General features: G+C 39.3%; 1 protein-coding gene and 1 long non-coding RNA gene across 3 annotated transcripts; one reads left to right on the top strand and one right to left on the bottom strand.

Moving 5' to 3' along the window:
- Nucleotides 1–15,491: 15,491 nt before the first annotated feature.
- Nucleotides 15,492–72,919, bottom strand: KITLG (KIT ligand). Of its 2 annotated transcripts, XM_075057916.1 has the most exons (10): nucleotides 72,730–72,919; nucleotides 46,460–46,573; nucleotides 37,906–37,968; nucleotides 33,073–33,252; nucleotides 31,000–31,162; nucleotides 30,022–30,117; nucleotides 23,166–23,275; nucleotides 22,586–22,662; nucleotides 21,010–21,093; nucleotides 15,492–19,785 (listed from the first exon to the last, which is right to left on the bottom strand). In XM_075057916.1, the coding sequence occupies exons 1-9, from the start codon at nucleotides 72,742–72,744 to the stop codon at nucleotides 21,054–21,056; spliced, it is 858 nt and encodes a 285-aa protein (XP_074914017.1). In that variant the 5' UTR covers nucleotides 72,745–72,919; the 3' UTR covers nucleotides 15,492–19,785; nucleotides 21,010–21,053. The 2 variants fall into 2 exon arrangements, with proteins under 2 accessions (XP_074914017.1, XP_074914019.1); XM_075057918.1 differs by lacking the exon at nucleotides 30,022–30,117.
- A 2,487-nt stretch (nucleotides 72,920–75,406) lies between these two features.
- LOC142044857 (uncharacterized) lies at nucleotides 75,407–81,385 on the top strand. The gene is made up of 3 exons (XR_012654443.1): nucleotides 75,407–75,550; nucleotides 80,373–80,477; nucleotides 80,726–81,385. It is a non-coding gene; the product is annotated as an uncharacterized LOC142044857 (long non-coding RNA).
- The last annotated feature ends 54,000 nt before the right edge of the window (nucleotides 81,386–135,385 follow it).

The raw sequence follows: 135,385 nt of genomic DNA, 5'->3' as shown, positions 1-135,385 counted from the left end.
TTCCCCGCTTGACCCGTCGATGTCACACCCCTCTTGCAGTCCATAGGAAGTCTTGTAAAAACCTACACCCAGACCTTGTAGCTGCATCGCCCTAGGCTGAAGCTGTATGTCTGCAAGGAGCTGAGGGAACCCAGCAGCCTGTGGGAGCAGAGGGAGGTTGTCTCCTGCCTCGGCCAGCCTTCCTCCTCCTCCTCCTCCCCATCCCTCGCACCCAGCCCTGCGTGGGACGGGTCCTTCTGCTCCTGCCTCTGGGGCTCGCTGGGTCCTCCCAGCACCATTCTGCTTACCGACCCTGCTGCTCCTCCGCAGTGGAGAGGAGAAGACTTCGGGGGGCTAGAAAGAGTTCAGTGGAAGGAGATGATGGAGGTGTTGGACGTTGAACAGCTTGGTGGGGCTGAGGAAAGGAGAGGAGGGCAAGGGGAGGAGTGGAGACGTGCAGGACCGTGAGGATTGGGGCAGTGGGAGGGAGGGGTGAGGGCTGGGCACACCGACATCGGGGACGGGGCAGAGGATGGGCGCTGGAAGCCTGCCAGAAGCTTTCGGAAACTCTTTCAGTATTGCTTGTGGACACTCTTCCAATACTGCTTGTGGAGACTCTTCCAATATTGCTTGTGGTGACTCTTTCAGTATTGCTCGTGGAGACTCTTTCAGTATTGCTCGTGGAGACTCTTCCAATATTGCTTGTGGAGACTCTTTCAATATTGCTCGTGGAGACTCTTTCAATATTGCTCGTGGAGACTCTTTCAATATTGCTTGTGGTGACTCTTTCAGTATTGCTCGTGGAGACTTTCAATATTGCTCGTGGAAGGAGCAAAGCTGGGCTCCTGGGGCACACCGTGAGGCTGCCGGGCGTCCCCATCAGCTGAGCGCTGTGCCGGCTCTCTTCTACCCACTGCTGTGACCTGATCGCCAGGGAAAGGTTTCATTTTCTCCTAGCTTTCACTGAGACCAACGACAGCCTGAACATCAGCTCAGTGGATATTTCTCTCTTTCTGTTTGAAGTCTGCTAACTGTTAAGCTGCCCTGAAATGTACTTTTGATCCTGTAAGCTCAGTGAAGGCAGAAGACAGGGCAGGATTACAGAAAGGCCTTGATTTTCTCTTGGTACCTGGGTGTTACCTCACTAAGTAGATTGCCAATTTGTAGGCTCCCTGGTCTACGACATCTCTCACCTATAAATGTACTGCCATTTCAGAATTTGCCCTACTTCAGTGCTTGTTGTGGCTTCTAGCAATAGGTGATCTGTATGTATTTTTTTATTTCAGTCAAAATACACTTCTTGCCTGAAAAGTTTCAAGCTTTAAGTGACAGATGACTTACATGCTTACAAATACTTTGAAATGTGAATAGAAGGACTTAAGGTACACAGCTCAAAATCTCTAACCGCTGCCTTGTGCCAGGGTCTGCTTTTCAGAAGTTATGGGGAAGAATGCTACCTACCCTCTTCAGTGGGTGTTTTTGATGCTCAGTATCTAAGTGAGGTTTTAAGTATCTAGAGGACAGATCTTGCAATTGAGTTTGGCAGTTAGGATGTGGCAAGTTTAATCACCTTTTAACCCAGATATTGTAATTTCCTCTGTCTGTATCTATAGATAAACTGTATCTATAAATGTGCTTCTAGTTTACTTTAGTACAAAATAAAATAGGTTCATTAAATATTTTGTGAAATAACATGGCACCTGAAAATTTTGCTGAAACATTGATACTAATAACAAGTTAATGTTTTAAAATATGTTTACGTTATTAAAGTCCAAAATAAGGCCTTGCTACTTTTTTTCAATTAGGATGAAAAGTTTATTACATGGAACAGCTATGTCTTTAGTAAAATCTTTATTCACAATATAAACACAGCGTCTTGCTTGCCTAACCAGAGAAATAAAAAAACAGCAAGCAAGCATTTTTCTTGCTCAGAAATACTCAGGTATGCCACCTGAGTAAGCTTCTTGCTGAAACAGCTTTGGCTTCTTTCCTTCTTCCTAGCATCATCTTTTAACACCATCTGCCACTTTGCCCTCTCAGAAACCCACAGCTGGTGCTGATACCGTCACCCCTACACTGGCTCCTAGATTAAATTTGGAGAAATCTCCTGATTAGATGTTGGAACAGTAGCCCTTTCTATCTGAGGTTTTTTGCATTCTGGGCTTGTTGTGCAGTCATGATGGAATACGAAACTAAATGGAGACTTATGAAAATCCTCATCTGAATGTTAGTGTCTAACATCTCAGTACTCTGGCATTTCCTTCCAAATTAGTTGTTGTTTTAATATCCAAGAGAGCTTAGTTGGTCTTTTGTTGAGCCTGACATTGTGTGGCTGGGAAACTCACTGGCTGTATGAGTTGTTCCTTTTAGTTCAAGACTTGTGTCATATTGCAGCCATTTGCTCCCTTCTGCAAAACAAGATGTTGTAAATAAACATAGAATTAGAAATACTACTCTGAATGTTGTATAACATCAGAAAATTAATCAGAATATAAACTTTGGTAGAGCTTTTACATGGTGGCTGTCCTAAAGTGGCTTTATATAGAGAGACTCTCTTTTAATATTGGAAACTCCAGTAGTTTCCACTGAGGAGGCAGGACATTCACTTTTATATGGAATATATAGAATTGCTGGTATATAAAAGATAATTTTCAGTGAATATTCTAGGAAAATTCTGCATCACATAAACTATACATTTTCTCATACTTTCTTCATTAGGGATCACTCAGCCCAGGCAATTTTAATCTTTTGTGCTACTTGGAAATCAGTAAACAATTTCACTTAGTGCCTCCTTTTCCTTCCACATCACCTAGCATAGTATTTGTTTTCAATTTTCATGTGGTTTTGTAGTCTTTTTTCACTGTCCAGTAACTAGTAAGGAATGGAAACCAAGTTCCACAGGTTAAAAGCGAACATTGAAAGCATAGTATATGAGTAGTTTTGGAGTGAGGCAAAACATATACTTTTGTTGTAAGGATACAGAGTTAAACTTTTCTATGCTTTCTATACTATGATGGGTCAGAAAGGAACATTTGCTCCTTGGGAAAATTAAGGTAATATCTGGAAAAAAATACAGGCTATCTTGGCTCAGGTTTCTGATTCATTGCATGTCCACTCACTGGTCATACACACAGCATAATGCTCTGCCACAATGCCACGTTAATTCACTCTCTGAAAAGATTGAGAACCCTTTCTTTTCTCAGTCTCCCTAGGAAATTACAGAAAATTATCTTATGTCTCGGTGCCTATGCAAAAACAAAACCCTTAACCCCACAGAAAAACTGACTTCAGGGTAAACCAGATTGTGCACTGGCTCTGAACTTTCCAGCCATTCCTCTGGAGGGTGAGGGAAAGCTATTTATTTACTGCATCGTATTCCAACAAATTTCCTATGAAATGGGATGAATGTAACTACAGAGTGTATTTCATTAGCCCACATTTAATGAAGGTCACAGGGCCACAGAATCTGAAGGAGGGAAGCAGGTCCTAAAGAAAAGACATAGTGTGGGTATGGTACCCTTCAGAAAGTGTGAGTATTGTTCTATATTTTTTCCTACATCTTGTTCCATTTCCAATTTCCTTTCTCTTACTGTATTTTTCATTTGTTCTTCTTCACATCATTTAAGTGTGCCTTCTCCTTATAGTTATCTTGTCTATATAACTTAGGTGCTACACTTAAAACTCCCACTTCCCACAACAAAAACCACTCTAACCTTCTCTGAAAGGCTAGAATACCGTCTATCACTTTGGTGATAGAGCTGCTAAACATTGGCAGGGGTTGGACTGGACAGTCTCTAGGCATCCCTTCCAACCCACATTCTTATCCTATGATTTTGATTTGTTTCTGTAGTTTAAGCATGGACAAGGGAGCACGTACCTGCCAGTTGTCCCACTTCGGGGACTGAACTGCACATTTTGTGGGTCAGCTACTGGCTCTGGGTTTATATGTGGTAACACATGCCTGAGAAAATAGATGTTCATTTATTTCCCTGCTAATCTTTCAGCTTTCCTAATGTGCTGTCGGAAAAAAATCAAAAGCAAAATAATCCACAACCCGCAAGCGTTCTGCAGTGTCTCTGTCAACAATGCAGAGCTTGTTCTTTCATCCTCCCCTAAAAACCCTTTACATGAGACACTTAGCTCTGCTTTTTCTTGCCTTCAGTTGAGACCAGCCTGTTGTGTCCAGCCACTGCAAGCTGGCATCCGCACAAGAACGTTTTATGGGGCTCTGCGTGTTCCGATGAAATATGCTCATGTGCTCTGCTGTGTTTGTGTGCCGGGGCAGGAGGAGAGGAGCCGGCCACTCACAAAGAGCAAGCTGGCACTTACCTAACACCATCTGAATTTTGAACGCTGGGAGGTATGCGCCTGTGGCTGTGGATATAGTTTTAAGCTTGAGTTTTTACATAGGTTGGCAACCTACGGACTACAGATTAATGATGGATACTGAACACATCCCTCCTTCCAGCGCTGTCATTCAACCCTGCACTTGCTTGCTCCATATGTCCTCTCCGCACTGGAGCTAACAAGAGCTTCCCAAATAATCTCTGCTGCAATGGGACAAAGCCCTATAGTTGGGGAGGATTGTATTCCTGGAAAAAAAAGTGAAAAAGAAGGAAGTCAGAAAGGTTCTGAATCAGACTACAATCTTAAGGGACAGTCTCATTAACAGTGCTCCTGCCAAACGCTGTTTCACTTTTCTTCAGAACTGTCTGCATTAATGACTACCTCCACTTGGAAGTTATTTACATAAAGTATTGTTCTCCCTGTCACTGCTACAGAGAGAAGCTCCGTGCCAGGTGAGATGAAAAAGAAAGAGATAGAGCAGGTTGCAAACGAATTCAGAGAAAGCTGGGTTTAACGCGGTGGTGGGAAGGATGAAGTATTCCTCCCAAAACATCCCCGCCATGCACAGGGGCAAATACATCACCCCTGGGGGTGCCCTTACACGAGACCCCCAGGTAGGTCTTCACGGTGAAGGTGTTGATCCGTGCTAAGGTAGCCTGTGCTTCACTAGGTCTTATCATTCGATGTGTTTACTTGTTTCTCAAACTTTCCTGGCAAACAAAAAGAGGAGAGACGTATTCTTGAGGAGAAGTCATAGGAAAGAGGGAGTGCAGACCTGCTCAGTGTCTGGGCAGCAATTTTCCGTACCCTTTGAGGGAAAAGTGTGGTGTCCAGCCCTTGCAACTGGTAGTGAAGAACTTCGCTAGAGAGGTCACCTCCCAGTCTGCCAAACCTGCTGTTGCCACCCCCCTCCCACCCCTGTCTTGACTCAGCTTCGGGTGCCTGCTGCCAGACCCGCAAATACAAAATAGTCCGTCTGAAACATTGCATCCCCCCTTGAACTTAAGTGGCTTCCTAGAGAAAAGGAGACCATTCGAATACGTAACGATACTTAGGTGTGATTTAAACTGCTCAAAAGGAGATTCTTTTGGGCTTTTGGCCTGTGACACGGAATTGGCTAGAGGGATTTTCTCTGAAAAGCAAACCTTATCATATACAAGCCCACTGGTAATACCAGCCGTGTTTTTACAGACAGCTCTAATATACTTCGAATAGGCTAGTGCTCCAAAGGGTGCTATGATGCTATCATTTGATAGCGAGCGACTCTTCATCTAAGCAAGAGAGAACCCTCGTATAAAGCCTATGTCTATAAACAGGTTTCACTGCAGTTGTCTGCTGCTGAAAGACAATGCTTACTGATCTCATTCCAGTACGACCCAGAGAGCTCTTTATGGTTTTGATTTTTTTGCCCTAAAATATAAAACTTGATGACTTAGACTGGCTGTAATGACTGGAGCCCAAAAGTTAATAGCTTTTTTACTTAAATGAACTGATATTTAGAGACATAATTGCTATATAACTTATATAATGTGCATTTATTGAAGGAAGTGGAATAATAGATACTAATATTTTCAGAAAGTCCTGTAATAATCAAATATATTACAAAGCTGGATGATTAATTAGTTCTCAGATAAAGTACATTTTCCAGCTTTGTACAACACATTCGTCTAACGGCTTTTGACACTTTTCCATTGCTGGCATTTATATTGCACTAGAAATATGGTTGGGTTGCTGACTTGTTTATCAGCAAAATTAATTTCTATTAAAGCAAGGATTAAATTAAAGCAAAACCCCCTTTTCCTCTTTATCTACATTATGCAGTTAATTCGTACAAAGTGTTGGACATGCTGACTGAAAATGAGACTCTTTGTACCAAATGAACTTAATCCCTTTTCAAAATGGGTTAACTTATTTGGAAGCAGACAGTATTAGCTCAGATTTAGAAGCCACATTCCTGTATTTAATCAGGAGTAGCTATTCTGGAACAACTCCCATGTAGGCAAACTTTTATCTTCCTTCAGAGACAGAGCTGGAATTTCCTTCTTTAGGAAAATGCTGTACTATCTAAAAAAATACTTATGTGTTAAAGTCACATACAATTACCATTTTCCAGAAAGCGTCAGGAAAACATCTTGTGAACATTTCTGTTCAATATATATGGTGGGTTCTTAACAGAAAACTTCAGTAGCACATCAACAATTCGATGTTTGGAGAAGCTGTGGAATGGCTGCTGAGGCTCACAGTGACTTCCTAGCTCAAAACCAAATCTGAAATGGCTATGTCTGATTTCATCATAATGCACTCAAAAAAGAGAGCCTCTCAATATACAACATAATTTTGTTGATCAAAACCACTATATGGCTGAACTCATTTGCTGACAGTTGATTAATTTCAGTATTTTCTCGTTTGCAAAGATCCCACCTTGTTATGTTCTGGACCACTGCTAGTTCTAAATAATGTTTCAATATTTTGGATGACAGTACTTTAAATAATAAAAATAAACAGCATACCTACTGCTGTGTTCTTCAAAAGGTGATAGAGTTCACAGAAAATACTCTGACCCAGAAAATATAAAAGCAACAGGAGCTAACTCATATCTATATTGTATCAGAGAAAAGTAAAATCTTTGAGGGATCCTGTTCTAGTGTTTCGGCATCTACTGATGGAGTCCAGAGAAATAAGTAAATACTTTTATCCTATTTCGAATAGCAGCCATTTCAAGAATATACTGCTAATTTACAGACAACACCTTTTGGATATGTTTGAGTAAGTTGGAGAGTCCAGAGGACAGCAGCAAGTGGAGCTTGCTGGAAACATGGCTTGTGAAGAAGGACTGAAGTAAGCGGGGTTGTTTAATCTGGAAAAGGCTGAAAAGACACAAGTTAACAGACTTTAAATGTATAGAAGGCTTCTGAAGAAAGAAAGGGAATAGTCTGTTCTCCATTCTTTAGGGGAATAAGTAAGGCAGTGCAGCAAGGGAGCTGTAAGTGAGACACTAAAGGACGTTATTTAAGAGTAAAGGTTGATGTTCAGAGGAGTAGACCGAGGGAGACCATGGGCTCTCTATTACTGCTTGCTTCAGGACTGACAAAGATACCACCGGCTCTGTGCTGGATAGGAAGATGGGCTATTATTCTAGCCTAGTTTCCTAAAATACCAGAGTAGGAAACGGATCAATTTTACAGCTTTACAACCTAGTAGGAGCTTCTGATAAAACACTTCAGATCATATTTCTAAACACATGGGAGAGGAGAACTTACAGATAGTTGTAAGTAGGGGAAGAAAACAGGTGATCTCTCACAAGCTGAAATGCCTGACTGATTTCTATGAGGCTTTTTCATCTTTTGTATCTTTGTTATGCTACCTAATTAATATAATGAGGTTTATCTAGACCCACCTTAACATGCTAAACCTGAGTTAAATCCATGTTACATTAAATGCTAGGTCTTTCAAAGAATTGGTTAACAGGTTTTTTTGCTGAAAAGGCTTTACTATTTTTGTAAAACCTCCATTTGACAAAATGTTCTAGTTTGCTATTTCTAAAGGTAGGCTGAAAAAGTCAAACAAGAGTTGAAGAGAGAAACAACCAGAAGTGGCTTAAGTTTAAAAGAAAAAGATTGCAAAAGATTGTGAAGAAAAAAGAAAAAGGAAAAGTACAATAGACCTTGGAATAACGAACGCAGATACTATGCTTGGCTGAACTCTAAATGGAAAATGTTTGTAGATGCTAATCAGTTTTGTACATGGTAAAGCAAATATTCCCAATAGATGGATAAAATGTAACTGGTGTTATTTTTCTAGGGCAAAAACTTGAATCTTTGTCCTCAAAGTTACAGTGGGAAATAAATTCTGCACATCAGTACTTGCAGCAAACAAACCGGCTGACTCAAAAGCTTTTTTTGAACCCAGAGAGGCAGTGTTTTAGAAAAAGCACTTTAAGACTCCTTTCTCTTTTGCATCTGTTTCCAGCTGCAGCAGCCAGTGGATTTGGTTATTTTTGCCCCACTGACGTTCTGAGGTCCTGGCTGTCATTGGGAAACGCTGCCTGGAATGAACAAAGTGCACCTCATATAACTGGAAATTAGGCAAGAAGGGAGGGTTTCATCTTCCTGATTATCGTAAGTCTAGTTTCTAGGGAATAACTTCAGAACTGGAGGTTGTGCTTTGATGTTTCTGAAGATCACATGGTATGACCAAATATCAGTTTTTGCGTTGCTATGCTCAGTTAACATGCTGCTTCTTTGGATGGGTGATTTGCAGGCTCACTCTGTTGGCGTGTTTGTTTATTCTTAGTAGCTGACTGCAGTCGGATGATTGCCACGGGCTGCGATGTAATTTTTCCCATATTCAGGTGTCCATTAGCAGTCCTTTGCCCGACACCGTCTCCCCCTCCAGAGCTGGCAGGAGGTATGATGAGAGAGGACCTCAACTCTCGCAGTGCTGTATCACCTACTTCAGCTTCATTTATTAAATAGCAGTGGTTTTGAAAGCGTTTAAAGTTGGCCTGGTTGATTTTTGTATCAAAACGGGCAAGAAATGCTTACCTGAGCTGTTCTGCCAGCTTTGCTCTGAAAGCAGTAACCTCAGGCAGAGAGGAGCTGTGATAAATGGTGGGAAACTGTAACATACACAGCCTCTAGACACTCCTCTGCGCATAATTTTTTACTAGAGCTGTAGCTTTGGTTGATTTCCAGAAGTGCTAAGCTTCAAAACATGTGTTGAAACAGAAAGAAACTTGTAATGAGACTGGAAACAATTTATGAAGAATCAGTCACAAATTAAGCTCTGTTCAGAAATGTATTTGGTGGATTTGAAAACAAGTTAAATACCTTACTGATACAGCAGAGAAGTATTTAAGGTCAGAAAAATGGTTGTGAGCAGAAAGGATATCTTACAATCTTCAAAGAAAAAAACCTTGTGTTTTCTTGTTTTGCTGCTTCCTCCTTAAAAATATTTTTACATTTTCAAGAAGAGTAACAGCTTATCAAGTAGATGGCATGTTTTGATATTTCAAATGCTTTATTTAATTGCCAAAACCATATGATGGCTGCCTCTGTCTCCTGCAGTTGAACTCTGCCCTTATTAGAGCACTGTTATCACTTTATAAAACCACACAGAAAAGCTTGCAGTGGAAATGAAGTTAATTTTTTTTATATAGTTTTCTGCATTGTAAATTTGCTTCCATATCTCTATCAGTTTAAATTAAAAGGGTATTTGCAATGTACAAGGTCTGTTATAAATTGGCAGATTGAATTCAGGAATCCCTGTGTGGAATTCTATGTTTTATATGCAAGAGTTTCATATAATTAATCCATTAATATGGATTAATAATTTGCAACTTTGCCCTCTTCTTTTGTGCTTATTCTGTCCTTCCAAAGAAGTTACAGAATTCCAGGACCTGAAAATAAGTATTTCTTAATTACATCATTCACCAGACTGCATGTACCTAAAAAATAAATAACCTGTAAAACTCCAAAACCTGATCTCTTGAGTGCAGAGCTGCTGTACGTGACTTGTTGCTTTGATGTTACTTCCTTAATTTTGGGGGTTGTTTGCTGTCATATATACAGAGCTAGGCAGATTTAGTAGAATTTAAAACTTTACCACTTTTGTGAAGGCTATGTAACTTTTTTGCTGCTGTACAGGTTTTCAGAGTTACTACATTTTTCTGATGCCAAAAATGTAGAAAAGTAAAATTTTGCAGTTTATTTTTAAGTCACTGTCGTGATATTTAGACATGGCAAACCCATCAGGAAATTTGACAACAATCTCGGGCTGCATTCAGTTGGCCTGACTTCCTGCATTTTCGCTTATCTTTACATTTTCTGTAGAAATGTTGCTTTTCTTATGCTTCTTTTTTTTTTTAATATCGGGGATCAGGCACCCACCTCCCCATCACTGCACACAAGGAGAACGACAGATATTCCTCTGGTTACCTAATAGCTTAATCGTTGAATCATTTGCCTGGGAAGCAGGAAAAATTAAATCAAAGGGCTTCCCTCTTGGTGTCTGACTGGTCAGAGCATGCAAGCTTGGGTACTGGTTGGCCGTAAGAAGGTGCAGGCGGTGCTGGGCAGGGTGCAGTACGTGTCTCGGGTCGGGAAAGACACGCTGCTCCTCAGCCTTGGTCAAGACGGCGAGGTTGGGTGATGAACACGGAGCGAGGAGTGGGAAGAGCGCAGGGGTGGAGTTGGGTCATGGTTGGAGGGGCGAGGGTTGTGGGAGGCGGTGGGGGTGCAGCAAGAAGAAACGCAGCAAAATGAGCTCAGGCGGTAATGGGTCTGAGCAAGACCTGCAAGAGGTTCACCAGGGGGAGAGGTTCGACTTCAGTCGGTCTGTCCAGGCCGTTTTATCAACAGGAACCCTAGGAGAACTGATTGCACAAACAAGCAACTGATTAACTTGACCAGCTGTTGCTATCTTAAATCTGATGGGCAGATATTTTTAGGGGAAAACAGGCTTAATATAACCTTTTTTTTTTTTTTTTTTCCTCTGAGGAAAGTCTCGCAGGGATTTTCCATGCTTGCAGCCTGCATCCGTACAGCTGTGCAGCACGCTTTGCAGTCGGACCAGCAGTACCTCAGTTATAGCTGTACCATGTCCACATCTGGTGGTCCTGGTGCCCTCAGCCTTCGTCCCAGTTACAAAGGCAGCAACTTTTGAGATTAAGCCTCCTGAGACAATTTCAGAAATCTAATCTTTTGCTAAACATTTGAAGAGTTTTCTTCCTAAATACTAACTCAGATGTTTACTGCCTATACATAAACTGCTAACGGTAGGGCTGCTAAGCACAACTGGGACACGTGAGGCTTTAATTACAGAATGTGACTCAAGAGGAGAGCATGGGGAGCCAGGGTAGGGGCTGAAGGAGGGACTGGATCGCGACAGGACACAAAGGTTGATGTGTGCAAGAGAGGAAACCTGGGGCTTTGGGGAGTTACGATCCAGGTTGAAATGCAGAAGACCTGTTTGAGTCACGCAACCCGGAGCCAGATCTTGACTCTCAACGAAATAACCCTGGTGGCCTATATGGAAATATAGACGGATTCGTTCTAGGTGCCCCCGGGGACGTGGTAGGTGCGCGCGGTTCCGGCACGTGCAGCCACGGAGCGGGAAGGTGACGGTGCTGAGGTGCCGACGTCTGGGGAGCGCAGCGCGGGGCGGGTGCCCAGCGAGGCTTTGGATCGGCGCACGGGCTTGGCAATCCCGAGGCTCGCTTTTGCCAAGTGCTGGATTTGCGAAAAGATTCTGTAACGTGCAACCGTTCCTTCAGGGTGTGTGATTGAAGTTCACGGTTGTTACCTGTAAAGTCTGCTAAATCCAAACGCCGGCTCCTCCTCCGCCCCCCCCTCCAGCACCCTCCATCCCACACACACGCACACACCACCTTACAGGTACGTTAGTACGCCCGCTTGAAACTTTGCTGTGTGTCAGGGATTCTATTTGAGATGCAGCGAGTACCCAATTATAGCACCAAACAGCATCCTTCATTTGTACAAGTCTTTGTTTGATCCAAGGGTTAAAGCATTTAAAACAAAAATCAAGAAAACACAGCGCTTACTGACTGAGGCAGTTGGATTCCTCTGGAATAGAATGAAACAAGACTTAACAACTCACTGCTGAGTGGTACCACCGTGTTGATGAGATACTTTCTTCTCAACTTCTTTACTTTCTACTCAACTCAAAGGAGTCATTGCCCCAAAGAACTCATTGCATTATTCTTGGGGATGCGATTCAAAAGATTTAGATGCTATTTCTTTGCCTTCACTGATGCTATTAATTGGTTTTGAGACACATCCCCGTTTTGTCATTTCTAAAGGTGAAGGCTGTTCTGTGTTTTGTTAATGATGACAGCATTGCTGAGAAAAAGGAAGGTCTAAAATATTTAACTTTAAGAACATGACAGATTAAATAACCTGTGGGGTCCTAATAATCATCAATCACAATGTAGGAGATGACAAGGTGAAATTTCTAAGATGACATTTTGTCACTTGGGGTAGTCACTTAAACTGACAAAAGCTATACATTCTGCTCTGCAGCTTCTTTACTCTAATTGGGCCAATTTTACTATCATGCTATTATCCTGCACAGCAGAACTGGTGACAAACAAAGAAGCTTTTGTGATCTCAGTCGAATATTTTTCCATGAGCTCAAGAAAATATCTTCTTTGCCAAAAAAGAATGAAAATTGTCCCTGTATTTTGTGACTGGCCAGAAGCCCAAGGCTCACGTCTGTCTGGAAAAAGTCTAATCTATATTTTTAGTTCCTGCTTGCTTATCGTGGGATCTTGCAGAAAGGGCCACAAGTCAGGGGAACTGTAATCACATTTGGGATTTTTCCTGTTATGTGTTGAAATAACTTTCCTCGGGATATGGCGGAGGAAAAAGAGGGCTAAACTTCCATTCCCTCACTCTTCATAATTTTGGCAGTCTGCTTTAATTTAGCCTTATTTTCTACTACGCACCAGCACATAGTAATTTCCTTTAAGCATATAACAACACGAAACTCGATTGTGTTAGCACATGCTTCAGTGTAGTTATTGGGAAACTTAATCCAATTTAGAAACGTTGGAACTTTGGGAGGAAATTTATCATCAACAGCTACATGAAGAGTATTAAGGAAGTGGTTCTAGAAATTGTTACTGTAGTGTGAAATCCTGAAACAACCCATCTCGTTAAAACTGAAAACATCTTACGTATCACCGTTCAGAAACTTGGGGAAAAAATATGTTTAGTAACACACATTTGTTAACATGGAATACAATTACACTGGAGTGTAACTATGTGGAGTGGGTATATATCTAGCTGATCTAAAATATTGTCATTTCATGGAAGTGTTAGGCTATTCAAAAATATTTCTATCAGGAAACAACAGTTTATTATAATAAGCATTGTTGTTCTGCATGACAGAAGTAGGAAAATGCCATTATTAATGCTCTCCATGGCTTGGACAAAGATTGCCTTTGTTTTCATCCACTGAGCAAGATAGTTATATTCATTGTTTTGAAGACACTGAAATTTGAAAAACTGAAGCTAAATATTGCTCTCGATCCTTTAGCACATTTAAGTCTCAAGGGTTCAGATTAAGTGGTGGTGGTGGGGAGTAGCTAGTCCGCATTACGTAAGGCACCAAAAATTCTAAGTCAGACTACCAGCAACATTACGGTGGTGTCTCTTCAGCTGAAGAGATACATCTCTATTCCCAGACTTTCACTCTTACCCTTTACTCCATATAAGTGTTACAATACATAGAATCATAGCACCATACAGTTATTTGGGTTGGAAGGGACCTTTAAAGATCATCTAGTCCAATCCCCCTGCAACGAGCAGGGACATCTTCAACTAGATCAGGTTGCTCAGAGCCCTGTCCACCCTGACCTTGGATGTTCCAGGGATGGGGCACCTACCACCTCTTGGGCAACCTGGGCCAGTGTTTCACCACCCTCATCATAAAAAATTTCTTCCTTATATCTAGTCTAAATCTACTTTCTTTTAGTTTAAGACCATTACCCCTTGTCCTATTGCAACAGGACCTACTAAAAAGTCTGTCCCCACCTTTCTTATAAGCCCCCTTTAAGTATTGAAAGGCTGCTACAAGGTCTCCCCGGAGCCTTCTCCTCTCCAGGCTGAACAACCCCAACTCTCTCAGCCTGTCTTCATAGGAGAGGTGTTCCAGCCCTCTCATCATTTCTGTGTCCTTCCTCTGGACCCGCTCGAACAGGTCCGTGTCTTTCCCGTGCTGAGGACCCCAGATCTGGAGGCAGTACTGCAGGGGGGGTCTCACCAGAGCGGAGCAGAGGGGCAGAATCCCCTCCCTCCACCTGCTGGTCACGCTCCTTCTGATGCAGCCCAGGATATGGTTGGCTTTCTGGGCTGCGAGCGCACGTTGCCGGCTCGTGTCCAGCTTTTCATCCCCCAGTATTCCCAAGTCCTTCTCAGCCCTCAAAGAGCAGGGCTGCTCTCAACCCCTTCATCCCCCAGCCTGTATTGGTACGGGGGTTGCCCTGACCCAGGTGCAGGACCTTGCACTTGGCCCTGTTGAACCTCATGAGGTTCATATGGACCCACTTCTCGAGCTTGTCCACGTCCCTCTGGATGGCATCCCATCCCTCAGGTGTGTCAACCGCACCGCTCAGCTTGGTGTCATCTGCAAACGTGCTGAGGGTGCACTCGACCCCACTGCCTATGCCATTGATGAAGATATTAAACAGTACTGGTCCCAATACAGACCCCTGCGGGACACCACTCATCACCGATCTCCACGTGGGCATTGAGTCAGATTACCAATTACCAGCTCCTGCCTTCAGCGAGAGCCGTTTTGTTAGCCAAGAGCTCTCACATCTCATTTCCAGGTACCCTGCTGTTAATTCTGCCTTCCTGAATTTCCAGGTCAAGCCTGCCTCCTTTTTGTTACATTAATGCTGCTTTCCACACGAAGCATGCTCATCTCCAACCTCTGCAGCTCCGTGCTGCTCAACTAGCCCTGGCTGAACCGAGCGCCCACGGTACCTCCGACCCACCTGAGAAGCCCGTCAGCTCTGCATTTCTTACTGCGTCCACACCAACAGCCGCATCTCTCGTTCTTGTCCATGCCTGAAACTCTGCCATCCCCAAATCCCGTTCCTGTCTCCCAGCCCACTAACCCTGCTCTCTGCTCCTTCTTATCAGTCCTATCTGTACCTCACTCCTATTTGTAAACCCCTATATCTGCCTACTGCGGCGTCGCCTCTCTTTCTTCCAAGTTTCCTACCTCTCCCTGAGGTAGGCTGAAAGCCTCAGTAGGTTTCTCTCTTCCTCGCAGGCTGGCATCCTTTCATTCTCTCTCAGGAGCCGAGAGGTGCCAGAGATCCCTGAGCAGGTTTTCCTGCCAACCTCATTCCCTGTCCTGGGCTGCTTGCTGAAAAGCCACAATAAACTGCTGAAACCTGAAAGGAAGGATGCCATCCTTATGGGCTAAACTCTGGGCTCAGCTGAAAACCCCTGTTATTTGTACTAGCATTTTTGAGTTGGTAAATGCCACTTACTGCAAAAGAAGTGCATCAACAACATTCAGACTTTTTAGTGGTAAAATAAATTCAAATCCCAATATGTGGCTAATAGCAAGAATGGGATGTGAAAAACTGCCTAAAGCAGGGCACAAACGAATTTAAGCTCATTAAGGAGCTACAAGAAGCCTTTAATTCTGAAGTTGAATAATTTTCATAATCACAGATGCATTACAGATCAGCACTGAAGGCTGATAATGAGGACATATACTTTGGTAGCACAAGACTTCAAAATGCATGATTAAGAAATGAAATGTTTTATGAAGGAGTCTGCATCTAATAGCATACATTCTGGCAGAAAATTCTTCCAGGAGATGACAGGACTTAAAAAAAGGTCTTTCGCGGGACTGACAACGCGATATACTGATTATTTGGCAGTGCATAATATCTTTATTTAGAACAATAAAGTATATGTATATAATGTAAATTCCAAATTTGAACTGGTATAAAAAAGGATTTGGGAAAACATCTATCTTTAAGAGGACACATATATACATACACATCACATTTTATAAACTTTGTTGATTACCTTCAGTCAGAATGTAACTATGCAAGACTGTGCTGACATTTACACTGAAATAAATGAATTTGCCCATGATACAACCAGCAAACGTCTGTGTCTCTATCACTAAAGAGTCTGAAGCTTCCGCGTTCCATCAATTTGATAACATAATAGCAACATGCCACCATTACTGTAGATCTGCATTTAATAGACAGTTGAATCAGATTCCTGAATTGAAGAATGTTGGATAATTCTTAAATGTAAATCTAACTCAAAATATCTGTATTTTATATATACAGTTAGCTTTTCAATTTAATAGTTGTATTGTTAGTACTGAACAGTTTCAGCGTATTACAAAGAGAGAGCAACAGAGAAAACAGAGCTGGTGAAGATCAGAATTTAAAAAATGTGCAGGTTGTACACATACTCCATAGTGTAGCACATTTTATAAGCTTACTTATAAAATGACCTTGTGATGAAATAAGTACCATTAATTTATTCAAGTAAACACACATCTAAAGTAGCACATTTTGTTACTCAGTATATAACTATCTGCTTTTTATTCTCACAAGGCCACTATTAATTGCATGCAAAGTTCAACTACGCCAAAGCAAACCTAAAAATGTTAGTTTCTCACAAAACCACAGATACCTGAAAAACAAATTTGGTTGACTTTTGTATAAAAAATACAACACTCGCTTCTCCCCAATTTCATTTTAGAGAAAGGGTGTTCATTTTCTGACTGTGTTAATACATGGGCTCTGTCTACCCAAAAAGAAGGCTGAAAACTGATCACTCTTCAGAAGTTTAACTTACAACTGGATAAAGAAGTAATTGAAGGACTATTTCTGCCATCCCTACTCCCACGGAACAGTAACTTATTCTATTTTCATTTATTTCAAAGATGTCCCACAAGTCAGTAGTCTTTCAAAACAAGGGCCTCCTCAGTGGGTAGACAAATTGGGCACAGAAATGTTCAAATAATTTCATGATCACATTTCCAAGTGCCATGCCATCCACTGTATCCATGAATGTCTAGAAGCATCTTCTGCTTTGCAAAATGATTGAGAACCCCCAATGTTTTGTTCAGATCTCTCAAAAGGGGGTGCAGAGGACAGGAAAACCGTGAGCTCCAACAACAGTTCTGCTACTCCATGTGTTGTACTACTTTGGTGCATATTCAAAGAACAACATTTGTGATGTGAAGTGGGAAGATTTATACATGAATTTTCTTTCTGTTCTCATGTAGCCTTAAGTTTGCCTTGCTCCTTGGAAGAGATTAAAGTATCTGACATTATTTGAAAGTGACTTAGCTACTATTTTAAGATGTTACTCTTGGAAGGTCTATCTGGATTTAATGTATGTTTCAATTTACAACTGATATTTTTTATAGTATTGAACGGTAGACTAAGGAGCCTAAACATTGTGCATTTTGAATATCAAAGTATAATTTGGGGCACACCAATGTGCAACATTACCGTGTATTTGATTTTCTGGAAAAAAACGCATTTAGGAAAACTAACATTCTTATGAACAAAGAACATTAATAAATACAAGATTTTTATTTAACTGAATCTAAGAAAAATACTGGAAACTTCAAATAAGCTTGCTTTGAGAACATCCTGTAAAGCAACATAAAGTATTTAAGGTTTTTGTAAAATGTGTAAGGATAATTGCTTCCATTTACTATGGATACTTTTCCACTCTGTCAAAATCAATACGCAGGTATTCTCCGCATTACCAATAAGGTGCAAACTTCCCATCAGTTAGGTCATGTTGACATTTCTTTCAGGATGACTCTTAAATAAGTTTGAAACACAAAGTCTGAGGGCCTTGTGACTAAAGAACTATACAATGTCAAGCGAGACTGAGCTGCAGACGGGGAATTCTGCTTGATTTTTGCAGACCTAAAATTTGGAATGTACTTGCTTTTTAGAAGTGATGAGCAACCTTGATTATTTCTTATTAAGTGGTGAGCTCCAGCATCTTCTGAATAAAAATGAAGGCCTAATTCTCACACTAAGCTTCTTTTGATCTAGTCTAAGAGAAGTTCCTCAGATGATGCTCTGTTCATGTTGATGGAACTATGCTAATTTATACCAGCTGAGCAGGACTTGAGGACCCTTTTCTGACACCAGGAAGTACAAAATGGCCTCAGTATAAATAAAAAAATAGTTCCACATTATCAAATCCTTGTATCAATTAATTCACAAGAAGTTTCAACACTGACCTCAGTAAGGTCAAAATTCCACGCAGAGTAGCTACATGCACACATAAGCTCTATCATCAAACGTAGTAAGGTTTTGAGTTTTTTTCTTTTTGGTAAGTATGAAAGATGAATCAGTTTTACCAATAATACACACACGCACACACACGTATATATTATATGTATGTCATATTATTTTTATGCATGGTTTTCAGAAAATTCAGCAGACGATTAAAATTTCCACAAGAATTCTTAAAAAATTAAGTAACTATATACTTTAAAGAGAACTCCACCTTTATGCAAAACATTAAAAGGGTGGCGGTTTGTTTTTTGGTTTTGGGTGTTGTTTTTTTTTTTTTAAGTTTTCAAGTTACTTAAACTAAAACTCTTGCTGACCTGGTCAGTTTAATGAAAGTTGACAGTTTGTCATCTGAAGTGAGCCACCTTTACCTTCTGAAGTGCAAAACCCTAATACAGATAAATAATTCATACCCCTTATCTGGAAAGAGCCAAGATGAAAAGATGTACAACTACACTTGTAACTTTTACCATAGTATTTTTAGGATTTACTTGAAAATGCATGTCTGTACATCAGTCCTGTACAGATTCCATGGCTGCTAGAACAGCAATAGATGCAGAAGACAAGTGGGGAAAAGAGCCTTTTTCTTCTGTTTCAAGAGAATTAACTTTAAGAGTGGAGAATGCCAGGATATTAAAGCTTACTAATCACTTAAAACACAACGCAAACATTAATTACAGCTGATGTAAGTAAAAGCTAAATACACTCTCAGGATTTTTCAGATTTTCTATGCTATACATTTAAAGACAAAGTATCAATGGCATGCATCTTCAGCATTTAAAATGCATTTCATGGGTTTGTCTTTATTCTGATGTTTGAACGCAATTCAGACTCTTTACTTTCCCTTCCCTTGGCATGGCTAGAAATTTCACCAGTGTTCACATACCCAGCAGTTACTCATAATGGTTCGAAGCTCCATGAGGTACATTCACCTCCTGTTTACTTTGTCTTCATCCAGTAATTGCTCCTCCTGAACAGAGACCACCAACACTGACGAATTCTTGAGGCTTTCTGGGGTGGGCAACCAGCCACCTGGCACGCGACAGAGACCACGTGTTGCTGTACACACGGCCTTTGCCAGGCATAAACACAGCTTCTTCTAAGTAAAAGGCTAGAACATGGGTCCATGGCATGACTTTGCTTTCAAGTTTTATATACAATATTGAAGAGTATATTATCTGTATCCATTTCTGCGTTTTCTGTCAGATCAGATAACTCCACCTGAAGACACCAGGGTAAGGTAGAGGACACAGAACTTAAATTAAGGATGCAAAGGTATTTATGACTTTCAATGATTACACATAGTTGGAGGCATTTGAAAGATGCTTTTTGTTCAGGACATGTTTGCCAGAGTCAGCTGAAAGTATTAATGCATTACAAATCCCCAAATGCCACACAAGGTAGATATTCACATAAGATACAGTCCTGCTAAGTGCACACTCTTCTTGTCGTTGTTCAATTCAGTGTTGGTTTCACAGTAACGAACACAAATTGTCCTCATTTCTATATCATGTCTATGGAGTCATGGGCAGCAACAACAGATGCAGACTCAGTCTGTCACTCCAGAAGGAATACGAATGTGCTTAAAGCTGCTTCATTTATGAAGCGAACATGGAACTGTTACCTGCCTGAAGAGAAAAACAAATTATAATTTTGCTGATTAATTTTCCTCTCTGTATTACTAAACAGTAGAGCTTTTCACAGACATATAACATAGATTTTTTTTCTTATAGTTTTGGAAATAGATAAATTTGACGACACTTGCATAGACATTCCTTTATTCTGCATGAAAAATTATTGTTATAAGATGTACTTCCCTGGGCCAACAACACGCTTGCCTGCAAAAGCTCACTGATGTCAGCTATGGTGATGAAACAACTCTGATGGTTTTACAGAACTGTTATGTTTGTGCATTTTGGTATCTGGCAATCCCCAACAGAAAACTTCCCATTGAAGTCATCTGGACAAGCCAATACCAAACTGAGTTTACATCTTTGGGAAAATCAAATTAATTGTCCAATGCAGTGATGGTTTCCCTTCCCAGTAAGCAGATGTTAGAACAAAGCAGTTAAGGAGACTGGAAATCTCTCAAGCTCTAGCTATCTTGATCACAATGAACACTCTGGACTACACCTGAGAATGACCGCTCCAGGATGAACTGCAAGACCTGGACTGACTGTTATACTCTTACGCTGCTCTTTCCACTCACAATATAAAATGAAGCATTCAGCGCTGCTTGAATCTTCCAGACCCTTGCCAGAGATGCTGTGGGTTACGTACAGCACGACTCCTGCGGGAAGAAGCCCCTTGCCAGAGACGTGCACGGCTCTGCAGAGGACAGCTGAGACTGAGAAAGCTCGCTCAGCTTTGCTGCTCACTCTTACATACTAAAGCAAGGATGATGTATCTGATAAGGCTACAGAGGCTGCAAAATGTGCCAAGTAAGCAACAATTAATAGAAGCTCAGCTCTACTTGGCCTGTTTTCCTACACTCACCTGCTAGTTTAAGGACTGTGTTTTTTAGGTCATGCTGCTTTGAAACAGCTGTAGGACAACAGCTGAAGACTTCTCCATATCGGCTCTCATGCCAAAAAGGAGAAGCAGTAGCTGTCCTTCATTTTGGAATTCCAGCATATTTCATTTTGTAACATTCAGTTTAAAAATCAAATGCCTAAATTAACACTACAGGATTAATTACATTAGCTGCTAGAGATCTTAGGTAGAAGTGAAGCCTACTGATAACAAGTTTTGGTTTATTTTATTTTTTTTCCCCAAAATGGACTCTGAATCACTTTATATTTCAGCAGCCAAAAGTTAAGCCTATGGTAAGACTCTCAACCATAACAACTTACCAGTACACGAAACAGTAACAGTGTTGAGGGAGAAAAAGCAACAGCTACACTTGTAGATGTTCCTTTTCTTTTTGCTGCAACATACTGGAAAAAAAAGGTACTTTATTACTACAACGCTAGTGTTTCAAGGAAATAGAATGGAAGGGTTTATCCATTAGTTACAATAAAAGGGAACCTAATGTATTTGAATTTGTTTGCTATTAGGTCTTCCTAGTTACATATGAATATTACAAATTTCTCAGGGAGGAGGGAGAAAAAAAACATATGCCATATATTTAAGAAGACATCTGATGGAGAATGTAACCTGTTTATAGTTCCTGTTAAGGCCATCTCCTGCATTTAACTAATTGTTTCCTCTTTCCTCTTGTCTTCCTATAAAACAATGTTTTATATTTCCTGTGAAGTTAAAAGGAAGATGCATGTTCCATTTCACAAGTTTTAATACCTGTGAGGATGAGGTGCAGGATGAGTTATTTGTAGCAACTAATATATGTGGTGAATACAGAGTCTTCCATTCTATGTACTGTACATGAAGAAAATTTAAGAATGTATTATTCTATAAAGTTTAAACACTGAAAATTTCAGCTCCTGTGATCAAACTGCTAGATCAGAACCTTGCCTATTTCTGCCTTCAACAGCAGGCAGCACCAGGCATTTTGCACAGTGCGAGAAGCCTACAGGATAAGATGTGACCTTCTGCCATCTGCATCAGACCTTCCCCTTAATCTCTCATAGTTAAAATTTGACCAAACACACACCCTGAAATATGAGGTTAGATCATATTCTCAAAGTGCTTTAGCATGAACTATTCTAACTTGAAATATCCCTAAGTCCTTCTATGAATTTCACAGACTTCTTTGCCCAAGTCATGCCTGAGCAACTTTGAATGTCTTCAACTGTTATTTCTAAGGTATATTTGATTGACTGAGTTACACAGAAATTTTTCTGCTTTAAAATCAGATAAAGAAGAGTTCAAGTATGAATAGAGCCGTGAATCATTCCAGGATGATCTTAGGAAGTTATTAGGATTTGAATGAGTTCTCATTAACTTTCTACGAACATTAAAAAAAGGCCTGGAAACCATAGATGCTTATATACACATACCCTGGGGAATGTAAAAAAGTGAAAGAACATAAAAATGTTAATGTAAAAAATATTTAGAAGGATTTAGGAACACAGCCAGGAAGACATTGTTTCCTATTCTTTTACATAATATCAACCTAGCTTTACACCACACAGCAAATAACAAATTTTTTTTTTTTTTTTTTTTTTTTTTGTTGCTTCCCCTATGGGTCTCAGCAATCCTTTCTCACAGTGGGAGTAAGGATTGATAAAGTAAAGGTAATGTCCCCTTAATAAAATTTTCTATGCAGAAATCTTCTCCATATCAATTTTGATATTCAAACTAGAAGCTTCTTTAAAGGACACACCCTAAGCACACATATTGCCTCTACAGCAAGAAACTTGTGTTTGGTATTTTTGGTGTTTGTCTTAGAGCTAGAGAGAAACCTTCAGGAAATAGCTCTCAAAGATAAACTTACATTTCTATATACGTATATAAAGTGAAACAGTATACCTTATCTCATTTTCCTCTTGACAGTCATGACACTGTGTAGTTTCATCACTTTCTGGTCTGGATTTGGGATGTGTTTTCTAGGGAGAAAATGCATTAAATATAAATATTCTAAAGCTTTCTTTAACAACGCCCTAAACAATTGTTGTATGTTTCAGTTTGCTTCAGATTTTCATTACCAAGGTCATCTTGCAAATTGTAGGCCAAATCTTGACTTCTAACATACATCTTCTACTGGTATAATTTTACTATCAAAGCCTTTGTATTGTAGGCAGAGGCACAAGGGGCAAAAGCAAAAGAATCCTCTTCTCGAGATATAATAGGAGAGCTGGGAAATTGAGGTAATCCCTTGTTTTTAATTTCCAATTAGACAGTTATCATGCTGATAAGACAGGATTTGCACTTTGGTGGTGGAATTCAAGAATTTGACAACATAGATTTACATTGGTATGTCACACAGTTCAGCGAAGATCAAAAGAGACGTCTCTTGCTTTCAAATGCAGAATGGTTCTGTTCTTCCTGCCTCCCCATAGCTACGAAATGTAGTATCACTATGTAAACAATTAAATGCAATATTTCTTACCTTCCAGTATATGGCTCCCAAAATAAAGCCAATAAGAAGAGACAGCAATGATGTCAGTGCTATGCTGATCCCTTGCAGGCTGGAGCTGCTAATGAAGCCAAGTGCCTCTTCTGTAATTACAGATGTTCTCGTTAGTGAAGACAGATTTATAGCAGAAAACTATCTTCAGGGCAACACTATTAGCAAGAGCACTTTTATGCACCACCTACATAACAGCACCTTAAATAGCAGAACAGATACTTCAAAGCGCTGTGTACACGAGGTGCACTTCATACAAAATATCACAGGAAATTTTTGACCACAAGGATGCTCCTCCCATTTCTGAAACAGCTGTATTGAAAAGTTCCAACACTAATTCTCCTTTTGGCATTTGTAGAGAATTTTCTCTTTCCCGCATTTCAAAGTTTTGGGTTTATCAATTTTTAAAGGACTTATTTTGTAACACAAAGTAATTCTTTGGAAGAGAATATACGTGTCACTTCATGCATTTGCTTAAGTTCCGTAAGACACATCCCACTGACTGCAGATAGACACTTTGCCTTGCCACTAATGAATGACCAATACGAGGCCTCTTGAGGGAGGTTAATTTAACAAAATAAGCCTGACTTCATTTCTAATGTCTGTCTGGAAAGGTCCTGCTAGCTTCAGGAAGATCAAACCCTTGTACCTTGAAGTCTAGCTTTGTGTTATTTGGTGTAACCATTTCTTGATAGCTTTTTAAATTTTATATGGAAGAGCCTAAATTCTAGGCTTTTATGTACACAAGCAATCCCATTCCGCTCACAGGGAGCTGTATGCATGCTGAGACTAAAATGTGACCCTCCAATTATTTAATCAAGAGCAGGATGTGAAAAGTCCTGCAGAGTCACCCTGGGATCCACCCTCTGAAATGCAAAGTGAGCCACAGGAGACTGCTAGTTTAGACACCATCCACCTAGTTTTAGTTCATTTCAAGATTTGGTGTCTGCAGCTCAACTGGTGGGTGTATTATCAGATTACAGGAAAAGAACCAAACTGTAAGCACTGGAAAAGTGTAGGTGATTAGATACAGAAATGAAAATGGTCTGTTAGCACTAGAAGTTTGTGTGATTCATGCAAACAGCAAATGTCTAAGCACGTACGGTATGATATACTGGGTCAAGCAAAGTGCATTTAGTACATTATTAAACAGCCTCTTTAGCTTAGAAAGGAGCATTCTCATAATTAAATAGCAACTAATTTTCAAGCCTCTGAGATCTTCTGGTTGACATTTTGCAAGTTTTTACACAATTGTTCTTTTTATCTCTGAAATTCAGCTGTGTTTTCTAGAGTCATGATAGACAGAAGTAAAAAGTAAGAAACAAAAAGTCTGTATCTTATATACTACATAAAGCTCTGTATCTCATACGCTGTTTACAAACTCTAGGTTCTGACTATAGGGGCTTGAATTTTACTTACATTTGGTAGACTTGGCACACTAAAAGAAAACATTGGTCAAGCAGAACCGATGCTAGCTTACCATGGAAGAAATCTGTCTACAGAGGAGAAGGGAAAGATAGCAACAAAGTTCTACAGAGGTGAACATCAGCTGAAAAAGAGAGGCTATTGATTAGTCTGCCTCTGTCTCCTCAGACATTAAAACCAGCAGCAGAAATTAACTGGAGCAGCATATCTTTTCTCAAACTGTCCGTCCCAGATAAGGCATAGAGGAGGTTTGCTTGCAGAACTGACCTTCAAGAAATCTGGACAAAACTCAAGTGGGGCAGAGCCAGCCTGAACATCTCAAAAAAAAAAAATTCCTGTCATTACTTTATCTGAATTGTATTCTCAGCATATTCTCAGAAGAAAATTCCTATATTGCTCTTGTGCTCTAGTCAAGAAAATTGTAACACTGATTTGCCTGATACCATTAGCCATTCTCCCCAGTGAGAGACCGCTGAGTTATACAACTGAATTATGTAAATCCTATGGGGATGGTCATGTTCTCTGGATTCTGCTCTTCAAACTTCAGAAAAAAAGGAAAAGTGAAATAAAAATCAAAAGGAAAAACTTTTCAGGACATACAGAGCATAATTTATTTGATAACATGTTATGGTAGAGTATATAACCTCAAAAATCCTCTGCCTACTCTGCAATGCTGGGCAACCATTCTGTCTTTACATGGACTTCTAGAGAAATGTTCTGTGTGCAGGGCAATCAGTGACAGTCGAGCACCCGCATTTTTACCACTATTTTTCACAACTTTAGAGAGTCCTACACAACAGAAGAACTCCCTTTACAATGAGGTATCTAAAAGTGGAAAAATTTGATTTCTGAGAAGATATCTCCAATGCAGATGCTTTCTTCAGCATCTATGGAAAACCGAAAGGAATTCATAATTAGCTTTCCACATGGGGATCTGCAACCCAGGGATGGATCCTAAATACACTCAAATTGTGACACCCTCCCCAGCCTGTGTTTTAAAAATGACAACAGATTTTTTTTTCATAACTTGATAGTTTATGAATTAATTTGAAAGTTAAGTAACCCATAACTACCTTAAAAACCAAACAACAGATTATTTAATTTCACTTTCAAGTCCAGAAAAAAGTCTCTTGAAAGATCTGGAGAGAATGAAATGAGCCACAGCAGGTTTCTTCGTGTGCCTTTTATTTATAGTAACATCTAAAACAGAACAGGTTGGAGAATTTTCAAGTCTGGAGAACCTCCTGGGGACCTGTGTCCTAATGAAGAAAAGGGAGATAAGGAAAGCAAGCTGGCTGCCAATAGGTTTTTATTCCTTCCACAGGAACTTTTTCTCTGTTAGAAGCTTTAGAGCTCTACACAGAAAGATTCCCACTCCCAGCAGTTGTGAAGGCAGAGTAGGAGAAGGAATAGGAGCAACCAGGTGTATCAGCAACTTTGTGAACTCCTTGGGCAATGCCAGAGGAACTGTTGGTTTTGCAGTTAGTATATCATTCACTTAAAATAGACACTACCTAGCAAGGTGCAAAAGGGGAGTGGAAGAAGGCCAGCACCTCTCAGAGCCCTCACTCTGCACCTTATGGAAGAAACCCTTAGGAAATGAGCTCATCTGATGTAGATTCATGTATAGTCTTCATGGACATTGGGATATTAACCTGTGAACAAAATATATTTACATGAAAAGCCACTAAACTACACAATGAAGTTATTGAGCTGCTCTCCACCTTGAGCCATGTGTGTAAGTTTAGCAACCAATTAAGATTCAAAGCACTGGCTCGATTTTTTTTGGCCATATATTTCTCAAAGGAATTTTCAGTTCACCTCTGCTCAGCTCCAACACAATTACCACAAGATCTTATCTATAAAAATACAGAGCAGCTCTCACCTGTTCATTAGGGTTTTCCATTAACTGTAAATTTGGAGCGAAGGAACAAAGGCACAGAAGGCAACACAAATTGCATTAAGCCGTGGGTGAACATTTTCAAATTGTTGTGCAATTACTGAATTAAACTATGGTATTCTTTGCTTAACTATAAAAGTAGACCTTCTTCCTAAAAACAGTTAGAGTTCTTTGTGTTTACACATTGTTTGAACTGTTCAGTACTGAATAATACAGCCAAATTATTGTGAGGAAATTACAAGCAAAAATGGAAGAAAGCAATGCTGAACTTTCCATGAAAATATAAGTAATACCATGGCACTAAATTGAGTGAGAAGTGTTAGTAACAGCTAGTAAGTTCAAGCTTTAGTCAGAGCAACATGAGATTAATCTGATGGCAAAAAAAAAACCCCAAAAAACCAAACAACAAAAAAACCCCTACTATTTATTGTTTGGTCCACTGAAAAAATGGATCAGGACTACAGAGTTCTTACCCTCACACTTGTTCTTTACACAGGAACCATCTCATCTGAATTCTCTAAACTATGCATGGTATAATGATTCAGAGAAATATCAATGAGACTGGGACTTAAACAGTTAATTGGAATTTAAATTGGACTACAGTCATGTAACACAAAGAGAAGAAAACAAACCAGCCTAAATAAATTGAGGGTGGTGGTATTTTGAGAATTTTATGGGGGAAAAGATGGAGTGGGAACATGCCACAGATCTACATTCAATATTACAAAGATGAAAACAGCATTACTGACATTCAAAAAAAAATTAGAACAGGATAATTTTTCCATTTTACATGTAGTTGGGGTAAGACTTCTGGTGTAGATTTAGTCAAGATTCTACTCTATTATAGTAGTTTAATTTTATTGTTGTGTAGTAACAATGAATTAATGAAATATGACTCTTTCAACAAATGTAGCAACAACATGAAAAAATGTAATTTAGCTAATTTATATTATATACAATTTCTATGATAATTATCTCAAATGATTTTATTAGATGATGCACTTCAGGTTTGTCTAAGTTGAATTTAGAATTAAGAGCAGTTCAAGTCATCTGACTGCACAGACTTTATTAATAGATTCAAAATTTATTATTAATCTAGAAGGGTTCTTTTGCAAACAGTGAGTGCTTCTAAATGGTCTAGAAACCATTAATTTTAAATAGCTCAATTTAAAACTGTTTAAAATTAATGAGGGTCATTTAAAAAAAAAAATTGCAGTAGTTTGTGTCTGGAGATGCTTTTTTCACGTCTCCCTTCTTCTCCAAATGTTTTCCTTTTTGAAATTTGAATCTAGTGGTGCTGTTCTGAGAACAGGACTGAAGCCAGCAGACAGGGTCCTCTGTGCTGGGGAGTATTCACATGGGAAGTAATAAGGTTTGTGCATTGTTGTTCCTTCCAGGAAGGCAGGTATTAAGTAAAAAAGAACACTTACTCAGCAATAAAGCCAAGACAAAACTAAAATCAGTACTGAAGACCATTTTCAGGGAGTAAGACAGAGATGCCAACAAAGATGTTGTAGGTCCCTCCCTTCAAAAAACTCCAAACAAATAACTAAAGTATAACCAGTCAGAATCCAATGTCCAAGTTAATGTAATTTAATCTGATTAAGAGTTCAAACTGTCCCCAGCCGCAGACATGCAGTCCTCATGTCATTTCTAAATAAGGCTGTTAACTGATATCCAATTTTCCAATAAATTGCTTAAGAGAATGATAATCAGTTAAAACACACCTGTACAGCATATGGTCAGCCAAGCAATTTCTTTGACTTACTGCATTATTTTAATTAGGCTTTTTCCCTACTTGATTATCTGTTCCAGTTATAAAACAAGATTAATAAACCTGCTTCTGTACTCCTCTCCACAGTACAGACTCAGGTGCCGCACTCCGCCACACTGCCCAGCATCCCTCCTGTTACTGTACTGGGTCAAACTCCTTTCATCGGAACTGCTCCTATAACATATCTGTCTCTCTTTTGGCTCCTTGATCCACTCCCATTGCTTCAGGCTGCAGCTGAATATTCTTCCTCTAGCAGCAACAGCAAAAATTCTCACATGTTCAGACCTGAGAGGGACAGGTATGTGCTCTTTAGCCCCCTCCTGGTGCCTTCTAATTGGCCCTGGGCTCATCAGGTTATTTGCAGCCAGCTCTGTGACCTTTTGGCGAGAAATTTATGGCAGCAGCAAGACTTACTCCTTTTCAGAGAGGCAGGCTGGCAGCCAGCAGTCGAAGGTGGTTTTTGTTCCAACCTTCTACTCAGAGGGTTCTGCGAAATGATGACTTAAGGCCTTCTCTTAATTAGAAAGCAATCAGGAAAGGGTTTCAAATCTGACAGCAGCTGTGAGCCAACTAAGAGGCAGCACGCATGGTGATAAGAACCCAGAGAATAACTAGATTACACATTCCCAAAAGAAGCAGCATGAGAAGAAACTCAAACTTAGTAATATCTGTCCCACAGTCAGGAGCTACCATTGTGCCCATCAGGCTACATCAGGCTGCCTCCTTGCCCGTGTTTTCTTGAGCACAAGGAGTACCAGCCACACGCTTCATCATCACACATTTAGACAACACGGATGCTTGTGAAGTGACAAGGGGAAATTGTAAGAGAGAGACACATTGTCATCCTGATGCATCGGGAAACAGGAATAAGGGAAACAACAACATGGATAAGCTTTAACCACCATTTCAAGAACTTCTAAGGAAAATCCCCTTCTTTTGTTCACATGGAAAGCTCCAGGGAGTATTGACCTTGTTGTACATGATGTCACTAAAAGCCCCTGAAACTTCGCTGTTTCTCTTCACCTCAGATTCCTATATCCCTTCTGACCTCATGACAGAGGCTCTTACAGCAACAATTCCGGGCGCTCTCATCTGTCAGCGACCAGTCATGTAATACACTGACCCAGACAGATGAGAAACACAGAGGTGGCCATGCTGGAGAGAAGATTACAGCCTGCCAAAAGTGTAGTGACTTTGTCCTTGACTTCAACCGAAAGCACACTGACTGTGGAGCTGGCCCTACTCCGACTACAGCAAGCAAACATGGGGACTGTCTTCAGGATTGGTGTCAAGCTTGGGACTGACAGTACTCTCAAAATGCAACGTACAGGCAACCTCTTTGTCCACATGAGTACCCTGAGCCCAGTTTAGGTCCGCTATTCTCTTCGTTCAGAGCAACTTCCTTTTCTGAGAGTTAAAATGAGGTGTCTGGGACAGACAAGTTTGCTGAGGCCATATGACTAGCGAGACCTCGCGACAGCCAAAACGAAGAGACCTACCCTCTCCAAGTTGTAGAGAGCTGTCACATCATTGTAACTTGATAGCATCTCTAAATTTTGATTAGGTAAGTTTATTGCATTTCAGTATGACAGCTGAGAAACACATGGTACACCATCAGGCACAAGTAACTTCCCATTAATTTGCACAATTAATGACATGCTTTTCCTCTGAGCTCTTGTAACAACCAGCTACCAGAACAAAATGGAGACACATATATTAATTCAATCACTTGTACTTACTGTTACTGCTAGTGTTACTGCCAATGCTGTCATTCCTAAGGGAGCTGGCAGCAACAGGAGGAAACAAAAATGTTTTTGTGACAGCGACTCTGGAATCTAAATAGAAAATGAGTGTGTCAGCATTATGTAACTTAAAATACAGTTCCCTCTACATAAGATGATGGGCTATAGGGCTACTCTGATGTGGCTATAGGGCTGTTTTAAAAATCTGGCTACAGGGTTGTTTATAAAGTGGATTAAGCCAAAAAAAGGCAGTCGTCTTATGACGCAGATGTGTCTACACACTGAGCTGCTGCTGAATAGCTATTCTGGAAAAGCAATGGCTTTAAACAAGTTCTTAGGTTATGGCACTGATCTACTTCTAGTTACTACTGGTGTAACTATGCAACTGGATACATTGCCCTATTTTAAAAGCTAATAGCTGTGACTAGAGAGAGTGAAAGAAAAGAAAATACAAAACATCCATTTACTGGAAGGATGAGAATGAACTGCAGGAGCCTGACTTAGGCTTGTTAAAATTTTTAAATGAAGTAAACATGACCCTTTTCAGGAGGGGTGGGATGAATATAGAGGTGACTTGAGGCTGCTGCAGTTTACAACTTGTTCTAGCTTCCTATCCTTTCAGTAGTGCAACCTTAGGCTCCTTTACTGCCTTATAAAGATTAAACAGAACATTAATAGAAGATAAGAAGAATAATGTGAAAAGACGATCCAGGATATATTTGGGATGAAAAGAAACAGAGCAGAGTATTGTGAGGTTATGTGGATTATATTAAGGAACGATGTCACTAGTTTTACTGCCAGATAGAACTCGACTGAGAACAGAAATACAAGCTTCGGTGTTGGTAGTAATTTTAACTGGCAGTAAAAAGGAGACACGGAGGTACAGCATCAGATCCTAAGCATCTCTGAAATCAAAGGAAAATCACCCATTTATATCTACTTAGATTCTGTTCCCCAAAATAACAGCCATCTTACCATTCTCTGGTGTTTCTACTGTTGAAGGCAGAACACAGTCGTTCTTATCCAACATGTCTGCAAACTCCTTGTAGACCTCAATGGTGCTATTAAAGTGCCTAAAAAAGTCCTCAGGAATGAAGTGACCTTCTTCATAAAGGTGACCATTTTCTTTTATAAAATCCTAGGGTAAAATATAGAATTCAGCTTGAAAGAAGGTCAAGAGAGCTGCTCATTTCAGCACCTCAACAGATGATATAAATATCCAAAGATGACACAAAATAGTTTAAATTTTTAAGCTGCAGAAGAACAAATTTGCTGTATGCAATCTTCATAAAACATACAAGCCCTCTGATCTGAGGATTTCAAATCAGCTTTGCAAATAGAAATAAATTATTAATCCAGTGTTGCAAAATTGCCAAGGAATGAAAGGCAGTCTCCCATCCTACACTGAAAATGAAGAGACTTTTTTTTATTTCCCCTTATTAAAAAAAAATTACCTTGACTTCACATTACTTTGCAATGTTCCACATGATCCTTTTAATCAGAACACAGGAACACAACACAATCATAGCTATTGTCATAAGAGTACAGGGAACAGAATACAATAGCTGGGATACATTACTGCAAAGAAACACGCTGAGAACCCTGATAATGTACCTAAAAATAAGAGCAAGACTATAAACAAGGAAGCCCAATCACTCTGAGGTCTAATAGACAAGTGTGTTATGCCAGACTAAACAACAAGGTTGAGGTCCATGTTAAAATCATTGATGGTTATCTTCTTTTTTATTTCTACCTGACTCTGGCTTTTATAACAACTGTTTCTCAATGCTAGCAGGTTGAATTTGGCCTGGGGTTACTCTGTACTCCCACAGAGAACAGTGGTAAGAACACAGGTTAAATATGTACTACAGAAAACTTCCTATTTTTGGCTCCAAAATTATTTTAAGTTTAATGCTGAAAGTACTAGACTTAAGATCATTCTTTCCTGAGGAAATCAATAGCCAGTTGTTTATCTGAATTACAGGATATTTACTTCTTCATTCTACAAAATGAAATTCCTCTTCCCCAACCACATCCCAGCTGAGTGCTTTGAATCATCAGAACAAGAATAGGAAAAAAAAAAAAGATACATTGAAGATTGGACAGAATTCAGTTTGAAGTAGAAAGGTAAGGAATGTCAAATACTCTCAGCAATATAATGCCAATATATGACAAGGTTACAAAGTTATGCCACTCTAAATGAGATTGAGTGTTTTAGTCCATTTGATTTATTCTGGAAGTTAAACACGTGCAATTACAACAGCTAAGGACTTGACAAAAATAAACATATAGAGAAGATTAAATCCTTGCCTTAAAGAACATGACAGATTTTGCCCATTTTGTTTAGTGGGACAAAACCTTCGACTACAGAACTTATTTTTAATTACTGATAGACTGGTTAGAGCTGAGTAAGGGATTAGAAAGTTAATTTTTTTTCCCCCCATCATTTTCACACAAGAGAATCAGATGTCTCCTGAGTGAGACTCCTGGAATCCTTCCAGCTGCTGTTGGAATCCAGAAACACATGGAAATGGGCTGATATCCTCTAGTCTTTGCTGTGTCTTTGTATAAAAAAGTTCATTAAACCATGGTGAAGCTTTCAGAGCTTCACACACTGCGATATATACTGAGAGTATATTAATAACTTCAACGACATCATCTTTACATTAGGATCACTAGCAAAATGAATAATTTAAGCTGAATGCACAAGGAAGATTTCTGCCAGTTTCAAACAGACCAGAATGAATTAATTATCTTAAAGATGCCAGTTACATTTTTGACTACTTAACTAACTGTATACAGGTCATTGTATACACTGTAATTCCTTGTAAGCCACTTTCCTTTGAAACAGGAGATAACAACTAGCCAACATTAGCACAGTGTACTCAGTGCATTTCTAAACAAAGTATGATTTCAGATGTACAGAAATAAAAATAAGAACAAATCTAATGAAGCTTTAGACATTTTTAAACTATTACCAAATACTGTGCAACAGAAAGTTCAAATAAAAATATCCAGCATAAAAGTAGAAACTCTGTATAAGATTACCTTATTTTTATCAAAAGCTAGGCATGCCATAAGATCATTGATTATCCTTGTGAGATTATTGATGATCGAATAGTTGCTTAAAACATCAGACATATCTGAAATATCTGAAAATTTCTGGAGAAGATTATGTAGACTCCTTGAAAATTCAGGCACCATCAAATGCAACCAACAATGATTAGGCTGTCAAGGGACAAAAAGAGAAACAGAGACGTAGATTAAATATCAGACTTTTGTAAAAACTGGTTAATCAGCTCAATGTGCAAAAGTAGATTAGACTGTTCTTTCCAATTTAAATTAACTTGAAAGTCTAAATTAAAATTCGTGTTCTTTACTATGGCCAACTTTCTCTTCAGTCTTTTTAGTAAGATTTCTATTCTCACTGATACTGACATATTTATGGTTGTCTGTTAAGTGCCAACCCTTCATTAAATTCTTAATGAATGCTAAGCATCAGTCTGTTGAGAATTTGAGCCTTGGGACACACTACTACGAACCCTAGTTCATGCTTTCATTAACCTATTTGTTTTTTTTAAATAACTACTGCTTAAACAATTTTCTCCAGACTTTCTTTAAACCAATCTCAGTTTTCATTTTATTATTGTTACCCTACATGACTCAGTTAACCCCAAAGATCCTTGATTTAAGTATCTTCTGAAGAAAGTTTCCATAAACATTTTGCATTAAATCCATGTGTGCTTTTATCCTCCTTTAAACTAGTTAGCTTAGTTAACTCCTTCTCTTCAGCTTTTTCACTAAATGCCATTCCCGAGAACAGTTTCTAGATCTAAATGTCTTTCTTTTCCTGAGTTTTCACTGACAAAAGGGCTCTGCACAGCCTGTTGTGGTATCTGCCCTATCTGTGCCACTGGAACAGAGTTCAAATCCTTTCACTGCCACCTATGCAATTAGTTTGCAGATAAAGTTTGTACAGCTGTTCATGTGATTGAAACCTGGTCATTCATCTTGCTGCCTCAGAGGGAGTCATTAACTTCTTTTACTTAGATTTACATAACAGTAGTCGAGTAAATAAAAAAGCCACCCAGCCCAGGAAAAACCCTAACTCAATACAGCCAACAAAAATACAGGTAATGCATTAGTCACACTGCAACATGTATGTGGAAATCCCTTTCCAATAAATGCTGAATTTTTAATGGTAAATGTTATGGGAATTTATTCCATATGTGAAGCTATTTTTTCAATGGCTGAAAATGTCTCAGGATCATTAAAGCTTGCCAGACATGAAGATCTTGGCCCAGCAACCTCTAAGTACTCTCAGTATCACTAAAACAGTTTCCAATTGCTGCCCAGTGGATGGGCAGCATCCACTGAATCCATCCGCTCCACCTTCTGCAATGCACAATACATGTTTGGCGATGTATCTGTTTCTAGACTTAATCTCATTTTACTCAAATTTCTGCAATAAACCTGCATACAGATTCTTTATTCAAAAAACTTTATGCACTACTATAGATATCATCACTTGGCGACAAATTACTTTCTCGGTGATACAAGTGGTGTTCTGCCGTGATGTGTAAATGTTTTTGATGAGGAAAACCACACTTCATGCTTTCAAAGACTATTCCAGACTATTAGGCTTCCAGACTTAGAGAACCAAATGTAAATACATTGTTCAGCTGTACCTGACTTTTCACTTTTGTGTACAACTCTCTCACACACTGATAGCAAGTGGCAAGTCATTATTAAAACCTTCTGTAATTATCTCAACAATGACTTAAAAAAAAAGTTAAACAAAATGTGAAATGGATGGCATTTGGCTTGATTCTGCTTCCCTTTTTTCCTTCAAGAACAACAACGGGAGGGGAGAGGCAGAAGCAAATAAATCGGAGAAAGCTTGTTGAAACGTACTCCGTTCAAGCAGCATGCGTTATGCCACGTCCCACTGCCCTCATCAGACAGACAACACATTTTCCTCTGCTTTGGTGTAGGAACACGGACACAGAACTTCCGTGCTTCGCTGAACTGCAAACCTGGAAACCCTTTTCCTCTGAGGTTTCGTGGGTGTGCATTCTCCTTTGGCAAGGACTAGCAAAAGCTTGCCGCTTGTCCTAGTGAGCATTTGGTGATTCCAGCAGGGAATCTATTTTGTTGCTCCCGCAGTTTAGCATGTGTGTGGGAGTCTCCTCTGACTGAACCGTTCTGACCTACAAAGCTGTATTTCACGAGAGCTTTAAGTTTTCTTTTCAGTAATATCAAGCTGTGCAATCACTTGCTATATCAATATCTACCAAACACAGGGATGAAACTGCTGAAATTGAGAAATGTGACGTTCTTTGCAAGGAGAAATAGAGGTTTAACTCTGCTTTTTTGTGTAAACTTTGGCCAAGATTTACGTTTTAGGGCAATTGCAAACCTGACTTCCCTCATACTTCCAGGTAGTCCTCATTTAGCTTTTCCTTTCTACGCCTATCTAAAAGTTTGAAGTTTATCTCCTCTTCTGAGTTCAGCCCCTGCTCCTGTCATCTTTGCCTTTTAACCTTCAGGTTAGACTCCGAAGTTCAGTCTAAGCGAGACTACTTTTAAAGGCACTCAGATGCCTTGAGCTAGTGCATAATGCAACAACCCTTCTGTTTAATGGATCGGGTCAGTCTGTTCCTGTTACATGCACTACACTGGCTTCCCATCTGCTTTGCATTCACCCTGCCTTCCTACCTTTAGTCATCTACATTTCAGACTTGTTACCTTGGGTACATTTCCCACTTTATGCACACACCGAAGATTGAAATCTATCGGAGAAAAAATTGCAGAGCACCGTTTCAATCCTTTCAGAGCTGAACAAAGGGCATTCACCTCATGCAAAGCTGTGGATTTCCCAGCTTGCAGGGACCTTGCGGAACCCAGAGCAAACCCGACTTATTCAGCCAGCCTTTGGTGTGGTATGTGTAACACAACCTGAAATCCCCAGAGGGGAATTTGGCAAAGCGGGATGTGAATACCGCTGAATACTTCCTCCTGTGAAGGCATGTGGCCAAGAGCTGCACCTTTCATCGCCATGACTGAAAGTGGCGTATGAGCAAAGGGAATATGGAAATCCCGGCTCTGAACTTCTCTTCTTCCTATTTATTTCTTGGCTGCTTGTCCTAAATGTAAACTAGATCCAAGTTTCTGGATAGGATGCAGCAAGATGACATGGCATTTAAACTATAGAAAAGAAACTGCGTACTGGCAGCCAAAACTGAACCATGAAGCAAGGTAAGAGTTAAGCAATGAGAACAACCAGGACTCATCACTCAAGCGGGCTCCCTGGCCTTCTTCACCCGCAGTGCCAACCTGCCCAGGAGCGCAGTGGAGGGAACAGCCCCAATCCAGCCTGGATCTTGCCTATCAGCTGCTGTGCTCATCCCCGAGGCTGGGGAGCAGCGCTCAGGCTACAGCTGTACTCCCCAGATCATTGAATTTCAAAAAGCACTGCAGGCAGGGGATGGTGGCAGCCAGGCTTACTTCCTTTTTCTCTGGGTATTGGCTCTTTTCAGAAATGGAAATTTTTCTGTTAGTTTTAATTATATTGTACAGGATCTAGTACCTGGCTTCTGTAGCATTTGTTCTGCAGTTTTTCTGTCTAAGGAATCAAGTTTAAACTGTTTTTTTTAAAGTACTCTAAGTTTTAGTAAAAGCCTCGAGCTTCCAACAAAACTCATAAGAACACTGCCAGATCTGCCATAATACATCGTAACCTCACAGCTCGGGGCCCTTCACTACCCCACAGCCTCCTTTTCCTCCAGCCATCTTCTAGTTATTCAGGACTGAGAGGATGTTGCTTCTGGCATCGTTCTCCAGTATCAATAGGGAATATTGCTAGATTTGCTACAATGTTGTAGGATAGGATGAGTTTTCGTATGTGTATCGCACACAAATTGGATTTTCATAACAAAAACTTTGTACAGACACAAAACCAGCTTCTTGCATCTACCAGATGATTTCCAACTACTGATGTATGTGTACAATGATTCATTCTTAAGACAGGCTCAACATTGTTCAGTTTAACTGACAAACTAGTCTTTTTCTTACTGTTTTTCTTTCCTTAAAACAATATAGTACAGTACAGTATTCAGCATAATTTCTACTTTCACCTTTTTTCCTCCTCTTCTTTTTCTTGCAGTGTATGCAACAACCAACAGAGCATTTTCAATGCATCACTCTAAAAATATTTTTTTAAAATTAAGGAAAAACTTCAAAAATATTTAGTAGAATAAGAAATAATATAATATGAAAAAGTTCTTAATACAAAAAGGTTATAAAGTTTTAAAGAAGGTAGATGATGCTTATTTGAAAGTATCACTAACTGTGGGATTATATAGAAAGAATAATACAAAGCATGTTTGAATGAAATAATGTCCTCACTTTCTACCAGTTTGTTTAGTTACTGATGCTACCATTTGCTGAACTTAGGGTTCTCTTTATTGGCTGCTCTGTATTTGTTGTGCTTTAATGGCATTTCCACTGGCTGAAATGAGAAGGACATTCTACAGAATATTCCAAAGTATAATTACAAAGAAACTACTTCTTTAAGAAAGCAACAATTTTCAATTGACAAGATGAAATAATACCGTAGTTTGACTTTTTCCAGAGAAAATGTTCAAAAAATTCATATGAAGAAACATTTTTCTAATATTCCTGCAACTAAAAAGGTTTTAAGTGATTGCAGGAATCTCTCTACATTTCTTTTAAATGAATAATCGCAAAGAGTATGAAAAGTGAAATAACCATTATTTAACTCTAACTTTCTAAACCACAGGACTAGGTACAAAATGTTATGGCCATCACTGGTTCCAGTGGGCTATTTTATTGGGATTAACTTGAAGTGGTTGTACATACCAGGCTATCCATCTTCGGGACATATTTAAGGGTTATCATATAATCATTTGGGAGATTTCCAACCTACAATAAACAGATAATAAAAACGTTATTACTGACTACACAAAGTAAGACTTAATTTCCATCACCGTATTCAATAAAATCTATCAGATATTCAACACAAATTTTCAGTAACCTACCAGGTGCAAAAGTTTACATACTCAGTTTCCTGTGGAACTGCTACTGACTCTTATTTGCTCAGAAGTGAAGCATCTTTCCACACCTTTGTAACATTCCCAGACCCAATCTGATCATGTTCAATGCTACCACTTCCCAGCAGAATTAAAGTCAGTAATGTGGTGAGAAGTGATCTGAGTTTATTCATTACTGCAGAAACTCCACTGCGTTTTCATCTTTTAATGGCATGTCTTGAAGTGTTTATGTGACAATTTCTGTATAACCCCAACCACTCCAAACAGTAGAGTACCCAGTAGTCTCTAAGCCTTCTTCCTTCAAATAATTTCCAATCTGAACCTAAAGAAATACTTGCCTGCCTTATGCTTAGTTATGTACCAGGTCAGAAAAACACTTGCGCACAACTTTAACTTTGAAGCTGTGCCTCTTACTAATGGTGAGCAATATAATTAAATCATAGCAGTGTTCTGGGGCAAAGGAGAGCTTCCGCACACGTTAGCTGAGCATGGCTTTGCAGATGCAGGTAAGTATGAGGTGTGCTGAAGCAAGGACAAGGAGTGGAAGAAGGGTTCTCATTGAATTATACAATGCAATCTACCACAGATAGAATCCAACACTACTGTGAGAAGTGGTTGATCATCTGGGGAATGTGCTGAGTGGAGAGATGAAAAGGGAGACGCTGCCACGATCCACAATCTCTTGAAGTACTTTTTTTTCAAAACGTTTACCAATACTATAATGCTTAGTGATACAGAAAATCTATTTTCTTCAGTTTCAGTGAAAGAATCAATTGATATTTCTCATCCTGGTTGAAATCCATTTAATCAAAAGACAATAAGCATATACGTAATTCCTTCGGTGAACCAGAATCTGTACTTTGTTCAGCAAAGCATTTCTACTTCTTCAGGTTAAAGATCATTCTGTTATGGCTGCTTTTGATTCTGCTGCTATAGCAACCAGCACAGGGATTATTTTTTTTTTTTCCCTGTGCAGTTTTTAGGTAGTATTTTGTTTGACACAACAGAATGTTTTATTTGTTAATTAAAATTTAGTTTCAATTAAAAATTAAAAAAGCAATTTCAAAATGTTATTGTTCTAGAAATGACCAAGGACAATGCTTATGCATAGTCAGTCACTAGTGAATTCCAAATATTTTTTTATTTACAACGTGGGCTAAGACACAATCTTTCAGTTCAGTGACACCTAGCTTTCTCCCACAGCTTTAAAAAACAAGTTTCATACAAATGATCCTGGTAAATTCCTTTCTGTAGATCAGTTTTCTTTTTTTTTTTTTTATTTTTATACCTACACATTCCCAAAACAGCAGTTGCAGAAGTGCCACTAAAATTCTCTATATCAATTTCTATTACCTGGCATTTTGGAGAGTTGATTCAAGATGCTATAAATACTGAAAAAAAATTGCAATACATTTGTTTTTTCTTTAGAGTGTCTGATTTATTCTAAATCCTTACCCACATTTTTTTGCATATTTTTCCTTCCTCTAAAAACATCCTGACGTCATGACAAATTAATAGCTAATCCAGTTTCTTTTCCAGCTTCCTTCGCGTGCCTAGAGAGGTAGGATTAGCAGCACTTCAAGCAGCAAAGATAGTGAAGATGCTACTGTATGTGCAAAGTTTCCCATACTCACTCTAGAGGGATTCGATACTTAGCAATGTCAGCAAAAGCACCGTTCTTTAAGAAAGGTCACTGGAAGATTAAATTTGTTCCAAATCAATGAACACTACAAGAATTGATATGCATTATGTATACAATCTACTTTACTGGCATCAGAGCCTGTCAAGCACTTTTCATGCACAGTTAAAAAAAAAAAAAGTAACTGCCCAAGAGCTCTTACAGCTTCTCAAACAAAGCCAGAGAATACAGCTCAGCTTCAGATATTTTTCTCCTTGACAGACCGTGAATCAGAAAAGATATTTTTGCATTTACTACTAAAAATGATTATCACTGGGGGGGAGGGTGTCAAACACAAAATATATGCCCTGCCTCAAGACGAAACAACTTGTTAAAGTTTTATTGATTAAACTCCACATGCCAGATGCTCTGCTGATGGTAAATGATGGAGCTCAGTCAAAGCAAAGGACTTATATTTGTGTCCCAGTTGGACTTCCCAACTCACGCAGAGAAAATAGGGTAGAGCCCCTGATGTAAGAGTGAAGGATATGTTTGTACTAAATCTGTGCGTTTTGTACTCTCTTGCTTTCCCAAAATGAATCTTGAAATTTCGTTGAAGACTAACCACCAAGACTATGATCCAAAACCAACCAATTGATTTTCAACTGCTGAAATGATCCTGAAAGGAATGAAAGGTCTCTGCACACCTGCTCTGTGCGGGATGCCCTGACTGCTGCAGCTCCCACCAAGGAGCACACAACAAGAGGGATGGAAAGGGAAAGGGACTGTCCCTTGAAACTCCAAGTCCTGGAATGGCTTTTTTGGTTCCTGTAACTCAACTCCTTAAGTACAGTGACAAATTTGGGGGCAACGAAATACCTGCCTGCATGACTTACCTTGGTTTAGACAAAAGTAACAGTTTTGATGATTATAGAGAATGTCAACTGATAATCTTGGAAAGTATCATATAGAACTAAAAGAACCCTGCATTGCAATTAAAATGCCACAAAAAGTTTCTCTCATATAGTGTGTGTGTGGTTGTAGATATCCTATCAGGCTCTGAGAAGAGGTGAAGAAGAAGGAAACTAGACTTTTGTCTTTAAATCCATGTAAACCCAACATTAAGTGCTATATTCCCAGTTGTAACAAAATCTCAAACTGGGGAATGTAAGATTCCTTTTGACATACAGAGGTTTGAATATTTAATACAGCACTGTTAACATTGCATAACCCAAATATACTTTTAAAATATGCTCATGGTCACATAGATAGGGAAATGAAAAAGGGATGTTATAAAAGCGATTTGAGTTCCATAAACTACTCTTTCATTGCAACAGCAGAACATAAGAGAGATGACCTGTCTCTGCAGTCAAGTGCTTTGAAATGAGGGCTTTTTTTTTTTTCATACACAAATCCAAGATAAAGTAAGTTAATAAAGTAAGAATTACCATTTACCACTGTCAGTGATTTCTTTTTTACTCTGAGACATGTGATGGGAAAACCATACTTTCTTTTTGGTTACCATTTCTACCTCCCACTTCTCTCTTCATCATTCCCTTTTCCTACTGTTTAATACCTCTGCATCTCCCTTCTTTGCATCCTTGGTTTTTCTTTTCCTGTAGGAGCTTCCACTTTCTGTCCATCATCTCTGCAATCTACTCGTTCTCATCTGCTAATGAAGCAGTTAATAAAATCCTCTTCATTCGGCTTAAGACAACATGTTAACAATTTCCGTTCACACTTCTTGCAGCCATAGTGGCAGATTATTTGCAGGATAACAACACTGGATCATTTTTTACAACCCCTTCACTCAGGAGAGTTAGATCCATTTAAAAATAAATCTCAAATGTTGCAGAGAGTGTAAAGTACACATTTATAGCAAAGATGCAAAGTGAAGGCAAAGTGTTTGAAACAGCATGTTTCGAACAAGCAACCTGGTCAGTAAATGCTGACTATTGTTTAGGCTTCCAACATTCAAAAGAAAAAAATTGCTTTAGTTCATGGAGGAAGAGGTGAATATCTTAGATTTTGTTAATGGATGAAACCAAAATATGTAGGTACATTCTATATACAGTGCACAGCTCAGTGAAAATTCTACTTATACTTAGGTTTGATATTCATATTTAACAAAAATATATCAAACAGATTCCTAACTTATGCAAAATCAGAGTCACAATTACAGCAATGCAGCTTTCTGCTGACTTACTGTGCTGAAAAGAACAATGGTGACAGGCTTTATTGACAGGTGCTGCAATTACAGTTTCATAATACGGAACATTTGTTCATCAAGTAATGTGTTTCCCTCCAGACATCTTCATTAAAAAAGAAGCAGGAGTTCAAGTGATTAGTAATGCAGAATGAATACTCTCTAAATACTTTTGTTGTCTATAGGTATGAAATTATGCTTTTAAAGTTCTCACTATTAAAAAAAACAAAAATGATTGTTCAATTGTTCTTTGCGTCTTAAAATCATTTTACTTAGGACACATTCTTCATATGACAAAATTATATTACTAAGATTTGAAAAAATTTAATCTTGCAGAAAATACAAGTCATTTTTGTACGAACAGATACCAGTCTGGTTTGGTCTTAGGTTGATTAATGCTCAGAAACCTTATTGTTATTGAATCTGCTCTTTCTTTCCGATTGTAGCTTCTGGTATGAGTCTAATATGATGCTAGTGAAAATCCAGATTAACACTACTGAAAACAAGTTACACCATACATCTGGCCTCAATTTATTACTCAACACAAAGTTGATTAGGCAAATGACCCACATTTTCAGGCACTGCACAGTGTGCCTTATTTATTCTCCAATAGCTTAGGCTTAGCAGACATCCCTGATTTTTATTCACAGAAAGTGTTGACTGAGGAATGTTCGTCTCATATTTCTAGAATACAGTAGAGTCAAGCAGAACACAGCCACAGCCATGCTCAGCAGTTTTCTACCAGTGATATTGGTGGTTTACAGTATTTGGAACAAGAAGCCCAGAACCAAATAAATAAAGACTAGGTTGTATCAAGCTACAGGCAAAAGAGTTTGGTAGCAAATTATGGCACCATTTTGCAAGCTGTAGGTGAACTGCAGTAGAGGTAGGGAAGAACAGAGTAGGAAAAAGAAAGAAGAGGGACAAGGATTCATGCTGCAAAGAATTTTAGTGCGAGATAAGAAGAGGAAGAGAATCTGCTTGGATTTCATCAAGGAGCATCCTTCCTGTGGCCATGAACAGCGTAATAGACACCATGGAAATAATGAGGAGAAGCTAGGACAAGAGGGCAAACTCAGCATGTGTTAAGACATCACAGGCAGTGTTAATAGTGCTTTTGAAGACAAAACCAAGAAGCTTGCCATTGATAATGAAAAAAAGGAAGAACAGCTTGAAGGAAATAAGTAGAAGATACAAGGTCAGAGCAGCAAATTAATACACAGAAGGGCAAAATTATAGAAGTCGAAGCCAGGAGAAATCTTTTCAGTAGACTGGATTTTTATCCACCAAGAATTTGGAAGAAAAGTGAATCTGTATGGACAGAGAACTACAAAACATTTTTTCCTGTTATGACAGGAAAAACAATGGAGATTTTAAAAGTGAACTTACAAGGATCTGTGAAGTATCAAGAGTCAAAATGGACACCTTTGTTATAGACCTGAATGGCTGGGGAGAGATAGTGATACACCTTCACAGTGAGGAGAAAAGGCCTATGGAAGACTAACATTTTGGGGAGATGAAGAGATCATAATCCACCTTAGTGGAGGATTCAGGCCATACTGAATCTAAGCTGATGTCCGAGCATTTGTCATGAGTCAGGAGGAAGAGGGGCCAATATCCTAAACTAAATGATGGGACTTGCATACTACCACTGAACAGCTAGTTTATTGCACACACAGATACAGGACTATACTCACGACTGTGGACAAAAGGGTTTAAAGAACATGACAGTGTGGCCAAGAATAAAGCCTTTGGAAACAACTGTCATACCACTCTCAGCAAGTGTGATAGAGCTTGTGGATAATATCACAATAACTATGGGCAATAACTGTACACATAACATTAGCTTCTGCAAAATCCCTGGTGCTACAATTTGCTCTCAGTGTGAAAGGTGAAGGCATTTATTAAAAAACACTATGTCCTACTGGCACAAACTCTTTGGATCAGTGGAGAAATAAGACTGTTAAAGGCCAATAGGATCAATAAAGAACCCAACCACCTATAGGTTCTATGTCTAATTTTGAAGACGTAAGTCATCAGAATATCATTCCTTAATTCAATTACTGTATTTTGTTTCAAAAAGCAGAAGTGGTATAAAAACATTTATAGTAATTTACAAGAGTTGTATGGTTTCCTGAACTATATTTTTAAGCAACATCATGTTGGAGTCCATATTACAGGTACTAAGAATATACTCCATATAGCATAAGAAAACTGTACTTTTTAGCAAAGTAATGTGATCAGTCAGTGTTCTCTGTGAATTTCTCCCTTCTCGTATTCACACTGTCAGCTAATGATATTTTGTTTAAAAAGTACTTTAAACCTTATTATATACATATTTTTAAATTTTGTTCTCAATGTCAAGTTGTCATGCTGCAGCATTTCAAAAGAAAATGACCAACTTGCAATATAGTCAGTTTAATTGAAACCAAGAGTTCTGATACTAAATTGAAGATACCAAACTTATTTCCCTGTTACCCTTTCAGTTCTCAAGTGGCTTTACAGAAGTTATTTCTGCATGAAAAATCTATGCAAATATTTAACACAGACAAAACATGGATACAGACTTTCCTCAGAACATTCTCAGACGCACAACTCAAACCAGAGAGAATCCAGGTGTCTGGGCTTTGCATTTTCTGCATCTCTCTGTTATTTCTCCAACCCAAAATATCTTTGAACTTGCTAGTTAACTTCACCCAAATTTTGCATTTGGTAGAGAGATCCGAAAGGTATGGGTGTAAGTCAGGAGAAGGACCGTAGAGCATCCTCACTGAGGAATGGCCGGAGCTCAGCCCTACCCCACTCTGCTCAGGCTTGGCAGCAGCAGAAGCACAGTGCAACCCCGGCAGTTGGCAGAGGTTTTCTTCCAGGACGAGCAGCACATACAACAGAACAGTCGCCACACAAAGTCCTTCCTGCCAAGCCAGCAGCCCAAGCAAAAGGAGATATAAATCCGGCAAGCGTTCAAAACATCGCTCAGGTAGGCATCATGCCTAGGGCACATGGGAGGGAACCAGCAACCACGCTACATGTGGAGAACTTAGAGGGGGTGTGGAGGAGGGTCTGGGTATGGAAACACAGTGCTGCAGGGGTATTTGCAAGAACTGCAGTTGCTGGACTAGTCTGGAGGAAGATCTAGGAACACGATAGGGAAAGTCACAGCCATATTAAAGACTAACCTAATTTTTATGTTATTAGGTTTCTTTCATAATTTACCTCAGAAGCAAAGTGTGATTGCTCAAGCTGCATGCAAATTTTTGTAACCTGTGTTTATACATTCTTGAAGTTTAAAATGTACTAAGGGGAAAGTTAAAGCATTTGTTCTGAGGATGCATAATTGACAAAAAGTTATTGCAAACCCTGTACTAGACAGTTTCACCAGCCCTCACAGGAGTTCTGTTGTTCTGTCATGCTTTCAACAGGTTTAAATCAAAGCTTAATATTCTTTCAAGAGATGAAATATTATCTTGAATAAACATGCTGATACTTCAGAATTCTGCCTAAAGGGACTAATGTGAAGCATTAAGCATCTGAGTAGGACTATAGAGCACCCCCAGAGACTTACACTATGTGCCAATGTATATAACAATGCCCAAAGAAAACAGCTTAAGAACACTGCGCTGGCAGCAAATGCAAGGGACTCCAAATTAAGTGTTTGATAATATTAATACTGGTATTGCAACCATTTTTCCATAATGAAGCCATAATTTTCAGCTGAAGTCAGTGTGTAGATGAAGGGATGCTTGTTAAGTGTTCAGTATATATTATTTCTTAAAAGCTTTGGTGCTAGATCCTGCAGTACTGCAAGTTAGCATAATCACGGACTTCAGTGGAGTTAAATACCAACTGACTTCACACAAGGAGATGCAGTTTTTCAGGTTAATGCAGTGTTCAATTAAGTAACAGTTAAAATGTACTTAAATGAATTCAGTTCTTACATGAAGCTGCGAGTCCTTCAGACTTAACTTCTAGGTACAGCAAGTAGGGAGGGAAACACATAATGAGTGTAGCTTATTCATACCTAAAGACTGTAAGAGCTGTTCAATCGTTATTGCCTTGATTGCTACAATGATGTCTAATATCATACTATTTTTATATATGGCACAAGTTTCCCATACAACCTAAGGTAAAGCCTTCCGATTCATTTCAGTTGTGTTTGCTGCCAGTCTGCTCCACAGTAATCAGTAACACAAAGCCAATAATCTTTCTTCTGCATGGGAAGCAATCTGATCCCAGACAATGTTTGAAGAAATCAAGACTTTTGACAATTTTTATGGAAGTTTGGAGGGAGGAAAACACATGTGTACATACAGTCCAGCTTGGTCAAGAAGATCACCTCTTCAATGAACTCTGAAACTACTCTCCAGTCTCTGCAGTAAAGTTTTGATCAAGTCACAGACGTCAATGGATTTTATTTTTTTTTTTTAATATTCCCCTGGTTCTGATATAGATTTGCTAACTTTGCTTAAAAATGTAAGTGCCATTAGTCACTGATTATTGTTTAACATAAAGAATAATTTAAAAAAAAAAGCTACTTACCAATTTTGCAATGTCATTCACATCATCTGTCACTGGATTCCCGCAGGAACTCTGGGCTTTGACAAGAGGATTAAGCAGGAGTAGTTGAAGACAAAAGCAAGTGATAATCCAAGTCTATTTAGTAAAAAACAAAAAAGAAACAAGAAATCCCAAGTAAGCAATCTCCAAACGTGAAATAACGAGATTGTAGTAATGTTTTTCATATACAAAGTCTAGCTGCAACAATACTCTTCCATCTTTCATGAGGACATACTTGTACCACTATAGTATAACCTTCATGGCAGGGGTCCACAGAAATGCACTTAATTGATCTTTTCTAGAAGAAAGTACCTTTAGTGTAATAATGGAAAACCTGGTATTGAGCCATCAGATTACTTCCACAGGATCCTGCTGAGGTGGGTTTCTGCAAAGTTTACAGATACCAAAGAAGAGAGAAAGACAAACTTTGCAATATTCTTCATCAGCAGCATAAAGCTAACTAAATGCTTGTCATTCACCCAATAAGGTATTTGATAAACCTTTGCCTCTAATGTGATAATGGTTGATAAGGAACAAAATTATATCAGACCACAGCAAGATAAAAGGAGAAAGTTCATAATCACAGACATTACATTTGGGTACTTAAACTGCAAGCAAAACCACAACTGGCCTCTGCCCAAATACTGAGACCTCCAGCAGCAATCCAATACATTTTCTCTAAGTGACATGCCCTGGCCTCTCAGGAGGGGCAGCTTGGCTTTGGCACTACATTCCCCTCCTAAATCCTATTAGGAACAGCAATGCAATGTACTCACACGGGCTTGTGAGACTCAGCCAGAAAAGCACCAGATAACTAGCTGCGATGCACCTGGGTGTCTCCTTGGCTACACTGCCTGAACTTCCTCGCCTTCTGTTGTTCCTTGTGCTTCACTGGTTTCCCACAGAGCCCCGTGCCAAGTTTAAGCTGCAGATCTTTATTTCCAGAATGTTAAAGCATTTAAGTTATGGATAATCAAAAGTTGCCTCGGGTTGTGAAGCTTCTTGTGCCAGCTGACTGAAGCTGTCAGCAAGAGCCGATGATGGTGTACATTTACTGCAAGTATGGAATTTGCCTGTGCAGGCTCCTGAGCCTCCACGAGGGCAGGACTGAGACCAGAATTTGCTTTTGCACGAACCAAGATGCCTCCCAGCCTGCCTGTGACATGTAGAGAGCTCCTGTCTCCAGCCTTGCCTTCAAATGCTATCCAACCTTTCTGTTTAAGACCAAAGCAAATCAAACAACACAGACGAAGCTCTCTAGGAAAGCAGGGAGAGAAAATCACAGATTTAAAAGATTAAGTATCATTATAGTAACCTCAGGGCTTTAAGAAAGCATGATGATAAACATCGCTTGGGAGCTACATAAGCATGATGGAACAGTGCCAAGCACTTTACCTAGAGCTCTTAAATGACAAGTAAATACCTTTACTGTATCTTATATCTCTTAAACCTTGTATGTATCTTACATCTCAAGTAAAACTGGTCATTTGCTTTCTTAGAATATAGCTTCCTGATTAATTTAGGTAAAACCAGCGTGGGTTGCTGCTGGAAAAAACAATCCAGCCTCTTCCCCCCACCTCTTGCACTGGCACTGGTGAGATAGTTTAGCCAGCTGTACCAGGCAGACAATTTCCATTTTGTCTTCCTGTGCTATTTTTCACATAGATCAGTATTCTGATCCAGGTAACTGAGACAGCAGAAATGCTCTGTTACAGATAGGACAAGCCAGGACTGCCCGTTTTGGTGGAGCCTGTACTCAGCTTTTCCTAAACTGTACCTTCAAACACCACAGGATCATGATGATGGGTAGACTTACACACAAAGAAATCAAAAATATTCTAAGCAAAGTACACATGCAATATGCAGCATGTGTTTTGAGAAGCCTCTTGCTTCAACATAACTAGCATTTAGAAATACTTTTAATTGAGTGTTTGTACAAATAATTATTGAGAGTAATTACGTATGTGAAGAATTGAGAATAAACACCTAACTTGAATTTAGGTACTTAATCTTTCTTACAAAACCTCTGTATCTTATGCTATACAAAGCTTTGCAGTTATATATATATATGAACAACTCAAGCTGTGGGGAGATGCAACAAAGATCCTGCTACTGAAAGGACCTTTGAGAGTTCCTTGCAGCGTATAAGAGCTCAAAGTTGTTTAAGAACTAGCTTTAAGTGGTCAAAGAAACATCTCCCTCTCCTCACATATTCTCTAGAATCACAGAGGAAACCAAAGGGGTCCTCAACTTCAGACTACTTCCCCACTGCGATTTTTGGAACAAAGGCGAGAAGTTAGTGACAGCCAGCTCCAAAATGGACTAATTATACTGCTTTCAAGAATTAAAGAAAGAGTAGTTCTACCTTCAGAGTTAAAGAGTACACTAGCAGTTACACTTGCTGAGTTTCAGGGATGTTTCCCTGACGTGTTCTTTGGAGATGGAGTCCACGCCAGAAACCGCTGATTTCTTCACTGGGTTCCTCAATATTGACTAGTATGTAAAGGAAGGTGGGGTTTGTTCACTGACTTGTGTCACTGTCATAGGAAATGTTTAACCTAACAGTCTAAGAATCAAAAAAGTAAAAAAAACTCTTTAACTGGAATTACTTTTTTGCCACATCAACTGAGTAATATTAATAAAAGCAGCAGCACACTCCAAGTAAAACCAGAACTCTGATGCATCTTGCCAATTTTCATGCTTCTGGATCTAAAGGTGACCCATACATGAAGCTTAAAATCACTACACATTTTATAATTATGCAAATCAATAAGAATACAATTTTTTCCTATGTAAATAATGGGATCTAAATGCATAGTAATTTTTATAACTGCTATTAAAAACAAATGCTTTGTAAATTTTTTAATTATTTGAGGTTTTTCTTGCTTATTTGGTCCCTGTGCCATCCAACAGGAACTGAAAATCTGCAAAATACTGCTAGTTTCAACATGCCTATTATCCAAAATCTTTTAATTATTTGCACTTACCAAATATTTATATTACACATACCTACAGGCACATTGTATGTAAGGACTGTAGAGATCAAAGAGCTAAGCTATTTTTGTTATTTACTAATGACCAAACCTGCTGTTTGAGCAAAACTTGAATAGACTGAATTAAATCAAGGACAGAACAAAAGGGAACCTTAAACAACAGCTTTATAAATAGAGATTCCAGTTTTACACTTTACTAAGCATAAATGAAAGTTATCCACATAGCACTCATAACAGATTTCCATATATAATTACTTCTAAGCTAAAATGGGATTTTCAAAGCTGGCCACAGGATTTAATCACACATCACCTACTAGCACTAAGTTGAAGATATATGGCAGACAGAAGGCAGACCTGTATACCAAAGGGCCTCTTCCTATTTTTGGCTCAAATATTATTCAGTTGGTTTTATATTCTGAAATCAAGACCTTAAGTACTGAATATTTAAGTTGCTGTTCTGAAAGGGAAAAAAATAATGATTAGACTGGAAAGAATAAGTCAAATATTTCAAGTATACACTTTTGATCATTCTGCAAATAATTTTTACTATTACTTATAAGCCACAATCTATAATTTCAGTTAACAGCATTTTAGAGGCTTAAGCTAGTGATCCAATGTGTTGAAGGCCACGCTTTCAGTTGTAAATCAACAACTTTTTCATTTATGTTCCTCATTTATGATTTGGAGTGTTGACAAAGGCTGCTGAATGAGTGTTTTAGCATCTTTTTCACAGTATGCTATCAAAGATACTCAATCACACTGGTTAATGTTCAGCTAATTCCTTAAGTGGAACCAGCAAGGGGAACACCACATTGCTAAATAAGCCAAACATTGGAAAGTCTGGACATTTCCAAATATCTAGTTTGTACTGATAACAATTGTATCGTAAGTAGGGACAAATCAACAGCAAAAAAAAAAGGCAAATAATAAAACACAAAAAAAACCCCCATTAAGTACAGGGACAGGTAGTAACTACACAGATGAATGGGTTTTTCACTATAAAATTTCTTGCATGCAAATCATGTTAGCCAGAGAATTTTTAGCCCAGTTTCTTGAGCAAATCATCCAATTAACCACAACTAAGCCACAGCTACAGTAGGGTTAGCTGCCAAGGTGGAACAATATTCACCCTGGGCCAGGCTTCCCAAATTTATTTTTTACTTCTGCTAATGCTGGGGTAGGAACATCTCTTGATATTAGCTCCTCAGGCAGTGTTTGCATGCTACTTTGCTGAGGCACAGCTTGTAAACTTCTGCCATAGACAATACTGGTTGGTCAGTCACGGATAGCTAACTTCATGTTCACACTTATGCCTTAAAAAGCCTTTTGTAAGAAGATTCAGAGAAAATGAAAATGGCAAGAAAAGATATTTATTGTCTTTTTTTTTTAACCACAAAGCATCCAGAAACATAAAAGCACAATAATTCTTTCATATGTCTACTATCTATTTAGTTAGTTAGCTGTGATAGAGATTATTAAAGTCATGGAAGAACTGTCTTTAATCAGTTAAGAAATTTAATGTCAGTGTGGAAAAATCTTAAAATTGAAGAGCATTTACACAGAATGTAATCCAATTCCCATTTTCATGGTATTCAGCAATACCTTCACCCACGCAAATGACAGCGCTAACTTTACTACTCTAAATGGCTGTGCCTAAATACCACTGAAATGCTAAATATTGCTCAGGCCCCAAAGAAGTTAAGTGTGGAAAAAAAAGTCACGCACCTGTGGCCACCTAGTTCTGGAATCAGTGAAGTATTCTGGCAAGGACATTTGGAACTGGAAAGGTCCCTACACGCTCTCAGGCACCTAAGAGATAACTTCAGTGTAGTTGGAGGAACCACTGCCAAGAACCCTGAATAATGTTTAGTTGAAGCATTAAGTCCAGCGTACACCCATCACTGTCCTTCAAAAGACTGGCACTAGTCTTACTGAATATAATAGCCTATCAACTAGGATGCTCACTGATGAGTGACAGACCTCGGTTAAATTTCCTCTAACCAAGGTAATTCCAACTCACGGGAGTTGGGATCTGTTCCTCTGATATCTACCTTGTAATAACCACTGGTGGTACTTTCCCGCTTATGATGGCTTCCTGGCCAGAAGGGGCAACATGGGGCTACACTGGTATTTCTGACCCTTATTTTTCAGAGCATTTATGCATTTTATACCAGCAAGCCATTATGTAAGGAAAAAAAAAAAAAAAAAAAAGACATGTTCACTACACAGGCATCAGAACGTTTGTGTGTATCCTCGTCTCGCACATGCTCCTCCATCTGGGCACCTTAACTTCTGGGAAGCTCCCCAGTCAACATGTGAGTTTTGTTGAGCAACCTTTTGGCAGTCCATTGAACAAAACAGAGGCTAACTCCAGCTCAGTGAGTCACCCTGCTGGGGTGAGACACCTAAAAATCTCTGGATCACACCCTACATCCTTTGTTATGATTACAAAAAGCAGATGTATGCTCTTCTAGTGACTGATATTATTCTTTACTTTTTTAACAATGATGAGTAGTACAGAGAATGATGATAAAAGTAAACAAAATTCATCTCGGAGTATCAGAGTAATTTATTTGGATTCTGATTTAAACACAGACTACAGAAATGCTGGTCACTTTTTCAGACTAAGTTTTGGAGTGTTTTAGACAAGAAATATTTGAACACATATTCAGTTTTACTAAACACAGAATTTACAAAATGCAGAATACTCTTCTATCCAGTTCTGCATATAATATCTAAAATACACAATACAAGGGTACTTCATGGGGTAAAGGGGAAGGAAATTAATGAGTTATTGTTACAAACATAAGCAGGGAAAGGTGTCATTGCCCCCTACATTCAAATGAGTTCAATGGCCAACCTGCTTTCACAGCTGTTTGATCTTCTTGTGACAATTCTGTATTTGCCTTTCCATGATGTTCCCAACCATAAAACCTCTTCCCCCTAACCTTTGCACGCTCACTTGCTTTCCCATGGGGGACTTCTGGAATGCCTAATGACAGCTGAGAAGAACAGGATTTTTCAGCTAATTGCTTATTTGGTGGTAGAATGCTAAAGTGGCACTTCCTGGACTCCACCAGCCACATGTGCAAAGGAAAAGCCAATTGCTGTATCCAGATGCTTGCAGAACTTGTTCCCTTCTAAGGTACACTGTTAATCTATCAGAAATAGTTCTATTCAGGTCAGTGGATAAAAATAGCCCCAAATCTGTTAAATGCTAATGCCAAGCTCCTTTTTCCTCATTACTTTTTCTTCAGCTGGAAGGAGAAACCATTCTCCAGTTCTGTCAAGTTATGCACATCTTTTTCCTGAGACAGACGAATTTAAGATATATGGTCTTACTGTGCTGAGAAAATGATGAATCACACTATTCTTTCCCACCATCCAGATCTTGGGAAAAGTTAGAAGCTGCTTAGAAGATACGCCAACTTCATTTCATGCAACCTCAGGCCAATTGCTATCATCCTCTAGCCCTTCCAGCAATCCTTGACACAGGCAGAAGCAGCAGGCTGCTCCAGAAAACGTGCTACTGTTGCACTTAGTAAGGTGCAACCAAACTCCTGGTGTGTTTGGTTTCTGTGTTTCAACTGGAACCAAGATGACCAAGCTAAGCAAGACAAAGTATAAATTGATATAGATTTGCCTTGCAAATCAATGCAATCCAGGTATTTTGTAGTTACATTCAGTAAACTACAAAACAGTGTTTTTAATGTGTAAATTAATGTATTTATTTTCCATCACTGTAAGGATACTAACTTAAAATATTTGGCTGTTCTAAAAATGTTGGCTGTGGCTCTTTAAAAATGTTATCTGTTCCATAATAAATTTTGTCCACTTTTTAATCTCACTTGACAATCAAGGATCCAAGAAGTTTCCATGCATCCTAAATCTGTCCTGGATGACAGCCGGTTTGTTTAGTTCCCAAACACCGGGAAGGGAATTTACCAAGAGACAGGTAATTACATATGAATGTTGCCTCTGGAGCTTGTGTTAACAGTGGCCAAATAAATATTTACTGATAATCATCCATCAGGTGGCATTCTAGTTCTGCAAAGAACGAGGAGTTTTATGGACAAAAATGTTTCCAATTGGAAGAAACATTAAAAATAAAAATACCCATATATTTTGAAAGACATCTTCCTTTCAAGTCATCATCAGAGATTATGAAGATCTTCAGAGGTTCTGCATTTAGCACAGTCTTTTTAGGACATATGCACTGGCAAGAGATATTTTTTTCCCCCTCCTTGTAAAGTTCCATTATAATCATCCAGGACTGGTACTGAAATTTTACATTTTTCTATCCCATGTTAGAGTGATAAAGACCAATATTACTTGTCCTCTTAATGGACACATTGAGATTCAAAATACCTACACAATCAAAACAGAAATAAGCAGAAGTCCAGACTTCAGTTGACTCAAAACCTCCCACAAACTCCAAATAGGAAGCTGTCTTCCCCCCATCTTCCTGGGAACTTACAAGATTTTTCTAGCAGAAATCCAATGGTATTTTTAAGTAATTGAAAGGGGAAGGCAAAGTAAGATACAAGTTTATCTTGGCAGGGAGGACAAGATTCTCACACTGTATGGAGGTGGATGATCTGTCTTCCTCAGGGAATGAAAAGACATTCTTTTAAGTAAAACAATTAAAGATTGTTTTTAAAGATCTATTTCAGATGTCTTCCTTGTTTGCCAAGTTTGTGCAAAAAAAATCCACTATCTTGAATATTCTTTTGAATTATAATGAAAATGTATACAGAGCCACCCTTCTTAATCATCAACCTTCAAGCACCAGTAAAGGAAATGGAATAAGAATTACAGAAATTCTGTGCTGGATCTTTAATTCTTACCATCTGCTACAAAGTACATGGAATTTGGGTTAGGAGAACTACTACACTGACAAATCAAAAAAAAAATTAAAAAAAAAATCAAGAACATTGAAATCATCAGCTATTTTGATACTTGGCATACAATGGCATACAAAACTCATGCACATGATGAAAATGTCTCTGTCCTCCCTAGTATTTTACTTGTAGTATGAATTACAACAGATTAAGTGTATTCTTTCTGTCATGCACATAAACTGTGCTAGAAAGTAAACTGTATTATAAATCTGAAGAGTTTTCAGTTCATGCTTTAGCCTTTGGAAAGAGAACATCAGGAAAAAAATATTCTTATACAAAATTAAAAGGTTTTTAGGCATTTTTTTTCTTGTTTTTCTTTTCAATCCTTTTATACTTTCTTGTATAAGTAGAGGATGACTTTTGAAATACAAATCACAGACTGGTCCACTTGGTTGTAAACCAAAGACATGTCCTCAGAAAGACACTGTTCTGTTTCTGAACTCTGAATTTCTTTGATACCATCCCTGATAGGGCCTGGATCTTTATAGGGATATAAATTCAGAACTAAGTTCTCTGACCTGCTCAATATGAGAGACCTCATTACAAAAGGATAATTGCTGAACACAGACTAAAATTGGATGCCAGTGCAGTTGAGATTAAGTGTGTTTCATCCACCTACCTTAATTGTATTACATCCTCACAATTATGAGCTTAGATGCTATTAAACAACACTGTTCGGATCTCTCAGATATGCCAACACCAGTATAAGCTTTGACAGGACAGAAGGATGATATTTTTTCACATCAGTACTGTACTATATATCATGAGACTATTCATTTCCTGACATTTTACAGCTGTTGTCTATATTGGTGGTCTACAAGAGCACTCAGGATAAGGTGAGAAACAGAGGTTGCATAAATGATATGGTTTGTATCATGATAAAGATCACGGGAACGAGCTCCAGCAGCTTTCCTGAGTCCCTCTGCCATTGTGAAGATCTCACGACCAACATCAGGCAAATGTGGTACTCTGCAGTGCATCCAGAAAAGCTCTAGTATCATCTACTACTAAGGCAAATGATACCAGTAACCTGAATTCCATCATACAAGGATAGGTCTAGGCAGTCCTCCTGAACAGGCAATGAAAAAACTGGTATTCCTGGAGCATAAGTCTCCTGATTGACTTTACTTGCCCCATTCCACAGCAAGTATCAGTTTTCAAAGTCACTGGGGGCTTCAGGTAATTCCTGGGATAGGTAGGCTCCAGATAACAGTTGTGTTATATCGCACTCCTTTGACACCACAGACAGGTTACATTTGTAATGGGACTGGATAAGAGCAAATAGGAGTGGAGGAGTCAAGTGGGAGTGGAGGGAATAATCATTGAATCATAGAGTCATTTAGGCTGGAAAAGACCCTTAAGATCCTCGAGCCCAACCATAAACCTAACACTGCCAAGTCCACCACTAAACCATGTCCCTAAGCACCACGTCTACATGTCTTCTAAATACCTCCAGGGATGGTGACTCAAGCACTTCCCTGGACGTCCTCTTCCAATGCTTGATAACCCTTTCAGTGAAGAAATTTTTCCTAATATACCATCTAAACCTCCCCTGGTGCAACTTGAGGCTGTTTCCTCTTGTCCTGTCACTTGTTACTTGGGAGAAGAGACCAGCACCCACCTCACTACGGCCTCCTTTCAGGTAGTTGTAGAGAACGATAAGGTCTCCCCTCAGCCTCCTGTTCTCCAGGCTACACAAGCCCCGTTCCCTCAGCCGCTCCTCATAAGACTTGTGCTCTAGACCCTTCACCAGCTTCGTTACCCTTCTCTGGACAGGCTCCAGCACCTCAGTGTCTTTCTTGTAGTGAGGGGCCCAAAACTGAACACCATATTCAAAGTGAATCTTGGGAAATTGTTCCAGATCCTCATGTTCCAATGGTTAAATGCCTTCTTGTACTGTCCAGTTTAAGCCTACTGATAGCAGTTTACATCAATGTGTTCTCATGGCAACACTGCTCCTTTGCTTATGTATTTATACTCCCAACTTTCCCATTTGTTCTCTTACTGTATTTATGGAGATCAAGCCTGCTATCTGAGTCTTCATTAGGCCTAATTAAAAAGCCCTTCTGACTTCCTGTGCTCCATGACACAGAAGCAACATAAAAAACCAAAGACTCATGGAAAACAAAGCATTCCCTCTTACCTCCTCTCAGATTAGAAACTGTATCTATTTACTCTCTATAGCAGCTCAGCTTTTACAGGCTCTCCTCTCCAGCAAATGTCAATGGAGGATTACCCTACCTCTTACTGCGCAATCTTGTGTCTATTGCAATGGATGCAGTATCCAGCCAGGTGGTTGCTTCTAAAGTGGAGTGACACTAAGTCATGCAACTTTTAAATGGATCAGTCCTCACTGGTCAGAGCAGTTTCTCCCAGTGATAAATACCAGTTGACATAACAGGTATTCCCAATTTACCCACATAAAAGCTGGCTTCTCTGCATACATTCCAGACAGTAGCACCTGCATCAACTTAAAAAGGCTTGGAACAGGACATTTCAGTGCACCAGAACTGAGAAGTTTTTACTTTGATCCCCCAAAAACTCGGTTGGTAACTTAGCAAATTATGATGCAACATGTATTTTTCTCTTGTAAAATGTTGGTGAGGAAAGCGATTTTGTATTTTGAAGAGATTAAAAAAACCCAAACCAACCATATATTTAGTGAAACCTTTGGTCAAAGTTTTCAACACCATCTACATTGATGAAAGATCATTCTCCTTTTCAGCTGCTTTAAATCTCAGATCTTTTGGGAAATACTTAAGGGATATTTTAGGTTTCCTTCCATCATCAGTAGTGACACCTAAAATTTTGAACATAATCACAAAAGCTGTTACTCAGTCTTTTGGAATTCAAAAGATACTTTTATAAGCATTACTCTAAACCTACATGATTCCCTTGGAGCAAGTAACAAGGATGAAAAGTATTCTTCACACACTGCTCTACTGTGGGATGAAAGTGTGATTACACAACTGCAGAAACAGGGCCGGGTCATGGTCTTCCATAGTGAAGCTTGAGTTTCTGCTCCTTCTCACTATTTCTCATTTCATCAAGAAATTTACTATATTGGACATAATGTCTATTAATGATGTGCCTGTATACCTGTATACATATGCCTGTATTTGATTTAGAAATGTGGCTTTACAGATTTAATGTAGTGCTTTACAAGCATCTTGCATACAAAACCCTATGCTAAGTCAATAGAAGACCTAGTATGTACCATAAGTGAATATTCAGAGGAAAATGTAACATAACAGTGCCTAGTTTGTTAGAAACAGTTTGAGTTTTAAAACAAATACATAACCCTTTCCACACCATATTCTGTTTCCAACAAAACACATGTTGTTAGGCAATGAAGTTGGCTTCTGGCCCCATGAAGAGCCACCGCAGACATTTTAACAATAATCTATAGTCATTTTTTTACAAAAACTGCAGGAGGTTTCTGGAAGATAATTTTTCAGGGGAAAAGATTAAAAGCACCTACAGGCAAGCCATTGAAAAGCCAGCATACTAAAAAAACAACAAAAGTGAAAAATGAAACCTGCGTCTCCTAGCTTTGGTGCTAAATTTTTGTCTTCTTTTATCCAGAGATGCAGGAAAAACCCTGAGGACTTTGAGCATGTTGAACTTATTTGTCACAATAAAAATCCTATTGCTCTTTGTTCATTTACATAGCATTTCTTGATACAGTAGTTAGTTAACCAGAAGGTCTGTTGTGATATTTCCCTGGGAAATGTGTAAGTTTAAATCTTACCATTCAAAAAACTTGGAGCATATGACTGCACATTTGTCAATAATCAAATGAAGCTTTTGATGTAAATGATCAAATGAGCCCATCAGAAACAACATTGCTAGGTTTACATTCTCCCTAGACCTATTTAAAACTATTCATTTTCAATATTTCATTAGATCTTGTACTTCTCATCACTATACCTGACAAGCTGAGCTGTATGTATTAGTGCACCAAGAAATGTTTGTGAGAATCATGCTAGTTTCTCTCAGCTGTTTCCAAATAACAGAGTAAACCAAAACCAGATTTAAATAATTTTCTGACTGGAAAAAAATTTTTTTCACTTCAGATCCTGATTTCACCCCAGTTGTCTCATATGTATTTATGTAAGCTACCCAGTAAATAATTTTACTTCCAAAAAATGATCTAAGCTCTTAGACAGCATTTAATTTCCTATATAATTTGAATCAGATTCTTTCCTATACATACTCAAACCCAAAGTGAACAATTTAGCTTTAAGGTAATGATCTGTGAAAGAATAACACAATCTTACATTTACACTGTTACTAAAATATAGTACATTAAGAACAAATCTATATATTTTGTGAAAACAATATTTATCCAAAGTGATACACTGATGGATGAGATTAATCTCAAATGCCTTGAAGTTACAGCTTGTGGGACTGCAGACAAATCAGGTAACTGACACATCAAATTAGCAACTAATCTTCAAAACATTTAAGTATGCTTGCAAGACAACATAAGCACTGGGCAGGCAATAAGCCATTTACCTCAGCAAGATGGAATTACAAATACATTATGCCTTGTCTTAAAGCAATTATGTTGGTATATTACTAAGAACAAATCAACTACTTTTTAAAGTTTTTGATCTAAATTGAAAACATTTCCATATGTCAAAAATACCTAAGTGATTATTATTCCAACTGCACATCTTTTTACCACAGAAAATGAACATCAATTCCTTTTTCATGATTTACTAAAATGCTTCATGCCATTGTTAATTTTAGAAGTTCTTTCTGAAATTATTATGTTTTGGTTTTTGGTTTTTTTTTTCTTTTTAAAGAAAGCAAATTGCCAGAATGGCCATTTTAGAGCTTTGAAGCAATAGATAAGGTTGTTTCAGGACAATACAAGCTGAAGATGGCAAAAATGGGATGGGACTGATCAAAATGCTTCCTGTAACATAAAAAGCCAGTGACTGCATTACTGCAGCAGAAACTGAAGTATATTTTGAATTCCTATGCACCCCTAAAAGGGGAGGACATACTTTTAAGTGCCTTTTCCTGTTCATGCTGAAGTACTGGACAAGAGCATCTTTCAGGCATGGTCCATGGAAACTCCACTGTCTTTCAGTGGTTAGAGTTATGCAACATGTCAGCACTGCATAAAATTTTACGAGTTCTAACCATTCATACTCATGTGCTAAAAGAAAGATCTTTCAGTATAAATGTCTCAGCTGTCATTGCTTACACATGTAATTGGAGTTCAGCTACAATATATTTCAAAGGGTTTTCCTTTTCCCAAAACTAAAGGCTGAATTGTTACAGATGGTAATTTTGGCAGATGGTTGTGTATGAAACTAAGTTTATAATTAGGCCAAATCTGACTTGTGCAATTAAGGCAATGAAGATTTGGAAAATATGAAGTGTCAGATCAGTACATGATCAGTCTGGTAGCCACAGAAAACTGAAGAAGCCTGATCATTCACACTTACAGAATATATTGCCTATTTGCAAATTTCTTCTTAATTGCATGAATTAGAAGATAAGCAAACTTTCATGCTCAAAGTGTAAACTAAAGTAACCACAGCTTTTTACCTACTTAAGTGTATAATCCTTTTTTCCTTCACTTGAGGTTAATGAGATGGTCTGAAGCAATCTAACAGCTCCCTGCTGCTGAGAGAGGGCTCTCAGCATCTCCTCCCCAGCTTCCCTCGCTCTGACATTCACCCGACCCCTCCGCAATCAGTAAATCCACAGACAGTGACTAGCCAATTCAGCTCAGAGACAGAAAACTAATCCCTGAGGAATGAGTGGAGGAGGAGAAGAGATGTGCAAGGATGAGAAGACCAGGACTACCCCCTTTGGTGGAAGTGACCTCTTGGGCTCACTCTGACATTTATCAAGCTGCATTTCAAGCCATATTATATCTAGTGACAAAAAGCTTTCCAGACTGGTAATTATGTGTGAAGGTAGCACTGCCTGCTTTAGCATCTTCTGACTTTCAATTGTGTTAAATATTTCTTTGCTCTTGTACCAAGAAAGGATCAGTAATGTCCAGTAATCATTCTCTCTGCTACTTGCATATCACTCAGTAGTTTCTTGCTCTCAGATTTCAGTCCCCCTTCATATGCACATTGTTTCAAAATAACGCTTTTGCCTATTTTAGGACCACTATTTCTGTGATATTCTTTTTTTCTGATAGGGCAACCAGGACTTTTTTTCAAGACAGCTTACTATCACTAGCATAAAAGCATTAGAGTTTATATGTTTCTCGACCTGCTCTTATACTGTGTCCCAGTATGTTGGTTGATTTGTCCTTTCTCAGGTAAAATACAGGGATTTTTCATCTATTTTTCCTGACCAAGTATTGCTACAAGAACATTAAAAAAAGAGCTTGTAAGTAGTTTTTACAACTAATGAAAAATGCTGTATTAATGTAGTTACAATTAGTTCAAAACATTTCTTCCAAAATGCATCCCCCTTGCTCTTCAACACCACAAACTCCACTTGCCATCATGCCATCTGTTCTCCTATCTTCTCTAAACCTTTACAAAGTTCCTCAGAATCTCTTTTAATTTCAATTAACCTGAGTAATTTATGTAGCTTGCACATGTTGTCATCAATCTGTGAACCCTCTTACCAGATTGAACTATATGAGGTTGCTGACAATTAAAGAACATTACCTCCTAGGTTTTTGCCATGTTACAAATTAATGACTTATTCCTACACTTTGCTTTCTGTCCCTAAATAATTTTTTCCTCAAACTGTTACAATAAGGGAAACACAATGTAAGGCTACTTAGTTTTTTTCTTAGATTTTTTTTTTTTAATCTAAATAAGTAATTTCAATACTTTCTATTTATTCACCCATTTTGGCACACAAAGAATTTTAGTACATTGAAAGGATTTCTTTTACAGGAGCTGGGCTTTTCTATTCCTTTCATTGAAATCTATTAATATAGAGTTCCCACCTTCCTTCTACTGGCTGATTTAAATACACCAAGATCTGCTGACAACACAATAGGGGCAAGCTGTTAAGAAAAAAATCTTTTTTAAACTCTGGACATACTCATTAACTCTAAAGACCAGAATTATGAGTTAATGTGTTAAGAGCTACTATATATTTAAGAAAACGGAGGGAACACCATGATCACCCATTTCTACCATGCCTTTACTGTAAAATTAACCTGAGTTATAATTTATATCCTGCCCCAAACTTTAGACCTGTCCACACAAACTGTAATTCTAATACCTTGCTGGCTTGTGGGTGGGTTTAGGTTTTTTGTTTTGATTTTTCAGTTGGTGTTGATTGGCATTTGTTCAGGCTAACGACTACAAACTCCATCAAAGTGTTTCTATTACTTCAGCGTTTCCCCACAATTCCCCTATGTTTCCAAAAGAACAGGCACATTTCCATGATCTCTATCAACGTGGAAGTGCTCTCAGCTTAGAGTAAAGAGACACAGGATATATCCCAACTAACTTCACTGTCACAGAATTGTGACTGCAGAGTTAATACGAATATCATTCAAATGCTGCCTCAATGTTTTTGCCTGAGTTATGTTAACTGGAGAGAACTGTAAATATCTAAACTTCACCCTAAAGCTCCACTTGCAGCTTTCCTTAAAAATTGCAGAAATTGTGGGGTAAACATACTGAAAGAAGAAGCTGAATCAGTCAGTTTGCAGCTTGGTATCAAGATGCAGATACAACTGGTAGAAAAATAATCTGAGAAAAAAGCTCCCTAAGTCTGTACAATTTTGAAGAAATATAAATGCCTATTAAATACAGATGCCTATAAAATATAATTCTAAAGACACCAATAATATAGTACTTTGATTTTAGTACATAACTGATAAGAAACATTAGGTATCCTCACAACATCTGCAACAATGCAACAGAACACAACCCTTTGAAAAAACAGCTATTTTACTTTAATTTTACTGATTATTTTCACAGGGGTTACTTCTAAAAAAAATGCAGTTGTGAATTGTGTGTAGTGCATTTACATCCTATAGAACTTTACATTTCGGTGAAAAGTATTCATGTGAATTAGAAAGAACCAGTTGTCAGTAGTGAAACTATTTTTCTGATACAGCATCAGCAGCATCCTTGTCACAGATGTGCTGATAGAGAAACTCATGCAAGTACTCACACAATATAATATGATTTCTTAGATGTTTTATACAGCTAGTTCTCACAAGTTTCCTAGGATTGCTCTTCTTAAAGAGGACACATTAAGTTGCCTGGCCTATCATGAAATTTCTCTGGCTTCTGTAAATAATCTCACAGAAAATATATCCCATCATTGAGAAGATTAGCACAAATCTCCTCAGACTATATACTTTTCAATGTCTATATTCTAAAACTCCAGTAAGACTAGTTATGTATTTTCATAAGCGATGCAGTTTCTTAGCAAGTTTACTTAAGTGATACTTGTCAACTTGTACAGAAAAAATTCTTCCCAGTTTTGCAGGAATTGTGCCATTTACTTTGAAATAAGTAATGGAGTGTGTATGTTAAGAAGAAGAATCTATCACAGTGCTTAAAGCCAAAAAGCATATCATAGTTTGACAATTAGCACTTTAAACAGGTACAAATTCAACAGTAACTGAAATAATGTTCTTGGATGCAAAGCAAGAGGGACTCATTTCAATAGAAATAAACCAGTAGGCTAAAATCAGATTAACTTCACATATGTCTCAGATCATTTTTAAATGTCAACAACATTCTGTTACAGTGGGAAATGACCAAAAGCACTATAGACAATCTGACTATTACTGGCAAATGTCTAGTTGATCACTAAAACCTGTGTGTGAGAAGAGATTTTTAAAATGTGCTGAGGAGAAAGGGAAGACAGGAAATTCACTCCAGATGATTTAAAGGTTTTAGGCAGAATTTTTTGAAGGCCAAACGAAAACACCGAATCAGATATTTCTAATATGGTTAGGTGACAAAGCTGAGATACAGGAGAAAGCAATAATGATTACTTCTAAAAAGATTTCCTTTGGTCTCAATAAGTGTGTGACCCTTAAAGAAAAAAGACAAGTATTTTCTAAATATGTATTAAGAAAATTACTGATGTTACAGAGGAAGAGGTATTGTTGCTTCTAGAAATGGCAGGCCAATATTTCAGAGGGCTCTTCATAACTGTATTAATAGCTTACCAGTGTCATCATATAAATAAACAACATATTCCACAGAACAGTAGATTCATTCTAATTCTGAGATGCCTAGTTTTTACAGACAAGAGGAAATACAACAAAAACAGGTTATTCAGAGGATTAATATTTGAATTAGGCTTCAAAAAAAATGTGGGAAATAAAATGGCCACTGGACAGACTACTACAAAGATTGTAGAAAACACTCACCAGAGATGACGCTTAGACTATGTGGAAGGAAACAGTACAGTGACAGAGACACCTTCAGTGTTTTGGCTGCCAGAAGTGCTGAAGTTTTATTGTCAGAGGTGAGGATGCTGATTTAAATGCAACTGAGGCCAGGGAATGTGCACAAAGAAATGAGGGTAGCACTGTTAAGTTTTCTGTCTGAATGGGGAGAGGAGATTGAAACTCGAAGGACAAAGAATCATTTTTAGATGTGGGCTTGAGATGTGATGATAGGAAAAAAAAATCCAGAAATTTGCGGGAACAAAATCTTCCTGCATCCATGGCAAAAGAAAATTGATGGGGGATTATGAACACCACCCTGCTTGGGAATGGAGTCTAATTTTAAAAAATAGCAAGATTTTTCACTGGATTTAGTAGCCTGAAAAGAGGGCTTTCAGTGCCCAGCTTTACACTATTAAAGGAACAAATACTGAAGAAATTTATCAAAACCATTTGGAACAGACTATGATTATGGCCAGAAGTTTTAAAGGACACGGATTTAGAGAATGCATGGTAAATCTAGGGCACATTTTTTGCCAGGGATTATAATACAGAAGATCAAAGCAGCTTCAGTGACAGTGTCTAAACTTACCGTTTATAAATAAGGTTCCTATTTCGTTGAAAATAAAGAATGCAATACACTTCAGAACCATTTAAACTGGTGTCAAATACAGCACTGATAGTTTTTGCTATTAGAATAGAAATGCAATCCACACGTTGCAGAACCACACTAATTTGAAAAAGACAGCAATTATGAATATTGGAGATATATTTTTTTTCCCCCTCCTTTTTAAAATAACCACAAAAAAGCTCTGTTTATTCAGGAGCATATTTTTAAATCCAAATGAAAGAGGGTGCCAAGCTGTGTTATACAAGCTTCCTAAATTCATTTGGCTGACTAATGCTCCTATTCCTGCATGCTTCGAAGTAGTAAAAGAAAAACAAATCTCAGGAAGAACTGACATTCAGATCTGTATCAGTTTAAAACATAATGCATAATATTGTCTGCTTGCCATTTAATGTAAAAGACAAATTTTGCTGAGTTCACTTAAAACGAGCAAACAGAGACTGGAAATTAGAGGGCTGGAACTTAGGACTTCTTTACAATAAACCATTAGCATGTTTAAATTACAACCTCCCTAAATTTCTAAGCAATTATTTTGATTTAGTTAATTATTTTGCATATATGCAGCATATTATCAATTTAAATGCATCATGGCTGACTCCTCACTACCTTACTGCAGTCCATTACTTCAGTTAGACGACAAAAGTCAACACTTTGATATCCTACTCCCATTTTAGACACAATTATGAAATCTCCATAAACAGAGAGGAATTTTTTGGATCAACGTGAAATGGAGGAACAAACTTCCCTACACACTTGAAAACCTCCAGATTTACAGGCACTGTCCCAAAAAAATCCCACTTTAAAATAATGAACCTTGTATATCAGTGTATTGCTCTGAGCTTTCAGTATGTGCTACAGACATTAAGTTCATTCTTTTGTCCAGGAGCAGCTCTTACAAAAAGAGTTGCTGTATGATTTGCAGAGTTCATTTTCTGTTCTAAACGGAAATAGATTGTCAGGACATGCACAACTTAGTTTTACAGCCTGACTTACATTGCCAGAATAACTCTTTTCCAAACATAATTAGAGGTCATGTGTTACCAAACAGACCGAAGAATCCATGCAGCCATGATGTATCATACTGCAAACATAAATGGAAGACATATTCGTCTGCTGCTACCAAACAAGCACATGGTAGCAAGGAATATTTTGTGTTTTTTCCTCATACTTCCAAATTCACATAAAACGTATAGGCCTATCACGTATCATCATAAAACTCCTTTCAAAAAAAAAATAATTGAGCATTATTAAGTTCTTCCTCAAAAAATGAGAAATTTAACTTTACCTGTCACTGAATTCTGAGTTTCACAGCAAAGAACAAAAATACACAAAGAAAAAGCTATAGATCCACTTGACAAGAGCAGTTTAAGATTATCCTGTACAGGACTCAGATTAGCCTTTAGTCTGAGGAGGTTCTATTGTGCTATCCTCTGCCTTACTTATGTCATGATAAAGCATGGTGTGAATTCACACACAGATTATGTCTCTCCTGTAAAGGAAATATACAGCATTGGCACGTATTTCTGTGCACGTGTTATTCTAGGCTGGAACGGGACATTCCCAGGGCTCAGCTGTGCCCACATTACATACAGATTTTCACATCTCTTGGGCAGAGTGCTTGCACACTACACTTAACGACCTTCACTGCATGCAAGTTTGTGCACAAACATAGGCTGGCGTCCAGATAAAGAATACTGGATATGTACAGCTGTTTTTGCATGGTGTGTGTTCCTCTGAATGTATGTGGACACTGGTTCAATGGGGTGAGATACTTGGATTGCCTCCTACCTTTCATTTAGTTGCAAGCTAAAAAAAAAATTAATAAAAAAAATTAAAAAAAATGTTGTTCATTTAGGAGAAGACACTGGAAAACTGTCAGTACAAGTGATCCTGCCTACATCAAGTTGAGAGATTCCAGCCAAAGCAAATACAGTATGTAGGTCCTATCATACAATAGACTGCATATACTTAACATATTCCTAAAGCTGTATTTTAGGGTGCTTCTAAAAACTTCTTAAGGTACTTCTAAAGAAGAGATGGTAGAGTGAAGTGAACTATGCTTGTCCTTGGCCTTAACTGTCAGTGAACTGATGTCCCTAGAGCTGATGGCAGCAGAACAAACAAAAAGCAGAAGACCAGCTGAATAAAACACTGAATGAGAGTTTACTGTCACTGAGACAGTTAATGTAATTACGTTGAGGCCAGGTTCAGTCACATGGGATGGCCACACTTGGAAACGCCAACCTACATGAACAGATAGGACTGGCAGACTGATTTTTCAGACTCTGATTTGCAGACGCCTAAGTCTTTCTGAGTGGAGGTTCAGAGGTTCGCATGATTCGCAATTTGTGAATTTGGACTTGTGGCCTGAAATACAGTCCCCCCTACATTCTTAGTTCATGCATCAGCCATCCTCAAGACTGAACAAATAAACATAGCAGCTCAGTTAATTTGGTCTTAAAGGATGACTTAACTCTTAATCTGCATGGACCCAGATTCAGATTTGGGGCAACACTGAAGTTACACTTCAGATTCAGAGTCTGGACTTGATTTTTTTTTTTTTATTTTTTTTTTTTTTTGCTTTTCTTCCCTCTGGCACAGTGTGTAATTACTTACGCAAAGTAGAACAGCTCCAACAAGACAGACTAGATGGTTAGACCCTTCCTGGAGACCTAAGTTCCTACCCAAGAAAAGATGTGAAGCTGTGTCTCTCACGCCAGTGAGTATGCTCAAGTAAATTCTTTTAGATTAGCCTTTTTCTATCTGGATCGAATCAAAGCTGTTTGCAAACCCAGAGGTCATCTATGTAGAGCATACACTCATCTTCTCGTGACAGCCCAGCCTAAACCTGCAGGCTTTGAAGAACACCAGTCTGAGCTGCAGTGTGCAACCCACCTCTGCTGCCCAGCCCCGCACACCCCTCTCTGCCTTCCCCACTCTGCTGCCCAAAATCAGTCAGAACCCAGTGAAGGTGGAGGAGTACGAAGATACTCAGCCTGACTTCTAGAAACTCTTCACTGGAACATTAAGCAATACCATGCGAACAGCTGTTATAAAGAGGCACCAAATCACAGATGGGAGAGGAGGTAGCTCTTGAGGTTTGGGCTAAATGTGACCTTGAGGGACATTCCTGAATGTGATCTTCACCATCCAGTAGGTTTTGCAGCAAAAATGAAGAAAAATACCCAAATGCTGCAGTCACTGCATGCTTACAAGTGCTCTTTAACAGCAGTGAAGGTTTAGGGCTAGCAGGGATCTGAAAGGCGGGTGTCCAGCAGACCTGCTTGCGAGAGCCTTCCAGGAGCCCTGACCGCTGCCAACGAGCACTGCTGGCCCTGCAGGGGGGAAACCCGCACTCGGCCCCCCCAGCCTCCACCACCTTGTCTCTCTTCTAGCATTGGTTCAAGTGCTGATGGAGGAGCTGGAGGCTCAGGACTTACCCACTTTGCACAACTGTGGGCTCCAAAGCATGGCTGCAAAGCAGCCAGTACCACAGGGGCCTCCTTCAGGCCATGCCTGCAGTGACATCTTAGACCTGACACTATTTTCGCCTTGCACCGAAACTTAAGTCTGCTCCATGCAGCAACGATAACACAAAAATATGTATAAAGCAGAAAATTCCTAATCAGATTTAAAATGATTATCGCATCCATCTACATTGTATAATTTAAACATTATTTAAACAGAAACAACAACCAGTCATTTGCCCAGTGGTTATTAGATAACAATAGGAAATTAGACGATAATTTATTTCCTACGTTATTGTGATCCAAAGTGTTCATTAATCTGAACTCCTAAACTGGCTTTTATTTAGACATACAGTAGAAAAAATGCCTTCAGTAGCATATTTACTTTCACTGACCTCAGCTATTATGCCTCCTACCAGCTTTATTCAAATAAAATACTTAACACTATTTTTGTTTTCTCTGTAACTGTAACATATTTTCATTCTCATACTTATAAATGTCTGATACTATTTACATTTGTCAATAGCTAAAACCATCCAGCAAAGAAATCTGTATTTTACATGCTCCCCGCAGTCAGCTATTTCAGCATCGGTAATATTTACAAATGTTAGCTTTGCAGGTTTACATAGGACTCAGTACACAATGCAAACATGGGCCCATCAACAACAATAAAGAGGAGCGGTACCCCTCTCCACTCACCTTACATTGGTCCATCTCCTTTTTCCACAAGTGCACAGGAAAAAAAACCCCAAAACAAAACCCAAGCAGATTTGCAGTGTGTTTAAAAGGCTGACCAACCTCAGGTTTGGCATACCAAAGACCAGGGCAAGAACAAACGCTTTCGTTTTCATCTGTCAGCTCCCACACCACTCAAATGGAATTGCGTAGGGAGATTTTTCCTGCCTTCCTTCAAATAAATGGGTGTTGTGTTTACATACTGCATACTGAGCATTGCCCACCCGAAGCCAAGGGCTGCATCTTGCCAACTCTTTAACTTTCGTACAATATGGCGATTACATGAGCCAGCATACCATTAAGTCACATAACAAAACTTGGAGAATGGCACTGTCAGCTTGCAGAACTGTACCTGAACGACTGACATGCACTGCACAAAAGGAGAAACTAGATTTCAGTGCGATGGCAGAACTGGGTCAGAAGCAGACTGGGTTAGTAGCCTCAGTCTAAACTACAAAGCAAAGTGCTGCACAGTTTGCGGAGATAAAAACTTACAGGCACGCAATACAAGCGGGCGAAGAAAAAAAAAAATAAATAAAAAGATCACTAAACATGCCTTACAAAACACTCCCCCACCCTAGAGTCTTCCAGTTCATCTGCTGTTTATTTTCCATATAACACTTTATTCCAGGTTGTTCTTTCCAGTGCAGTACTCACAAACTGACCTCCCTGAAGCAGATTCATAACCAGGGGAAAAGAGAAAAATAGCTTAGTCCATTTCTCAATGTGAATAGCACAACATCTTTCTGGCTCCAGCAAGTTCTCTTTTTCTATCTGATGAGCAGCAGACCTATACCTACCGTGAGCTCCAAATGTCTTCCAGTGCCTAGTGTTAATTTTTTTGCAGAACGAGCAAGAAAGATTGGAGATCAGAGCTATTTCCCCTAAAATAATGACTCTGCAAGCTTGCACCAAGGTACCAGATACCTGCTTTGTGTTTCTGATTTAGCCTGCCAACATGAGACTGCAGCAGGCAATTTCTGTACTAATTCTCTTTCCAGGTATGATTCCATAATAATTTCTACAGAGGGTCCCACTTCAGTGACACAAACGTACTACAGACAGGACAACCTAAGAAGGTCATTTAACTACAGCAGTAATGTGCACATTCAGAGGTAAAAAGCCGCGCTGAGATATCAGACACTTCTAATACTGAGGTTTCTAAGAGGTTGTGCATCTAACCCACTGCTGAAGATCAAGCGCCTGAACAAAGTATCTGTGAAACCTTAACATCAGCAGCCTTCTGAGCTAGCCCCATGGGTGACCCCCTCCTTGCAGCACATTTCTTAGTAACTTAATCCTATTTACACTATCTTCAAATCAAACAAAGAACAAACAAATCAGAAATCTGCCACATGTTTTTGCAAGATTGTATCACACTAGCACCACTCATCCTGTTTTACTGAAAATGTAAAAGGCTGTCCAAACATCAGTGATATTTTATTTGTTGTAATATTAGCATGCAAAATGACATAAACTCACTTCTGATAATAGTTTTAATTACTAAGTATATAAGCCTGCAAATCCTCTCATACAAGTAATCCTTCAATAAGATTAATTCATGGAAGTAGTCCCATTGAAAAAGGATTTGTATGACTGGACCCTAAATGCTTAATCACATTTCTAAAGACATTATTACTTAAAAAAAAAAAAAAGAAGATATCCAGGAGACATTGGTATGTGTAAGACAGGGAGTTATATATTTATCTAACTGTATAGTTTCAGAAACAATCCTTCTAGGACTGACACTGCTGGGGAACATGCTTCTGCAGTTCCTGTGGTTTCTCAGGTTAAGACTGATTTAAATAAACTGACCAACCTGCTCACTTCCAAGTCTAGCATTCAGCACGACTCTTCTCTTTCAGCACTTTCCTTGCACTGACGTATGACTCAGCTACTCCTTCAGCTGCACTAGTTATATATTATCCCTGTGTAACATTACCTCAAACTTCAAGATCCCTGATTTATTTTAAGCACTATCCAGGTATTACTAAGTGTTTTCAAGGCTCAGTGATGTAGTGGTTCTCACTTTCTGTACTATGTCTATTGCAGAGTATTTTATTATAAGAAATGCTAACTTCTCTCCTGACTTCCCAATCCTGTTTTTTTTCATTATGCCAGTTACCAGTCTAGACAATGGCAAAAGTAGCCACAGGAAAGCATAAAGGTTAAAATTTCCTTTAATGTGCTGAGTGTCCCAATGTGCTTAAGTCCTCCTTCTCATATCCGCTTCACTCGCTCTCTCTTTGCACAAGGGTCATCACGGTTTTAGTGGACAGTATTTCTCAAAGTATCTCCTGCTCCGATCCCCTCAGAATGATTAATGGTTTGGTATCATATTTGTTTGTTAATCCTTAAAATGAAGGAAACAATCCTTTGGAGAGCTAGGAGTCTGTCACTGCCTCCAAAAAGCAGGAAGCATAACTGCTTGAAGGCTGACAGATGCTTCACCACCATGACAAGAAGCTGTTCCACAGGCTACAGCTCACGAGCCCCTGAGTCAAGCCATATGGTCCTGAATGCCAAGACTGCCTGTCTTTCCCAGTTTATTGGGAGAGAGGGATTGCTCCTGCTTTGCTCTGAATTTGCAAGAGTTCTCTGTTGGTTTTAGAAGTTTACAGTTCATATGAAATGAAACACTTGACTGCTTGCACTCATAAATCCCCATTTGTTTGACAAGCAGTTTTTTCTTCTCTGAAGAAACAGCCCTACATATATGCTTCTGTGGGCTAGGACAACACCTTGTGACTTTATTGCTATCCACTCCAATATTAAACGAATGCATAAAACTAAGCACACTTAAATATGGCTCTTACACTTTAAGAGACCCTTCCCAACAAATAATCTATTCAGCGTATTTGACCAAGTTTGTATATAGGGTCTGAAACAGCAGCCTTGAAGTTCAAGGCATCTTTAGTCATCTAGAGGGAATAACAGCAATGGATATGTGCTGTTAGAGTTCAGAGCTGATCATTTAAGATAACACCTCACTGTACTTCAGCATCACAGAAATTAAGTCGCCAAGTTATAACTCCTTAAGCATGGGTACATTCTCCAGTGCTTTGGCCAGCTGAGATTTAAATACTTCAGAAAGCAAGTATTTCTAATTCCTGTCATCTCTGGAAAAACTATTTAACTGCCCCGAAGACCTGAGTAAGGACCTTCCCTTTTTTTAAAAAAAACACAGTTTACGTCTTTTCCAATGACTGTATGCTGAAGCGTCTTCAGGCTGCTGGTGCGCGGACGACCCCGCAACCGCCAAGAAACAGACAAAGGCCAAAAAAGCACCTTCGAACCAAGAAGCGGCGGGGGAAGGCAAAAGCCCCCAGCGCAGGAGTAGCGGTGTGCGCGTCCCGCACCGCTCCCTCTCGGAGCTCGGTCCCGGCGCCGAGGAGCAGCCCCGGCTCCCGCCGAGGTCAGCGGGTCCCGGCGGCACCTTGCGAAGCCAAACCTTCAACTTTTCCTCCTCAGAGCTTCCCCCGAGCTGCTGCTTCTTACCAGACCCTTTCTCCCACTCGTGTCTGTCCCCAGCCTTTTACCAAACGCACGGCACGGCGATTGCAATCCCTCCAGAACTCGGAGAAACGATGGCAGGGGACCACCGCCCCCCCAACCCCCCCCGGCCGCCGGTACCGATCGGCTCTCCGCGGCGGAACGCCGGGGACCCCCCGCCACACCGACCCCGGGGCCGCAGAGGGGCAGCGGCCACGGCACCACCGCCGCCCCGTCCTCCCTCCCGCCAGTGCAGGTTTCCCCCCCTCAAGCTCGTCAGCCCGACACAGGCAACCGATTTACTCCGGCGCTTTTCCCCACAGCCTCCACAGATCCCCCCCACGGATCACCCGCCGATCCGGCCGCCTGCTGCAACTTTTCCAAGGGGCTGCGGGGCAAGCCGAGGGCAAGACCGGGCGGTAATTTTATTTATTTTATTTATTTTTCCCCTCATCAACGGCACCAGCTCCCACCCCCGCCGCCCCTCACCTCTGAGGCAGCCCGCCAGCCGCCACAACCCCCCCCCCCCCAACCTCCACGGACACGCAACTCCCCTCTCCGACCCCAGCAGCCCCCCACCCCACACACAAACAACACCCCCAACCCCTAAGGTCTCCCCCTCCCCGCTCCGTAGCTCGACCTTCTCCCACCGGGCAGCCCCCCGCCGGCCTCACTCACTTGTGCCTTCTTCATAAGGAACGGCAGCGCTGCAGTCCAGCCCAGCCGGCCTTGTGCAAACTCCCTTCAGCGGAACCGTAGCTCCAGCATAACGCAGCGGCGGATAGTCCACGCATTGGGGTTGCCCACGGCCAGCCCTCCCCCCCCCCCGCTCCAGCCCCTCTTTTTTTTTTTTTTTTTTTTCTCCCCCCCCCCCCTACGGCGTGAACGCCCCACGCTGACTAGAACCACCGCCGGCCCCCGGCCGGGTCTTTTATATCTCCGATCTGCCTCCTCTCAGCGGCGGCGGCGGCGGCCCAGGCAAGACACGCCTTTCCCCGCCTTCTCCCGCCCTCCCTCCTGAGGGACGGTGGAGCCCGGGCGGGCCCGGCGGGGAGGGGGGGGGAAACCTGAGGTAACTTCGGGGGAGTTGTGGAGGCTGGAGGCGAAGCCGAGCTTGCCCTCCTTCCCAGAGCGGCAGGGGAGCGAGAGTGGCCGGCGGGGCCCGGGCCGGCCGCCGCGGGAGAGCGGCGGGGTGTTTGTGTGTGTGGGGAGGGTGGCAGAGGGCTTCTCCCGCCCCATGCCGGTGAGCCCGGCCGGCCGCGGCGGGACGGGCTCCAGCCTCCTCCGCCCTGGGCTCCGGCAAGCGGCAGGGCAGCGTCCCGCCGCCCGCGGTACTCGAGGTCGATTCGGCGGCCGGCGCCGAGCACAGGGCCCCGGCGTGGGTCCCGCCACCCCCGGCCGTGAGGAGACCGAGGAGGGGGGGATCCCTCCCTGCCGCCGGGTCCCGCCGCGGGGCAGCGGGCCGGCAGGACCGGGGGAGCCGGCAGCGAGCGCCCGGTGTTTTCAGAGCAGCGCCCGGGCTGAAGGCGGCTCCGGGTTTGCGATTGCGGTGTCGGTGCTGCCCTGCCTGCCCATCGCCGGCGAGACGAGGTGGGCACTGGGGTGAGCCGTTCAGCTGGGGCTCGGAAACTCCCTTTTACCTGCTCCAGCCGGAGAAAAGTTGTTGAGCAGTGCCTCCTAATGCTTGCGTCAAGGTGATCCTTGCAGGTCTTTTTGACAGGCGATTGCAATTCGCATCCTGTGTCAGTAATGGGTTAGTGTTGGGTGTGGAAAAACGACACCTGGTTTTTGACTTGCGTGGAGTCCTGCTGGCGAATCCATCCCGGCAGTAGCGACAGAATTTGAGTCCTCTTCAGAGAAGGCGGCTGGCAGGTTAACACGGACTAAACGTCGAGCGTGCGTTAAATGGAAAGAAGAGCGGTTTATGGAACTAGCATTTCCTTAGACAGCAGTCTTTGGTGGAAATTAAAAACCGCACTAACACGGAATAAAGAAAGAATAGTCTGCCCAAGTCAATGGTCATCTCCGAAGGGAGGTGGGATATGCTCCGAGTACACAGTAAGATATTACATTAGGAAAGCTTGCCTGGTTTTAACGTAGATTAAATGGTAAGTTTTCAAACGACTAGGTTTCTGCCAAAGTAAAGGTGAGCTGTTCAGGTATAGAAAAGATTTTGAACCCATCCCCAACTCCACTATATATTTGGGTTTCAGTGCAGGGCAGATAAACATCGAATCTCTTTGAGCCTCTGCATCCAATCCAGAAAAATTGGCTGATAATTTTCTTTTACAGCATGACGCTGCTGATGAATCCATTACAGTTTTTTGCATTTCTTGGTTATTACCATGCTGAATTACCTCGGTGTTCTTGTGTTAGCTTTGTCAGACTGTTTTATATGCATATTGTAATAGTCTTTTCCTCTAAAAGGTTGTGATTCAAGCAACAGACAAGCAGTGAAAGCATGGAAGCCTGTAACAACAAAAAAATCAAGGACTGCACTCACTCAAAGGATATTTTGTATATCACCTAGCGGTGATCAACCAATAGTGCTTCCACAGTCTAAGCATTTAGCAAATAGGGCCAGGAAATTAAAATGTTATGGCATATTTCCTCCTTAGAACAGATGACAGGTTTAGTCTCCTGGGGAGAAGCCCTGGAAAGTGTGAAAGAGCAGTCTGTCATAGCAGTTACCTACCTTATGGAAAACACTTCTGGTCTTTCTCTGCCTTGAGCTCTGTCACAGTCCACCGTTAGTCTTGACAGGAAAGCTTTAGTGGATATCCTGCGTCCAGTTACCTTACTGATAGTTGTGCAGAGAGGATAAGACTTTTGGGACTAATTAAGTTTCTTTACCGCCCTGGCATCATGCACCTTTTCTCTCTATGCCTGATTTGAGTTCTTGAACCTGCCCTTGTGTTTAACTAAGCCCAGCTATAGTGGAACAATGCCCTTTTCATCTCTTCCTTTACGCTGGCGATTTGCAAGTGTATTGCTGCTGACATTGACCTCATTATGGTTTGAGAAGTCTTTTCTATGAAATTCAGAGTTTAATAGTTTAAACTCATTAATAACGTGTGTCCATAACCCGTAAGAAAGCATGTCTTTATTAGTCTTGCCCATTTCCAGCATAGTACCAACTTTCGATTTACCAGTTGAGAACTCATTAGCCATGGACCGTTAGCACATTGAGTGGTAGGTTTCCAAAGCACAACTGCAAACCGCATTCAGTCTTTTATGGCCTACCTCATTTACATTTCTAAATGCTTGAGGGTGAACACAGGCTCCTGTCATAGTTCTGTGAAAACCTGTTTCTTCACAGGGAAGCTATGGAAAATAGTCTTGGTCATCCCAGCTCTTCACAGGATTTGGTTCCACCCACTCAGCAGGATTATCCTTCACTAGGAATACGGTTCTGCGTATATGGAATTAGCAACAATTGAAGCATAAATGATGCCTTTCCAGACTAGTGTGAATGGAAGAGTCTCAGCATCTTCTGCAGGTGAGAAATGGCTGTTAAGTGCTGTTTATTCTGGAATTTTATGGAATATCTGCTGTGCTTTCTATAGCTCCAGCTGTGAGAAGAATGACCCCACTCAGTCTGTTGATAGCTTGACTGCTGGCTGGAATGGAATTTGGGAATATGCAGAATCAGATCCAGCCTCAGCCACTGAGGTTGCTGGGTTAAAAAGTGCTCTGCACCAGCCTGGAAAATTGAAAAATTTCTCCTATGAAACCATCTAAGCTGTGAAGGCAAACACCAGTACGTATTAGAAAGATAACACACTAATCCCATCTAATCTGTTACAGACTCTGAGCGTATGGAGGCCTTTGGGGACACAGAGTCTGTAGCGTTAGCTCAGTTAACTCCTCTCCCCCTGGTCTTTTTCAAGGACATAGAGTAATAGGTACAAGCTTTCTTAATCTACTTCAGGCACATAGAAATAAAAAATAAGAGTTAAAATTGAGGTATATAGAGCCAAGAAACTCAAAAGGTGCCCTCAAGCTTCTTTAGGTTTTATTTACAGAAGTACTTGATCATAGAGGAATGACTTCTCTGCAAAACAGAAAAATGTTGCAAACTTGCAAGATCTACAGAAAATTATATGAATTACTTTGATATAGAGGAAGTACACTGAGATAACTATCTCCTTAAGAGACCTTCCCTATCTTTCATACCACAAAATGTGCTAGGTGTTATTCTGTGATTGAGAACTCATATATTCTAATCTCAGAGCACAACCACAACTGAGTATTAGTACTTTAATATTGGATCAAAGTACATATTTTGAATTTCTAATTGAGCCTTCTTATGCTTAACAGTTACCAAGTGACTGTTGGTTTCTTTTAAGCGCCATACAGCCTTTGTGCTTTATGCAAATGACAGGGAGAACTTTTGTGGTTATTCAATATTACTAATCAGCAAGTAAGTGACTTAATCAAGACTAAGGTCCATGGGGACACCTACACCACTATGGAGCCACTTTTATTTCATTGAGCATCACAAGAGCACAGGATTCAGGTGCAGTTTTTTCACTCACATGATCTGTCTCTAAAGATTAATTTTCAAAAGGCAGTTTCCATGTAACTGTTTGATTCTCCATAATATATTAGTACAGACTGGGATTTTAGGGATAATGATATTATTATATGGTAAAATCACAAACTGGCCAGTTCAATTCAAACCAGCTGGGGGTAATTGCAATATTCTGGGTGAATAGAGAAATCTCCAAATTTTTAAAAAAATATATTTATTGAATTGAAATTCAATTATTTATTGAAATGACAGCATGAGTAGCTCAGTATCTCATTATGATGCTTCTTTAAAAAACATGTGCACTCCGAAAGCCATCTAGATACAGGAAAAAGAAGCAGCAAACAGTGCAGCATAGGAGTGGATGCAGACTATTGGAAATCTGTTCAAGAAGTGCCAGTGAAGGAAGCTACAGTTATATGGTTGTGTGTGAGATTCATTTGCCCAGAGAGAGCTATGGAGACAAGCAGGTAGACAAAGCTAGAGTGTAGTCTTTGTTTTCACTGGAAAGAAAGTGGGCTTTGTTCATCTGACCACCATCCTGGTCTGAAATACTGATGGAGAGAAGGAGTGACAGATTTTTACTGAAAGCCTAGAACTTCTGTCTATTAGTGTCTTTGGTAGTTTACTTTGCAGTAAAATGACAGTTTTATTTCCATTAGGATTTTACAGCAGGATAATTAGCATGCAAAAGATACCCTGTTTTACTAAGAAAAGTTTTTGGCAAGGAAGACAAGCCCAAAATAGGAAGTTGCACTGATGCTGTTAAAACTCAATCAGAGCCTGTAAAAATATAGTTGTAGCTATTCAAAAGTAAATGCCCATTTCTTGATTTACATGAAAGCTTCTTTTTACTATTCTTTCAATATACTGCAGTTTTAAAGCAGTCCAAAATGAGCATCTGAAGATCTCACTGACATGAGGGAATTCTCAACTAGAAAAAACTGGTACATGGAGAACATAACTTGGGAAAAACTGATGCTGCGGGAGTTCTGTGATCCTTGGCAATCACCCTTTGGCTTCTGATGGCCCTCTAGATGTTAATAGACATTAATAAAAGCGTGAAGCTCCTTGAAACTCTTGTAAAGTTTTGCATTCACTAAGGTTCCAAGAAGAACAGAGGATAACAGCAATTTGAGGATTTTTTTTTTTTGGTCTTAACTCATGGGGGTTTTTTTCACATGTGTGCTAAGAAGGGTCTGCTTCATCTCAGATTGCACTCACAACCACTACATCTACTTTTGAGGAATTACATGCATGATCTTGAAAGTTATTCAGTTGTCCAGATCAGGGAGACCTGCTGGAGTGCACTGTGATTACTCTGATGGCATGCCTCTGTTTCCTTCTATGGTGAGGGAGGTTGCAGGGATGAATGGTGCCCATCCAACTCTGTCTTGGCACTCAGTCAGAAAGAGACCAGAGCATATATTGGGACAGACAAATCGGCTATTTTCCAAGCCTTGAGTTTGCATGTAATCATAGTACATCATGCTGTGGTAGTTGCTAGTGGTTATGTTCAACAGTGTTCAGCATGGCTCAATTTACCAGAGTCCAAACACCACCTTCATCCTGTTTCTGAAATGATGGAATACCCAGCCCAAGAGGACAATTTACTCTTATTTGGAGAGGTTTCTGTATTGGGTTTGGTTGGAGGATTGGAGAGAAGTGCTAAATTCTGTTCAGCAGATGCAGTTAGTAGTCCTAACTATGAAGAATACTCTCTTCCTGAAGTCCACCAGCCATCTACTGTGGTGTGCCTCCTGACATGTTGTGTGAAAAAAGAGCAGTCGTTTATCTTACAGATACTGATTTCTTCAAGATGCTGTAGTTGATACAACTTCTAGGTATGAAATTCTATCCCCACGTTTATAGTAGGGAATATTTCAGTATCCACAGGCTTCCAGTCATGAAGGAACAGTGAGATTTGTCATTACTTCTTAAACAGGAATACCAGAGGCATTGGAGCTCATGCTTCCAAGGAGCATATTCATGGACAGTGTAAAACACACTGCCTACAGCATCACAAGGAATTATAGTTACTGTATTAAATAACCAACATTTCCCCAACATTCAAAGGATTTTTAACTTTCCTCACATTTTGCCCTGTTTTCCACTTTGGGAGAAAAAGAAGACAATTATATACTGCAGTCACCAAGCCAGGCAGTGTTGGAGGTAGGCAGACTCAAGCTGATACATCATCTTGGACATCTACAGTGCAACTAGATGTTTATTGCAGGACAAGACAACCACTGCTTATTATGTCTAGAATTCAGTTGTTTGCCTGTCATAAGATCAGTTTGTGTAGCCTAATGCATTAATTATAGTTATGCAAGCTCAAAAAAACCCATGTTATTTTGCTTGTACAATTCTATTTCCAAGGAAAAAACCCCAACCATAATTTATCATTTTTACCATACTTAAGTAGCTCCTTGTTATATTCATATTTTGATTCCAGTAATTTAGAGGTTATGCATGTATGAGAAATAAATATCTCTGTTCCCAGATTTGTTGCCTACATCTCTCGATTTGCATTAGTCTATGTCATCCTGTTCACAGTAATTACAACCCTAGGGAGTTTCATGATAAAATGGGTTCATTTGAAAACAAAACGCTGTGTAAGTGGGATTGGATATAAATATTCACTGTTTACAGGGAAAGCTGAGACTATTCCTGTTCAATGGAAACTTGTGTGTGGTTTTTTTTTTTTATAGTGTATTTAGTCTGAAGAAAGAGAGAGGTACAGCATCAGGTACAGTGACTTCAGAGCCATATTATGTCATGCCTTTTCTCTCTGATGAAGTATGATTGTATTAGGAGTGTAGGAAGGACTATAACATAGATAGGAGTAAAAGGACTTGCTAGGCTGAGCCCCCTGCCATCAAGAGAAACTGTATCATTCAGTCCTTTTGGAAGTTCCTCTGTTTCCAGCAAAAAAAGAGCTAATTTCTTGCTCAGCTCCTCTATGGGAATGCTGTTTTAGAATTTGACTAACTTCATGGTTGGAAACCTTCTTGTAATTTGAAGTCTAATATATTAATTGTTAATTTATACATGTTTGTTCTTGGGCCAAAGTTATCCTTTACCATAAATAGCTCTTTCCTTTCCCTACTGCTTTTTGATCCTCCTGCCCAACCTACTGGCAATGTGTGCACTAATAAACAAAACAGAGACAAATCATGGGCTCAAGTACTGGCATGCAATGGTCTCTGGAGTTTAATTTTTAGTACTGACTTTGGCACGGTTTTCGTCCAGCCAACTGGTGTTCTCCAGGCCTGAGTTCAGCCAGAGGAAGAGTACAAGCCAGGACCTGTTTCCAGCAGGCAGTTCCCCCCTGTTCTGGGGAAGGAAGAGAGTTTTGCTGCATGGAAGCAAACCATCCTCTGCCACTTACCCTGGGGCCAGAGAATGGGTCCAAGTCTAAAGCTGTGGTTTGGATTGCCTCTTTTAATACACACACTAAAAATAGTATTTGCAAATTATATTGGGCGAAAAAAAAAAGTTTGGTAAAACAGGTGTTCAGGAAATTCCCAACCGCAGCACCTGTGCAGTAAAAGTCAACCTTAATTCTGGAATTTCCTCCCTTTTGAAGTTTGGAAATGCAATCAAAGCATTCTATTAACATGAAAAAAGGGAGAATGCAGAAATGACCTCATGCTGAAGTATTCTTTCCTTGACTAGAAGGTCCTCTGCTGTTGGAGCTCACCGAAGGAGTGAGATCTCACTGTGCCAACAAGAGGTTATGGTGCACTGAGAAACTGTCTGTTCTTGTTATCCCTATGTATTACTGCAGGGAAACACTCAGCTAAAGCTTTTGAACTGCTGAAGAAAGGAAGATGGGGAGACCAGCCAGTGAGTCCAGACCTTTTGGAGGAGACCATGGATTTGCTTGGAAAAGGTATAGATTTGCCATGGAAAGGTAGAAAGTTAATGATTTTTCCCCATTTAAAAGGACTTGGTGTGACTAGGGTGGTTTTAGTGCAGCTGTAGAGAGAGGCCCTGTTCAGAACTGGAGACCCAGTTAGAATGATGAGAAATGTTTGAAATTAGTTTTGTGCAATAGTTTAAATCCCCCAAACTGACCAGTTTACTATGTGTTTACTTGTGTAAGAAAATACAGTTAAACTATTTTGCTTTGTTTTTCAGTTTCATTAAGATGGCAGTACTAATCCACCACAAGCCCTGAGCTCTGACAGGATAGATAATCAAGAAATGTGAAGATGAGATTTCCCCCACTTGCCAGTTTTGGAAATAATCCAAAATGGAGAGCTGTGATACATACATAAGATTGAGTCATTCCTCAGATCTGTTTCATGTGGGGTTAGCCACTACATTGCTCTTCTACTGAATGTGAAAAAAGTGCCACCTGTATGGTGAAAGGATGATGTATTTTCCTGTTCTTTTTTCTTAAGATTTTGTAAACAGTAGCAATTTTCATTTAATATATTCAGTCTATGAAGTCATTCACTAATTTTAAAGAGTATTTATAAAAAGGAAATGTAGTTCAATCTGCTTCCATTTATGAAGTAATTCAAAGTATTGTTTTTAGAAGGACAGATTGATGTGACAACTCTTTCCCCAGAGTTTCCAGCTCTGGAGGACTGTGCTTAATGACTTTCATTTTCTTTCTTTTTCTCTGCATTGTGCAATACTGTCTAACAGTCATCATCCTCAGCTGTTTCAGAAGGGTGATTTGCCATATTTTCTCCCTTAGTCTTAGATTTAGTGAATGGTTGTTTCAGAAAGCATTAGGAAAGTGAGTGAGAGAGAAAAAGAGAGAGAAAATGTAATGCAGATATTTTTGTTATCCATTTAATTTTAGTCTTATTGAAATTTTCTGAACTTATTCCTCAATTATGGTATTGCTGTCAATTTCACAAGCTAACTATGCCTCTCGTAAAATATAAGTACTTTTTTATTTTAAACAAACTGCCTTTCAATATCATTTAATTACCTTGTGTTCTTTTTTTATTGTAGAATTTACAAAAGAGCACTTAGTATATTTTTGGTGCTTCATTATTTGTTACATGTCTAACACATATCTGCTTATGTTTTCTCTAGGCTAATAATTTAACCTTTTTAGTACCTTTTTATAGGAAAATAATACCATGACTCTCTATCTTTTATCATAGCTTACCCTGTTAAAAAGAGGCTGAAAGAAGGTGTGTTTGTTCTGATGGACAGGAGCTGAGCTTATGTAGTGATACGGACAGCACGCTTCAGGCCAGTACTGGAAATGATGTGCTTAAATCTGACAGGAGCCAGCTGCAAAAAAATTGCCATCAACAAATTCTGCTGCCCCTAATGGCAGCCTTTCCCCAGGAGCTTTGGCTCGCTGTGCTTGACTGGCCCTTCTTCCTCCTCTCTTCGACTGAGCCCCAGCCGTTCCTGCTTCCCTGTATGTCTGTTTGTCTGTAGAGGAGGAGGAGGAGTGTATCCTCTCCAACTTCTTGCCTCCTGGCCCTGGCCCTGGAATTGGTTGCTGTTCCCTTGGCAGCGCGTGATCCTGGAGCTCTACAGCTATACTCTGCACCTAGTGACAAATAGACAGCTTCGAGCTGCCTGCTTCATCTTTTCTAACACATTTACTTTCTCAACACATTCGTTTCCTTTGTAAAATGAAATATTAAATCCAGTTCTAAAAGGCAGAAATCACAAAAGTGGAAACCAGTGGTTTTCTTTAGTGCTTGAAATAACAGTTTTTCAGTGAAAAGAAGCTTTGTGAATGAAATAAAGCAAAATCGGCTGTGCTTTTTAATATTTCAGAGACATTCGTAGCTGTGGAAAAGGTAGATGTGGTAGTTGGTCCATCATATACCCTGCAGCAGTAGAGAAGTGTCGGGGCATGAGGCCCTCCTAAGGTCTCACATTTAATAATGGATGAAAAGTTCTGTTAACCCTGGCCTAAGAAAAGGTTTGAACACCAGTAAAGAAGGCTTATTTTGGAGAATGGAGAGTCTGTTTTGTGGAAAACGATAAGAAGATCTTGGTTTGCTTGGTCTGATAGGCCAAAGTCAAAGACATACTTTTCTGTGGAGGTCAAGGAAATAAAGAGGTAAAGCAAGAACGATAAGGTAATAATATTCACACAAGGCTGCGTAGATAGAAACTGGCCAATAGCTAGCTTAACCTAGAAACAAGCAAACCACACAGGACTGAGTTTAGTCAGTGTATGAAGGGGATAATATGTTGTGCTTGTAGGAAAGCATAGCAGGGGACAGGAGCTGGAGACCAAGGCTGCCTCTTGCTGTCCTGTCAGAAGGGGGATAGTAATCCTTAGTGCATGAAATTCTTTAATCTGTGGTTTTCCCAACAAATTAATATCCAAGTATGCCCCTATAGACAGGTATGTGATGCCTCTCTGCAATGATGAGAAACATTTCCCTCTCAAGCATTGTCACTGATGTCCTTTATAATCTCCTGTTTGTTCTTTCAGCAGTAGAACCGCCTGGCGTGATTTTTATGTGGGACGTAGTGGGTGATACAAAGGAGATGAGGACAAAGTGAGTTTTCCCTAGCCTGCACAAGGTAGTGGCACATCTCTTCATTACTGTAAGGATCAGTAGGTGTAGTAAGTTCTTCATAAGTCATATGTTACCATGTTGTGAATCAGGAAAAAGACTTTATTACATAGTAATAGTAAGCTACAAATGGAATATATTATGTTGGAAGGAGTTGGGAATATCTTAAACTTGTCTTTTTACAAGACAATAATGCCAAAAAGAAGTGATCTTTCAAAACATGTATGAATGTGTCCATACATTTATAATAAGAGAGATTGATCCTCTGCTAGTGGTGTGATGTAAACTAGATCCTCAGCAGTCTAAACCCCTTCTCTCTGTGCTTTCCTTTTGTCTAGGGGAGATATGACGGGTGTCAGGCTTTGGATATTTCAGGCATGTTCAGATATCCTCAAGGAGGCCTGCCTAATTCAATGCCCTGAGAGGGTGGAAGGGTGCTAGAAACAGAAGAACTAAAAATGGTCTTGGAAACTGATCCTCTTTCTCTCCCCAGCAGGAAATGTTATGGGACAGATTTAGTAATGGGTCTCGCCTCTGTTCATTTTACAAAAACTGCACTAACTGTTGGCCAAAGCATGGGATTAAAAAAAACTGCACTCAATTTTAAGAAATCTGTTTTCACAATTGCCAGTTTTCCTGGGGTAAGTGGAGTGGTGATAAAAGGCTGCAAAACTAAATGGGTTAAAGCAAAATATATTTATCCTATTGAAAAATTCCTTTAGCCAACTGAAGTTTTTTTTTCAAGCAGATTAGGCTCCATATTGGATTTTCTTGTATGTAAACTAATGGCAAATCCCTTCATATTCTTCATCTTTTCTCATTTGCTTTTTAAGAGAAATCTAAATGTTCAGAGATAAAATATTATATATTCTATTTGCTGTATGTGTGTCCATGTATTTATTTCTAATTGCTATTTCTGTGAGTGACACAATAATAAATTAGGTCTTTGGCCAGCTATTCCAACAATTTCATTTTACTCGGTGGAAATATTCTTGATTTATATACATAGTCACATGATCAGAATTTGACCTTCTGTTTAGTTTTTTGTTATGCTGTATGTACAATAACAATATAATGAACTTGTGCCATTTCAATGGCTGCAGTGACATTAACAAATGGTTCTGGAACACAGCAAAGATTCCTCAGCAAGATAAGATACTATAAATTTAGCTACTAGAGCACTGCAAGTGACAACGACGCAGTTTGATTTTTAAACAGAATAGCTGCATTAATCCAATCTCCATTGAATGCACAAAGGAAGAATTAATGGTAATTAGGAAGAGACAAATGACAGCATTCACTTCTGGAATTCTGGGCCCACGTAAGCGTCCAGTAACCACTTTAGGTCTTTAGGTTTCTTACTCGGCAGAAAAGGAATTATATACAAGGGGAACTTGCGTACTGGAAGGAGGCTCCACTCTGTCTCCAGACATAGAGAATATCTGCAGGATGAGTGGAAGCAGGTTTATAATAATTATACAGGGAGCTGGAAACAGGCTGGTTGCCTAATATGTTCCATTTTCATTTTACATTTTTCTTGTATCTGTGTTAAATGCTCTAGTATCTCCTCTAAGGCTGCTACAAATCAACAATTTAGCCCAGAAAAAACATGTTTTCCTTTGTCTCATGAAACTGTCTTTGAGTTTGTCTAAATTAGAAACTGCAAAAAATGCAGTTTCTTTGCTGGGACTTGTATTCCCCAGGAAAACCTTAGCAATCTGCTAAAATACTAGCTGGACATGAACAACCTGAGAGTGAATCTGTTCTGCTCTGTAGAGGTACGTGCAGAACTGCAAGTTCCCTAAAGCTTTCAGTGCCATGATAGTGGAAGTGGAAGGTGAAGGAGAAAGATGGGTATATTGTTTCTGCTTTCCAGACTCAGCAAAGTGCAAGCTTCTAATGATGGGAAAGAAGAAGAAACAGGATGGACTTGGCTTTCTGGTATGGTGGTGGTGGTGGTGGTGGCTCATTTTCCCCTGTGGAATAGAAGCCGGCCTTGGCTGCTAGCTATTCAAATGAGACTGGCAGCTCAAGCTCAGGTCTTCTTGTATGCTGAAGAATTGAGTTTAGGGCTTTTCCCTGGACATGTCACTTAATTTAAAATCAGAATATTTTCCATCCCCTCCCCCTTTTTGAAAAAGATAGGAAATTCTCTATAGAAAGTGTGACCATTAGACTGTACTGTATGAATGTTCCAGAATTTAACAAATAGTAAATATACAGTGTGTGTTGAAACCACACTTACATGTCTTTGATGAATTAATTGTACTGAATGTCTAATTATATGTCCATCTACTGTTTTTCCTTTTGTTTAATGTGTGGGACAGATGCATGAAGAGATAAAATGTCCTGACTATCCAATGCACAACTAAACATTAATTTGTAATTTCCTCAGATCCTTAGTCTTTGCTTTTGCATCCTAAAAATATTTTAATAAAAGCAGCATAGCATTGGCTTTTGTATTTCATAGGCTGAAAAATGCATGCCAGAACAGCTGTAATCTCTGCATATGGTTTAAAAAGATAACTCAAGCTTTGTAATTCTGGAGGTTCCTTATATAGTGACAATTTGTATTACTAGTGTTTTTTGAGTGAGCAGAGATAATAAAGATGCTTCATCCAGAACATAGTTTCCCTTCCTGTGTGTGTATTTATAATATTTAATCCAGTCTCTAAGTATGTATCACTCACTACAAACAAAAAAGTTAAAGTATGTTAATTATCACACAGATTTATTAGTGTTTTTGAACAGAGTAAAAACAGAGGAGAAGAGGAAAATAGTCACCTTAGAATAGGAATCCCCAGGAAGCAAAGCTAAACCCAATCATTTTCCAAATTTTGAAACAAGCAGAATTTTTACCACATTGGGTGTGAAAGAACAGAATATGATAACAAAAATGCACCAAAAGGAATTAATTGCCTTGTGTGTCAAATACAGTTTGAAATGCCTCCTGTGCACGGAAAGAGTGCTCTTTTGCTAAATGTCATTAAACCAATGCATTTAAGTCTTGCTTGTATGTTGATATTTGTATCTTTGCTTTTGAATCCTATACTTTGATCCTGGTGTAGAAATTATTTGAATTTTTAAAACGCAAAATAATAAAAAAAGTGACATTTTAAAGACTTCTATTAAGGGCTTACATTCAGGTGGCCTAAATTCCAGTACCCAGCCTCATGCTTATCTCAGAGTGCTTATCTACTAGGAAAGATTCATTACATGTGGAGTATAGACCAGCTTAATGTTTGGCCCTGCTTGCTGTTAAACTTGGAATTAGAAACCTCTCAGACAGCCAGGAATGGGGTATGGGAATTTGTCCCTACACTTCTCAACTTGTATTCATTGGGAATAATCCTTATGTAACTATTCTGTTACTATTCAGCTTCTGTTAGGAGTAATCACATAAGCGTTTATTGTGTTGGATCCTTGAATTGTGATAACAAGTCAGTTCTGGTATAGAAGTAAGTTAAAAACTTACTACAACCTAATTATTATTTACATGCACTGAAATAGGAAAGTAAAAGTGAAGGAAAACATGTTTCTTGTGACTTAAGCCTAGAATACCAGGCCTTCTGAGAAGGATTATGTCTTTTCAGAAATTCACTCGGAAAAATAATCACCCGAACATACCAGTTGTCATACTTGGAAAATAAAGTGTTCTCACATGAATATGCTCTTTAAACTGTGCAGTGATTACAGACAGCATGGAAACAGAGAAGAAAAGGCAGATTCAGAAATCCTTCTCCTAGATCTGCAAACGTCTTCTTGTGAAGCACTGGGAAAATTTTTAAGAGCCTGATTTTAATAGCAAAATTTTATAATAAGGAGCTACTCATTTTGTTCATACTAAGTCTTTCAAGATGCTTTATTCATGAGGAATTTTAAGTTAAATAGTACCTACTGAACTTACTTAAAAAGATATTCAGTTAAGGACTAAAAAGAAGCCTAAGTATTTGGTGCTGTTCCCATTGAAAATTTACTTCCTTGACTTTCATGGAAGCAGGATTAGATTGATAATAACGATTTTGTTTCCTGTAGTGATCAGGTATGCCATTGATTTAATCAGCCTTTGGATCAGGTCTTAAACAGCTTTCAGATCTGCACTAGCTGCAGATCTGAAGGAGAGCTCTGGAATACCACTCTGCTCTTTTTTCGTCATCATGGCAAGAATCAGCAAAAAGGCATTTCAGAGGTGAATTATAACTCTTTTTAAAAGCTGACAAAATTCCTCTCTGATATCCCAAGAGAAACACTTTGTACATGTTACGATGAAAACAGTGTAATTAGTGTCATAATTTAAAGTCAGCTTTAGGAAACTCCTGATTCAGTTCTGGAGAATGCCAAGCTGCTGACTTGCTGCTTCTGTCCAAGGGACACCAACGGGGCTTCGAAAGTCCTTTGAGAGAACTATTGTGTCAGACACACATGTAATTCTTTTCTAATGATTGTTAAATCAGGACGCTTTTTGGAATTAACGGAATAGCATCCTCCAGCTATGGTGCTTTTTTTTTTTTTTTTTTGCCTCCATAGAGAGGTCCTACCCAGATGCATGCACAGCCTGGTTTTCTATTGCAAATCTAAAGAACCAGTATACCTGTCATCATAAGAACTGGACTTTAACTGCCTGTTTTCATTGTCTTGATTTACGGTACTTAGGAGTTCATTCCCCCTGGCAGAGACTCAGACAGGGAAATCTGCATCTCCTCTTTCAGGATGTATTTCTTTAAAAATGCTGTAATCTTTTTTTCCTGGAATTTTACAAAACAGCAGCCAGAACCTCAGCCAGTGTAAACTGGCCTCCTATATTGACCATGACAGAGTCCTGCTAATTTAGATTAGCTGATTATCTGGCCTATGGTTTTTAACTTTCAAAAATGCAGAAGGCTTTTTCAGGGAACAAAAAAGCTCTGCTTGACCTTTAAAATTACTTACACACAAGGGAGACAAGAAATGCCTGTGTTTGTTCTTAATCCCTTACTGCTTTAAAATTTAAACAAGTGCTTTAAAAATAGTTTAGGCCAATGTTAAGCACTTTGATGGGACTAACAATATTCTCACTTTTTTCTTTTTTTTCTGAATCCTTCTCCAATTTAATTTTGGCCAAGGTTAGACCTGTAAGTGCTAAGCTAACTTTGCACTGGGGAATAGAGGAAGTTAAATACTGAGAGGCGTTTTGGTGTTTGCCTTATTACTGTCTAAATAAGGCTGTGAGTGAAAGAAACATTACGGCAGTTGACCTGGAAAAAGATTCACAGATAAATTGTAGGTTTATCTAAGCATTGTACTCAACCTGAGAAGCAAAACTGCTCTACAACCATGCTGTCTTTCCTTCCCCTAGCTTTCATTCCACCAAGTCTTCCAGTTACAATCATTTTATCACACAGCTGGCCTTTAGCACCCGCCTGTCTTCCTTGACGGTGACAGTGATATGCATCCGACAATTTTTATTGCCCGTTAACACAAATTGAGTTGCGTGACTTGGAGATTTGGGGCTTTCACTTCATTACCTTGTACAGCATTTAAAGCGTCCACCCGGTTTCCAAGTCAACCCTGCTTGGCCAGGATCAGCCGCCCCTCGCATTAATTCTGCCTGTGCCTTGTTTCCACAGCACAGGCAGCTCTCTGCAGGGTGACTTCTGCAGTCCAAGAAGCACGGAATTATATCACACAGAAAGTTAAGGAGAACAGGTAACACCCTTCCAGTTGTTTTAGGGGTAGGTGCCTGGAGCTAACAGCTAATGGTGGGGATCTGCGGCAGTGGGAGGAGGAACGGGAGGCACGGCAAGGCAGGTGATTCCTGGCCATGAGCCCCCTCCTCTTCTCCTCCCCTGCAGAGGGCTGTGCTGCAGCCACACCAGCCCTCTCGGCAGGGCTTTACCTTCACCCTCCAGGAGGGTGGTGTCAATGGAGTATGTCCATTTCTCATAGGAAGGCAAATTTTGCTGCTCTGAGGATGAAGGTAGAATTCGGTTTTGCTGGCACAACTAGAGTTTTGAACTAGGTTTTTACCAGCAGAAATTTTACTGTATGTAGTCAGATGAAAAGACCATTGACACTCCTGTACTGGATATAGGCTTCGTGTGCACGAATGTGTTGATTCAGTGCAGTAGTGTTGTTTTGAAACTAACTCTTAGTCATCCCCACTTAAGGCACCTTGGCTTGGTTTCTAGAGCGAGTTTTGTGCATGCATACTGCTTTCCATCTGTGTGAAATTAAACAAGAAGCTTTTCTCCAGGAACTTACAGATGTGCTCTAACCCTTAGGGGTGGTCCAAACCACTGACCTGTCCTCGGAGCAGCTGTGAATGATGTCCGTGATGGGGATGTTCAGTTCAAGGCATCAGAGCAGATCTAGTCTGGAGGACAAGCCGTGGAACATACATAAGGTGGATGTAGGGGAATCAGCAGCTTCAGCCTGCCAATCTGCTTTTGTTTGCTGAATTACGTGATAAGGTAGATGTAGCCTTAGCTGCCCAAAGAGAGATTTATAGGCTCTTAAGACTTTCCATGGAACTAGCCCACAGCTAGAAGGAGGAAAGGGTAAATAGTCTGTGGTAGATGATGTCTCTGGGAACACCTAGAGGCTTATATTTTATAGAGTTGTTTGGTGGGAGTGCATGCTTCGTGCCATCATTTCCTGGGAAGCAAAAAGCACTCCACAAAACAGATGCATATTTTAGACACTCTTGCTTCATTGCACAATTGGAGCTCTAACTTTGATCAGTTCTTGAACTTGCCAGTGGGCATAAAAAGCTCAGAGGTATAGACCTTATGTACCCTTTGGATCTTGTTTATTGGTTGAGCTCAAAGTGATGAAAGTGAAGAAATCCATGTCGCAGAATATAAAAGACATTAAGTTCTAAGACAGTATCTTTATTGACTGGATGGATAATTAAGCTCTGCTGCTCGGTTCCTGAACAGCTCTGGTGCTGCACTCCTGAATAGTTATATGAATAATGCCATTTATCTATTCTTATCTAGAAAGTAATTATATTTAATGTTATACAAATGTATTAAACATATGCTGAACAAACAGAATTTTTTGCTTACATTATTTCTGTTATAACGTAATTATTTTTAAAAATTCTAATATCATAGCTCATATAAGACCAAAAAAATCCTAACTCCAAAACCAAAAACCCAGATAGGGAAAGAATAAACTTATTCTTACTTTTTAACTTTTTTTTTGTGTTTGTTTTGATTTTCTGTTGTATCCAGTGAATGAATTCCAGATGTTTTCATAGTCTTCCCACTTATTTATCATACTATGCTATGTATTTAATTAGGCAATGTTTGCTATGTTTGAAAGTTTTTCTCCTTTTGGATCTGTTTTTTGATTATATGATAGATATCATATGATTATATGAATACATATCATAGTACATATTAAATATTGCATATCATATGTTATAGGTTGTATATGTTATACATTATATATTTTATATTTATTTTATATAGATATTATTTTATATAATTCTCATCATTCCAGTCTGCACACAGATGAGAAGGGAATCTCATACTGTAATGTCATGTAACACATAGGGTATAAAATTTCAACCAGTGACATGACTATAGCCCAGCAAATTCTGTTTCGTCTAAATGGATCTTTTCAATAACAACTTCATAGTGATTTGAAAATCAGAGAATCACAAGCCTTTTGTAATCTATTTCAGTAGAAAAATCACACTGTGTCCCCCGAACAGTCAATCATTTGGGGAAAAGAGATATTGCTCTTGCATGTTCTTCATAGTGTTTGACTTGGCATCCTGCATTATTTGTAAAATGAACGAGAGAACATGAATGCTATCTACGAACACTCACTGGAAGGGAGAGAGATGTATTCCTATGCATTATTGTTTTGCCTGTTTGAACCTTAATTGTGCGGATTTATCCCCAGTAATGTAATTTTTGAGTTCATGAAGAAGCTGATCAATTTACTAGTAACATATCCCATCACTTGACCACTCAGTGCAAGCATGACCCTCCGTATAAACTCCTTATGGATAAGGCTTTGGTTTTAGGTCATGGTGAATACTTTCCCTTCCCTATTTGAAGGGAAGCACTCTTTGATGTTGGTGACATGCATACATTAGTAAGAGTGGTACCAGTATCTCCCAGAACTGGATACGCAGTCATGAGGGCCACATTAAGAAGGTGGGTGAACCTGCTGGACTCTTACTTGTTGCACATTTTCATTCTCAATAGAGTTCTAGCTGAGAGCTAAGACAACTTTTTAAATTTTTAAACTATCACTAGACTATTAGAAAGACTGCAGAGAAATTATATTATAGAAAAGGTACTGTAGAGCTTTACTTTAAAAACCTAAATGGAATAGCTTAATGCTTTGATTTTCTTTTATGTAGAATTGTTTTTTACATGAACTTAGATTTGATAGATTTTGTAAAAGCCTTATGTTTTTAAAAAAACATTGAAGCAGGAAAGCCTCATGTTTTTAAAAAAAGCATTGAAGCAGGATAATTACTCATAATTAGCATAGAGAAAAAGGAGAAATAGCTACAAACTTAGGACATAAATGTTGACCTAAGTTTTTGACAAGGCACTGATTCCTGCATTTTTAAATGTCATTAAAGGGCTTATAAAGGGCAAGGAGTAAAAGTGCTGTGTTTGCTGACAAGACCAGAAGCCTTTCTTTTCCTAAACAAGTGTATACGGTACTGCTGTTTACAGTTCTGCATATTTTATATTTAAATGAGACCTATAAGGCAGTCTTTACAGAATATGTTAAGATTTTGCACTCTGAAACATTTTAATAGCTAGTGTCATACATATGAAGGAGGTATTCAAGATTTCAGAAAGCACTCAACTTCCATAAAACAAATGTGAACAAAAGACTTGTATGTGCCCATGAAGTGAGCCACATATCACTGAATCATACTCATGGATATGACTATCAGTCTACAAAATGTCCCCTAATTAATAGCACTGCAGGTACAAACAAAATTGGATTTTCATTGAGTCATTCCTGTATTGGTAACTCTGGATGCAATACTGCTGAGTAACTCTGTTGCATTGCCTTCCCACAGAAGCCATATATGTGTACAGAAATGTCTATTTTCTGCTGTGATGTGACAGTACATACGTTCTTCAGGATGTCAGTGCAAATCACATTATCGCCCCTACCACAGAGTACCCAAGCTATGCTGTTGTCATTCCTGGTGCTCCAGCCTTCAGCCAGGAGAGGTCCAAAAGGCTCATCAGTCAGTGCAATAATTTCTGTGACGAACGTATCCTTCTAGGCACTCACCAGCCCCGGCTACTTTGAGCAGTGACTATTTGTTGTGCTTTAACCCCAGCTGGCAACTCAGCGCCACGCAGCCGCTCGTTCACTCCCCCCACAGAGGGATGGGGGAGAGAATCGGACAGGTAAAAGTAAGAAAACTCCTGGGTTGAAATAAAGACAGTTGAATAGGGAAAGCAAAAGCCATGCACAGAAGAAAAGCAAAGCAAGGAATTAATCCACCCCTTCCCACGGGCAGGCGGGCGTTCAGCCATCTCCAGGACAGCAGGGCTCCATCACGCAAAGCGGTCACTTGGGCAGACAAACGCCATCACTCCCAACGTCCCCCCTTCCTTCGTCTTCCCCCAGGACGTCCCATGGGCTGGAATATCCCTGGGGTCAGCTGGGGTCAGCTGTCCCGGCTCTGTCCCCTCCCCACTCCTCGTGCTCCCCTCGCTGGTGGGGGGAGAAGCAGAAAAGCCCTCGGCTCTGTGTGACCACGGCTCAGGAATAATGAAAACATCCCTGGGTTATCAGCGCTGCTTCCAGCACAAAGCCAAAACACAGCCCCATACCAGCTACTATGAAGAAAATTAGCTCTACCCCAGAGGAAACCAGCACACTATTCAAGAGAACCCAAGCCAGATTATTTAATTTACTGTGCCTTATAGCCGTCAAGTCTGACTGGATTCTCTTTCTGCACAAAATGGCAGAAATCCTGAAATGGCAGAAAAAATGTCATATCCTTAATATAGCCCAGGCCTGCAGTTTCTACACAGCTCCTGAGTATTTGCCCATCCCAGCTCTTATTCTGCACAGCCAAATTTCTGTAGGATTGGGAGTTATGGGTTTCAAACCCGGACAGTCCTCTGTCGGCCTTCCTTTGACGCCACGCTGCTTTGTGTTTTAGCACTCCTGCTAACTCCTTTCTGTTCTCATCCAGCTCTCTTCACTTGCTACTTCTAAATGTCTTAACAATATCACTCGATTTACCCCGTGCACTTCTGCTGTTCCTTTATACCGATTCTTTCTGATGTGCCTTTTGTCGTGCTCCACCTCTTGCATGATTCGTTTCTGCTTCAGTTGTGCCTAATGAAGCAAAAGCCATTCCTCCTCTCTTCTTTGTGTCTCTGACTAATTGTGTGTTTGATAAGATTTCTTTCAGTAAGTTCTCACTTCCCTACTTTTCTTTTCCCTTCCTGTACCTTCCCAGGAGATCAAAACCACACATTCCTGAATTGGATTTTATAACATCTGTTTTATTGTCATTATGCTCTTGCTTTCACTCCTTCCCTTCCTTGCTCTTTTTAGAGTGGTACTGCAGTATTTCTGATCTGTTGCGTACAAATGATTGTCCATTTTCCTCTTCTCAACAGCTTCCTCTATCTGTTAGAGTCTTCTAAATCAGTAGCACCCTAATAATTCCCTCTACCTCTAAGATAAAACAGTGAGCCTGAGTGTATTGCAATATCTTACCGGAGAGTCTGGGGAAAAAACGTCTTTCAAATGGACGTAGCCATAGTAGTCTCGTGTCCTGACAATATACATATTCTTTTTTCACTTTTACTTTCCTTTGTGGACAGTCTTCCATTGAGCTTCTCAGCTCTCCCTCTATATCAGGTAATATATTTTATACATCTAGTATTTTGTACATCTATTACAACATATAGCGGTCTTAATTTACAGTAGAGTGCCTTCTCCCATTTTTCCTTGCTTGTTCTTCCTGAATGTCACATTTTTGGCAGCAATATGTCAGTCCTGTGACTGGCTTTTAAATTGCCAATTAAACTGCTATCTTCACTATTTACCAAAAATGGATAACCATTCAGTTTATCCATGAGTTTCTCTCTGATACTGATTTTCTCTTAGAGGCCTCAAATATTACATTCGAATCTATATTATTTGGGAGTACTTCAGTATTTTTTTTTGAAAGCATGAAGGTAAAACTCAGAAAGCCAGTTTTATTTCTTGAAGCTGCAAGTGACACTTGGCGTCATTCAGCTTGCAGAGATGGTGAATTGCTGCTAAGCTTGAGCTTGAGCTTGACCTTGAGTTTCTAACAGTGTTCTAATGCATACATGTGGATAGGATGAGAATTGGTATACTGGATTGAACCAAAGCCCAGCTAGCCTGGCAGCCTGTCTCCAGCAGTGCCGAAACTTAATGAATCATAGAATTACAAAATCATTCAGGTTGGAGGGAACATCAGAATATCTTTAGTCCAACCTTGATCTTCTCAGTAGCCTCTTCTTAGATTTTGGAAGACAACTATTAGGTCTGTCCTATGTCTTCTCCAGGACAACAAATACAGAAGTAGAGACAACCTACAGTATTACTTCCCCAGAATACTCTCCTGACTTCCAAGAATTTGTGGCTCGGTGCCTAAATTTCTGTGTCAGGGATGATAATCATTTTAATAGCCTTTGATCATCTTGTCTTTCATTAAGTCTTTGAAAATTTTGTGGCAAAAAGCTTCATAGATCAGCTATGTTACCTTGTTGTTTTGAGCAGCCAATCACTAGTTTTATTTGATGAATCCAACTTCTTCTATTCGAAGAAAGAGGGTACAGTCTATTCAGTGGCATAATGATGCTCTCTGTTTTCTTCTTAATACTTTCAACATTGTTTTTCTGATAGTTACTGAATACTGAGCATAGAAACATCTACTATAATCCTTGAACTCATTCCTGTGGGGTACAGGTCCATCAGCATTTTTGTTTTCTCTTGTGCAGCACTTTACATTTATCTTCACTGAATCATATCTGCCATTTTAACATCCAGTCACTACGTCTCACACTTTCCTTCTATGCTTCATAGCTGATGCTTATCTTTACTATCCTTGAATAATGTAATAGTCACAGGAAGCACTGTCACCTCGCTATTTTCTGAAATTTTGAGCAACTCGGTCCCAGCATGCAAACATGTAGACCTTCTTCCGGGGATCAAATTAATCCTACCTGGGGTTTTCTATCTTTATCCTGTCTTTATTTCATGAGCAAATGTTTGCTCTTATTCTAAGTCCCCACAAGAGCTTTTGATGAAACACCTCGTTGGATGCTTTTTGGAAATCCAGGTGGACTGCAGCAGCTGTGTCGTGGTTTAACCCCAGCCAGCAAGTGAGCCCCACACAGCCGCTCGCTCACTCCCTGCCTCCAGCAGGATGGGAGGAGAAGAGAATTGGAGGGGTAAAAGTGAGAAAACTCCTGGGTTGAGGTAAGAACAAGCTCGTTGCCTCCTTTGAAGAATGCCAGGACGCTGGTAAGGCAAAGCCTCCCTTCCCAATAACGCCTTGAGCTCTTCTGCAGTATATTGTATTTGTGTGTCTGCTAATTCTGGTCTTTGCTGTAATTACCAGCAATTTGTCCAGTGCAGATGGTAAGCTTACTAGTCTCTAGCTCATTGGGTCTGTCCTGGAACTGATTTTAAAAACAGGCATCACATCTGCCCCCTCCCAGTCCACGGGTGCTTAGGCACTTCTAATTCAAAGGTTGCACATCACACTTACCAGCTAAGCTGGTTTGTCCTTGAGTTTTTTGGTGAATGACATCTGGTCCTGGCTGTTATCATTAATTTTATCTATTTCTTCCTTAGCCTCTTCTACCAACGCTTAAATTACAGCTCCTGTAATGAGTTCCCAGTAAAGAAGGTTTCTGGCCTGAGACCCTTTTCACGTGTATCCACAGTGAACGCAAAAATAGAGGGTTAATTTTGTTTCTTTTTTATGGCCCTGTCTTCCCTGAGTGCTCCTTTTATCCTCTGAATATCTGCTGGCTCTCTGGACTCCCTGACAGACTTCCTGTGCCTGATACCTTTGAAAAAATATTTATTGTTGGTTTTTGCAAACTTTCTTCAAGTGGTCTTCTCCTCTGCCTTACTGTGGTTTTATATTTAACCTGCCAAAGTTTCATCCTCTCTAGTTTCCATATTTGGACACCACTTCAACGTTTTCAAACTTGCCTTCTTGCATTTACTAATCTTTCTTGCACTGTTGTTTAGCCATGCTGGCTTCCTTTTGCTTTTCTCAAATCTTTCATGACAGGAAGCATGCATATCCTTTTTACCTTCTGTATAGTCTCTAAATTGTGCTCATGCTGCTGGCAGAGTTTTAACTCTTTTAGTCAGCATTTAATCATCTTTTAGCTACCCTTTTTAGCATATTTTTAACAAGCTGCATTATTCTTAGGTAGTTCTTTAAGGAGTTGACCGCAATCATAATTACTTTTTAATATTTTTTGTTGTTGTTGTTGCTGCTGCCAATGTTTAAAGCATATTGTGGTCACTTTCACAGAGTTGTTCTTTGTCAGTAAATCATGATGAAGACAACAGAGTTGAATTAAAAGAGAACATATATCCAGAAGGCAAAAACACACAAATTTTGTCCAGTTTCTTAAGTACCATTATTTCCCCTAAATGCTTTCCTAGTATTCTTCATTTTGGAATCGAGCTTTCCTCTAAGCTCCAGGCTGGAGACAAGCTAAATAATTCTGTGTGGTGCAATCTACTGCATCAGTGTCTATCTGTTTAAGAGTGGGAGTGAAGCATACAGGCAATTATTTTAAATATGCTTTAGTATATCTGGTTAGACTCTGTTTCAGAAGCATCTCGCCTATGTCTTGGCACAGTCACATGCTAATAAATGTCAGAAGAGCAGAATAAAACAGGCTGCTTGGACCCTAGGGATTCACCTAACCTGGAAGAATCTTCATGAGACTCTTTAAAACACAATTATAGCCCTTTTGTTTCACTGCATTCAATCTGACTAATTTTATTTTAATATAATTAGTAATGTATATTCAAAATACATAAAATAGAGTGTAGATTTTTCAAATGGATTCATTATATCTACCTTCACCCTCTCTATAAATTTTCTCTTATCTTTCATAATAGACTTGGTGAAATAACGTGCTGAATTTACTCTGGGAAGCACTGTGATGTCCACCAAAATAACAATTTTCACCATTGTCTCTAATTAACCAGAGAACAGTTGTGTTAGTGGTGCTGGCCACCTCTGACTATTTTTATTAATATGGGATGTGATTCATGGTGACTGAACATAAGGTACAGACTACATCAACTTATTTTGCTTGATGTTTCTTATAGAACTAATAACCTCTGTTATTTTTCTTTAAGAAGTAAGCTGCACAGCTTCATCTTTTCCCCAAATACGTTCCAAGTGCATAACACAGTAAAATAAATCCACATAGGTATGTTAATACTCCCCTAGTCCTATTGCTCTAAAAAGCTGCTTCTTCAGCTAACCAAAATACGACTGCACATTTTTAACAAGTTGTCTTCAGCCCAGCTGGAGCCCTTGCTTAGATAACACTGTATGGCCCCAGAAAGGGACAAAAGATAGAGTGTTTAGTCTAAGTTAAACTGTTTCAGATATTTCATTCAGAGGACTTCAAGCAGGAGCATAAGGCTGCAACATAACTTTTAAGCTAATTTGTACTGGCATTGCCAGAATCTTACTATTCATCCTCTCCAGCTCCGTAGTCCACATCCCTCACATCAGCACTTGCAGTCATCTGACTCTGGAAAAAAAGAGTCTGTTCAAAAAGCTACACTGATGAGAGGATAGTTCACTTTTTTTCTTTTTTTTTTTTTTTTTTCTTTTAAATGAGTTAATTTTCTTCCGGGCTGGCTTTCAGATCACCATGGAGTTAGAAAAGAGTGGAAACTGGTGGTAAGGGCGGAGGAGGAAACAGCAAAAGCAGAATTTTCTGAAGCTCTATCTGACATATATAGACTTTGACTTCACCATTCACTAGATCCTTGTGACAATGGGAATTAGTAAAACATTTCAGATTGCTTACTGCCATCTTCCAAGGCACCATCTACCCATCTTTAATGGCAGTTGCTGCAAAGGAAGAGAACCTGAAACAATAAAAAATAGCTGGGGTGAATAGGAGAAGTATTTGCTGTAGTGACTGTGGTAGAAAATTGTATTTTGAAGGGTGGAGAAAGAGCTTTTTTTGCAAAAAAGGGAGAGGACTAAGCAAGAGTTTTCAAAAGCACCTTGCCTTCAGTTATGGTTTTTCCTACCTGCTTAATAAAACTGGAATTTTCCCCAATTTCCACATTCTCTCACAACCTTGCTAGAACGGATATATTCACTGGGACGCCACAGTTATTTTCCCTGTATCTGCAGTTGGCAGAAGACATTTTAAAATAAATCTGGGTGAAGGGATTGGCACTACAGTGTTTACACTGAGTATTATGTTTTTAGGAAAGAAAAAATAAAAACATTTTCTTTCAATGAAAGGGCAAGCTATGAGAAAACCAACCAGAAGTTGTGCAATTCAGATGATTATGAAATCTTCACATTTTTGCCCAGGATGTGATGTATCTAGCTGCCAAGTCTGGAAGTCATGTCTTTTTGTGTCACAGTAGGCTAACTCCCTGTTTACCACAGAGACTATCCTGCAACTTACTTCAGAAAATGGAGCCAGAGCAAGATTGTAGGGTCTACAAATGCTGCTAGCTAAGATGGGACGCTCAGCAAGTAAATATCAAATCTCTCTTATTTCCCATCATGTACTATATTTGTAATTGCATATGACAATTCTCTGAGTTTTACTTCAACTTATTGCCTATTGAATCTCTCCCTTCTCTTTTCAGAAAAAAAAAAAAAACAAACAACCAAACCTGGTTAATTTTTTTATGTTCCCAGTTTCAGTGGCTGGACCACATTGGATCAGAGCCTTCTGCAGCTGCAGCTACTTACCAACAGCAGAGCAGTGTTTGAGAGAAGAGTTTACCCAAACCTCCTTCTTCCTACTATTCCCTCATGAGGGTCAACACTTAAGGAGTAGTAGCACACGTTGCCCTGCTCTTAGTGGACGATTCCTTTGACTTTCTTGATTCCTTTGACTTTCTTGATGAATGGGGCTTCAGCTGAAGAACACTCCAGCGACTGAAGAAAAGGGCGTAAGCTGGTTGCATTCAAAGCGCTGTTCGCTGTACAGTGTCCCTCGTTGAATTATGGAACCGTTAAATAATAAGGCTATGTACAAGCTCATTAACTGCTGGTTTGTAGCGTGTGTGTGTGTGTATGACTGCTCTTTGATTTTGGCTGCTCCCACTCCTGAACATTTTGGATTGGATCTTTGTGTGCAGTGAAAAGAGAATATAGATCTTCAGCTCCACTGGTATCTTCCTTCTTTCTCTTCTTCTGTATAATAAACCAGCTTGCTTTAGCCTCTTGTTTTTAGGATTTGAAATTCACATAAGAGATCAGTTTGCTGTCAAGATGTCTGTGAGAAACATTTGAAACATTTTAGTTTGATTGCTTCCCCCAAATATATTGTAGTGTTCTACAACTTTAGTTTGCGGCGTGGTGCCAGAAATGAAAGCTTTTTAGTTTTCAGCTAAACTGCCTTCCTGGTACTTCTTTAATGACTGCAATGCATGGAGTCTGAAGATGTTAAGTGAAAGAAGCTAACGAGGAGATGCATTAAAAAACTTCAAATCTCTTAGCATGATTAGATTTAGTTTCATTTTGGAAGCCGGGCAAAACTGACAGAAAGAGGAACAATATTTTACAAAACACACAAAGGAATTCTGAATTCTAATGAACACTAAGTTTTCTTACATTTCAATCAGGTAAAAAAAGGACATTTTTTTTTTAATTTTTTTTTTTTACATGAGATACTAGGCAGTGATCACATTTCTCTCATGTTGTTGCATTAACACCGGTGACCTCACAAGGAATTTCTTTGTCTGTTTCCTCTGAGAAGAACGAATCTTTTTGCATCCTGCGATTCCCTGGCCTGGCCAAGCACCCTGCAGGAGCGAGCAGGTCCTCGGTGGTCTCCTAAGAAGCCCTTCTCCTCCGCCGATGGGAGCTGCACGCTTGGTTTCAGAGGCTTCATGGGACAGATCCCTGCTGGAGGTGAGGACGAGTGGAGACCTTCCCAGTAAGGGCACGGCGAGTGGGATTTAGGTGGCAGGCAGGAGGGATCGGGGAAATGGCATGGGGATTTCGAGGGAAGAGCTTGAGAAGAAGGGGGCTGCAGATAGAGCTTGGGGCAGACCTGAGAGGTAGGAGCCTGGCAGATTAGAATTGTGACTCCCGACACTGCGGGGAGTGAAAAAGGGATGAAAGAGGAGAGCTCAGTTCTTGTGAGAAGCATTTTTACAGCCTAACTGTAAGACCAATCTTGCCAGTGAGCTGGGCTTGGTTTTTAGTTCAATGACGTCATAGCTAGTGATCCATCTCTATCATCATAGACAGAGAGGGATAGAGAGCACTGAAAATTTAATTAAAAATGAATGGCGCTGTGAACATAACCAATGAGCTGCGGCATTCCAAACTGATCATCATGGGTTTTTTTTCTGATTAAGCTTAAAAACTTGTTCTTAAATTTCGGTTCTGGATTTCCTAATGTTACTGTAGACTTACACTGACGTTAGTTATGTTGTTTTACATAACAATATCTATGACATTCATAATTGTATATTTTACTATTTTGTGTAACTCACAGAAATACCAAGTCCTGGAGACTGGTGTTGGAGAGATTTGTAATTGAAATTAGACTGTAAAAACAGCACACTTACTCCATGCATCTGACCTCTGCATATTAGGAGCTAATGTTTATTTTAATGTCAAAGCCAATTTTTTATGTGTTTTTATAACTGTTGCTGTGCAAATTAAGTTCCTGGTTTGTAAATTCAGCGATGGAGATTTTTGAAGATAAAATCATACATTATATTAACATTTTGTCATTTCCTCTACCCTTCACATATTGTTTTCCTATGACTGTAAGCATTCCTGTAAGCTACGGATTGGATTGCACCCCACGCTGCAGCGCTGTGTGAGGACAGCCAAGACAGCTCTAACGAACACCAGCAGCAATCTGGCGTGGCACTCAGGGTGGTTAAATCTCTGACATACAACATACAGTGGTTTGCCCTCGATCTTGTGACTGTGGCTAGGTATGTTCTGCTTCTTGTTTACAGCTAGCTCATGGATCACACCAATACGCTGCCGTCTGTGTTGTATGTCAGGCTATTTTTCTGTGTTTATTCTGGACACTTGGACAGCTTGTTGAGGTCTAATTGGGTCCTAAGGGGATACAGACACACACATTTAATATTTATCTTGTGCATCTTGACAACAAAAATTATTTCATGTTCCACTGTGAAATCCTGGGATTATTTAAACCTATATATTCCACTGAAAAAGCTGGGATTTAGATGTAAATTTTAGTATTGGAATCGATCTGATAGTCTTAAGCCTGTTGAACATATTTCAGTGTATATATTTCTACTAACTTCAAATCATGTTTGCGCCAGTTCTTTGACATACACATGAGAAAGCCCACAGTGTGACATTTCAGAATTAGTATGCAAGGCTGGCACAATTACAAGAACATTTATTATTTGTAAACTGAACAGATACAACACAAAAAATTAGAAGCATAATGCCAGTTCCACAATTTATTTTTTAAGAACAGACTCAGACTTTTAAGATCCAAAGATCCATCTTTATGAATAGGTAGGAATAAAAATAGGTCTGTCCTTTCAGATATGTGCAGGTGTCTGAGGTGCATTTTAACAGCTTCTGCCCTTAACTTTCTTTTGGGGAGGGTAGACTAAGATTCCTGATGTTGTCAGTGTAGGGAATTACTTCAGTTCCTTCCTCCTAAGACAGGAATGACAAAAATATTATATATAACCTCCAGATATCAGAGGAGGAGGAAGTTACACCTATTACTAGTGTGAAGAATAACAAAATCATCCTTGGCTTTTCCTCCCTGGAAATGACTTCAGGGACAGAAAACTGTAAAACTACTTATGACTCTGTGGATCTCTCCTTTGGCCATCTGAGACATTAAAACAATGTTTAGTTCTGCCTCTGTTACCATGCTCCTCACATAGAGCCATGCATTTTGTAGCAAAACTAAAGGCAACCTTCAAGATGTATACTAGCATTTATTGTATAGCCACCAGAGCTGTGTTGCTAGAAATGAACCACTTCATTATGGGATTTTATTTAACTCTGGCCAAGAGTATAGCAAAGCAGATTGTGCAACATTCTGTTTTTATGGTTTCTGTGTAAACATATTAAATAGATTTTTAATAAGAACTTCACGATACAGTCATTTATTAATATCAAACAGAGAATTTATACATCTGTTTCGTTAGTGACTTTTAGGAATTCTGATTATGGGAAACTTGCAAGATTAAACCTAAACATTCTAATTCTAAACATACCAGGGTTAAGTTGAGTGAGACTCAGGCCGTGCCAGCTCCACTGCAGGCTTTCAGAAAAGATGTCTCTTGTGAGTACATATGTTTCTGCCCATTCATTCAAAGCATGGTCTCTTTTCTTTTTTGTATGTTCTCTAACTGGAACCCAGGACTGTTCCTATCTCTTTCCCACCCTTGATTTCTCTTCCCAGTCTCATTTTTCTGGCAAGACAGCTCTATTTCCTTCTTTCTGGCTTTCTTCTCATCTCACCTTATCTCTTCCTTACAATTGTCTTCTGCTTACACTCTTTCTGCACTCCACATTCCTCCTCATCAACCCTTCTTAACTCCTCAGATGACCTTCCTAGTCATCTTGCCTTGTCCCCACTGCTTTGAGAGGTGTCTTTCTCTTATTTCCAGGCTCTCCAACCTTCCCTTCTCTCCGTGCCACACTCCCCCGACGGCAGCTGTAGATCCCAACCCGTCCCAGTGCCAGACTTCCAACGCTCCATAGGTCCCGCTTCCAGTTTTCCCTCTTTTACTCACCTAGAGGTTCACAAAAACATGACTACTTGCCCAAATACTCCCCCAGCAGTCGCATAACAAGCATCACCTGCTGGTTAAAAATTTGGGGTCAGGGTCTCCTCCAGCTGGCTAACGCTAGCTTTGAGCTCACGGTTTGATTCAATGCATGAACAGTGAGCACGGTGGGAGAATTTGAACTCAAATGTGAGCTGGAAGCCTGTGCTAACATGACAGCATACAGGTACCCTCTCAGTCTCTCCTCTTGCGTCTTGTTCCATTTTGTAGGGAACAGTTATATTTTACGAGGGCAGAGAGGGAAGAAAGGGAAAGAGAGAATGTGTTCCAAACTTGTGAGTCTGCCAGCTGGAGTGGCAGCATATCAAAAAGAACATAATACATATGCAACACAATATCAATGACTAAATGACATGACTGTCACAAGGGGAGAATGCCCTCCTTTTAGTACGTGTCAGAATTCAGATGGTTGCAAATGACAGTGCCGCTGCAGAATGCTTCTTTCAGGTATCAGACAATGCAGTCTAGTGAGGTTTTACAATATTTTCACTGTGGTTTTCTAAAGCATGATCATCTGCTATTGTTTGTATAAATGTCAGAATAATAATTCCAGAGACCACAAATCTGTGGTGTTTATTGCCATCTAAAAATGTGTATAAAAGTAAGAAAAACACATCACAGCCTTAAAATCTTCTAATTCAGTCTTTTTGTTTGATCCCACAAGTCTGAAACAGGAAAAGAAAAAGCCACAGTCATATCGATGGTGGTCTTCATCTGTACCATTAAGAATTACAATTTATAACACTTTTCACTTTCCTAGTCATAGTGGTCTCTGTTGTTCCAGTCCTTTGGGGAGTCAGCTCTAAAATGTAATGGTTCTTTACAGGGTTTTTTTCCTTATACTCTACTAAAATTCTCTTATTACATCCTCCTATCAACTTAATTTTTTCTTCTGTTCTCAGTGCCTTATCCTCCACTAATGTAAATCATCATAGCTATTCTGTTCTCAAATAAACTGCACAGATTTATACTAGGTGAGGTTTTGTTTCCAAGCATTTGGACATAAATAGTAACTGTGAATAATAGTCTTTTTCTCTAACCATATCTTAATAAAGAAAAAAAAAAGCTCCATTAATTTCTTCTTGCAAGTCTTTCTCCTTTAAGCACTTGAAAAATTTGTGGTTCTCTGAACGCTTTCCAGTTTGTCCATGTTTTTATTTTTCTGACATACATTTTATTCCACATGTAGTGTCACCACAGTAATGGAGAAAGTAACTTTTACTTCCCTGTAATGTGATTTGATTCTTCTCTATGTAAAACCTAAATTGTGCTAGTATTTTTGCTGCCAAATCTCTCACATTTAATTTGTTGAACATGGTGACTTTCAGACATACACCACATTTCGACAAGTATCTTGTCTCTATATTTTCTTCTCCAAAATTTATTGTAGTTATTTGCGTTTGGATCAGATTCTGATAGTTCTAATAAAGCTGGAACAATTGGCATTTTATTTCAGCAAGTTTGACAGTAATGTAAGATGATATTCAATGTAAGAAAGTCTAAGTCTGTTTCTTGATATACTCTATCCATGGTTTTACACTTACTCAGGGCTTTATAGTGATCTGTTATTCTCAAATGTGTTGCAATTCCTAAGTGAGTAAAACCTGTGACTTTTGTATTTTAGCTTTTATATATTTCTGATATTCCAGTAAATTGTATTTGCAGAGAGCTCAAAAGACTGAGAAGGATGTAATACACAAAAGCTAGAGAATACAGATAAATTAATAGATGTATGACTATATATTTTTATATGTTGTCTTTACATGTACATGACAAAATAATGATACGCCCTTTAACCACTTCTAAGTTGTCCATTTTCTTAAATAGATCATAAGGAGTCTCAAGGAAACTGTTGATGGATACTTTAAAGAATATTTGGGTGTTGTAATGAGTTAAATGAATTTAAAAGAATTCTTTTTTTTTTAAACTGGAACCATAGAAAACAGAAAGATGTCTATAATCAAGTGTTGCATTTCTGGAAGAGCAGGAAGTGTCTTAAGGTATGACTGAATAACTTTCAGGACACTAGATTAGTAGAGAGGAGTAAACCCCTTGATGCTGAGAAGCAGTAGCTTGAATTTTATTCAACAGAGAATTCAGAGCAGGCATAGGAAGGTCAGAATGGTAGAAAAGAATATGTGTCTGTGTTTAGAGGAGATTGAGCAGGGTAGGTGTCAGAAAATTCAAAAGGAAAGGATGCTTGTTTGAGTAAACAAGTTCAGAGATGAAGATTTGAACAAATCTCTGTGCACTCAAGAATAAATAAAAACTGTCTTCTCTAAGGTAATTGAAGCCACTGTGCAGTAAAAGAGCAAGACTTTTTTAAGAGAGCAGTGGTTTCAGTTGTGTTTGTTTAAAATTTTATTTTAAGAAGAGCTAAGGTGACAAAGTCAGTGCTTAAAAGTTATGAAATTATAGATGCAAGCATTCCTGTGAAATTTAATTCACCCTTCTCTCCCCTTATGACTGCATGTTATGACATAAGATTCATTTGTAGAACCGCATGACTTTTTTCTTCATCTGCTCCCTGTTAGCCAGAGGTAAGGATTTCTGGAATTTTAGCGAGGCAGAAAACAGTCCTTTACTGAGGGAATGAAAAACTAAAGTAGTATTAGCATTCCTAAAATTTCTTGGAATAGTGTAAGAAATTGTGATTTGTGCCGCAAAATTAGTTGAGGACAAAAAGATATTGAAGAGTGGGGGTGGTTGGCAGTGTCAGGCCAACTGCTGGAGTGGGTGTCACAGGGAGACTGGGAAGGAAAAGGTGTAACTGGTTGTCCTGTTATCACTGGTTTTCATTACTGGTGATACCTAACAAAAGGACAGGGCTTGATATAAGCAAAAACGAGCTTAAAAATTAACAGATTAGCAGACAGTGGGAGATAAACTATGAGCAACAAGGGAGCTTTTGGAAAGAGTGTAAAAAAAGTCTGCAGAGGTGAAAAAAAGCCAAACCACATGTTTAGCATCACAGCCAGTGGTGAAAAAAGATTTTCCTAGCATGAATACTGCATCCACACAAAGATCCTGAGTGCTTCCTCCCTCTTTCTCCCCATCCCTTCCCAATCCTGGTCTTCCGTCTGGTTTGGGACGCTGTAACCAAAGGTTTCTATCAGTGAAAGCTGGGAATAGGTAGCTGTCCAGCATGCCTCCTACTCAAATATCTCAGGAAGCAGGGGTAAAAATACCAATAGCATAAGTTAAACTGGAAAGCATTCAAGAGTATGTGACATAATCAACAAAGTATAAATGATGGCAAAGCAGTAACAAGGATAAATGGTGAGAAGGACCATTGCTGCACAACCTCAGAAGGTGAACCAGCTTCTTGACAGGGAGGGACTAGTTACTAGTCACCATTTACTAGTCACCATCCCTGGTGACAGGTGAAAAAGGCCCAGCAGCAGACAAGCACAACCTAAACCGTGAATGTGTGACTTCTTAGATTATGGTACTGGGAGACGATTTGGTTTTCTCAGTCAAGAGTGAAGTTCTAAGAGAAGGAGCAGAGACAGAGGTCATACCATGAAGAAGACAAAAAACACGTTTGAGCACAGATCAGGTAAACTTGTGAGGGTGGCTTTAACTAAGATTAGTGGTTTCCAATAACACCACATCAGTCAATATTAACTAGGCAAATGTGTAAACAGGACTAAGAAGTAGGGGAGCTGTGGATACTCATAATAAGGTCATAGAAGACACAAAGAGGGAAATGGCATGAGAATCTGAAACATCCTCAGTGTTCAAGCAGCACAGGCACTAAACAAGAGGGTTTGGAGATCTTGATAAATTAGGCTTTTTATTATTTAATTGACCAAGAAAAAAGACAGTTGGAATGTCTTACATGACTACAATAATATAAATATGAGTACAGCCTGTTTAAGGACTCTTTACAAGGAAACAGAGGGGAGATATGTCACTTCTGAACCATTTTCTCTGAGATGTAGCATATAGAATCACAGAATCACAGGACAGTTTGCATTGGAAGGGACCTTTAAAGGTCATCTAGTCCAACCCCCCTGCAACTGGATCAGGTTGCTTGGAGCCCCATCCAATCTGACCTTGAGTGTTCCCAGGGATGGGGCATCTACCACCTCTCTGGGAAACCTGTGCCAGTGCTTCACCACCCTCATTGTAAAAAATTTCTTCTTTATATCTAGTCTAAATCTACCCTCTTTTAATTTAAAACTATTAACCTTTGTCTTATCTTAGGCCCTACTAAAAACTCTATTCCCATCTTTCTTGTGAGCCCCCTTTAAGTACTGGAAGGGCACAATAAGGTCTCCCCGGAGCCTTCTCTTCTCCAGGCTGAACAACCCCAACTCTCTCAGCCTGTCTTCATAGGAGAGGTGTTCCAGCCCTCTGATCATTTCTGTGTCCTTCCTCTGGACCCGCTCCAACAGGTCCGCGTCTTTCCCGTGCTGAGGACCCCAGATCTGGAGGCAGTACTGCAGGGGGGGTCTCACCAGAGCGGAGCAGAGGGGCAGAATCCCCTCCCTCCACCTGCTGGTCACGCTCCTTCTGATGCAGCCCAGGATACGGTTGGCTTTCTGGGCTGCGAGCACACATTGCCGGCTCATGTCCAGCTTTTCATCCCCCAGTACCCCCAAGTCCAACCCCGAAGGGCTGCTCTCAATCTCTTCATCCCCCAGCCTGTATTGATACCAGGGGTTGCCCTGACCCAGGTGCAGGACTTTGCACTTGGCCCTGTTGAACCTCATGAGGTGCACATGGGCCCACTTCTAGAGCTTGTATATATTGAGAAATAGATTGTTGAAAATCTCTGGATATTGGTCAATGGAGAGGAAAACAAGCATACTCATGCTCAGAACTTCTACTACACATCCCCAAATTCAGAAGGTCTTTATTTGCGTGTCTCTGTGTAGCAAACCTAAGACTTGGCGTTCATATATAACTTCAAGACATTTGCTGTGGAAGGGGTACTTCCTAGAAAATCAGCCTATGCCATTATCAGTAAACTAAACAGTGCCAGGGTGCTCCGGGACACAGGGACCCAGTCACCTCCGCTGTGAAATTAGGAAGGTCCTTGGCATGGTTTTGGTCCGGAGCGTGGCTGGAAGTGCTCTTCCTGCCCATTGGAGTGGCAACCATTTGGTGATACAAGTCACCCTGTCCTAAATCTTGTAACAGACTGCTGCGGAGTGGGAAAAAAACCCAGCGTGTGTCCAGGACTATGGGCAAATATTTCCTGGTGAGGGAAGGGAGGTAAAGCGTGCTTCAGTCAGCCACTTGCTTTTCTGAGAAGAGGGAGAGACGGACACGCACGAGGACTGTGCTGGGGAAGGACCGGGTTTACAACCACCAGGGTGTAGCATCATCGTAATAAACAGCAATTTGGAGAATTTGCCGTTTCGGAGAACACACAGTGTGGTTATACCCAGTGCCAACGGGAACCGCCACTGGACATGGGTGGCCGTTGACGGGTTGAGCGGCCGACCGCTGCCCGAGCACCCTTCGCCAGCGTCCCTGGTGTGCGGACGGCACGTCCCGCGGCGGTTGGGGTTGTGGTGTGTTGAGATACCGGGAGGAAGAGCCAGGCGATGCCTGTGCCCCGGTCCCTCTCGGGCCGGGCCTGGATTTCCCCTTTGGAGCCGGTGGGAAGGAGGGAGCGGTGCGGAGAGGCGGAGGGGAGCGAGGTCTAACCCGAAGCTTTCTCCCTCTGCCAGAACGTTGCTGCTTTTCATCTCCCGGCTGCCAGACCTGTCCAATGACTCATTCGGTGGGTGTCCCTGGAGCAAAGCTTTTCACGCCATCAGCTTTTACAGCTCCTAATACCTTTCTGCCCCAGTACAAGAGTACTCAATGCACTCACCAAAACTTGTTTTGCCGGAGTCCCATGTATCTGCGCTGTCCTGCTTAACCTCAACGCGTTCTTGAGAACGGCGTAACGGAAGGGCTCGATCCCTCCGGTCATCCCAGTGTGCAGGAGGTGAGGAAAGCCCATCCCTGGTGTCCTCAGTCCTTTCCCACGCCACATCCACTGGTTTTACCGCAGACCGGGTGGGAAGAGGACAAACGGGATTTTAGCAAGTTGTCAGTAAAGGGAAAGGGGTGGTGGTGCGGGCTGCCCCCGTGCAAGCATTCAGGGTTTTTGTCTGGTTTTATAAAAGAGTAGTGATGTTCCCTACTCCATCTGCACTTCCACTACAAACAAATTACAGTCCTTACTCAATCCCAGAGACCAGCTGGCAGTGTACAAGAATTAAAGAGCAACAAGTCGGGAAGCAGGGAGATTTGTTAATTGTTAGAAATACCTAAAAAATGGGACTGTTTACTAGCAAAGGTAAAATTGATGTCATTTGCAATTCCCCCAAACTGCTTAGAAGAATATATGTCAAGAATGTTTTTAAGCATGGTTGGTTCAGCCTTGGGATAGGGGACTGAATTAGATGATGCTTCAGGGTTCCTTGCTCTTGTTTCTTTTATATCTGTCTTGTGTTCTAAATACAATGTACTCAAGAAAAACCATAGTTTTGGTCTTTATTTTAGCATTATTTTATTTACACAGGGTTAAAAGGTACTAGCAGGGAGCAGCTAAGAACACTGATTCCCTCCAGAAAGACCAATTCCTTGTGTGACTGCCACATGAAAAGAGGCAAAAGGTAATAGAACCATTTAGCAGTGAAACACACAGCAAAATAAAGGGTAGAAAAATTATTTGAGAAGCAGTTACTATTTGCTATCAATAATAACCAGAGTAAAATATTATGAAACAAAGCTCTGAGTTTTGTTTGCATAACCAAAGCTGGCTGTCTTGTTCAGGATTATTAAATGAGAAAAAGCTTTAAAGTGTATAATACCAACACCCTGTTTAAACAAGTTCTTGCAGAACCTTTGATAAAGAAGTCAATAAGCCTGTATAAGCCTCTGGACATCTACAATTAGGTAAACTGAAGAAGATGAAATAACTAATGAGGGACAAAACACTGCAAGGATTTTTATGTGTTTGAAAATTAGCTCCGTGTGTATTAAGCATATACTTTTGATGCTAGACTATTACTGTTATCATATATCTAACACCCAAGAAGAAAATATTAAAACACAACAGCATTTATTAGCCTCTCTATGTAGTATCTGGAGTAAGGAGCACATAAACTAAAAATCATTTTTATTTGAAAAAACATTTTTTCAACTTCTTTGGCTTTAATAACTGAAGAAGTAGAAGACTTGTGACATAAGTTTCGTGAAAGTATGATATGAATAGGCACAGCTAAAGCTTCATCTCACTTGTTTAATACAACAGTCTCTATCCTGACCTGCAGCAACCCTGCTTTCATTTAGAACTAGTTCTTGCTTATTGGAGGAGAAAAAGCCCATCATGAAAATCAGGAATATAGTTTTGCGAATTGGACAAAGGTGATATAAAGCAACATCAGGGCCTCATTCGTGGTGTTCAGTAAAGACAGGGCTAGCTTTCAGCTGGGAGGGTCAGTCATGAACACGATGAGCCTCAGGTCTACAGCCTGCAAGGTTCTCCCATCTTTTTTAAGCATGTCTGTGTAGGACATGAGGGCATTTCTCAGTCTATAGCTAGAAGCTAGCATATAGTAAGCCATATTTAATTTTCTTCATAATGATGAGAAAGGCATTAAAATGAGAAATGTCAGAGGTGAAAAAGGTCTTGTATTTATGTAGCTATGAGTGTTTTATATTCTAAGAAAGAACTAGATTTAAATTAAAAATATTTTCTGGATGCAAGTCTGAACAACATTCACAGAGATTTACTTTAAATGAGACCCTCAAATATAAATATTAATGCACTAATGTGTTGTCTACTACTCTGCCAAGGAATATTATCATGATGGAAAGTAGATGGTTCTCCTTCTGCTAGGAACAGACTAAATCAGAACACTCCAAATACGAACACTGAGAGAGACACGGAGACAGAGTGACCTTGAAACTCCGATACATGTGGCTTTTTCTCATGTCACGCTGGGCACTGTAGAGCAATGCTGTTGGCCTGGGGTGGCATTCCCTTCATCGTCCACGGTATGTCTGGACTGCAGTAATATCCCCAAAGCAGGGACTGCAATACCTGACCCTTTTGTGGCTGGATTAAGTTAGGGAGCTTTAACCTAATGTTTCCAGACAAATTCTTTTGGTTTGCTGTACAGATACCCCAGGGAGATTAGCCTATGAAATTAGGTATCAGGGTTAGGTATTTAAAGGTCAGCAATGTAAATATTTCCATTACAAACTGCTGTAAAAAGAAAACATAATCAGGCCTATAAAATTAGTTGTTTTCATATTTGTGAATGAGTATGCATGAAGTATAATTCCCATATATTTGGTTTAAAATGTGTTAAATGAGTTTCTAGTTACAATGACTACTGAGTAAAGAGCACTGGCATTGTCCTTAAGCAAGGAATTTCTGAAATGCAAAGTCCTGGCCTATGCTTTAAAGCTCAATCTAGCCCAAATTTGGTACAAGGTTGAGTCCAGCAAATAATCTGCTCTCCTATCGAAGGTGGCAGACAGAGGAGAATAAGGCAAGAAGCGTTGCCTATCTTGAAATACATTTTTCTTGAAAAGCCATTCCTGCTGATCAGCACCTGCTCCCCCTGCTTTGCCTCATACAGAATCACTTTCTCTATTTAAACAATTTGATCTAAGAGAAGAACAGCAGATGTTCAGTGAATTACATTTTCTGTCTTTTGATAATTTGATTTTAAAAAGGAAACAGGAAATATATTCTTTTGTTTAATAGAAAAACACTGGTTCAGCCCCCCCTCCCCATCTTTTTATTCAAATGCCACAGATTAGAACTCTTACCCCACAGAAGAAAATCTAAAAATATCTGATGCATGTTTTCATTGATTTTTTGTCTCTCCTTTTATGCTAGAACAGTTGCATGCATGTATTTAAAGACGAAAAAAAAAAAAAAAAGCCCAGAAAAGAAAATGCTAAGATTAATAGTTAAATAATTTATTAAAGGTTTTGTCTTAGAATGAAATGAAAGGAATTGCAGTAGGAATCTGGAAAGCATCTCCTTATTGTTTTTGTAAAATAAGATTTCCCATTCATTTTAATGGTTTCCTCTAACTAAATGCTTAGCCCTGTATTCCAATGCTTTTAGATGGATAGAACAAATGACCTAGTCAATTCCGAAATACATTAGTGACTGCCAGACTCTCATTCCTGTAGAAAATGATATTTCTGTATAGTTACAATGGAAATCTAAGTACATTGTCAAGTTTCTAAGTGAGATCATCTCATAGCTACAGAGGCCCTAGACTGACCTAAATTCATGAAGGGAACACAATTAAATATAGGCTGAAAAAGTAAATAGGTTACAGAGACCACTACATAAGTAAATGTAGAACAGTGTTAAGCAATGACTTTTAAAAGATTGTCAACGTGATCTTTTTAAAAAAAATCTACCTGTGCTAATAACAAACACATATAAAAAGGTAATTGATTTGTTTTATAGCAAGTAAGCATTATAGTGACAATTCTGCTATGGTGCAAATATGTTAAATTAAACCTAAAGACTTCACTGTAGACTTAGCTACATGAAGTCTACAATATGTCTCAACTTGCTGTGTATAGTGTGATTTTCATGAAACAGATCAAAAGTATTTTTACAGAAAAATAAAGTGAAAATATCTTTGGTATTTGAAGAGTATAATTTCCATAGTTGTCTTACCTATTTTAACTTAATCAAAAGTGTAAGTCTGTGAGTACACAATAATCTAAGCAACAAAGGCTCTGCCATCAGTCTTCCTCATAAAAATAATGAGTTAAACACACAAATCCACCTTCTGGGCAATAACATGCTCTCTGTGAGGTGGGAGGCTTCTGCTGGTTTTGGCTGGGGTAGCGTTAATTTTCTCCACGGTAGCTGGTTTGGGGCTGTGTTCTGCATTTGTGCTGGAAGCAGTGCTGATAACCCAGGGATGTTTTCGTTATTCCTGAGCCGTGCTCACACAGAGCCGAGGGCTTTTCTGCTTCTCCCCCCACCAGCCAGGGGGGCACGAGGAGTGGGGAGGGGACAGAGCCGGGACAGCTGACCCCAGCTGACCCCAGGGATATTCCAGCCCACGGGACGTCACGCTCAGCAATAAAATTGAAGGGAAAGTTGGCCGGGGGACCACTGCTTGGGGACTGACTGGGCATCGGTCAGTTGGGAGTGAGCAATTTTTTTCATCTGCATCACTTGCCTTTCTTGGGTTTTCTTTCTCTGGTATTTTCCTTTTCATTACAATTTATTATTAATATTGTCGCTGTTGTTGTTATTATTAATATTGTTGTTATTATTATTATATTTCAATTATTAAAGTGTTCTTATCTCAACCCAGGAGTTTTCTCACTTTTACCCTTCTGATTCTCTCCCCCATCCCACCAGGGAGAAGTGAGTGAGTGGCTGCGTGGGGCTGAGTTGCCGGCTGGGGTTAAACCACCACAGAGGCCTAATGGAAAGGTATTAATTACTTTACAGGATGTCTAATTTTATTTTTATTATTCAGGATGAAACGTCTTTTTCACCTTTGACTGGATATTAAGTGTGCTGGAAAGCTTAATAACCTTGTAGATGAAAGGCTTGCTACCTTTGGAGAGAAGATGGCAGGTATGATGATACAAGTATTTTGAACTTGTTATTAAAGTTCCACAAATCCTTCATCCTTACAAGAGAGTCGTAGTGCCTGCTCCACATCTACCCAGCTGACCTTTTCCTGTGAAACCATGAAAGTGTTGCTTAAATAAGGTTGAAGTTCTGACACTTTTCAGCTGTGGAATGGGAAACTGGACAAATGCCAACAACTCATTTCTGTACAGCCCGTTGATGCTACTCGTGTATTCTCCCCCAAATGTCTTTCTATCCTCCCATCTTCTCCCAGCTTAGTCTTTGTGGAACCCTTTTTTTTGCTCTAAGCACATGTAAAGAATATTTTCCTAGCCACTTTGATCATATTTATATTTCCTCTTTGTACATTTTGTAGCTTTCTTGTCCTGCATCATACTGATAGATGGTTATCAATATGACATAGAAGAAGGCCCAAATGCTAGCCAAAGCTCTGCATGGGCTACCCTCACTTTGTCTGTCATGTCTCATTTAGTCCTAAAAACCTGGTTCTTCACTCTCATCAGTTCATGCTGCCAGCCTCCACTGCAGTTGCTAATTTTTGAAGAAGTACTTCTATTTTTCTTGCCTGGTCACACACACATGAATTGCTTCTCTGAAATTTCTGAATATCCAACTAATTCTTCCTCTTCTCAGTTCTCCTCCAAATTCTCTTTTGCTGTATGCAAAAAATTGCTAGACAGACATTCTGGAATGAGTTGCCAGCATGCATGTCAGAGGAAAAAAATCTATAGCTAGATGTAAAGACTATATAAATAAAGCAGTAATGAGTTGAAGAAGAAATTATGTTTACAGAAGAGCTGTGCCCCATAATGGAGTAGCATATTAGGTCTTGTTATATATTTTAAAAAATCATTTTAATATACTGTAAAAATTAGAGAAGGCATAGTAGCAAAACACAAGAAATATTCTAATATCAGAAAACGGTCCTATACTGAGAAGCTTAGTCTGTTCACATGATTAAAAATGAGGTCAAGCAATGACTTGATAAGACTTACCTCACATGGGAGGGACTGGTTCATGCTATGCCTATTACTGAAACCTGAAGTGATATATTTTCTAAGTAAGAATAAGGCTTATGTTTTTAAAATATAGTGCAATGAACTATTGAAAATCCTTCCAGCTCTTAGAGTTTTTATTACAAAACCCGAATGCCTTTATTGATTGTAGTCAGGATAAATGCCAGTTATGATATCTGTAATGGAATGACTAGATTAAGTTCTGCAGTCTGTATTATACAGGAGGTAGGACTCATTGGTCTAATAAGATTGTAGCTTTTAGTTTCTTTTTGTAACTAGAGTAAATATTTCTGAAGGAAATGTATAATGATCTCAAGTATTTATTGCTGATCGCTGCAGTTTTCTATGTGACCCAGTCATTTCCATAGGACACAATGGTCGAGGTATCATTCTCTTAGCAGACAGACATGAATTCATCTGCAATACTTGTGGTTTTCTATATTAGTTCTCTTCTCTACTGGGAAAAGTGTATTTGATACTTTAATTCTAAGAATATGGGTGGGCTTTTTTTTTTTTCTTTTTTTAAAGTGAAGTTATATTCTAATTTACAACAGGGCCTCTCCACAGAAACAGTCTGCATATTCTCACTCTGTGGAAACTTGAGAGAGCGTATCCATTGGAGAGAGAGGAATAACATCCCTAGCATTTACCAGCATGTGCCTCAGGGTAAGAACATTGCATGTGAGTAGTACCCAAAAAGAAACTGAAATAGCAAAGATTTGAACATTGGTGTACCCTGTGATAACCTGATTGTCTGCTCATGTCTTTAATTTTCTAGTTTCAGGAATGTTTTCTAATGCATTTGTTCACAATATGATGGCTACTACACTTGAATTTGAAGTATGTAGTAGTATGAAGTCATGTAATATGAAAAATATTTTTGATTAAATGAGAGAGCATTTAGTACCTTTTCATGAGTCTGTATCAACTAACCTAAGACTTCAACATTTTTGTAAAACAGAAAAGCAAAAGAAAGCAACTTTCTCCTTATTCCCATGTAAACCCCATAAAATCAATGCAAAAGCAGGTGTGAGAGCAAGATTTGCTCTTCAACCTCCTGTTGCTCCTATGGTGTTTCTGGTAAAGAGAAGCAGCTTCATTTCTATTTATGAATTTAAAATCTGTGCTGCTATCTTGTAGTGCAACTAATAATCAGCTATTCACCTTGAATTCAGAGTTGTGTAAATTTCCTTGATTTTTTTGTTTTTGAAAAATACCTCCTGTTTGGGCACCTGGAGTAGTCAGTTGTAAATACTTCATCTGTCTGCCTAATTAACTCCTTTTGATTTGTGATTTTCTGAGCCAGAGTATCTTACATCCTTCTGTTAGTGCTAAGTAATTTCCTTTAGGCTTTTTTCCCTTTTAACGGACTCATGTACTACAGATTCAGGATGTTAAGTGAATCTTTATTTTAAAAGGGTAGTTGGTGTTTGCTCAAGATTGTGCTTTTAGGTAGCATTAAGGTCTTCATTGAAGTTGCTTATATCATTCATTTAAATGTTTTCATTAATTAGCATCCAGGAGATATTCTCTCCAGTCTTGTCTGTTGTAGAATTCTTATCTCTAAAATTATGACCTCTAAGGTAGATTCGCTTGCACAGAAGACGTATAGCTTAGGGGTTTTAGGCATTTAAGTAGATAATATAATTTAGAAAACATAATCTTCTAAAACTGATTTTAAAATACCACACTGATCACACAGTTTTCAGCATAATACAATAACACTGTTGTTATCCCTAATGCTAGTGGAACTTCAATACTGTTAAGAAGGAGCACAGCAAAGGTCTAAATTGGAAAAGCATACTTCTGTGACCTTGCGTCAGATTATTTTCTAGTGTAATAATATCCTTTGAAATGTAAAACGTTCCTGGGGAAATTCTACGAAAGTTACAAGAGTTGAGAGCTTATGGGTTTATTTGGTTTAATGGACCTAGTTTGTAATCGGTAGGGAAAAAAGTTTACTGGTTTGATGCTTCAAGGGAGGCAGTAATATAAGGAATATCTCACAGACCAGTTTTTGTCAAGGCTCCACTGAACAGATGTTTTGCTTTAATAATCTGTGTAACTGTATACTGTGTAAGAAATATCTATATAGTTGTTACTTTTTTAACAATTTGGTGTTTGATAAAGTGTTTTGTTGTCGTTTGAATTGCTATTTATAGATAAGGAATTAAAGTAAATTGTAATTTTAGCAATTGTTTTAAATCATCAGGAGGGCTTGTTAAAAACCACGGAGAATATTTTTCTGTAATCTGAAAGGCAACACCTGGTTAGTCAAGGCCATCCAAGCCTAGCTTTTCTCATTAAGAAGAGAAATAAAGTCTCTGTTGAGCTCTTTTGGACTATTTTAGAAGTATTAGTGTTGAAAATGATTTCTAGTAATGTAGTCTAAAACTTCACTTGCCAAAATGGATATTGTCTAATACTTCTTTACTTTTTAATTTACTTTTTTGCATTTAGTTAGCAAATCTGTTTTCAAATGTAAGCCTTTTAGCGTTAATTGTTTAAATGTCTAAAAGGATATAAGCTTCTTTTTTAATGTCAGTTTTCAAGAGGATCATATGCAAATAATCTAATACTTAACAGCATTGCTGTGTAAGCAGCATTTTTTCTAATATAGCAATGGGAATCAACTGACCTTTAGATATCTGTACAGAGGATTATAATGGCTGAACACGTAAGGTGTCTTGTTTAAGAGCCCCACTTGTGAATCTCAACTGCCAGATCTGTCTCCCATAATCAAGTTGAGTCACTAAGGCAAATTCCATACAATATTTGTTTTCTTGTCAGTAGAAATGGCTGGATTGAAGATACTTGAGGAAAGACTTGAAAAGCAATGCCTTGCACTTGGGGACATTTTGTCATGTTAAAGGAGGCGTGCTAGTGCTGGCCTGGATGTGAAGTTAGGAAGTTGAAAGTTAGAAAGAAAGTTGAAGTTAGAAGTTGAAAGCTTCTCCAGAAAGATCGAGCTGCTGAGGTCTAACGAGCTGGCTGTGGGAAAGGCGCTGGTACCATAGGACGGTGCATCTTCCTGTCCCATCCAGGAAAACAACCAGCTTTCGGCCCAGTCGGTCTTCGGGGAACAGCACAGAGTTGTTCTTATCAGTCCTCATCAACTCATTCATTTCCTGGAGGGGCAGGAAAAGCACTAGCAACTGCCAAAACTTTTGGGGCATCCTGGAGAGAAAATTAGCTCTCCAGGGTATAAATGCAAAATCCCAGACTCTTTAAACCAAATTAAGAGTGCAGACTGGCAAAGTAATGAAGAGTTGCCTATGATTATGGATAACAAGGTAATCCATTTGTAGCACAGGGAATTCTCACCCCACATCTTCATGACACTTTAGCTTTATTAGTATTCTAAATTCAAATTTTATTTAACTGTTTTCCTTTTTCATTTTGATCAAAGGACATTAAAATATTTCTCTTGGCCAATAGTCCCGTGTCTGCATTCCCACGCATGCTAGAAGCACCGTCATCACATTCCCACCCAGCCACGCCTCTTCTGTGTTCTTATTTACCTTAGATGCCATGTCTTGCAATGCATTTTGCAAACCGATTTGGAAAGCATTTTTCAAACTTCTGCCTTTAAATTATTTTCTGCTGTACCAGTAATAAATCTTATCCCATCAACTCCAATAGATATCCCATCCTCATCCCTCGTATGAGAGCACCTACTGATAACAACTGCAGCCATCAGCTGGTACAAATGTGAGTTTACACATCTGTGAAGCGAATACAAACAAAATGTTAAGAGGTAGTGAATACCTTTTAAAAATTTAATAAAGAACATATTGCACCTATCTAGGCTATATCTTTAATTGGCTTTTTGAAATGTATTTATGTAGACAAATGGAAAGGATAAAATTCTTGCATAACTTCTTAAAAAAAAAAGTCTTTTATAAGTATAGTGTGACATGCTAAAGGTAACTTGGAAGGGAAATCTTTCCACTTCAGTATCAAGAACTTAGCAAACATCTTCTGGATTATTGTGGCAATTATACCAGTTTACATGTTAACTAGATCTAGCTCACCAAAAAAAGAGTGTATTGTACCCATTTTGACCTGATAAGGAAAATTGGGTGGCACCTAAGTCTAACTCATAGCAAGAGAAAACAGAAATGTGATAGGAAATCTACAGGTGGAGAACTTACATATCTGTGCTAAATAGTGGTTTTCATTTCAAAACTGACCTCCTCTAAGGAAGAATCACTAAAGTGTTTTAAGGACTGGGGGGCGGGGGGGGCAGTGAAAAAAACTGTTTCAAAACCAAAGCAGTTTATCCCGGATTAAAAAAAAAAAAAAAAATCAGATCAACCACAAATAACACTTTTCAGTATTTTTAATTTGCCAGATTTCCTCTCCTCACTTTTCCTTCCTAGTTCAATATGAACACACCCTTGAATTCCTCTTTATTGTTCTGTGATCTCTGTTCTATCAGCGATAATGCTGATTTCTTCTCTTGTTTAATGTCCATGTGCTCAATTTTAAAGTAACATAGGCAAAGCTATATGTTTATGTGTCTTTCTAAGGCCTTTTTCACTTATTTTTCTCTGTAGCTGTTGGCAATACTACTGTTCTTGGATTCACACATATCTTTAGTTAAGCAATTTTTTTCTTTGCTATAGAACTAGGTATACAAACTTTATAGAAAACTTAGGGACTTTTCCAATAATTTATTTCCAGTATCTAAATTTATCTAATTGCCTGATTCTTATTCTGATCCTTATGCACTGTTATCACTGCAGTTGCCTCTTGGCCTTATATAAATCTGTTCAAAATACTATTAATGTTATTTTCAAAACTTACTATTTTCACCTTTTAAATTCTTCTATGAGTGGCATTAATCACTCAGCACATTTTGCAACTCACCATTCTTATTTTGTACTCTTCAATATTTTTATCCTAATTATTAAATAATAAATCTTACATCTTATCAGTTTTCCTAGCCCCACTACTCTGCAAGTGGTATTACTTTGACTGTGTTACTCAGTTTTCCCCAGTTTCCTTATAATTTCTCCACAAGCTTTCTCAAAAAGTTATGTTACCCTGCTTCACACCAAAGATTATCCCCTTCCTTAATATTATATTCTTGTCTATATATTAAAAAATTATGTTTAAAACTCTGTCCAGAAAAGTATATGTTACTAATCCTTCCATTATTAGGGCATTTTATTGAAAGTGTGTTTTGGTAGAAATCTACTTTTATCTAAAAAAAACCCCTAAAACGTATTTTTCTTTTCCTAGAAATCTGCAGCTTTTCATCAAGAAACAGAACTCTTCCAAATCACCCAAGTTTAAGACGAGTATTTCGGAATTCAAATGTCTGCTCATGACTGTCTAAGTAATCACTCTATACATTGACTAAGATACAGAAGGGTCCCCAGCTGGATGGAACATGAAGTTGTTTTGACTGGGGTCTATTTGTGTTCTCTTTTCCTCTTCACCCTTGGACGGTGGGCCACTGTCTTCAGAAGAAAGCCCCTGCCTGCATAACCCTCTTCACTTTTGGACTTGGTTGCCAGTTTTTAAGATCAAGCTACAGAGGAAAATAACTAAGAAACAACTATCAGTTTTGGAAGTTGATTAAGACAGTGTGAAGTTGTCTTTCACTGACCGAGGTCTGTCTAAGAGAAAGAAGGGGAAAGTACCAGAAGCAGAAAACTGGATACGCAAGTGAGACGGGATCAGATCAGGAATCATGAGCTACAGGGGCAGAGATCAAAAACACCCTAGGGGACTCTAATCTGAGATCAAAGAAGTGTTTCAAACTGCTGAGGAAACCGAGACAAGGGAAAGCATGTAGGTGTTTTATCTAGTTTTGTATACTTATCCTAATGTTGAAGGTGTAGAGACTTGGTATCCGTATTGAGCATGTAAGGCTGTTTGCTGTAGCTATCATTTGCCCTGAAGAAGTGAACTATCCCTCTTGGGTTTTCTTTTCTTTCTTTTTCTTTTTTCTTTTTCTGTGGGTAGTTAATCCTCGTCTAACAATAGAGTGCTGTGAGATTGTGTGGTCTTTGCTTTGTGCAGAGTAACGATGGAGACTGCATTTCACAATATCCCATGGTGATGGATGGAAACAAGGAGTCACCAGATCTAGCACTGTGGAAGGGACTTTACACTTTAGTGTGGCAGGACCTAAACAGAACGGTCTGATGGATATCCTTTTGAGAAAGCAGTATCAAAGCTCATTTGGGTCTGTATGTTTGTGGTAGTCCACATGGGTCCTAATCTAGGTGGCTGCTACCCTGAGTGTTATTGCTATACTTTTCCTGGGGAGGAAAAAAAAAAAAAAATAAAAAAACCCAAACCACCAAACCTGGGCATTTTGATGGTCAACTTTAATTTCTCTGACAAATTACTGAAGCAATATCCCAGAAAGCTCCAGGGGTGATGCAATGCTTTAATTTCCTCTTTTCAGACAGAATTGAATGAAATTGTTCACTCAGCATGTCCTCCATCTTATCTGAAAACACATATTTAAAAAAAAAAATCAGATATAGTTTGTAACCATTCTTTCTATTTGCAGGAGAGGTTTACTAGCTGCCAGGAATTTCAACACTCATGTTAGCAGCTGGTAGATATGAAAGAGTAAGAAACTTGTCAGAACAGGTGACATGAGAATGAAATTCCCTAAATCTGTTTTAACCTGTGGAATCACCTTTTGCTTGATGGCAATCTCTGTGATTTAGAGAGAGGTTGTAGTCTGTAATAGTTTGAGCCCCTATCCAGCAGCCATGATCTCCTGAATTCTACCCAGACTGTAAAACTGACTTGCTGTTAAGTCCTATATAAGCCATTTCTATGTGTGGTTCCAGATATCAAGTCCTACATCACTGGAATAATATAGAACACAGATAATGTGTGTTTGCAATTTATCTTGAAACTGCAGAGGGTCATGTATATAATCTCTGTGCCTTATGGTACGTGTCAGCTAGCAGAACCAGCTTGAAGGACCGTTTCACAAATATTTTGTAATTTTTGGAACATGTAACTAGAAAAAAATAAGCCCCCCTTTTTTCACTGAAATAGCAACATGACTTTCTGCAAAAGAGATTAATTTTCTTCACTATTGGTCCAATTGACAACACATTTCTGCCTTGAAAAAACTATATAAAAACAACAGCATTATGCTGTCTTCTGTCTACTAATAATTCAAATAGCCTTTTGTAAGTGATTTCATTGAGAAGTATTTATTTGAATAGAAAAAAATCATACATCTAATAATGCATATATATCAGTCCAGTAACGTAAAAGAACTTGCATGTCACTGTTTAATATTTTATATGCAAACACTAACACTCTGCACCATTTAATTTTGGTGTGACATAACCCCTTTGCATTTTTAAGGGAACACTCCCAGCAATGTCCTAGAAAAGGTTCAAAAATCTTTGAATATCGAAGAAAGACCCACCATGATGCTCTGAAAATTTTTTGTTAACTGCTAAGTTTGTCCCCATGCAGATAAGCTTACACATTTTTATAAAAGTTTTCTCTTCCTTTTTGTTTCATTTATGAGCTTGTAATAATATGAAAATTTATAATAAGAATTATAGCTCCTTTCTGTTATGACTTCTTTCTGTTTCTTTATACCCCATGTTACACTGCAACTGTGTGGAGCAAGGTTGTTATTAGAAATTCCAAACCAACAGAAACGTATATCCTTAATATTGAAGTTTATTATAGCAACACTAAAAAACCCAGAACTGGAGTTGTTTCCAAAACAGTTCTTTAACTACAGCCAGAAATACATGCAGTATCCAAAAATTACAGCTACATGTCTGAAAGAATGCAAAAACCTTTGGAAGCATATATGAAAGAGTTTGTTATCATTATCGAATTATTAAATTATCATCATTAAATATATTAAGTGCTTTGAGTAAATCACTTTTCAAAATTATATTGAATAGACGATGGCATGATGTTTCAAAGATATTCCAGGAGAAATTAACTGCTTCATACATTTGCAGCAAGCTTCTGGACTAAGATCAGAAGTGAAATAAAGAAGATCAGAGGTTTCCATAGTTTAATTCTCTTAAGATATTTATCTTCTAGCAATAGATTCAGATCTCTCATGGTGTTCTGCAAAAAGACCTCTACAAGTATATCATTCTCATATTTGAAGTATTACTGGACGTAGGTATACATGAAATTGACAGTCTTGATGTATTGCAGGCAAGTCAAATGGTTGTTGAACAGGATGATATCTGAATTACTGATTATCTAAATTACCCAATAGTTTAACCATCATTACCGCTCCTTATTCAGGAGCACCCTGCAGATTTGGGCCTTCCTTAAATACCTTTACCCCATTCTACAAAAAGAATAAGCAGTAGAAATCAACTTTTTAATGATTAAATCCTTTGTCTGATTTGACAGGCTCATGTTGCAAAATCTTTGTGATGTGTGAGTGGGTGGCTGTTCAGAATGAGATGCCGTTAATGTTTTACAAAACAGATTATTAGTGTGCTAATCTCTATCTCTTCCTGTTGTAGATAGCATAAAATATACTGAGGAACACTGCTGATTACTGAGTTTTCGGTTTGATGTCTGTGGAAGTACAATGTGTTAGTAGAGGGAACTCACATAATTGTTCAGACGTCTAAACCTGAGTCAGCAAAAAATTGCTGAGAAATTGCATATGGAGTTGATCATTACATATCTTTTTTAATGTTCAATTTTATTATTATTTTTAGATGACAATGTCAGGTTTGTATTCTATGCATGTGTTTAAAACTATAGACTTACCCTTTGATACTGTAATGATTGTCTTGCTGTGAAAACATTTTTTGTAGAGTGCTGTCACCATTATTGATTTCTTCAGATAGGTATTGAAATAATAAAACATGTAAGCCCCAAATATAGTATAAGTTTACATATATAACCTGGTTTCATTAATTAACTATCAACTGAAATGGAGAACAGTAAGAAGACATACCTTTCTTCTTTAATTAACTGTTGGCACTTTGTTTGTCCTCTCTTAACGTTTTCTGCTTTAGCTAAACTTGTCTGTTGCTTGCTCCTTCTGTGTTGTTCTTTCTTTGTATTTTATTCAAGCATCTTCCCTTGCACAGTGCAGCTTCTCAGCTACAAGTTCTCCTCCTATTCTTACAATGTCTTCTAAAATCCCACTTCTTCTTTATTACGCTGAGAAATCAGGAAACATCAGATCAAGATAGCTAGTCCAAACTTAATTCATCCTCCCTTCCTCCTCTATGAATATGTATCAGATGATATAATCTTTAATTAGCTGTTTAAATAGCTTTTTCCATATTTTCTGTCTTCCTTCAATGTGTAGTATGGCTGATACCTCTAAAAGTGGTCACCCAGTATTTTATTCAGTATATGCTTCATTATAGCAAATGGGACTACGTCTAGGCTCACTTCTAGAAAAGACCTTAAGGTTCCAAAACTTGATTTATATACGTGCCTAAGCCTGACATCCTAGAAGTCTCCCTCAGGTGCTAAAAAAATCTTGGAGCACCAAAAACCTGCCTCAGGGAACTGTCTACCGAACACGGTGGTTTTCAGGGCTCCTGAAGGAGCTAATCTTTTGCTTTTATTCTGTAGGGCATATTTACTACAGCTGCTTCAAGAGACACAAGCTCACCTTGCTCCTGTTCCAAAGGAAGCAAAGCCAAGAGACTGTGTAACTACCTGTACCACCAAAACCCATCAGCCCTGCTGCAATGTCGGGTTTGTTACCCAAACTCTCTGCCTTTTTGCAAGATCACATGGCTCTTGGATAGCTCCAGACAGCTCAAGTTGTGTTTGCATTTGCTGAGTAACAAGATAGCTCTGGAATGCCAGTGCTGTGTTGGGCAGGGATAAACTTCGAGAGCTGACTCTGCTGTGGGGGTCTGGCAATTCCAATTCGCCTGGTTTGGTGTCCAAGTGCTCATTTCCTTCTGATTTGAAAATGTAACTCTTTTTCTCCCTCCTGATTGGAGAGGAGGCAGATGTGATTCCTTCCAAGATTCATTATCTTATGATCCTTTGCCTTCTATTAGTACTAATTCTAGAGGGGAAGGGTACTTCAGGACAGGGTTTAGTGGGCATGGTTAATGGTTGGACTCGATGATCTTGAAGGTCTTTTCCAACCTAATGATTCTATGATTCTATCATTTGGAGAACACCCTTTAGCTTCAGGTTTTCTGAAGGCTTCTCCTTGCTGAGTGTACTACTTTTTGTAGATGCCAGTCTAAAACCCCTCATTTTCCCTGTGCGTTGTCTGGGGATGCAGAACACAAATTGACTCGGACCACAGAAGCTATCCTCACTGCAAGTCAGGTGTCACACACAGTGGGTAGAAATTTGCAGAGAAACATGTATCCTCCTAAAAATCCCTTCTAAAAGTACACAAGCAAATTATGTTGCTTGGTGTGCCCAGCTATTTCTTAGAGCATGCCTATTTTTCTGATATTTCTATCCAGTAACTTTTTGAAACTGATCCGTGTACTGTAAAATAAATACAATAATAATTTCATTTAAATAATTTGTGACCCATCAGAAGAAACCCATAATTTTCAATGAAACTAGGTCTAACATGTTTTGCACATTTAATTAATACAAATATTTAAGTCCGTTATGACTTTGTACTGTGTTTGTGAAAAACACTGGTCAGATAGATACATTATGAAATCCAAATTCTAAAATGATATCTCTAGAAAAAAATCTTTTTATTGATTAAGGAAAAATATGGAGAGTAAGATACTGTCATTTTACTGGAACATGTTATGCTCAGCTTTTGGTGGAGAACACTGGATTCTCATTTCAAGACCCACACTAAAGGTGTCTTTTAAAGAATTTGAGAACAAAAAGCATAGAAATCCTCTCAGAAAGTTTCTGCAAGATGAGCTTTCAGAATGCAAAAAGGTCAAACATCTTAAGTAATGCTGTGGACCCACCCTCTGTTTCCACAGGACGTGTTCTCATTCGGGAAGTCTGGTGCTAATTTACTTTGAATCAAAGAGCCGGACAAGCATATCCTTCCAGTTTGGAGACACGCATCTGGTGGAGTTAAGAAGGGATTCTGCTAATGCTCAGGTAACTGCTACATGGGAAAATATTACCGCTCATTCTTCTGTTTAGCAAAAGTTATTACTCATGCGTGAGTCACAAATAAATGGAGAATAAATGGATGAGACAGAATGACCTTTTAACTCTTCATCTTCTTTTTCTACATATCAGCCTACAAAAATTTTCTGGGGTGCTGGATGCTGCAGCATAGGAGGAAAGAAACCCAACAACAAAAAAAGGAAAAAAACCCTGCTTTTGTTAGGTACGTTTGCTGGTGATTTGAATGAAATTGAGTTACTCTGCCAAATCAAAACCACGTGGTCAGGATCTTGCAGCTAGTCTTTAGGAATCCCACTGTGAGAGGCTGAAGGATGAGCCCTATCATTATTGGGTTGTCTCTGTGTTTTTATTTTTTGTTGATAAGTCTTCAAATGAACAAAAGAACATTTCATTCTCCTTTACTATCAAATGGTTGAAGTTTTTCCTGTAAGACCTTTCCACATAGACATGGAGTCAAAAATTCTATAATCTCACATCAGATCTATTACAACATCTTTTTTTCTGACATTGACTAATATAAATCTCTGTGTTTGTATAAATATTGCTTGCATCTATTGGGTGCTGCTGTAAAGATCATGCCCCTGCCCATGTCACACATTGCTTTGTAGCCTGAAACCCACTCTACTCTCCAACAAAACAAAATATTTGGTTTTACTTTCAAAACTACCATTGATTTTATCCCATTCTTCAGCTTTCATTCATAGAAAACATCATTTGCCGCTTTTAGTCAGCCAATACTGCAGCTTTTTCTTTCATTTATAATTGTAGAATCATGGAATATCTCGAGTTGGAAGGGACCCATAAGGATCATTGAGTTCAACTCCCTGATCCTCGCAGGACAACCCAAAACTAAGCCATATGACTAAGAGTGTTGTCCAGATGCTCGTTGAACTCTGGCAGGCTTGGTGCCATGAGCACTTCCCTGGGGAGCCTGTTCCAGTGACCGACCACTCTCTCAGTGAAGAACTGTTTCCTAGTGTCCAGTCTGAACTGCCCCTGATGCGGCTTCATTCCATCTCCTCGTGTTCTATCACTGGTCACCAGAGAGAGGAGATCAGCACCTTCCCCTCCGCTTCCCCCCTTGAAGAAGCTGTAGAGTGCGATGAGGTGACCCCTCAACCTTCTCTTCTCCAAGCTGAACAAGCCAAGTGACCTCAGCCGCTCCTCCCAAGTCTTGCTCTTGGGGCCTTTCACCATCTTGGTCTCCCTCCTCTGGACACGCTCTAATAGTTTCATGTCCTTCTTATGTTGAGGTGCCCCAAACTGCACACCGTAGTCTAGGTGGGGCCACACCAGTGCGGTGTAGACTGGGACAATCACCTCCCTCGACCGGCTACCTATGCCGTGCTTGGTGAACCCTGGGACATGCTTGGCCCTTTTGGCTGCCAGGCACACTGTTGACTCATATTCCACTTGTCATCAACCCAAACCCCCAGATCCATCTCGTGGGGCTGCTCTCCAGCCTCTCATCCCCCAGTTTGTACATATAGCCAGGATGACCTCGTCCCAGGTGCAGAATCCGGCACTTGCTCTTGTTAAATTTTATATGGTTGGTGATTACCCAGCTCTCTAGTCTATCCAGATCTCTCCGTAAGGCTTCGCTGCCCTCGAGGGAGTCTACAGCTCCTCCTAGTTTAGTGTCATTGGCAAACTTACTTAAAGTACATTTGAATCCTGCATCCAGATAATTTATAAAAACATTAAAGAGCATGGGTTTTCTCCTAGGTTTTAAACAAGAATGTTTGCGGTTTCTCCCATGTGTAGTTCCCCGAAACATCCCCCAGGTAATTTAATTGTTATCTTTAATGTTTTTTCTTCTAATTCTTATTTGCCATGATGACTTCAAAACTTGGAAGCAGTGGAGACACTATTATACTTACAAATATTGTGTGACCTTATACTCCTAAACTCTTACCCTTTTGTTGTATCTTACGTTTGTATCACAAACTCCCTTGAGACAGGGGCCGTTGTATATTTGTGAAGCCCTTAGTGAACTGAAATGTATTCCTATGTCACCATAGGTCCTAGAAGTTACCATATTATAGTAGTAGTGTAGCAATAGTAACTTGAACCTTTGTGTTCAAGAAAATGAGTAGTAACCCATGTGCAATACAGTTTTGCCAAGAGTAGGGCTTTCACAAGTTGCTTAGTATCCCTTAAATACAAAGCATCTGCGGAAGAGCACATTCTATTCCCTGAAGGTCTGGTTTGAGTTTAGGGAAATATTTTTTTCTCTAAGTATGAGTTTCACTAAGAGTGAAACATTGGAGGAGCATAAAATCTGCATTCTCAAAACTGTGTAAGGAGAGGTTAGACAAAGATCAGTTAGAGGTGACAGAAAATGGGCTTTGGCCTCTCAGGAGCCCTCCCTATTCTTACTGTAAATTTCACAGAGAGGTACGTATATGATATTTTTAGTGTATCATGGTTCCAGATTTCAAAACACCAGGAGAAAAACCATTATTTTTTAAAAAAAGAGGTATTTAAGAAGTGAAATAATGATGAATCAAGCCAACTTCAGAGTCAAGAAATGTAAATGATTATTAATTTGATGTCTAATATTTTTTGTGGTCTATATTATGTTTTATTTAAGAAGTGTTTTTTATTTTTAACATTATTTTTATGTTTAGTCATATAGAGAGGTCTGAAAGATTCTATTTGAACAAAGTTCTTTTTCTTTCCATATGTCTAGCTATTTTCAAGTCAAATCCCCTGTTTTTTATTAGATATTTGTCAGTGTCAGAGAAGGTAACTGGGAGTTTTGCGAGTTTTAACTAAAGGAGCAAAAGAACAGAAAACTTTTACATAGATACCTTTGTTTCTGAGACTTTTGTTTAAATAGGCTGTAAGCAAAACAAAAATGAAAGGCTTGGATTTATAGACTCATCTCTGCTTTGAACATCTGAAGCTTCACAGAACAGATAGAAAAATGCCTAAAAGGATGAGAAGATTAGTTTGATGAGAGTCATGTCAGAAGGTGAAGAAACCACTTCCATTTGTGAAGATCAGTGTAAAAGCTAACATTAAATTCTTGGAGCTTTGGCTACATCAGATGTCTGCAATAGTCAAAGCCATGTGAATGGCATTAGTCAATGTAATTAAATGTAATTCCTAGGCTGCTTTACTGTACGCACTGAGCTTTTGTACCTTTGGGCAGCAGTGATTTAGTGGAATGGAAATGTAGTCCTGATAACTGACCTTTCTCTATATTTTCTTAGCTAAACTGAGGGCAAACTTGGCATAGCTGATTTTCTGAATCAAACAATTTCACTGAATAAAAATCTCTTCCTCTTTCTGCTAACCAAATTTCAGTGAGCAGATGTTTTCATTTCTTAAACATACCCTTTTGCTCATCTTCTGAATGTCTCCGAATCCATAGTACCTTCATTTTTCTTGTGAAAACGCAACGTGGAGATAAAATTAGGGGTTTTGTAAATCAAAAAAGAAGAATTTTATCACAATTCTATTTGTATCACATTCACACCACACTTTGGGTGATTGTGCTGGTTTTGGCTGCACAATCCACATTAAATTGGATCCACATTAAACCACTATAAGCTGGCACTGAGACCGTGGGAGAAGAAAATAAAAAATGAGGGTATGTTAATGGTTTTTGTTTGATCTAGAAAGCTTTTACAATTACAGGATTCCTATCACCACTTTCTTAATGAAGGGTAAATGACAGTGTTGGCATTGCTATTGTGATACTTTTAGGGGTTTTATGTTTTTAAAAAAACTGTCAAAGAGGTAATTCTAATAGATTTTTCTACAGTTTGTAGCACGTTCTTTATCTGGTGTATGTTGATTCTGAACTCAGGTTTAGACAATACTGATGTCCTTATATTAGCTTTTTAGCTATTCTATTTCCATCACCACTGGCAACTAAGAGCTTAGATGATACCCACATCTCACCAGCCTCCACTGGCTCCCTGGTCCATTTGGAGAAATAACCGAAAGTAAAATTCACATTAGTACAGCTCTGTTTCATTTAACCGTTGGCACACCTCACCAAGGCAGTGTGGGCAGAGTCCTTCTGGTGTTGGCTAAGTAACAGTAAGAATCTTTAGAAGCTGAAATTATCCCTTTTTTTATTGCTAGCAAGGCAGAAAGGTTGAAAAAAACAAAGTTATTAAATACTTAGCAAAATGTTAGTTTAAATCTAGTGCCTGGCATTGTTTTTTATTTATTCCGTAATATCCATTGTAATTATTTGGGGAATTATATATGACTTAACTAAATTAATCCATAAATTTGGCTTATGGTGCAATATTACTAAGCAGGTGCTACTGCAAAATTTGTAGTTTCTGCTCGGGAGGTGCCAAACCCTGTAGCCCAACAGAACTAAGGCTGCGACAGCTCCACGCCCCCAGGTGCCACCAGTTAGCGAGGCTGAGCATGTATTCCCAGTACGCACACCCACAAACACACATGTGCAACACCACAAATACACACCTACGCACAGCCAGCCACGCTCAGCACCCACACAAACAGGACCAATGGCCTCATCCAGCTCTCCCCTCTGGCTGAGCGGGATGGAGGTCTGCTAGCGGGAATATATATGTACAAGGCGGATCCACCTAGCAGCTGGATGCAGACGGTCAATCAGCCCAGTAGCGGCCCCTGGGTCCCAGTCCCCCCAGCTGCTGGTCCCTTCTGGAGCCCAGTTCTCCTGTGGTCTCACCCTTGCAGACACACACCCCTACCTTGCTCCCAGGCCACTTCACCTACTTGCTGGCAAGTCCAGCTTGTTCCCTGCTGGTGCCCGCACACCCACTTGCACATCTGTACTTGCTCCGGGTGCTGCACCACGGACACGTGGACCTCTCGCCCCTGGTCCCGCTCCAGAGGCTGGTGTTTGCATCCACTTAGGTGTCTCCAGATGTTCTCACCTAGGACAGGGACCCTTTGTGCAGAGCGTGGCCAGGCAAGCCCGCTGACCACCCACTGTTTATGTTCCATCAGCCCACTTATGACTTTATCCCTTTGTTTTCCCATGCTTGTTCCTCCCCAAACCACGTTGATCCCTCCTTTTCCCTACCTTAACTTCTACCCCTAAACATCCCACAATATGTCTTGTGCAATCTCAAAATGCTCTTCCCCTGCATCACACAGTGTCCCTCAGACCCCTAGGCAGTAACCCTCCTGAAAGATGCTCCAGAGTTACTTCTGTTGACCCATTTTGATGGACACTGCGACTGATGCTTTCCTCGGACGGGCCCAGACAGGGTGTCCGTTCACCCAAGTCCATAATTCGGCTTCCTCTTGCTGTCATCGTATCTCTGTGCTCCTCTGTGTTGTATACATGGGCTTTGATGGGCTCTGCTCTCCTGTGATGGGCTTGTGGGTGGCCGGAGCTGGATAGGATTTGAGTTTCCCTACCTGCCATTCTTCCTCTGTGCTTCTTGGTGTCTGTGGAGAACAGCATTTTATCACATAACCTAACAGCTTTGTCACTGTTTTTCCATCAGTGGGTATAACTATTAGTGGAGAAGTACAACGGAGTTCAACTATCTTTTAATATTCATTGACCCACAGTGGTTTTGTTAGAACAGAATTGGGAAAACTGGATTTTCCCATCTTAAATGTAGGGATTTAGGAAAGTAGATTGTAGGACCTGGCTGAAAAAAGTAACTTGGCGGTACATAAACTAGGCAAATCCTTGCCAACACATGTAAGAAACTGAGGACAAAGCGCTGAAAGGCATCAAACTTCAACAGTAGTGAGTGGCAAGCTACGGAAGAAGGCTGTCAAGACAGTGGATACTCTCATTACTGAGTCCCCAAAAGGTTATTCCCTATCATGTAATATATGATTTAATGGTGTAATTTTAGATGTGATATTCTAAGTGTAAATAAAATCCAGGTGTAGGCGAAGTAGATAGAGAAGGATATGAAAACACCTTAGTGAAAAAAAGAAAGTAACCTGAGTAACCATGCTAATCTGTTTAAAATTACTTAATTTTAGTCCATTCATTTTACTATTTCCTTATCTTAATATTTCTTATAAGGTCTTAGGATTTTTCAAATACTAAGCATTCGTCTACTAGAATGAGTTTAGAAAATGAATCAGACATGAATCTTTGTGTTAATAGGTGGCTCATTTTGATTTCAATGAGCCATTTGTTCCAAGAAAATGAGTGTTATTAATTTTAGTTGAGAAAATCAGGCATATTTCAGAATAGATTAGCATATCATTATGATATCAGGATTACATGTAATGGAACTTCTCCTGCCTATTTCTCTACTTTTTAACGAATTACACAGTGAAAAAAACCTAATCTGCATGAATGATATTTGCTATGCTAGTTCAAATATTTTGGTTATTTTTCGTTTGTTTAATTCAATATTTTAGAGGTAGGACTAAGAAAATTTTGTGCAATTAGTGAGCCACAGAACTGACCTCATCATAACCTTAAGCTCAGATATACAACCTAGAGCAGCAGATGCTGGAGTGTTTGGTTAATGCTAAATGACTTGTACGAGGGAGGAAAGTCCCTGCTGGTATGTAGTCTGTGTAAGGGTATAAAACATATGTGGGTATGAGCCCTGCCTAGAATATGGCAGTATGGTTAAAATCCTGAACCTCATATTTTATTTAAAAGAATGTGGGACAACATAGCGTGATGTTAAATCAGAACGGCTTCTAAGCCAGGCTCTTTCTTCCAACACCCATGGTTCAGCTGGGTGGGATACCTCCGGGTTGATTAAATGGAGGCAACAATTTAGTGCAACTTTCTGGTGCCAGTGTCATGGAACAGAGTTGTCATCATGACTAAATGCAGCGGTTGCATGGGGTGATGCTGTTAGGATGGTGCGTGTGGTAGTCAGCATTTTCCCGAGGGAATGAACATGGCCACTCTCACACTGCATCTCTGGGATGTTAAGCGCGATTAATACGCTCTGAATGTGATATGTTAGAAAAGTGAGGAATGTTCAAGGAAACAACTGTCTACTGGACATGGGACTCTGGAAGGTAGGATACCAGATACAGTGGATTTTAGCCTGAGACATCACCGAAGTAATTATTTTGTTTGTAAGATAGACACGTGGTGGATCTGTTCTTTCAACATTAATGCTCTTGTATTCTCCTGTTTCAATAAAGTTGGCTTTATTTATCGACAGAGGTAATACTTTTAAGAGAGGATTCATGGCTTTCTCAGTGACTTGAAAAAGAGGTGTGTGTTTTCCCAGATTTCTGGGTAGGGCTGTAAATTTTAGTCCAACCCTAGACATTTAAACCCAGCCTTTGTTACCACCATCAGCGCCTGGCAAGAAAAGCACAGTTATACACTTGTGAAAATGAATGAGCAAATGAATGTTAAAACTCCAAAGGCAATTATTATTACATGTCCTCAAGGAGTATGGCAAGAATGGCAAGAATGGCAGCTAATCGTACTCGGTAAAAATCCATGTTGTTATCCAGCCAGAGTGCTGAGCAATCATTCATCAAAGCTTCACTCACGAACAATTTATTACTTTACCTGTGGCAGTATTGTAAAAAAATTATTTTAAAAAGACCCTTGATCTTAGTTAAGACTGTGTTAGCCCCCATTATTAGCTTGTCAACTATAAACAGAAACTGTGGCTGCTCAGTGTGTGGCCATAGCTGTCGAGCTGGCATTGTCTCAACATCAGTCAGACACACCTACGGCTTGGTTTGTATTTAGAAGAGTTGTTTGGTTGTTCAAGAACCGTAAACTTGGTTTCCATACAAAACATTTATGTCAGATAGACATATAAGGACAATGGAGGTTTTCCTCTGGAAAACTTAGCGATCAGATGTCCACACTGACGTTTTATGAAATCTGCTGATCTGTTCATGTACTTTATGATGCACCTGAAGACCTTGACAAAAGCAAACAGAATAATTCTTCATTCTTGTCCTTAGATGAAATCTCAGCTAATAGTCTCTCTCAAGAGATGTCTCAAGCATAGACTCCAGTTTCCCTGTTCGGTGTGTATTCCCTATTTTTAGGGGAGTTGTTAGGAGGCAGAGGAAATATTACCAGCCAGCTGCTTGTATGTAGTCCCGTACCTGGGGCTTGGACATTGCAACAGAGGACTGCAATCATTACCTGCCTGAGCTAGAGGCATGGAAGGGAGTGACTTGTCTGAAAATTAGACCAAGACTGAGATTGTGATAGTTATAGAAACAGATGCAGAAAAAGGAAACCAAAGATGACTGAGCATAGAAGCCTGCCATTGCTTGCTAAAAATGGGAATTTAAGACAATTTTAGGCTTTCTAACTTCTGTTTGGTGATCTTATTAGATGTTACCCAGTAAGTTTACTATGAACTGTGTTTGGTTAGTAAGCTGCCATCTTTTGAAAGCAGCTCTTTTTGTTATTGTTTTCTATTCTTTTGCTACTTTCAAATCAGACTATTGCACCAAGCTGATAGAGACAGTCAGGGACTGAAACCGATAATGAATGCAGCAGTCAATTTAGTGAGCTATCGATCTGTGGGAGGCAGGCAGCATCCCATCTTCTGAGGTCTGCACTGGTTGCTTAATTGCTTCCAGAAGCTGTTTAGGATGTTATAAATCATGTAAGCCTACAAATTATTGTATTATCCAATGTCACATTACCACAGCTGCTGCTAGCAGAGGACTCAATACTCGTTTCTTTACACTCTCCCTGCCCTTTCTCCTTCTCTTTTCCCTTCTCCCTGTACACATACATGCAATCAGATGTGTTCTCTATAAATGCTCTAGGACTGTAAACATTACCTCTAGCACCACCTGAGTCTGAAACTGCCTGAGTACCATAATCTTAATTTCAGGTTGCAACAGACATCATTTTGAGAGGACAGAAAAAGGTGTTGGAAACTTTACATCCCACAAAGATGAGAGGTTGGAAAAGAGTGTCTATATTTCCTGTTTGCTGAGCTTCCAGTTAAGTTAAAGTTGATATTATTTTATGTATTGTGTTATTAATAGTTAGGCTACTTAGAGCTTTGGATAAGTGCATATTATTATTTATATTAAGTAAACATATCTTAAATTCTGGTTATAATTGCAATGCATAATGCCATTCCTCCTTAAGTATTTACCTTGAGCTCTAGATCCAGTGGAATGAATTCTAATAGTTGAAGAATAAATAACGCTAAATGTGAGTTTCATAGCTTGTAGTAAATTATAATTGCCAGTCATGTACTACTTCTGGAAAAGAAGTACAGAGTATTTTGTATTTGAATTTCCCTAGCTGAATTTATTAGGCACAAGAACTATGCGGATATCATTGCATATGAAACAAATGGCATATGCAATGAGAATCAGTCACTATTTTTCTTTAATAGAAAATATTTTTATAGACCATGGAAATATTTAATAGTACAATATGTTATATTTAAAACACAGAAAGCTATTATGATAATGACAACATAAGGTACATACCAAAAGGAGGACCATGGCACTAGACAGAATTTTCATTCTCATTCTTTCTACACATTAACATTCCTTTACTGTTGCTTGATGGTATAGATTACCATTTTATATTTTATAAAAATATTACATTAAGTGAGCAATGAAAATTATAAATACAAAAAGTTAATGTTGT

The sequence above is a fragment of the Buteo buteo genome, chromosome 26 (genome assembly GCF_964188355.1).
Source record: "Buteo buteo chromosome 26, bButBut1.hap1.1, whole genome shotgun sequence".
Lineage (NCBI taxonomy): Eukaryota > Metazoa > Chordata > Aves > Accipitriformes > Accipitridae > Buteo > Buteo buteo.
Note: the sequence above shows the minus strand (reverse complement) of the source record. Positions and strands in the feature narration are given on the sequence as shown.

Bases quoted from the DNA above. Each gene is read 5' to 3' on its own strand.
- KITLG (XM_075057916.1), bottom strand. The intron at 33,253-37,905 runs GTATGTACAACC...GTCCCTTGACAG, and splicing joins TCCCGAAGATGGATAGCCTG to CCTAATCATTGTTGGTTGCA. The intron at 23,276-30,021 runs GTAAGTACAAGT...CTGTAATTACAG, and splicing joins CAGTAACACTAGCAGTAACA to AAGAGGCACTTGGCTTCATT.